The sequence below is a fragment of the Acanthochromis polyacanthus genome, chromosome 22 (genome assembly GCF_021347895.1).
Source record: "Acanthochromis polyacanthus isolate Apoly-LR-REF ecotype Palm Island chromosome 22, KAUST_Apoly_ChrSc, whole genome shotgun sequence".
Taxonomy (NCBI): domain Eukaryota; kingdom Metazoa; phylum Chordata; class Actinopteri; family Pomacentridae; genus Acanthochromis; species Acanthochromis polyacanthus.
In genome coordinates, this window is record NC_067134.1 from 12,063,017 (window position 1) to 12,202,028 (window position 139,012).

The following is a 139,012-nucleotide window of genomic DNA, read 5'->3' on the forward strand; positions in this document are numbered from 1 at the left end:
ACAAAGAAGATTTACCAGTAACGACCTGCGAGTGGCTCACGGCTCACAACTCAAACTGGATGCACAACAGACTGCGAGCGGTTTACTTCTCAGGCTACAGAGGCACAACGGTTACTCTACAGGAATGATAAATGACTACTATAACCGCAACAGTGAAGACAAGCGACCTTAAACGAAGGGCTAGCAATGCAGCAACTGCTCCCATACCTGCTGGCAAGGTAAACAGTAAGTGAGGCTAATGGGCAGCAGGGTGTGCCCCTGACATCAAAGCAAGAGGACAGTGACTGACCCAGCTTTATAGGGCGGCCTCCTGCCTGTCGTGATTGGCTCAGGCAACTCACGGCTATTATGTCATGTAAGCAAAACACCAGCCAACATACTCATGGAACCCTACTGCTGGAAGAACAAAATTACTGCTTATACAAGATGCAAATTTACAGAACTATTTTGAATCTACAACTTTTCAACACATACTCAAGTGTTGTAGCATGAACAATGTCTATTGCTGGAACAAAAAAATGAAGTTTCAAAATGCAGTATCTCCTTGCTTTACACTCAGTAACTAGTATCCAAACACCATGAAAATCTATTTGGAGTAATTATCACAAAATTTATAATTGCTATGGTTACTTGACAAATGCCACAAGCTGATTTACCTGCTCAGTCAGAGTCTTTTTGTTTTGCAGAGAAATGTCATGTCTTTCACAGAGTGCTCAAGGACAGCGGTTTGTACCAGGTACTCTGCTTTACTTTATTCCTCTGGGCCCACAGTATTGATCTTAGTTGCTGAATTAGCATTTCATATCACCCTTCCTCATTTAAAATGGTGATTGCTGATATCTCACCCAGGACAAATGGTTGGCTGGGGAATTGCAGCTGAGGGCGATACCGATCAGCCACAGAGAGTTAACGAGCTTATCATCACAATGTAAATAGCCTTGTGTGTGCGAGTGTTGATTGCTTTAGGCCCTGCACCCTCCTGTGGAAGTGTCATGGTTAGTAATCAAAGGATAAACTGGAGGAGAATAATTAATGACTATATCATCTGTGGATGTGACAGTGTCATCTCTAAAGGATGATCATCCAAGGCTGTCTGTCACACTGTAAGAAGACCAGCGTCATCAAGCAGCTCTCCGCTGGAGTTGTGATAGAACAGAATGCCCCTATTGATTCCTGTCCACCAAATCAAAGTGAATTCATTTAGCGAGCAGCTTTGATTTGGTCAATGAGCCTATCTACTCTGTAACAGAGGATGAGAAGAAACATGAAAGCTTCATAAATAACTATAACTGATAATATTCAACCAATAGGGAGGAGGCTGATACTGATATTTTTTAAAAGAAGTTGCTGATAATGCGATATTTTATGCTGAGACAGTTCCATTCTTACATGTATTTACCGTAGAGATACGTATGGAAAGCATGTACACTACCGTTCAAAAGTTGGGGGTCCCTCAGATGATTTCATGTTTTCCATGAAAACGCACACTTTTATTCATGTGCTTACATAAATGCTTGCACAAGGGTTTTCTAATCATCAATTAGCCTTTCAACACCATTCGCTAACCCTAACCCTGCCATTTAGAACACAGGAGTGACGGTTGCTGGAGTGATTTACCCTATGTAAATATTACATTAAAAATCAGCCGTTTCCAGCTAGAATAGTCATTTACCACATAAACAATGTCTAGACTGGATTTCTGATTAATGTTATCTTCACTGGAGAAAAAAAGGGCTTTTCTTTCAAAACTAATTTCTAAGTGACCCCCAAACTTTTGAATGGTAGTATATGTACATGAGTATTCCAGGTATTATATTTATGTACCCCATTGTTGTGTTTACACATGCACTTCAGGACTTCAGAAACATGGATAAGCTCTCATTCTAGTTTTGAGAAAACTGAATAGGCTAGCTGAAGTGTTGTTAAATAAAGTTGCATGCATACATTCAACCCTTCTGTGGTCTTAGCATCCTTTACACTCCTCTTGTCCTAAGGGTTAAAAATGACCTGTCTCCACTAAGCCTTGAAGTACTTGTATATCCTAAGAAAGTACCAGAAATGTGCAGAAGGTAACTTTAAATGCAGTTTTTTGAAGGGAAACAGTGTACTGTAAACTGCACAATGGAAACTAGGAACAAATACTCAACTACAGTGATACTTTATGGTTTTGGGTGTGTGGGATGTGAGTGGGTGTTTTAGCTGCCGGGTCAAAAAGGACCCGAAGACAATCTTTGTACCCTGGTGGTGTACAGCTTTGATGAAAAATGTTAGCAAAGACAATGTTTCATTTAAGCCCTGTGACGGACTGCCGACCTTTCCAGGGTATCCCCTGCCTTCGCCCGAGTCAGCTGGGATAGGCTCCAGCACCCCCCGCGACCCTAGTGAGGATAAAGCGGTGTATAGAGAATGGATGGATGGATGTTTCATTTATTGTAATTGTGGGGTCACTTGAGGAAATGTCATTGAATTTCAAGTTGCAAAAACGTCATTTAAGGGTTTTGTCTGCAATTAGACATAGTGACTGGGTCATTTTTGACCCTAAGACAACACAAAGGTTAGTTAAATTTAGAAACATCCTGTCTCAGAATGATGCTGAAAAGTAGTCCATACATTTGTCACTTCTTAGCTAGACTATTGTAATTCCTTATTATCAGGATGCCCCAATTACTCTCTAAAAAACACTCTAGTTTGTCCAAAATGCTTCAACTAAAGTTCTGACAGGAATCAGTAACAGAGATCGTATTCCATCTTGTCTTAAAGACCTCATTGGATTATATTAACCCAATAAAGCACTTCACTCTAAGAGTCCAGGCTAACTTGTGAGTTTCCAAAAGTCCTTCCAGTTGGGCTTTTACTACATACTGTTACAAATCCCCCAATCAGAGGCTCAAGAGAGAGGTGAAGAGACAGGACCCAAAGCGACGGCAAAGAAACAATATTTATTACAAACCACAACTACAGACATGGATGGCAGAACTACAACCGGAAGTTCTGGGAAGTAACAATAGTACTGGTTAAAGCTCCCACAAGCGGGAAAATGCACTAAAGCCACAAAAGTCAATACAGAAACCGACTAATTTTCAGCCAACCTATGTAAGGTATTACCTAGGCAGGAGGCAAAGAATACTAATCACAGAGTTAACTCTAAACATGAAAACTAACAATTCGGCTTCACAAGAAATGACTAGAATTGACGGTAACCGTAATACAAACTGGCTCAATGATCAAACGGAAGTTTTGCTAAGGGGACACCACTGAGACGAGGGGAAGGTCAGGAGGTCGAGGTGACTGGGGGGTGGTGTGTGGCGGTAGCATATAGTACGTGGTCCGGTGGAAGAGCAGGGGATCTGTGTTGGTATATGCAGGTTTGAGTCCAAACTGAAACACAAGAAAGTATGGTGAGAAATTTGTTGTGGAGGGTGAGCCAGACCTGAAATTCCACCGTCAATTCCATGCACACAAGTCACCTGCAAAAAGGACAGAGAGAGGAGGGAAAGAAGGAAAAAGAACTGTCACTACCTGGCTCCAGGGCCAGACGGGGGTGACACATAAAATGCCCTAAGATTATTTATGGTTAGATTTGGGACAGCAAAGGATCATACTGAAATCATACTTTTCAAAATTGTGTACTTTTCAAATGCTAACTGGACATTTTTCTATGAATCTATATAGTGACACAGTATTAGGACTGTTTTTTTCCCCTGTTGGATAAAAAGGACTGATAGCCAGTCCTACCTCCACAGTACTGAGCTGCACCCCATCATTTTACGATAGGCATTTTTATTCAAACCAGTCATCTTAGGTACTGCTTAGCCCAGGGTGCAGCTATGGTGCCCCTTCAAGATAGTGACAGGGGAAGTTGTGATAGTGGAAACGAAAAACTGTCACTTCAATGGCTGGAGTCCACTTGTTGTCGCAGCAAGTTTTTACCTGTCTCTAAAGTCACGTAGCATAAGTAAATGCTGGTGTGGTTCGAATGAGAGAGCGCCATTGTCTATGGTCAGCAGCAGCTTTGGCAGCCTCCGCAATTCCAGTTCCTGTGTACTCTTTGATGTCATCAAACCAACTCACTGCAGGTCTACCTCCTGATCTCTTTCCGTAAACCATCCGTTGAATGATTGTTTTCTCCAGGCTTTGATGTCTGGTAGCTGAGTGTTGTTGCGGTGATGTTAGCCCACAGTGTTTTCTCAACTCCTAGCTCCTTGTGCGCAGATGCATTTGTTCTTTTGTCTGTCCATGGTATCCTCAGGATCCTGCGGTAGCAATACATTTCAAAAGATTCCAAGTTTCTTTTATCTGCTGACTTCATAGTTCAGGATTTGGAGCCATATGATGCCTCTGCAAAGGCCGTTAATCTCAGTAGTCTGATCTTGAGGGATGAAGGAAGTTTTCTTTTCCATAGCTTTGCCATTTTTTGCACTATGCTTCAGGCCATTGCTAGTCTTCTTCTGATCTCTTGGGTGCAGTTCCCTTTTGTGTTGATGACCAAACCCACAAGTTCAAAGCTTGTCACCTCTTCTATGACATCACCGCCCAAAAAAGAGATTCTATCTGCATCGCTGTGGTTATCATCAACAACCATGAATTTGGTCTCCTTTGTCTCCTTTCTTTCTTGCTTTTTTTTACTGTTCCTAGCAGGTCCACCGTTCCTTACTACTATTACAGACCAGGGTGGTGTTGTTAACATATCTTAAATTTGCTATCGGTTGGCCTTCTACTTTAACACCATCTAATAGCTAAAGTCCACTTGTTGTCCCACTGAGTTTGTATAAAAAGGAACTGTTTTCATTTCCATGCAATAATTTATCTTAATCATCAACTATTACATGTTTTTAATAATGAAGTCATATGTCCTCATCCCTATTTTTACCCAAGTTGTGGTCACAACATTTTCTGAACAAGCTAAAATTACTCATTATTCAGAAACTAACAGCCTTGTAACACGAAATAAATCATCAAAGCTGACATGTTCAGCATATAGGGTGCTGCTTGGATGATGCAGCTTTTGTTTTCTGTAGTATTTCGGAAATGGTAACATGCAGACAGAAGATGGGAAGGACAAAACTGTTGAAAAACTGAAGTTGCAGTTGTTGGTCATGACCTTTTATTCTGCCCTCCAAGAATTTCGACATATGTCTGTGCCTTTGTCATGTTTAAGGAAAATCGTGACCTTATAGATGACATTTTTAATTGGATAGTTAATATTTTCCTAATTGTACAGTGTGGGATTTGGCTTTATTATAATTGCAATGTTTATAGCAGAGGTTCAGCTTGTTTCAGTGGAAGCACCTGAGCCCCTCTGAGTAGGTTTTATTACAAAGAATCTGCCTTTGCCACCTGCAAAATGAATAAACTGTGTCCTCGCCACGTTGGGAGTATTGTGCTCAATTTGTCAAGAGAAAGGAAAGATCCTGCATGACAGGGAATGTTAATAATGCACAGAATTATGGGCTATACGAGAAAAAAATGTACTGTGGATGGAGATGAAGATCATTAACCTGTGATGAAAATTAAAATGAAAAATACTTTCCAAGAATTCAAGTCCACATCTTTGTTTTCGAAAACAGCTGGTAACTGTCATGTTTTGGCTTGCAGTGTGATGTGTGGTGAAGAAAAAAAAAATCACCCACACATTCAAAACAATCACATTCTGCCAGTGGTTGGTAATTTTCTAGTGTGTGCTTCAGAACAATGTGTCATAACAGTTTTTCCAGATATCTGGGAATCAGAAGCTGGTCCTCCACACTCAATAGTCCCACTTTTTAGGGTTAAAACCCAATAAATTGAGTTTTAAGATGATTTCCAACAACATAAAATGCCTTTTAACGACCTTATGAATTTACCAGAAGTTATTCCAGTATACACATATATTATTTTTTTTTCACTTTATAAGCAAATGTCTAACTTCAAAGATGAATTTTAAATTTTTGGTGCGCATCATATTGCTGCAATGTATAAAAGCTTTCTCTGCCAACAGGGTTGAGTGCTTTGTAATGCTTTAATTGTTTCATATGTAGCACTGAAGCACATAAACTGACTGACTGTTGATTCTCTGAACCTCAAATATTTGAAAAAAAAAACAAAACTGAAATGACACTAATGTCAGTTTTCAGAACCAGAACAAAGTAGATTTTCAACTCACCTCTTTGCTCATCTGTGATGTGTCGTTCAGGTGAGGAAAATTAACCAAATCTAATCTTAAAGCTAGAGAATGGATGGATGTATGGATAACGTTAAAGCTGTAGTATTTCATCATTACTGATTTATTATGTAAAAAAAAAAAAAAGTTTTGGTGCAACAGTGAAGTGACTCAGTTGCAACCAAGACTAGAATTCAGCAACTCTTCTGCAAAGGAGAAGAAACGAAACTAATTAAAAATGTTGCTAGCAAAATATCTAGAATGTGTTATATCGCTATTTTTGCAAGTATTGATAACAGCAGTGAACAGTTGGAAAAATGCTGATACATGATAAATCCAGGATTTTTCCATTTTTGTTAAATATAAATCAACAAAACTTTTTTTTTTTTTTTTTAAATAATTAAGGACCATTCTAACTGTGTTCATACTGGAGATCCTTTTATTTCCAGCTAGGTTGTGCTGTTTCCATAGAGGTGTAGGAGTGAAAAATGAGCCCACGGTGAGTAAAAACCTCAGAACTCACAGGGTTAAGATAGATCCTTCTTCATTATCTGATCTTGAAACCCAGTTTTGAAGAATGGCTGCCTGTAGCCTAAACTGTATGTGATACTGGTGAACAACACTGTGGATAAAGGACTGCTTGTCCAAAAAAAGAAAGTTGCACACTCTACTATTTCATCAGACCGCCTTTAGCTCTAAGAACGACACACATTTGCTGTGGCGTTGTTTCGATACGCTTTTGCAATGCCATGGCCTTTATTTCTGTCCAGAGTTGCATATATTTCCTACCAAGATCTTATATATATCGAATAGACTTCTCCAGCACATCCCAAAGATTCTCAGTGGGGGTAAGGTCTGGACTCTGTGGAGGACAAAAATATGTGAAAACTAGACCAGCCCTCAGTAGATGGCAGAACCACGCCCAGATATCTGAACGGACATACACACATACATACTTACCCAGCCAGCCAGATACCGAAGCGAATGCAGTAACCCCGCTGACGTGTACGTCAGGTGTGGTTAATAAAGTGTCATGCTCCCTGAACCAGTCATTCACAATGTGAGCCCCATGAATCCTGGCATTGTCATCTTGGAACATGCCGATGCCACCACGGAAGAAATACTCCATTAATGGAAAGAGCTGGTCATTCAGTATATGCAGGTACTCAGGTGACCTCATTCTTTGGGGACATAACATTGCTGAACCTGACCAACCCCTGATCATAATTTACGTTATTTGAGGACAGGTCTCTCTTGAGAATGAGAGCCAGTGTCTCAATGAGATTCCCTGTATAAATAAAGGTTAAATAAAAAAAAAAAACAACAAAAAACTAATCCCCACAGACTTGTAGGCACTAGGAATGATGAGTGCATCACTTCATCCACCTCTCTTCTTAAGGCTGGGTTATGCTTTCTGCATGAACGAGCCGCGTGGAAATGAGATGCTCGGAAGTCCGCTCGAGAGACCGTGCGACTTTACACTGCATGCAGCATCTGCTCCCAAACTGCAGGGGCAGTGTATCGCAAACACATGTCTACCTAGTCAACTGTAGCACTAAACTAGAGTAGAAGAGGTTTGCCATTATTTATAACACTTACAACATGGCATTTTACTGAATAGTTGCATTTCAGCAATTAGTTTTAATTTCACACCATGAATTGTTCATAACCCGATTGTCACGGTGATCTCTGTGTGATGAATCATGTAAATACCTGTATTTCTGAACTTCTGCTGCTAACAGGTCCTGTTCTTCCACCAGCTTTCCACGTGTCTCCGTCCACGTAGTGAGAAAAATTCGGAGGTGCTTGACACAGAAATTTTCATCTTGAGAAGGGCCATATGAGGGGGCATGGCTGCTAAATGATGTAATTTGTCTGCACAGAGCCGCACTGACCGCATGGACCGCATGGACGCGGCAAGCATGCAACAAGCTTTACCCTGATGTGCCCATCACTCTGGACTCATCAGACCACATGACCTTCTTCTAGTGCTCCAGAGCCCAATCTTTATGCTACCTAGCAAACTGAAGTCTTGTTTTCTGATTAGCCTCTCTGATCAGAGGTTTTGTTAAAGCCACACAGCTGTTTAATCCCAGTCCCTTGAGTTCCCTTCACATTGTGCATGAGGAAATGCTCTTACTTTCACTATTAGACACAGCCATGAGCATTAGTGTTGATTTCCAGTCTTCATCTAAGAGTTTGTTCTGACCACATAGATTTTTGAAGACGATGGTTCACCACTATCCTTCAAGTTTTAAGAATGCATTGGGCAGTTCTTAATCTGACTTTAGAAGTTTCACCTCCTTAATTGTTTTCTTTGCTTTAATGCAGGCCAATAATCTGACCCTTCTGAAACAGATAAACATCTTTTCCACAACCACAGGATATGTCTTCCGACATGGTTGTTTAAACCCGTTGCGCTTCAGTGTTCCGCCCGCGGTACACTTTGAGATCTGCATAAGCAATTTGCTAAATGTCTGAAACTGCAAACATGATTATACAAACACTATACACCGATGGAAAGCTTAGATTCTCATGAATCCGCCGGTATAAACCACTTTCAGATGTGATTACCACAGCGGGTAATATAAACACATTTGTCCGACAGACAATGAATATCCATCCATCCGTTCTCTATACACGGCTTCAACGTACACAGCGCGACTCACATTTCCGGGTTCATTATTACACACAGATGAAAATATTCCACAAAAAACGGCCATAATCCAACCTTGGACATCCAGACGAAACAAGCCAGTAAAATATTTTGTCCAAAACATGTCTTGAAGTCGGTATAAAATCCACGAATAGGTCGTTTTCAAGGAAATGCACCTCGCAATGCACGTCCAATATTCCCTGTATTTCTCGTCATATTTTTATTTACAAATAGAATATTGGCGATTTTTTTGTACTGAAAATGGCTGGAATTGACTGCAGCTTAAAGGGTTAAGGAATGAGAAGCTTCTCACTGCATCAGCTAGGGTTAAATAAGTTGTTCCCACCTGAAACATATTCATCACTGCAGTAATTATCCAACTGAAAGATCTTACCTATTAGCTTAGTTAAATCCAAGTGTCAATTTTTTTTTTTTTGGATAGGCAGTGTATGAAGGAGGATTTCAGGCTTTATAGGTTAGAATGAGTCATGGTGAATTTCATGTTTATCCAAGCAAATCATCAGTCATATCAAAGCTGGATCGCACTGACTGTTATAGCCAGACTGATGGTTATATATGGATCTCTTTATAATAATTAGGTAGCAAACATGAAACAATGAAGCTTCCCAGTCTAATTGTAGCAGTGTCTCTGCAGCAGTCCCACTCTAGAGGGAGGTGTGGAAGCTAACTAATTGTGTTTCTGGCTGTGATTTTACCACTCCACTATTTATATCTACAGTCACACGGTTTCAGTCAGACAGCAAAGTGTCGCTCCAGGCTAGCTTCATAGCAATCTCCCGCTACTTCTTCCAGACTGTCATCTTTTTGTTGTTGATTTGCGGGATTGGAAGCATCATCAGGCTTATCCTCCCTTCCTGTGCTCCCCCCCCCCTTCTCTTTTTTTCTTTAAAAGCAGCACTCATGATCCTGCTGGAACAGATGCAAAAATACTTTCTCCGTCTTGTCAGAGTTGTTCTATTTGTGAGAGGGAAACATGTTTCATCAGGAAATTGCATTTTTCTCTTGCGCTCCTCCAGGAAGACACATGGTTCCTGCTCCTGCTTCGTGTTTTCTGAGCCCTCAGTCACTCTGAGCAAATCCCTAAACTGCGCAATTTGGCACCGAGTGTACTCAACGGGGCCCGAAACTTTCCATTTCGTCGTCACCCAATTAGACTTGAAATCCATAGGCTCATTAGATTGTCCAGGTTATAGCTTTCTCTCATTCTCCTGACATCTCTTTCACACTAACAAGACAAACTCTGTTAACGTGGAGCTTCCAATTATTCAGAAAGATGTGGCAGCGCTGGTAACAATGCAGCGAGCAGCCTTTTGTCAGTAATTCACAGTGGCCCTTTTCTGTGACATCCTGCCGAGAATGAAGATGTAAGACGGAGTTTTGGATTAATAAAAACATTTGTCGTTCAGGGTGTTAAAGAGCAGCATTTCTTTTGTAAGTGAGCAAGTTGTGGACCCCCAAAGAAATGTTGCACACAAAGTCAGTTTTACTGGAGATAATTGTGGAACGTCTTCTGAGGCTCTGGAGATCTGATAATGTCATGGGATGCCATTGAGATTATCTCAGCTTGGCCTTGAAGAATAGGAATTTGCAACAGGAGGTGATGAACTGTGGTCTTTTCTTTTGCTTCGGAAATGGCAGCCATGATGTAAGGTGGTGAATCTCTAAATGAAAAGGAAAGGTGCAGCATCCAATGGTCCATCCTTTACAAAAGGAAATAAGAAAAGCACTCAGAGAGGGCAGTACTCCTTCAAGGCTGCTCAGTCGTATCATTTCCGATGGATGGAATCTTTAATAGAGAATGACCTTGCTCTGAGCACAGACATGTGTTATGCATGATAAGCATGGATATCAAATTGCGTGACCTAAATATGTAGCAGGAGGCGGGAATTGATGGGACTCGGAAACGCCTCCACAATTTATTGAAATGTTCCTTGCATCACTTCTGACGGGTAAGTCCCAACAAGTTTGCAGCAGTTGATTTGCAGTAACATTGCAGCAGGCAGTTGACATCGTGTTCACTTGTTGTCATAGTTACAGTGACGCCGTGCTGCCATCTCACAATGATACAGAAATCCTCAACAAATCCATGGATCCAGACTATAACCCGCATCACTGACAAAATCTAATCATTTGGTCCTTGTGTCATTTCTGACCTTCCTTGAGAATTTCATCCAAATCCATTGGTCTGTTTTGAGAAATGTCGCTAACAGACATACAGACAGATAAACAGACAAACAAACGTACGCCGATCGTCACATGACTCTGGGGCATTCCTAGGCAGAGTAATAAAAAATGCAACAATCAAAATTCCGCTCCATCCATGACAGACCCAAGAGCACAGTCTAAATCCTCATCATGTTTTCCACTGACGTCAAGGAAAGTGTTCAGGACAGACAAAGAATGTACTTTTTTGAATATGAACCATATATGCAACCATGGAGCTCCAACTATGGAGAGGCGCTTGGAATTCATAATGCAGCTAAACTTACAAAGTTTGTACAGTTGTGTGTACAACTGTACAATTAATACATACTACTTCGTCACAGTATTGCATCTGAGGGGTCAGAATGGCCAGAAAAGCATGTTAATACCAGGACATCCTGGTATTCTTAGCATTTCACTTAACATATATTGAGAAATAGTAAGCTCTTTTAGAAACTAGATAGCATAGCACACTAATGTCAAATGAAAAAAATGCAATTAACTTGCACTGCGGGAAACATAGAATGAAGTGTTTTTGCAGCATGATCCATTTTAAACACTAAAAGTCTTGATCTGACTTCTTTAGTTTTTGACAACTCTTTCAAAAATGTTGATTATAAACAGCTAATAAGGAATATTATCTAATATAAAGGGGCTTTAGCACTGTAACAGACAGTAATTCATCACTGGGCTTCTTGTAAAGCTGCACCTTAGATCGGACTGAACTGTTCGACACAAAGATGTTTTAATTCATTACTTGCTGTTGAACATTGAGCTCACTGTTTCATTACAAAGAAAAAGAAAAGAAAAAGAAAACAGGAACATTTTCCGATCATGGAAAGCAACTTAGGGTTCAGCGTCTCCCCGAGGACACACGGAGGTGCTGGGAGTCAAACTGCCAACCCTGCAATTAGTGGACAACCTGTTCTAAACATGCTTTTTTTGCAAGCCCATTTGGATTTATCAACCCATTAAATGGCCTGTTATTAGGGTTAGTGTGACCAAGATTGCTAAACACTACTTGTCTTGTTACTTCGTCATATCTCAAATATATTTTTCATTATATTGTAGACTGGTTGTCCTCTTCGGTATCCTGCGTTGAAGGAAGGAGCTTGTGTTAACATTTAACAGGCAGACTTGACATGCCAGCAAAAGATGGCAGTACATGTTTCTGACATATTTTGGCTTCACTTCTGAGAAGCTGTCATGTCCGATGATGATCACAATTTAAAGGTCTCCTGCTGGTGTTTGACACATGACTTGAATATAGCACTTTGTATACAAAGAGAATCTAACAGTAAGTGTTATCAAGAAGAGAATTAATTTCTTAAAAATATAAAGAACGAACAAACACAAAAAGCTTCACTGAAACGCCCATAAACGTTGTTACAAATGAAGAATCTGGTATTTGTTTCACTGTCATGAGAAGCAGGATAATTCAAAATTAAGATGTGATAAAAGATTGATAATGTCAGGACTCGGTCCTGTCATGTCAGCCACGGACCGTTTTATTGTTTTTTATGTTGTCCATGCCAAGCCTCAGGTCTGATTTTATCTGGTGATAATGCCATGTGTTTTATGTGTGTTTTGCTCTGGTCCATCTTTCCTTTCCGGCTCTTTCTCTCTGGAAACTAGGTCAGAGTAGCTCCAGCAGCAGCTGGAGCTACTCTCGTCGTTAAGCCAGCACTGGTCAGAGCAGCTGATCCTTATCCCTCATCAATCCATCCTTGACAATAAAAGACCGGTTCAGACGCCCATTTGACGCCGGATTGTTGTACTACTAACCCAGTTAGTTACTCTGCCAGCCAAACTAAGTTTTGAAACTTGTCTTAGTTATTGAACTTCTCTGAGGAAATTCCAAGAGAATAATCCTGTTGTGTTCCTTTCATCAGCTTCAGCTGCTCAGAACCTGGAGACCCGGAACCAGCCATAGCGTGGACCACAGCCTGAACAACGACCACGAGCAACCCACGGGTCATCACGGCTCCGGTCCACAGCCCAGACCAGGTCCGAATCTCCGCCAAGAACTCACAACGCCACGACCCAAACCCTGACCCACATGCAACACTCCATCCTCTACAAATAAAAACCTTCAACTAGATCCATTCCGGTTCTTGTTCTTGCACCGCTTCCACCGACACAGCGTAACAGAACAATCCGGCCAAAGATGGAAGTGGAGAACATGGAACCGGGACCGGACCAACCGGCCTCCCCCCAGATCATGCATGCAGTTTCCATACATGGACAATTACTGGGCCAGCACAGCAAGACTCTGAAAGATCTGGTGGAAGCCGGCAATCACGTTACATCCCAGCTCCAGAATTTATCGGACCAGATGTCCCAGGTAGCCGCCGCACCCGCAGTACTGGATCGCCATAGCCAGGCTCTTCAAGAACTCGGGGCTTCCAGCCGCCTGTTATCAGACCAAATTGGAAACATCAACACCCAGTTACAACAGATTACCACTGTGCTGACCCAGCTTTCCAGCTCACAGCCCCCTCTTGTCCTCCCACCGAATCCACCACCGCCGATCCCGGAAATGAATCCTACACCGCCGGGAATATACCGAGAACCCAAGATACCTAAGCCAGAACGCTACGCTGGGGATCAGGGCGCATGTGGAGACTTTTTAATGCAGGTGTCTTTAGTTTTCAGCTCACAGCCACAGACTTTCCGCACAGATGAGCAAAGGATCTCCTATACTCTGAGTTTGCTGACCGGAGCGGCGCTTCGGTGGGGATCGGCGGTGTGGCAGAACAAACGGCCTGCCTGCGCCTCATACACGGCTTTCACCGATGAGATGAAGCGAGCCTTTGATCATCCCGTTCGCGGACCCGATGCCATGAAGAGACTGGGGAACCTGTACCAAGGAGGACTGAGTGTAGCAGAGTATGCCGTGGAATTCAGGACGCTAGCGGCTCAAGTGGATTGGAATGATTCAGCCCTTCGATTCCAGTTCCTTCGAGGGTTAAGCGAGGAATTAAAAGACGAAATGGCCCGTCGAGACGAAGCGGCAGACCTGAATACTCTCATAGATCAGGCGATCATTCAGGACAACAGACTGCGCGAAAGAAAGAGAGAGAAGAAACTCACCAGCTCTTAGGTTCCTCGCTTACCCCTCCCAGTCCAGCCCCGTCCCGGTCCTCGGCCAAGCGGCTCAAGTTCCGCTGGGTCCCAGACCTCGTCTTCACGTACGTATCCCTCAGTCCAGTTGTCCCCGACGCCTGGGGAGGAGCCCATGCAGCTGGGTCGGGCTAGCCTCACCCCAGAGGAACGAGCAGAGCGACTGAAACGAGGAGCCTGCTTCTATTGTGGTGTACGGGGACACCTGGTGGCATTTTGCCCGACCAAGCCGGGAAACGGCTCGGCTCACCACGGTCTGGGGAGATCCGGGTGAGCCAAGTTTCAGTTTCCTCTCCACCGACCAACCTCCGGGTGTCAGCCTCACTTCGGTGGGGAAGACACCAGTCCATAGTCGAAGCACTGGTGGATTCTGGCGCTGAGGGTAATTTTATTGACGCAGCCCTAGTTAGCCAGTTGGATTTGCCAACAGAGCCTATTAATCCACCGCTAAGCGTCCTGTCGCTTAACGGTCGTCGTCTAGCTCGGGTTAGCTCGCAAACGGGTCCAGTCTCGCTTAGAATCTCGGGTAATCATGTTGAATCCCTCAGTTTCCGCATTATGCCAAGTCTGAATTCTCCGGTGGTCCTGGGTTATCCATGGCTTAGCTTGCATAACCCACAGATTGACTGGAGATTAGGGAAAATTCTAACGTGGCACACAGACTGCCATGCTTCGTGTCTGGTGTCAGCCCAAGCTCCAGGTCGCTCACGTCTCAAAGAATCCATTTCACCTCCTGATCTGACCTCCGTACCCGCCGAATATCATAATTTAGCATCAGTTTTTGACAAGGACCGCGCCCTGTCTCTGCCTCCTCACAGACCTTACGATTGCGCCATAGACCTCTTGCCAGGGGCTCCCTTACCTAGCGGAAGACTGTACAACCTTTCGAGACCTGAAAAATCCGCTATGGAGACCTACATTAAAGACTCTTTGGCTGCTGGTCTGATTCGTCCGTCCACTTCTCCAGTCGGAGCTGGTACCTTCTTCGTGGGGAAGAAGGACGGAGGTCTCAGACCTTGTGTAGATTACAAGAAACTAAATGATATCACGGTCCGTAACAAATATTCTCTCCCTCTCTTAGACTCAGCATTCACTCCTCTGCATGGTGCCTCAGTGTTTACTAAGTTGGATCTTAGAAATGCTTACCACCTGGTGCGGATACGGGAGGGGGACGAGTGGAAGACGGCCTTCAACACTCCTTTTGGACATTATGAGTATCGAGTCATGCCATTCGGATTGATGAATGCCCCGGCCGTCTTCCAACACCTTATCAACGACGTACTGCGGGACTTCCTGAACCGGTTCGTCTTCGTGTACCTTGATGACATCCTGGTCTTCTCCCGCGACCTGGAGGAGCACCGTCGACACGTGAGAAAGGTTCTGGAGCGATTGCTCGAGAACCGCCTCTTTGTAAAAGCTGAGAAGTGTGTGTTTCATGTGTCGGCGGTGTCCTTCTTAGGTTACATCATCTCCGCGGGGGAGGTCGGGATGGATCCAGCCAAAGTTGCGGCGGTGGTGGATTGGCCGGAGCCCGGGGACCGCAAGCAGCTTCAGCGGTTCCTGGGCTTCGCCAATTTCTACCGTCGCTTCATCTGTAATTACAGTCAGATCGCGTCTCCTCTCACTGCACTCACGTCCGCTGCCCGTCCGTTCGTTTGGTCTTCTGAAGCCAATGACGCCTTCCTGAAACTAAAATCCCTGTTTGTCTCTTCTCCTGTCCTAGTTCAGCCAGACCCATCCCGGCAGTTTATCGTAGAGGTCGACGCCTCGGACACCGGAGTAGGGGCGGTGCTGTCTCAACGGGCCGGTGGGGATGGCAGGATCCATCCTTGTGCCTTCTTTTCACGCAAGCTGTCCCCAGCGGAAAAGAATTACGACGTTGGTAACCGTGAACTGCTGGCGGTGAAATTGGCGTTGGAAGAATGGCGGCATTGGCTGGAGGGGGCCGAGCTGCCGTTCTTGGTCTGGACAGACCACAAGAACCTCCAGTATCTACAAACCGCCAAGAGACTAAACCCAAGACAAGCCAGGTGGTCATTGTTCTTTGACCGTTTTCAGTTTACCTTGGCCTATCGTCCGGGAACCCGCAATGGGAAACCAGACGCCCTGTCACGCATTAATTCCAGAGGGCAATCTTCAAAAACTCCTGAACCCATCCTGTCCCCTTGCCACCTGGTTTGCATCACCTGGAACGTTGAATCCGTGGTCGAACGGGCTCGACGGAACCAAGTGTTTCCAGAAGCCGGTCCACCAGGAACTATGTTCGTTCCCGAAGCCGCCCGCTCTGAGGTCATGCAATGGGCTCACTCCAGTCGTTTGGCCTGCCACCCAGGGGAACTTAGGACACTGTCGGTCCTGAGGCGGCGGTTCTGGTGGCCTACCATGGCTGGTGACAGCCGGCAATTTGTCTCTGCCTGCTCCGTCTGTGCCCAGAACAAGACCTCTACTCAGCCGGACCCCGGTCTTCTTCATCCTTTGGCTATCCCACGACGACCATGGTCCCACATAGCCTTGGACTTTGTCACTGGTTTGCCACCTTCACGCGGTCATACGGTCATATTATCAGTCATCGATCGTTTCTCTAAGTTTGCCCATTTAGTTCCCCTGAAGAAACTCCCATCAGCCAAGGACACAGCTGAACTTTTGGTTCATCACGTTTTCCGGGCCCATGGGATTCCCCGGGACATCGTTTCTGACCGGGGTCCTCAGTTTACTTCGGCTGTCTGGAAGGCCTTTTGCTTGGCTCTCGGGGCCACGGTTAGCTTGTCGTCTGGCTTCCATCCTCAGAGTAACGGTCAGACGGAGCGGCTGAACCAGTCCATGGAGGCCGCCCTTAGATGTATGTCGTCTAGGGAACCCGACTCCTGGACGGAACAGCTCCCCTGGGTGGAGTATGCTCATAACACCCTGCCCAGCGCCGCTACCGGGATGTCACCCTTCCAGTGTGTTCACGGTTACCAACCTCCCTTGTTTCCGGACCTGGAAAAGGATATTGAAGTTCCTTCTGTCGAAGCTCATCTCCGCCGGTGCGCACGCACCTGGCGTCTTGCACGCGCCGCTCTCCTCCGGGCGTCGCGTCGGTCTCAGGACCGAGTCAACCGTCGTCGGTCCGAGGCGCCGACCTACTTCCCCGGTCAGCGCGTCTGGCTGCGAGCTCAACATCTTCCTCTTCGGGCCTCTCCCAGGAAACTCTCGCCTCGATTCGTCGGTCCCTTCACGGTATCCAGGATCATTAATCCTGTCTCTGTTCGGTTGGATCTGCCCTCGTCCATGAAGGTTCACCCCACCTTCCATGTGTCCCAGCTCAAGCCGGTTCGGGAAGCCCCGCTGGCCCCTCCCGTTCCCGTCCCCCCCCCCCCTCGCATGCTGGACGGCGGCCCGGTTTACTCGGTTTCGCGCTTGCTGGATGTCCGCCGCCGGGGTCGGGGTCTCCAGTACCTGGTGGACTGGGAGGGTTATGGTCCTGCGGACCGACAGTGGGTCCCCGCGGCCCGTATTTTGGACCCCTCCCTCATTCGGGATTTCCATCGTGCCCGTCCTGACGGGCCGTCTAGGGCGCCGGGTGGCGTCCGTTGAGTGGGGGGTACTGTCAGGACTCGGTCCTGTCATGTCAGCCACGGACCGTTTTATTGTTTTTTATGTTGTCCATGCCAAGCCTCAGGTCTGATTTTATCTGGTGATAATGCCATGTGTTTTATGTGTGTTTTGCTCTGGTCCATCTTTCCTTTCCGGCTCTTTCTCTCTGGAAACTAGGTCAGAGTAGCTCCAGCAGCAGCTGGAGCTACTCTCGTCGTTAAGCCAGCACTGGTCAGAGCAGCTGATCCTTATCCCTCATCAATCCATCCTTGACAATAAAAGACCGGTTCAGACGCCCATTTGACGCCGGATTGTTGTACTACTAACCCAGTTAGTTACTCTGCCAGCCAAACTAAGTTTTGAAATTTGTCTTAGTTATTGAACTTCTCTGAGGAAATTCCAAGAGAATAATCCTGTTGTCTTCCTTTCATCAGCTTCAGCTGCTCAGAACCTGGAGACCCGGAACCAGCCATAGCGTGGACCACAGCCTGAACAACGACCACGAGCAACCCACGGGTCATCACGGCTCCGGTCCACAGCCCAGACCAGGTCCGAATCTCCGCCAAGAACTCACAACGCCACGACCCAAACCCTGACACACATGCAACACTCCATCCTCTACAAATAAAAACCTTCAACTAGATCCATTCCGGTTCTTGTTCTTGCACCGCTTCCACCGACACAGCGTAACAGATAAATTGTACTAAAATGTTCAGATGAATACAATAAAATAACAATAATATAATAAAATTCATAAAGCTACTGCTACTACTACTACTACTACTACTAATATTTGGAATAAGAAAAAAATCTATTGAAAGCCAGACAAAAAAGGCATTTTTACCTTTTTAAAATGTCTAAACTTCATCAAAAAGACTTGAAATTGAACTCTTAAGAAATCAGAATTCATATTACAATGAAGTCAAAGATGATATAGATATCTAATGGAGGAAAAGATTATCTTGATAAAGATTTTTGTAGTTTTAAATCCAACTGTTTATGACATTAAAAAGCTTTGTTTAAAAATAACATTGTCTATCCTTTTTTATGACTGTTTATAAGATTGTTTTTCAATAATACCATAACTTTGTTAATCCCGGAAGGGAAATTCAATATTCATTGAACAGACAACCAAAACAACTTTGTTTTGCAACTTATTGAAACTGTTGATAAAACGATTCAATGGGTCGTCAGTGTAAACCTCATTTCCCAGCAGCCACTGCGCTGGACCGACTAAAAACAACCCTGAACAGATTAAACCCATTTTAAACTGTATTATTATAATTACTCTTAATTTAAGCCACCTAGTTTTTGTAAGAAAATGTATAAAAGCTGCTAGAGTGCTAACAGAAGATGCTAAACGTTACGAGCATCTGTTTTTAAGAACAACATGAACTTCCGTGTTAGTTTTTAGTTGACCTTCTGCTGTCACGTCCAACTCGGAATTAAACTCACAAGTGAAACATGTCAAGCAGCAACTACAAACCTGTGAGCCATGTCATCTTCGACATGGATGGATTATTATTAGGTATTTGGTGTTTTGTATCTCGAGGTGTTGTTTATTTGAACACAGTTACAGCTCTTTTGATTTAGAAACTCATTCACGACATCGTGCAGTGTGAAGAGCTTCCATACCGGACTCTGCTGAGAAAATACATGATTATGATGTCTTGTACAAAACTAAAAATCTAGATCATGTTGAACATCCTTCTCTAGGACCTTTATATATCATCATGTAGAGATGAATTCGGCAAACTGCTCAAATATTTATCTGCGCTATGCACTCTCAAAAATCAGCATGAAGTTTTGATTACCATACGTGTCAGCCAACTTCCGCTAAGTTACACACTAAACGGTAACCTACTTGTAAAACTTGAAATTTTAGCAAAGTTGGCCTTTTTTATGAATCAGACGTAAGCCGAATTAAAGATAAGCATTACCTAACCACCTTCAAGTAGTTTACATAACGTTGGACCGTTCTTTGTTTTACTTTCCACCAGGAACCTAAAAATGATCACATTTTCAAACTATGTTCGGCTTGCTAGAATAGCCCTATTAGAGACACTCGAGTAAGTGTGAGCTGTCATTTAATGTTTAACTAAGCTTGATATTGTCATTTTCAAGGGCATTAAGTGCAGTTTTATTGTCTAGTGAGTTCTTGCAATATCTGCAGCGTGCACATACTGTAAATGGAGCTGCAAGAGTAACTAACTCACTGATTAAGTGCCAACTATTAAACTAATCGGTCACTGTTTTGATATTCAATTTGAACAAGGTTTTTAAAAAATATGTCTAAATTCTCCATTTGTATTTTTTTTTTAAAGTTCTAGTTTCTTTGTTCTTTTTTTTTGGACTAAAATCTAATGTAAAAATTTTCATCTTAGGCATTTTTCCCCATTTTATCAACCAAAGAGCTAATTGATTAATTAGGAGAATAACCGACAGGGTGATCAACAATGAAAATAAGCATTGCTTGGAGTTTAAAGTATTAAATAGGTGTGTGGCAGTGGACCGAATGCTCCTTTCATATTGAATCCTTATTGACCTTCTCCTAATCCTTATTATAACAGTAAATTTTCTGTCTGCGTTTTCTCACTTCAGACACAGAGCGACTTTACACGGTGTCGTACCAGCAGATATGTGACCGGTTTGGAAAACAGTACACGTGGGATGTGAAGGCATCAGTGATGGGTAAAAAGGCTCTGGAAGCTGCCCAAATGATTCGGGATCGACTGGAGCTTCCCATGACGGCTGAGGAACTGTTGGCCGAAAGCAGGAAGATACAAGAAGAGATCTTTCCCTCTGCAGAACTCATGCCAGGTACGAATGATTTACCAGAGACCTTGTAGAGTGACTTTCACTAAACAATGCAGGAATGTAATGCAACTTGTTGTTATTCTTGTAACCACTTTTGGGGGCAACAGAAACACAAACCAACAAGAAACTACATTATTGCACATAGCGCCAAAGACACAAGAGCCACAATTGCGAGCTACTCGTGTTAAATCACAGCCGACCAGCATGAAAGTTTGGCTGCAGATTTTTATCCTGGTACAGTTGCAGTCTGATTGGAGGAAAGAACTGGGTGGGTTAATCATCTGAAATGACAGACAGGTGTGTTTGGAGCTGCTCTTCAGCCCACATAGAAGCCATGAAAGCAACTTCCTGTCAATATGAATAGGAATAAATGAGAAAGAAATCTACATGAGGATGTTGATTCAGCAGGTGCAGCCGTTAATTCATTAGCTGCTGCCTGGATTTCATACAGAATGTCATGGCCGTCATTACACTGTTACAGAGAGCGTGTCATTTGCTCTGGACAAAGGCGGCTTATTGTTAGCTGTCAGCCTTGCAGAACCGTTCCACTGATAGTAATTGTGCCTCTGCTCCCTCCTAAATGCACAGAAGAAATCTTTGTCATGTCGCTGTTCCACATTAGCGACGCACGTTTGTAAAACAAAACATTGTTTTCAGTGGGAAGGTGTGAGGCTGACAGCAGGTAGACACGCGCACTCTCCAGGCAAACACACTGTGAAGCTCACGTGTTGTGAACAGGCGTTATGAGAAACAGAATGTGTTCATGTTGTAAAAGAAAAGAAGTCATTTTAATGGACTGTGTACATTAGAATAGGTTTGAAGTTAATGTATTAGCTGCATCCCACACAGGAGCCTAGTGGTTGGTTTATGGGTGTCCTGTCAGATTCTGATTTATATTCAGAACTGGAATCCACCTGGTTCTGTCGGGTGTTATAAGGGCCATTCCAGAATTGGAGGACATTTGGGCTGCAAAATATTTTAAAAATTAACCTTCTCTTTTTCAGTTTCTTCTACCTATAGGTAAAAAAAAAAAAAAAAAAACACCATGAAAGGCTTGATTGGCTCAGCTTACTCAATAGCCGTACCATTTTTATTCCATGTTTTATATGTTGTTTACTAACCCTCCTCTAATCACAGTAATGGGGTTGCTAATCCATGCTAATGCTAGCTTTTTCTCAGGAGTAGAAGCTAGATATGTAGCAAGCTGTTTCTGCTGACCAAGAGGACAAACTGACTGATGTAAAAAAGTAACAAAAAAATTCAAAGAATTTGTCTTATGAGGCTGACAATGTTATAAAAATATGAAAAATAGAGGGGGGGGACATACCTTTGCTCTCCTCATTCTTTTGGAAAACTGTTTAAGCTAAAAAAAAAAATTCTGACACGGTTGCTGTGGGTCACATGTTCCATGCATAGTAATTATTTAAAATATTATGCTGATTTAAAGAAAATGTTCCCACAATTGCAAGAGACATCAATGGAAAAAAAAAAAAAAGGAGATTTAAATTCCATTTCAACTGTTTTATTTGAGATTCAGTTTGGTCATCAGAGGGGTGGGACAAGAGAAAAATGGCATTTTGGGGGAAACTCAGACTTATTTGGTATTGATAAAAATGCTTTCAAGCATTCTTTTCTCCTAGTTTTTTATTTTTTCAAGTTTGGTCTCAGGACAAGGAAATTTACACAACAACTGCATGTTTTAGTATTTTGTACATGGATTATTTTAAATTTCATGGGTGGGCCGTACCATGTCCTCCAATTCTGGAATGACTCATAAAGCTGGAATTTATATTAATTGTATTCTTCATTACTAAACAGGAGACTTTGATGATGGAACTGTTTAAAATCCTGATGTATGAAGTGTAAGTTGATGTTGAGATCTGTCTATCAACATACACTCTTGGAAACACTGATTTGAGTTCTCGTCTGAGGTGCTGTTACAACTCTGGACCCCAAAAGTGCTGTTCGGACTTAAATTAAGTGTTATGTTAAAAAAGAAAAAAATCAACACAATTCAAGCATTTATCAGAGCCAGACAATGTGAAACCACAAATATTTCAACTTTCTGACAGTCCTTAAACAACTCTTCTGTGACCTCATGCAGGTTCATGTCATCACACTCCCAGCTCTGTGCTTCACTGTCAAGACTATGCATTCACTGTGGCAGTCCTGGCCAGGTTCATGCTGAACAAATTTATCTCGAACTCATCAGACTAAAGAAAGCGCTATCAATATTCATCACACTTCTTCTCCTGGTCTTCAGCAAAGTTTAAACTCTGTCTATACATTTTTACTGCCAGCATACATTGCTTCATTTCAGGAGGACAGCCACTGAAGCCCTGATTAGCGGCACTGTGGTTCATTTTGTACCCCCTATCACTCCTGCAACTGTTTCTCTACTGATACTGGGAAGTCTCCCGGTCAGATTTTTTCACTTCCCGTGGCAGTTCTTTTCCATATGGAGCCATGATGCAGACATGCAGAGTGCCCACAGATTACAAACCAAGAATGTTCTGATGTTCTGAGGTCATTTTTAACCATTTTTCATGCAGTTAAATTGACTAGAAATCATAGATATACTCTGTTTTGTTTCTGCAATCGCAGATGTATTCGCATTTGGTGCATTTATTTCCTACTTTGGCCCCTGTCTCGTCAATATAGTTTTTCTAAAGTTACAGATTTTGAATGTTCTTAAGAAGCAATACTAAACTGTGCTCTATAGAAATAATGCAGTTCTTGATGGGTTTTATTTGGCATTCAGGAGATGCTGCACAGGAGTTTACAAAATTCTGTTTTATACTATATTTACTTGGGAAATGTTGAGTTTATAAGATCCAAAATAAGGATTCAGCTCTAAAATATGATAAAGTGCTACCATGCATCATTTACTGGGTACGTGTTCTTGTCACCTGGCAAGTTAAAGGAGTGTGTTCCTTGAGGGAGTTTTTATTTCAGCTTTTACAGACTGTCATCCTTGAAGCTGTAGATTAAAATCCTCCCACAGCTCTGCTCTTCTCTCTGGTCACCAACGATAAGAATAAAAAACATATTCAGCAGCTGTTCTCTTAGTCTTCTCTTTGTCAAACAGACATATTAGTCTACCTTTAAGTCTAATTTTCAACTTGTGCACCACCAGGTGTTAAGAAACTTGTGCATCATCTGCAGCAGCACAACATCCCCATTGCGGTGGCAACAAGCTCAGCCGGTGTGACGTTCCAGTTGAAGACGAGCCGACACAAAGACTTGTTTGCTATTTTCGACCACATTGTTCTGGGCGACGATCCTGAGGTGAAGAATGCCAAACCTCAGCCTGACTCCTTCCTGGTGTGTGCCAGCAGATTCAACCCCCCTGCTTCTCCAGAGAAGGTAAAAACCTCAGATTACAGATGAAGTCTTTCATCTTTCCGTGTTCAGTTGAGAATCTGAAATCACATCATGAAAAAAAAAACATTAATTTCCGAATCTGAAGAAGAAGATGAGTTTGTTTTTGACTCATTGAAACTCAAGCATCTTGCGGAAGTTGGTCAAACAAATGTTCATCGAAACTCTGATTGGTAATTGTCAGGATGTTTGTGTTGCTAGCTTGCCTTTTTGAGATCAAGCCACCTCTCCGTTTGTTTTGGTCAGTGCATAAAGCTGTCGCTGCTGGTTTTACATCTTTCTGACTCATCTCACCAAACAGCTTATCTTAAAAAGAGCACAAACCCTTCGATGCTGCTTTTAAGCCTTTCTACTTAAGGAAAGATGCCTACAATAACTCCTAACTTTTACACTGAAGTGGTTTTTGCTGCAAGCTCTTTAAATGCAACAATCAATACCATCATCACAGAAATCCGACAGATTAAGTTGTATTATTTAAGAAATCACTTACACTCATTTGAAAGGTAGCTTCAGGTTGATTGATAATGATGCATTTACTTGGAAAAAAATGTTTTCATTGTTACAGTGATGCCTTGCTGCTATCTTGCAATGATACACAAATCTTTAACACATTTGTGGATCCAGACTGGGGCTGCAGCTATCGATTATTTTAGTAATCGAGTATTCTATCAATTATTCTGACGAGTAATCGAGCAATCGGATAAAAAAATGATTTAATTTCTTGAAATTACTTTACCTTAATTTAGTAGTCATAAAGGACAGAGAAAATAATAAAAGCCGGTTAAATTAACAACCAATTCAATTCCTCTTAAAATAAACATTTTTACTGGCAAACTTTGGTGGCATAACTGCACTGCACTTAAGTGTCAGTGGCATGTTCTGGGTTTTAAAGATGACAAAAAACTTAAACATCTTGCCATATTATGTTTTTTTTCTAAAGTGCAAAAATAAATATAAAATAGTAACAGTAATTTCACATTACTTTTTAAGACGGTATAAACAAAAAAAAATACAACTGAGGCATAATGATGAATATTAAATGTCCTTCTCCTCAATGGTGTGACTCTGTGTGCTTGATCAACTCTTCAAAGGAGCCTGCAGTTGCAACTAGACCAGCCCTTAGTAGATGGCAGAACCATGCCCAGATATCTGCACGGACATACACACATACATACTTACCCAGCCAGCCAGATACCGAAGCGAATGCAGTAGCCCCGCTGATGTGTACGTCAGGCGTGGTTAATAAAGGAAAGTAGGCATATCAACATGCTCAGAACTGAGGCTCGCCCTGCGCTTAGATGCATTGTTCCCTGCTGAAGAAAACAGCCACTCTGATGGTGTAGATGTTGCTGGGATACACAAGAAGGACTTCGCTAGCTTTGACAGTGTGCTGTATTCTCTTTCCACCATGACAGTGGATTTTCCTTCTTGGATAGAGGATGTTCTCCAAAGTACATCAAGACCTCCTTCTGGACAATTTGACTCGACTGCTGCTCCTCATCCTCTTCATCACTGGTGCTTGAGTCTGATGATCCCATCTTTTCAAGCAATGATTTAGCATCCCTCTGATGTGTTATTGACTTGTCTTGTGCTCTGCTGGGAGACCCAGTTTCACTTGCATTATTCTGCCTTGCTTCCTTTTTGGCAGCAAATGCCATGGTTTGTACTGTGCTTTGGACCTTGAAAACTTCGTCAAGAGGCACAAACTTAAGTTTTCTAAACCTGGGATCTGAAGCAGCAGCAAGTAAGACATGGTTTGATTCAGGTTGAAACACAGACAGTCCTTGCCATCTTGCTGTAATCTGTTCTGTCACCTCAGTGTGGTAAGACTCGACAGGTGCAGTCTCAAAGACTGGAGCCTGTATGGACTTCTTAAGGCTTTGCACAAGCTGTGGAAGTGCAGAGAGGGTAACATATTCTTGCCCACTCAGAAACAGAGTTGCTCCTTCAAATGGCTGAAGGGCCTGGTTCAGCTCCTCAATCACATTCCACTGTTCAGGCTTGAGATCAAGGTAATGTTTTCCTCTTGGTGTCACTGCTGGGTCAGATAATACTGCAGTTACTGGCCTTCTCTGTTCCAGCAGCCTGGACAGCATGTGGAGAATTGTGTTCCAGCATGTACTTACATTTGCACCAGCATTTGTAACGGTGTGCCCATTTGCTGCTGCTTATCCTTTAGTCTGGTGTATGCCAGCTCGCTCTTCTTAAAGTGTTCGACAAGGCATCTTGCAGCAGCTATGCACTTATAGATAGTCTGGTTGTTCTTCAGAGCGCCCTGCACCACCAAGTTCAGGGTGTGCCCTGCACATCGCACTGATGCCCATCCATGCTTTTCTGCCAAAATCTTCACTGCTGCTACAACATTTGCACCGTTGTCATGGACGACAGCTTTGATTTTCTCTGGTGAAATGTCAAATTTTGCCATAACATCCTCAATCCACTCTGCAATATTTGCAGCTGTGTTGTCGGGCTGTGGGACTCCATTCCCCAATCCTCCCAGAGGAAGTGGCAAGTCACACCCAGATATGCTTCTGTAGCGATGCTTGTCCAGATGTCGGTTGTGAGAGTGATGCTGTCGGTCACTTTTAACCTGTTTTTATCCCCCACCTCCACAAAGTGGAAAAGGGGGATGTAGGTTTGGCCTCCATCCGTCCGTCCGTCCGACATGAAGGGGACAGCTTTTCTCGGAAACTGTTACAGCTAGGATTATGAAATTTAGTGTGTAGCTTCACACCATGGACACCTTGATCAAGTTCGAAAATGAGACCTGTGCGATAATATTTAACAGAGTAATGGCCCTTGATCACTATTTTGGATATAGACTCATAGACATCACATGTGGCAGGGGATATTGATGACCATGTCGTCTTGTTTAACTTGCCTTTAATGTCCTCGTACTTTTTCTCTATCTTGGTCTTGAAACAGGGTCTTGAGAGAAGAGCATACTTTGGATTGAAAATTGAATGTGGAGATAATCTTCTGGAATCCTTCATCCTCCACCACGGAGAGTGGGCACATATCTGTGACAATCACGTTCAGAATACTGTCTGTAAACTCAGCAGCTTGCGCAGTAGAACATGGTGGAGCTCTCTGTACAAAACTGTCCAAAGTACCACTCTGCCATTTACTGAACAAAAGAGTATAAGTAATTGTTATTTATTCATTGATTACTAGGCCGAAAATAATGACTAATATCGATGTTTTAGTGAAAGTTGATATACAAATGATGATCCTACTCACTGCAATATAATTAATAAACCTAATATATACTTGCTTAATATAATATACCTAAACAAATAAGTAACTGCAGCATTTTATTTTCTGTGCAGTGATCCAACAACACTTAGCTACTACGTCAGCTGGTCACTACAATTATTTCTCCTGTTAATCATCCATTGTTCAGCTACTTGTACATTCTTTACATGTCATAATCTAGACTAGCATCACTTTTGTGAACATGACATTAACGTTACCTGTTAGATCTGTTCCATACAGTGGATGCTTTCGGTTCTGGCACTGCAGCATGGAAGAAGTGCTGTTATGGAAAGCTAATTCCGCTTTGCAGTACACGCATTGTACTGTGTTTTTCTTTCGATTTAACTGATAACTGTGGTCCCACACTTGCGACACTTTCTGTCAATTTCCCCTTGGTTCTTTTTGCTCTCCCTTCTGCTCACCGCGTTCGTCTCTGTCCGTCTCAGTCTCCATTTTGCATTCCGCACTCAGCATGCGTGTTACAGCACCAAAGGCCGAAGTGAGTGCACGGTGCAACAGAAATAACTGTCCAGGCAAAACACGGGCCGACATCTGCGCAGTATTGTGCATATACAGTATAGTATATAGTGAATTAAACGAATGATCGAGGCGGAGAATTTTTGCCTCGAGGAATTTTGTTAATCGAATAAATAGAGGAATCATTTCAGCCCTAATCCAGACTACAAGTTGCATCACTGCCAAAATCTAATCCCTTGGTCCTTGTGTCATTTCTGACCTTCGCTGAAATTTTCATCCAAATCCTTTAATCCATTTTTAAGTAATGTTGCTAATAGACAGACAAACAGACGTACAAACGCATGCTGATAGTTGAAATGTAAACGTTGCAAAATAAGAATTTGCCAAAACAAAACTTAAAATGTACAAAACTTGTAGTTTCTCAGGGGCCGTTTACACGAGGACGCTTGCAGGTAAAAACGTCAAAATATTTCAACAAAACACCCTATCGTTTATACGAGGACGGCGTTTTGGGGGCTTGAAAACGCAAAAATTTGAAACCGGCCTCCAGAGTGGAAAAGTAGAAAACGCTCCGCCGTTACGTTTCCGTCTAAACAGCAAAACGCAAAACTTTGCCGAGATCTGACCACGTCGCGTACGCGATTACGTCACATACGTGCGCCGGTGCTTTGGTTTGCCGGCCGGTACAGGGAAGTAAACAAAGATGTGTGATTATTTCCATCCTTCGTACCTTCAAGCAACTCTGGCAGCTCCATGTACACTACAGGAGTCGTACCAACAAACGTGCAGAATCTGTACAGATTCCATTCATGAACATTTACCGTGGTGGAGATCCGAAAAGGGAGATAGTACGCATGCGCGCAGACATGGCGGAGTTTTATCACAGCGCCACCTAGCTGCCTGGCATGCATATCCAATCGAATTCCACACACTGTAGAGTCACCGTATATACGCAGATTTCCTTCAAAACTGCTCGTCTAAACGTGAAATGACAGGACGCCACTTTTGCGTTTTCTGTTAAGATGGTCCTCGTATAAACGTAGCCTCAGTCATCACAGGATAATCATTGTGTGATGATTCGTCAGCCAAGATTGTGTCAAACCATATGAACCTGTCAGAAATGAGCGATATCTTCTGCTGTGGTTACACAGCTCATAACTGATGGCTCAGGAGTGCCACACCAGACACTACTTGTGTGCTCATTATCAACCAATTCTGACTTGTTTTTTTCTTCGAGCCACTCTAAAATATTGGCAAATGTGCTTTTTATTCAACTGTTCTTTCAAATGTCATCACTTTTTTAAAAAAAAACTACCACCAGTTGGTTTAATGCACTCAAAACACACAGAGTGAGAATATGAGATGAACTACAAGCTGTCAGTCACTTCCACCTCCTGGCCAGCTACACCAGCGAAATTATACCTCAGATGTAGCTGCAGTTATCGCTGCTCACGTCTGTCTGGCTCTTTAATTCTTCCACCTATCCCACACGCAACAATATAGTCACTGCTACCAGTGATTTTTTTCTTTGCAGTTAAGCACATATAGTGACTAATAATAATAATAATAATAATAATAATAACTTTATTTATAAAGCACTGTTTATACAAGAATGCACCTCACAGTGCTTCACAGTCAGAAAATACAAACGTTAAAATCAACTAAAACATTGCTATCATAGTGAATAAATATATAAGGAGGAAATGCAATAAAAAACAACAATACAATAAACAGTTTAAAAAAAAAGGTAAAATGAGAATAGTCTTTTGAAAGATAATCAACTTATCTTATTTTTTCTTATTTATTGTTAATTCTCAAATAAAATACAGGACGACTGGTTGCAATTGAAGGAAAGATGAATGCGGCCAAGTACAGAGATATCCTGGAGGAAAACCTCTTCCAGAGTGCTCAGGACCTCAGACTGGGCTGAAGGTTCACCTTTCAACAGGACAATGACCCTAAGCACACAGCTAAAATAACAAAGGAGTGGCTTCAGAACAACTCTGTGACCGTTCTTGACTGGCCCAGCCAGAGCCCTGACCTAAACCCAATTGAGCATCTGTTTTTTTTCTGTCAAGATGGGGTGCTGAGTGTACATTAATGAGAAATAAAATGAACTTTTTTGATTTTGGCAAATGGCTGCAATGACACAGAGAGTAAAAATTTCAAGGGGTCTGAATACTTTCCGTACCCACTGTATGGCCGACGTGATGTTTTTCTGGATTACATTTGATTTTGTAGGTGTACCTAATCAAGTAATCTCTCATTATCGGCATTGCTTTTGTGATTTATTCATTTCTCCTGACTGTACACCACTCTGGCACCCCAGCTTTTGCCTAGCAGGAGCAGTTCTGACCCGATATCTGATTTACAAGTCGAAAATTAATTTGAAGATAACAGATTGTTTCTGGGCGTTCTTTTGATACGTCTCTGAAAACTGGACTAGATTCTTTACATTTTTGAACTAGTGAATTTATTTAATCAAATGACCTTTTATCATAGCACATCAAATTGTTTCTTGTTAGCTCTCTGAAATGTGGGACTTAATGCATACTGCACAAACTGTCTGAATGTCATGGATTAAAAATGAGATGCAACACATAAAAGCTGCACCTTCAGTGAAATCAACAAGGGCTGCAGGAGCCAGAGAAGGCATATGTCAACTGTATGTCAAACAATATCTGGTTATATTTAACTGCTTGTATGTCAGTCAGTGGCTCTTTATTTGCAGCTAATGTGTTCCATTTGCAGTAATGCAGGCAGGACCGGATGTCAGCCGCTCTCTGCACTGACAGACGTACACTTCTTCTGCAGCACTTTGATCAAAAGTGGTGAGCTTTCAGGGTTCATGGGCTGTTTAAGATATATTTTCAGACACTCTGGAAGCCTTTTGCAGCGTTGAGTCAGTCTAAAATAGCTGCCAAATATCTCACTAAAAGAACCAAATAACAGTGTGAGGGCTGACCTACTTTCTTAAAAACACTCACTCTTTAGACCTCATGTAAAAAATGTTTTATGGTAATTTGAACAGAACTACTGTTGATTATTATTCAGTACACAGATTGTTCATTGAATATGTTTTCAAATGACTTGCTTGTCAATGCCTTTTTATTCACTCTTAATTTAGTGTAGTTTTTGTGGAAGGACCTGGAAAAAGTAAAAGATGATATCATTTTGGCAAATGCTATTAGACTGAAGACCAGTGTAAAAACATATGTATGAAATCCGTAATGATACATTTTCTAGTAATGACAATGTTTTGATGGCATGGTGCATGTCTATGGAGGACACACACACACACACACACACACACACACACACACACACACACACACACACACACACACACACACACACACACACACACACACGTTTGTACTTCTATCTTAGTGAGGACATCCATAAGTGTAATGCATTTCCGAGAGCCTTACCCTAACCTTAACTATCACAACTGATTGCCTAAACTTAATCCTTACCCTAACCCTAACCAAACCTCAATTCATACCTGTTCTCTTAAAACAAGTCTTCACCCTCAAACATGGCTGTTTCAAAGTGAGGACCGGCCAAAATGTCCTCACTTTGTAAAAATGTCCTCACTTTGATAGTTAAATGCAGAAATTGGTCCTCACAATGTAGCAAGTACAAGAACACACACACACACATATGTTTGTACTTCTATCTTAGTGAGGACATCCATAAGCGTAATGCATTTCCTATAGCCTTACCCTAACCTTAACTATCACAACTGATTGCCTAAACTTAATCCTTACCCTAACCCTAACCAAACCTCAATTCATACCTGTTCTCTAAAAACAAGTCTTCACCCTCAAACATGGCTGTTTCAAAGTGAGGACCAGCCAAAATGTCCTCACTTTGTTAAAATGTCCTCACTTTGATAGTTAAAAGCAGAAAATGGTCCTCACAATGGAGCAAGTACAAGAACACACACACACACACACACAAGATCACAAAATATAACCTGTAGCTTTTATGTGAAGATACATGCTTTGTAGAAAACGATATGTAGAGTACTCAAAACACAATGGTATAAACTTGAAGCAAGATAACTTTTAAAAAAGGTGTAGCAGAAACATAACAATACATCATGGTATACAACCCGGTCTCACGAGGATTCGTGAAACTGTCACGTAAATTTTTGTTTCGGTTTCGTGCGCACCAACACGATTTCGTCATGTTTTTCGTGCCGCTCACAACGAAATGTTTTTCGTGTTGCTCACAACGAAACCCGCTGTGGTAATCACATCTGAAAGTGGTTTATACCGGCGGATTCATGAAAATCTAAGCTGTCCATCGGCGTATACTGTTTGTGTAATCGCGTTTGCAGCCGTCGGACATTCTTAGAATCGCGTTTGCAGCCTTTGGACATTCTTTAAATTCCTATGCAAATTGGTAAGTGTACCACTGGGTTATGGTTAGGGTTATGGTTACGGTTATGGTTGGGGATGATGTAATGCAAAATATAGCGTTGGATTCGCAACGCTTTCACATTAAAAATATAATATACCCATTCGTTTGAAATACGTTCTGAGTGGCACGAAAAGTCCGCCGTTTAAAATACATTGGTGTGCATTTTGTTGTGAGCAGCACGAAAAACATGACGAAATCGTGTTGGTGCGCACGAAACCGAAACAAAAATTCACGTGACAGTTTCAAAATCCTCGTGAGATCGGGCTGTGGTATAATATGCATGAAATCTGTCACAAAATAATAATGCAAAGTTTGAACATGTCAGGGCATGATTTCTTTAAAATATGACCTAATGATAACCTATTGGGCATGTCCTCTGTAAAGTGACATCCAGGGATGAAATATGATAACCTGAGGTCATGATCTGACCAATGGATTTAGAAAAGTTTAATGGTGTCAGAACTGTCACTCCTATCATACGCCCTATAGGCATGGAAAAATAACCAAAATCTCACAGCATAAAAGACTTTTTTCTCGGGGGTGTTAATCACTGCTCAGAACTACTCTTGAATTTTTGTCAACAATAGTTCTTGCTGCCTTCGAATGCGTTACGGTACAACGTAACGCAATTTTCGCCGTAAGTTGGAGCTCATAAATGTACAGAAGTACCTATGTCACTCACTTATACTAACACAGTGGTAAAATCATAATCTAGGACATAACACTCAGAAGAGTCTGACTTACACTTGGGAGCCATATTGAAGGGCAAAACATTTCTCAAAAAACAACACAAAAGAAAGCAAATGTAGCACAATCCAATGTGGCGTACAACCGGCGAATGTAATCAAAGCCGTCTTTCTCGTATAGCGCAATGTGGCGACGTATTCATCAACAAATTCCCATGGAAAACTTGTTTTAATGCCGTATGTCAGAGTGATGGAACAAGACCTTATTAAGAAATTTATGGGAGATGGCGAGTCATTGGCGACAAAACTCTGTAGGTCAAAGGCAGTACTGTAAAAACATCAAGTTACTGTATCATTCATAATCCAAATTTTCAACAACTAATACAGTATTTGACAAGTATGAATACTTTCTGAAAAGACTGTATAAAAAAGCACCCACAGGCCGTGTTTTTGCCTCAATATAGTATTAGAATTAAATTTGCAAGCCGTAACAAGCGAGAGATAACATACATAAATTCAATTTACTCCTCTTCTGTGGCAGTAAAAGCCACACATGGGCCTGCAGATAACTCTACCTTATTTAGAACAAGGTGTTTGGAGCTGATGAAGAGTCACATTGACTTAACCACAATGAACAACATGGCTATGATTCTGTACTGACACTGTCCAAAGACAATTACACACACACATAGCCAAGTTACAACACAGGTATCTGCACACTGACCTTATAAAAGGGTCATAATTGTTCTCTTGTGACTGCCAAAGATACACCAGACTTTCCAGCAGAGAGACAGAGAGGCTACACCATTGATTATACTCCCTTTGTGGATGTGCACAGACAGCTACAGACACCATGGATGCTTTATTGTTGGAAGACTCTGTTGCATCCAAGAGCAGTAGTTCATGTCCACAGTATCGGATCCTACTCATGTACTTGTGGGTACAGAAAGCATAACTCCAGCTCAACATTAGGTTTTTGTCATGAGTTACCTTAGACTACCAGACACTAAAGAATGCACATTCCTACCAATGCTACACTCGAGACCAGGGGTGTCAAACATGCAGCCCATGGGTCAAATCCGGCCCACCAGAGGGTCCAATCCAGCTCACAGGACAACTTTGTGAAGTGTAAAAATTACAGAGCAGACATTACATGCAAATTGTAAATTAGTAAAATATGCAATTACAAAATATTTTTTCCCATATTTAAAAAAAAAAATCCAGTCAAAAATGGTTAAATAAATAAAATTATTAGACCACCCTTGTATTCTTTCATTTCTTGTTAATTTTAATGCCTGGTACCACTAAAGGTACATTTGTTTGGGCAAATATAATGATAACAAAACTAGCTCATAAGAGTTTAAGAGCTGATATCTAGCCATTTTCCATGGTTTTCTTGATAACTATGGTAATGTCACTTAAGGTCTTAGATCAATAGCTATGGCGTTGTACTGCCAAAGACAGTGCTTTTAGGCATTCCATTTTTTCTTTTCTGTTTGTTTTAGTCACATGATACACACAGAAGTTAGTATTCGATTGCATAACCATTGTGTTTGATTGGCATGCTCTCCACAGGCTCCTGACATTGTTCTGCTGTCACAGCAGCCCATTCCTGTTGCACAAATTCAAACAAATTTGCTTTGTTTTTGGGTTTGTGATTTTCCATTTTGTGTTTCACAATTTTCCACAGGTTTTCAATTGGATTTAGATCTGGTGATTGAGCAGGCCAAGGCATAGTTCCAATGATCTTGTTCTCCAGGCTTTAACTGACCTTGCTGTGTGGCAAGGGGCGTTGTCTTGTTGGAAAATCCAGTCATTCATTATTTGGCTGGAGTGAGCATCACCTGAAAAAAACCTTAGCTCAGTCATCAACAATCTAATACTTTTGATCCCAGCAAAAAGTAACCGGGCTTTGCTCTGCCTTTTGTTGATGAAGGGCTTCTTTCATGCCCTGTGTGACTTCAGACCAGCTTCAAGAAGTTATTTTGGAACTGTTTTGCCAAACAAGTCACATTTCTCCACAGCGCCACCTCATGTTTAAGGTACCTGGATGTTTGACGACGATTCCTGACACAGGACAGACTGAGTGCATGGTCATCTCGTGGAGCTGAAAGAGATGTCTTGCCATGACCAGCTAGCAATTTGGTAATACCGTGTTCGGCTTGTTTTTTCTTGGTATAATGAATGGCTCTCCTGGAGATCTTCATTTTTTTTTGCTACTTATCTCTCACTTATGCCAATTTCCAGGAGTGCCAAGATGGCTGCCTTTGTGGCTTCACAAAAATCTTTTGTTTTAGGCATTATGTGAGAGCTGATGACTTCTGAGTCATTCAAGCCGTTGTGCTGCGGCTTGAATGTAAGCAGGAATCCATTCTAGGCCTTTGCATGTGCAGTGCTGCTTTTGACATGAAATAGCCTCTTATATACCCTGGGAATGCAATTAAGCTTCAGCATGTCAAAAAAAAGGCATAAAGTATCTGATTTTACTGATCTAGCCCACTTCAGATCAAAGTGGGCTTAATGTGGCCCTGAAATAAAATGAGTTTGTCACTCCTGCTCTCGACGAAGGTCCTTAGTCTTGATAGAGCAGCTAAATAGCTGAATATATATTTTTTCCCTGACCTTCAGTAGTTCGCTTCTTACGTTGAGGAGGTAATGCAAATGCTCTTTGGTGTGGATGCAGAGCCGCACCTGTTGTGTAGGAAGAGGTGAAGCAGATTGTCTCAAATACAACTGTCGATAGGAATGAACTTGTGTTAAAAAAGCCATCAAAACCTCACTGACCTGCCCATCACAAATGCAGAACGCCATCTTTTACTGTTTTGTACAACAGTGCCTATGCAGTACCTGAAAACACCCAGTGATATTCATCCTGCATGAACACACTTTTATGTGATGATGGACATATTTCCCAGTTCTGCTTGTGCTGTGAGGATTCAGTGGGCTTTTGCATGTGAATGGATTATTTTTTTTAATCATGTCTGTCAGACCACAGATTTGTTTTGTTTTTGAAAGCGCTGCCTTTCTAGCACATCCTTTATATTCACTTTTTTTCAGGACAGCGATGCGCAAAACTTGAATTGGCAACATGCCCTCGGAACATGAATACTCTAAAAAACGAGAAATAATTGGATTTTAACATGAAAAGATACTTTTATGTCAAGTATTTCTCATTAACATCTGCTCAACTGCATTACCGATTGCGTTCAATATTAAAGTGACAACTTTAATATCCCTCACGCTTCGAGGTGGTGTTTTTATTGGTGCTGCAAAGAACGAATTGCTCTCCGCTTTCCTCAGAACCTTGCAAATACCAACAACACAGGACATGAAACACTCAACACCACTTAAGAAATCAGAAGGAGGAGAAGAAGCTCTTGGTTTGTTCTTTGGCTTCTAGCAGTAGCATCAGCAACATGGCTCCCACTTGCAAGTTGGCCACTGTCCAAAGCAAGAAATAGCTACAAAAATCCCATTTTGAAACAGAGACGCAGATCTCAGTGCAATGGTAAAGGCAGACCAAAACACCTGACTTATTCAGGTTTGTTACTGATCTTGTTGAAATCCTTGGTTACTCTGGCTGTAAATCGAGCCTTCATTGTCCAGGATATTCCCACCTGGTGGCAGACAGAATTGCATACTGAAAGCTAGCATTATATGGCACCAATAGACCCTTTAATGACCCACGTCACAAATGATGTCACAGCTTTAGCTGGAGGCAAAAGAGGAAGCCCGCGCGGCCGTGACCGAAAGGCGAAAGACTGAGGGACTAGGCTCTATCAACTTATCTAAAATGTCATCCTGCTGTGTCTTTGGATGCTAGGAGGAATGACATTGGCGAACGCAAATTAAAGTTTTATAGGATTCCAGCGAACACTCGTGCTCAGAGGGAACGAAGAAAAAAAAAACAACCAACAGTATTCAGAGAATCATATCAACACATAATAGATTGTTGTATTAAACTTACCCTGCCATGCAAGTGCAGTTGGCTGTTAAAATTGTACTGTTTTCTCGATTAACAATCACCCAGGTGTCGTACATTTGAGTCTTTTTGCCTTGGCGCTGGCTTGGCAAAACTTCGGACCACAGCACACAAAGATCCAGACGTAGGTTGATGTACTGTACTGTTTGGACATGTCCATTTATGACATAATTATAGGCATCCCGTGATTTGTATGCTTTAAGTTTTTCTTTGCTATAAACACAAGGGGTCTCAATTAAGTACATGTAAATGTCCGGCCACTCCACGGCAGCCCAGTCAAGTCCTCTTGTCACTCCTGCAAGCCTACTACCATCCGCTAAAGTTAATTTCCCAAAATAGCTGTCACGGTCTTGTACAGACAGTGTCTGGGCATAGTCCGACATATCCGAGACGGAACAAGATTTCTGGAAACTGTCCATTTTCCAAAAAGGCAACGCACAAAACTTGTTAGCTACGTTAGCTCCCAGTCCCGCTTGACTTCTCACTCCGCTTTTGCCTCCAGCATAAGCCCCGCCCACAAAAACGTCACAATGTTTGTAAACAAATAAAGGGTCTATACACTAGCGTCATTGTTGTCCAGCCGTTACAATGTGCAATCAACGTTTATGTTGAAATGATAGGTTAAAGCCAAAATCTTTTCTATTGCAGAGAAGTCTGCATCTGAATGTAAAACGCTGGTACAATGAATCTGCAGCTGCTTGGTAACAACAAATGTTACCTGTAGTCATTTTAGCTAACGTGGAGATCTGTCAACACATAGCATTTTAATCAGCGCAACATGGAGCAAACACAACCACTCACACTCTGAAGGTGGTCCTCCAGAGCCATTTATCTTGATGGGCTCTGAAATGTTCAAGCTCATAAATGGTAGAAGACATCTAGTTTTGTTGCTTTAGTCATCAACACCCTGATGCACCCCTACAGTAGTCAATGTAACAAAAACAACCAGTTGTTGTTGGTTTAGGTAAAGCAATTTATTGCTCAGTGACAAATTTAACAAAAGTGACCAAATAAAGAAAAAAGAGGGCTGATGGATGTGCAGAATCAAGGAACAAAATAAAACCAAACATAGGCTACCAGAGTTTTTAATCTAACGAAACAAAAACAAAACAACTAAATTCCTTAGCCAAACCTAAGCACTGTAGCAACACCCACCACAAACAACAGAAACTAATACAAGACAAACATGTCAAGTGAGCATAATTAGCTAAATAAAACTGGTGCCTCAAAAAACACATTTTCAATGAAACACGAGATAAGACTCACCACCCTTCAGTGGCTACAGGACCAGAGGTGGGTAGAGTAGCCAAAAATTGTACTCAAGTAAGAGTAATGTTACTTCAAAATAATATCACTCAAGTAGAAGTAAAAAGTAGTCATCCAAAAAATTGCTCAAATGAGAGTAAAAAAGTATTTGGTGAAAAGACTACTCAAGTTCGTGTGAGGTCATGTGACCGCAGAGCGACATCTGGTGAAATAGAGTCACGTGATTATTGTTGCTTCGTCTGATTGGTGAAACACAGTCATATGGTAGATCCACTGAGGGCATCTCTCTGGCAAAATAAAGCATATCTAATGCGGTAAATAAAAAAGTAACGAGTCGAATGTAGCTCAGTGTAATGGAGTAAGAGTAGTGTTTATTCTTCACAGATCTACTCAAATAAAAGTAAAAAGTATGGCAGAGTAAAACTACTCTCAGAAGTACGTTTTTTCAAACAAGTTACTTAAGTAAATCTAATGGAGTAAATGCAACTCGTTACTACCCACTTCTGTACAGAACACACACAAGACACAAGTAGCGTCTCACCAAAATTATCGGGCTGCTAACAGAAGCTACAGTCTTCATTAAGAACAAAATAGCAGCCACTAACAAAAGCTTAAATTTCTGTTTAGCCACCCTTCAGTGGCGACGAAACCTACGGACCACACAGAACACCCACAAAACACAACGACACAAGAGGCACCAGGGCAATCTGGTCACGTTAAATCCCAATCGCCCTGATCGAAAGTTTGGTTGCAGATTTATATCACAAGTGTGGTAATGGTTGGGATCTTTTGGGAGGAGGAGTCGTAGTTGTGGACCAGTCTGATGGACTGGGAGGTGTTGAGAACCAGGGCTGAGAGCAGGACTGGAACACCAAGCCAATCACTCTTGATGTGGGATCTGGAGCTCGGTCTTCGGCCAGCTGTAAACAATGTAGTATCCAGAAGCCATCCCAACACACAGAGAATTTACAAAGTCCTTTACCAACCACAGGACTGGCAGAGTATGTGACAACATGGAAAAAAAAATTGCCAAATGACCTGAAAAACCTGAGATTTCACAAAGATGACAAAAGATACAAGAAGATCAATTCTCAACTAAAAATCAGTGGAAACACAGTTGTAGCAGTATTTAGGAGGTATCAAAATCAAGTCATAGTACCACTAATTGTGACTGACGCCACAGACAGTGCACTGCTTGCACAATCTAGCTCTGAACAGTAGCCAGGCAGGGCTTCAGAAGGGTTGCAAATGGAAATCTAAGTGTCTGTGACAGCTCAGAAAGTGAGATTGCATCATGTCAACTTCTATAGAAGGTGTAGCCCAGGCGATAAAGAAGTGGCCGGTTCGAGCTGTCGAACTATATTAGTGGGGTGTTTTTACCAGGGTTACCACAAATTGACACTAGGTGGAGCCAGTTGGCTGGACTGCACTAATCAGCCAGGCGATACTCCCAGCATTCCTTGCTGTCTCGTTCAAGATCATCTTGCTCATAGATATATATAGAAGACTAGATACGCTAGCGTGCTGTAGCAGCTGCCTACATGTGACCATCTTGGAGGGGGCAACGTTCCCATTAAAAGCAATCCATGTACATTGAAAATAAATCATAATTTGCTCATTTCTCAACTGATTTACATGTGGTTTACTTTATTGTCAACGTCAAAACGTGCTATTAATACAGAACATTTGATTTTTTTTTAAAAAAACTGAAAAAGGCTTTCTATTAATGTAGCCTACAATTTTAGTTATCCTATTCTTTAGGTCCAGAGGCCAGGGAATCTTTTACGTTGAGCCATTACATATAAAATGTGAAATTTACATTGTAAATACTTAGATATATAGCCACATGAACAGAAAAGAAAAAGACAGAAAGATAAAATTATGCATATGTAGAAAATATGTTTTAGATCAAAAGATTTAATTGTAAAGGTGATCAAGTAATAAGTGATATTTATTTATATCTCTCTCTCTACAGCTATAGGCTGTTGTTGCCATTGCCATTTACAAGAAACAGATACATTGAACTGAATCATTAAGCATGACAAAAATAATTTTAAATACTTAGACATACACATAACTGACATAAAATGAGCATATAAATGCTAATAGCATGAAAGCAGGGATACAAACGGATATTTAGTATTTATTTAGATACAAACACAAGTAGGGTGAATAGTAAGTGTGCACTGGGTCACAGTGGGTCATCTATAAAGAAACAGTAAAAGTGTAAGTTTTCATGAAAGTAATACAACTCAATAAAACTGAATTCCTGCATCCTTGTAAATGATGCACCTACTCTTCCAAGATGAGCCGGGAAATTAAACACTGATGGAATGACACCAGATCTAAGCCGGCAGACCTGCCCAGCCCTTTCAAACTCATCAGGTTTTAAATGATCACTGCAGAGCACCCACTCATCATTTGCAGCAAACCCCTCTCTCCTTAGAGCTTCTTCCCACTTCCTCCTCAGCCTGTAGTCTTCTTGGGGAACTGACATGGAGTAACAAAAGTAGACAGAGAAGTAAATAGGTCTGTACACAGCAACATACTTAAAAAGAAATGCTCATAACTTAAGGACAAAGAACAGAATTAGTCAATATACTGAAGATCAAAGTTATTTAATTTCATAAGTATAACCTTATTTAGTAAAATTTCAATTATGTGAGAGCAGTCCTAAAGAAATCCCAATCATAAAATTGGTTTGGAGGAAGAACATTGATGGTAATCTGGATATATATAAATTACGCTTTATAACTACTATTGGTAGTACTGGTGGTAGTAATAGTAATGAGACTACTACTAGTAGTAGTGGTAGTACACTAACTACTGCTGCTGATACTGGCACTGCTACTACAACTTGTAATACTATTACAACTGCTGATACCTAGGCTTGCGCTAGCTGATCGTCACAGCACCATTGGCGCATCGTTTTGCTGGATGGCGCAGTCATTCTGAACCGTGTGAGCCACAGTGGCGCTCTATTTTTCATGTAAAAAGCAACAAAAAAGGGTTCGACTTACTTTTTCTTCGAAACACCAGAGCGATAATATAAGAAAAACAAACTTTTTCTCTCGGCAGGCATCAGAAATGGTCGGAGCCACCTGAATCTTGATCACGCGCCCGGGTCATGACCCGCTCTCGGCCAATCACAGAAAAGCATGCTATTTTTACTGCATGAAATCTCTGAACGGTGTGCCACAAGGTGAGTCATTTGCGATCAGGAAAAGCGAGAAAGAGGAGGTTTTTGTTGAGTTTATGCTACAGTTGTGAGATATGGTACATAGTGAGGGTTGAAGAATTGGACATAGGAGGAAAAGAAGGTAAATTGGACATAAAATTAATATTTTTATCGGTCAAAAAGTTTTGATCATGAACATGTTTCAGGTACAGGTTTTTAAATGCATATATACATGGGAATGTGTCTTCACCCCTGACTGCCTGTTTTTACGAAAAGAACATTAAATTTGGATCTGAAAGTTTAGCAAAAACGATATAGACTCACACGTTGTGATGATATTTATATTCAGGACTTAGACTTAAACATTTCACGTTGTGTGTGTGTGTGTGTGTGTGTGTGTGTGTGTGTGTGTGTGTGTGTGTGTGGGGGGGGGGGGGGGGGGGGGGTTCGTCAAAGACCCCCCCCCAACCCCCCACCCCATCCTGAACATTCACATATATGTTTTTAAATACTTTAATTGCAGCATGAAGCAAACCAGCCTACAAGACTTCTTCAAGCCATCTCCATGCAAGCGGGCTAGAAGTCCAGACAAGGAGGAGAATGCAGGAAAATGACTCTATTTTTTTCTGGCAGACTGAAACAAAGTTAAAAAAAAAACTAGCGGGCCACAACATTGTCACATGATCGAACTTTCAGCTTGATAGTCCAGCAGATGAGTCGGATAAACAGCGGATTCAGCAGCAGCGGGCTGCTGCTCCTTCAAATTTCTTTCTTTTTTAAATTGTCGCAAACACATCACCGCCGCATGTCTCCACCTTCACAGCAGAGTTCTGCACTGTGTCGGGTACTCGCGAATACTAAGGTAAACTATAGATAACTATCTTGCTCAGTGTCTACTCTTTGATACGTCGGGTTAATACGATGTTGATGTCGTGAGAGCACGGCCTTGAAAATGATGCCACGTCTAACACCCAGGCAACAGGTCAGGGGAGTGTGGTCTGGGAAAATAGGGCAACGACTTACCGGAGAAAAGTTATTAGCTTAAGACAACTCATAATATATTTTACAAGTGAAATAGACATTCACAAAATATTGATAGCCAGTAAACGTTACATAACATATTGGTAGCTTCAGTTACCAACTTTGTGTTGCTAACGTGAGTAAACTATTGATAGCCTTAAACTAATATCTATACGCTATGATGTAACTGCTGACTGTGCTTTCATATGAACTTGTTCAAATCTGTTTTTTTTAACATTCAGTCTTTAAAAAGCCATTTTCAAATGGATATTTATAGGTTATACAAGTAAAATCTGCGATCAAGTGTCATTTGTTCATGCATCACGGCTCCCTGGAGAGCCTGCCGCCATTGCTGAATAAAATTCTAGAGGAAACACTGTTTCACTACAATGATCTTATTTGGTCTGTCAGTCCAAATCTTCTATTTCTGAATAAAGAGCAGGCGTAAACTAACCGTGACGTCACCCGTTGGTTTCAACGCCGAGAAAATGAAGCCCGGATTTTGCTACTTCCTGGTCGCCGTTTTGGATTTTTTTGGAGCCAGTGACGTAAAAAGCGTCACCAAACAGACTGGACCGGAGAGCAACTAGGGGCAGGGTTGGCTGAGGACTCTCTTATCCCGCCCACATTTTACCGCAGACGCTTCTGCTGCTGTCTATCAAGTATAGCCACGCCCCCTGGCTCCACCAACTTTAACGATTTATTTAAAATTCAGTATTGATTTATTTTAAGATCGGCCACCTGATCTCTCATTTTGACAATGAAAACTAACGGGAAAAAAATCCTGAGCTGTAGAAAATCAGTCTATCAAATTTTATTTTTTCCAAAAATGAATTGGGGTCTATGGAGAAAAAGCTTTTTGGAGCCAACCCTAGCGGACGGCGTGATATTGCAAGTTTTTGACACTTCCGGGTGGGCTTCAATTCTGGAGCCAGATGCTACGTCCACTATATATACAGTCTATGATCAAGAGGCGAGAAAATGAGTTGTTTTTTTTTTAAATTTGATTAATCAATTAATTGAAAAAAAAATCAACCAATTAATCAATTATTAAAATAGTCGTTAGTTGCAGCCCTAAAAACAACCCCTCCAGTAAAAAGCTGCTGAAAAAAGTCTTCAGAATGAATGACAGAACATCTCTGTCCAACACCGACACCCTCAACGCTGAGGAGGACTGCCATCAAAAATGTCAAGAGTGGACATAAAAAGTTAAAGATTTAGGTCGTTTTAAATTTTACAGTAGAGTGAATGCCCAACTGAGAAATAATGCAACTTTTGAGATGTGATACCATTTTGAATCATTTGACATTTCACCATAAATATAATTTTTGAAGGTGCACGACTGTTTCTGGTTAAATACTCTGAACAAATGCGCAGCAACATCGAAATAATCTTTTAAACTTAAATAAACAATTTCAGTGACTCCAACCTCAGCCAGCAGTTGTGTTATAATAAACCTGAAATAAAACAACAGTTTTTTTCATTCATTTACATTCCGTTTTCATAACAGCTGGAATGCCCATAAATTAATTCTGCAACTGAAATATTTTCATTGAACATTAATATCAACTATTTCCTTGATTAATTTATTAGTTGTTTGTTTTACAAAATGTTGATTTCAATTTTCAGTTTTCTGTCACAGAGGAGGAAAGAAACAAGGAAATATTCAATTTGAGAAGCTGAATTTGACAATTTAGAGAACTTAAAATATTACAAAAAAGCAGTAAAGCTGATGATTAATTCAGTAGTTGAGAGCTATTTTAATATTAATCATTGCAGCTTTGACCTAAAGCAGTGTTTATTCATCTATAAATGAATGTTGGAATGTTTTTTACAGTGTCTGTTGACGTCAGCTCCGTTTTACTGTATACACAGCTTCCCTTTAAGTTCAATAAATTCCTGCAGCACCTGAAGGCAGTAGGACACAAACTGGATGTTGACACCTGATTTGACACACATACAATGACATCTGTTTTTGTCTTTATTAAATCACCTTATAAAGGGCAGCAGGCCACCTCAAAATAACCACACTCAACTCTGAATACATCATGATTTGGTCTTGAAATGTGATGCAGTAGAAATATAAAAGGGAGTTTGCTCAGATTGATGCAGCGACATAAATGGCTCAATTTTTAAAAAATAAATCTACTTGAGTTGTCAAGTGAATAAAAAATCCACACCATCTGCCTCTGGCTGCCAATTGCTGGTGTTTTGTGTTCACTTTAGCTGCATTCAGGCAATAATATAATTTCCCGCAAAAGCCTCTTTCCATTAGTTTTGCTGTTGTCGTCGTGCCTCACTGTGACTCATCTGTTTCAGAGTGACGAGTTGTGGCTATGAGAGAATTTACCAATCATCAAAAATGCTGATTTGTATTTAATTTCAGATCATTTGCACAGTCTGTGTGGCCAAGATGTGTACAGCTTTATACGTTTGAATTAAGGCCCCACATGTCCTTAACCTCAGCGATGTCCTCCAGGTTTCCCTAGTCTGGATGGGATTTTTAGTCCTTCAGGTGTGCTCACTGTTTCCCTCATAGTCTCGTTCTACTTCTACGTGCCGAGAAGCAAAGCTCTTTTTATCACGAATTTGTTGTTTTTGTTTCACATCAGAGTTTATTAGGGTTGGAACACAGTCAAGATTAACTGGTATGGTCAAGAGCTCAGCTTCATTGTTTTTTTTAAGTTTTTTTTCTTACCAGTTACTCAAATAATTTTCGACAGGGAGCCATACTGGCACTGCAAAGCTATCTAAAGATCTCTCTAATCCACTGCACAGCACTGTAAGCTCTGCAAAGAGCCGCACTGCATTCATAAAAATAGACCAATCTTCTATTTCGATTTTTACGCAGGGCGTGTACGACCTTTACACACAGAAATGGATCTATATTCTTTTGAAATTCAACCATTGGCATGCAGAAAATGACTGAATTAAATAGGGATCATCTGCTCCGCAAACGTCAGCATACAGTGGGTTGTATTCAGTAAAGTATAGTATTCAGACCGCCTTAAATTTTTCACTCTGTTATATTGCGGCTTTTTGCATTTGGTATTAAGTATTCAGACCTTGTGCTCAGTATTGAGTAGCAGCACCCTTCGAGCTAATACAGCCATGAGTCTTCTTGGGAGTGATGCAACAAGTTTTTTTTCACACCTGAATTGGGGGATCCTCTGCCATTCTTCCTTGCAGATCCTCTCCAGTTCTGTCAGGTTGGATGGTGAACGCTGGTGGCCATTTTGAGGTCTCTCCAGTCTGAGGTCGTGAGCACTTTGGAAAAGGTTTTTGTCCAGGATATCTCTGTAATTGACCTCATTCATCTTTCCTTCAATTGCAACCAGTCGTCCTGTCCCTGCAGCTGAAAAGCACCCCCACAGCATGATGCTGCCACCACCATGCTTCACTGTTCGGATTGTATTGGTCAGGGGCTAAGCAGTGCCTGGTCTTCTCCACACATACCGCTTAGAAGTTAGTTCTATTTTCGTCTCATCAGACCAGAGAATCGTATTTCGTTTCGAATCGTATGTCTCATGTTTTTCACTGAGGAGAGACTTCCGTCAGGCCATTCTGCATAAAGCTCCGACTGGTGGAGTTCTGCACTTATGGTTGACTTTCTAGAACTTTCTCCATTCTCCCCACTGCATCTCTGGAGCTCAGCCACAGTGACGTTTGTGTTCTTCTCATCCAGGCTCTTCTCCCACCATTGCTCAGTTTGGCTGGATGGACAGCACTAGGAAAGGTTCTGGTCATCCCAAATTTCTTCCATTTAAGGATTATGGAGGCCACTGTGCTCTTAGGAACCTTGAGTGCAGCAGAATTGTTTTTGTAACCTTGGCCAAATCTGTGCCTTGCCACAATTTTGTCTCTGAGCTCTTTGAGCAGTTATTTCGACCTTATAATTCTTGTTTGCTCTGACATGCACTGTAAGCTGCAGGGTCTTATGTAGACAGATGTGTGCCTTTCCTAATCAAGTCCAATAAATATAATTAAACACAGCTCGACTCCAGTGAATGTGTAGAACCATCTCAAGGATGATCAAAAGAAATCGACAGCACCTGTGTTAAATATACGAGTGCCACAGCAAAGGGTCTGAATACTTATGACCATGTAATATTTCAATTTTTCTTTTTAAATAAATCTGCCAATATGGGGTGCTGTGTGTACATAAATGAGGAAAAAAAAATAACTTACATGATTTTAGCAAATGGCTGCATTATAACAAAGAGTGAAAAATTTAAGGGAGTCTGAATACTTTCCGTACCCACTGCACATTCAGTGTGGCCATGGTGAAAATCCACAGCTGGGCAACACTCCTTTATTTATAATTTTTTAAAATACACCTAAAAACAGCTATCCAAAATCACCAAAATGATTCGCTCATGATTTCCTACTTTGCGGTGTAGAAGGTTTTTCTCTTTTTAATCAGCAAAAAATCAGCCATGCCTCGAGGCTTTGCCACAAACAGCTGTAAAAGAACACGACTAGAAGAAATTCAGTGTTAAATTAATGCAATGTAATTGTTTCTTAAATTAGACAGTATCTAATCCAAAACATAAAAAGCGATCTAATCAGCCGCATGTCGCCAGCATTGTGAAAGACACAATTCAGCTGCTATTTAAGAGCCCAGAGTGTAGAGTTATGTGATTTATCCTACAATAGCATCAAGTGTTCATCATTCTACAGATCTGCCATTACTTATGGTTTAACCCTTAACCTTAATAAAAAGCAATAGGGACCATATTTCACATTCTAACAGTAAAACTTTACATTTATGATCAGCATGTGGATGATGCGGGCAAAAAGAAATCATTCAAAAAGTGAGCCAAAATGGCATTTTCGTCGTACAGCATTTGGACATTTATGGCCTAATTTAACAGGGAAATTTGAGGCATCCGATAGATGTATTCTTGCTAACTCCTCTCCTCTCACTTTAAAGGCTTTTTGCTGCAAATAGGTCTGCCTGTGGCACGACGCACCTGATTTTTTAATCTGGAGCCAGCCACGGTTAGGGCTGGCATTTTTCTTGATGAGATATGAAACTGCAGCTCAGAGGGGAAATCGACAGAGTGTTCAGTGGAATAACGAATGATGATGCGTCACTCCCTGGCTCCCACTCCGTGACAGAGGAGAGGGGGAGGGTGGGGTGAGAGGGGGAGACGGGATGGGGGCGCAGACAGAGGCAAAGCTGAAGGGAGGGAGAGGGTGAGGACGAGGAGGAGGAGGTAAGCACAAGAAGCAGCCATATTATAATACCACATCCGGTTGTCAGCTCTTCCTGCCCTAATGTAAACTCGGATGAAAAAAAACAGCAGTTTGTTGTTAGTCACTACCGGATGTAAGAAACAGGCAGGAAGGGATGTGCGCGTCGCACATTTAAGTCCACAAAGACAGATGTAGACTTAGTAATGTAAGTATTTTCTGTCCAAATTCACCGACTTGTTATTTTTCTGTCTCTTCTCCAGTGAGAGGTATGTTAGACAACAACGCTTAGGAAAAGGCTTAATGTAGAAACATATGAAATGATGTGTAGCAGTAATAGACACGATAGTTTTATTTCAGTGCATTAGATGGAAACCAACATGAAACAACACAATGAAAACACAGAGGTTAGTTAGCATGAACAAACCTCAAGCCTATGGGAATGGTTAGTGTGACGTCACGGACCACTTCCGTGTCCTACGCCGCGGCGCACCGAATGAAAACACAATGGCAGTAGCGAAAGAACCGGTCACCTTTTTCACTGTGACATCTTATTTTGCGGATTTTCCGAAGTCGGTAAAGCGAGGTCTTAACTCTTACAACTCAAACAGAGTTGTAAATGTTAGCGTGCTGGCAGGTGGTTTTAAAGGGAAAGTCCAAGTCACATAGACCCATATCCTAGTCCAGTCGAGTATTTTGGGCAGATTGGTCAAGCAAGTCCAAGTCCCCAAAACTGGGACAAAAGTCTCCCTCGACAGACTTTATTCTTATAAATTAAAAGTATAAACTTATCAGAGACTTTAATCTCGACCACTTTTAGTTTCTTTTGTAATGTGGCCCAAACACTCCTCGTAACACAAAAAGATAACATAATTCAAGCGGCTAATACTAGCTAGCACACGTTAGCTCCCTGGGCTAAATGCATTTTCTAAGATTAGAAATCCGACTTACCTTATCAGTGTCAGCCATCTTCTCTTCTCCTTTTCGCCCAGAGGAAAGCGGTAGAAAGATATCGTTTTATTTACATCATTTCTATTGTTGCAACACGGGACACAACACAGCACCATTATATCGAAGTGACGTTTTTGGACACGGTGACGTAGTTACTAGCCATCCCCATAATACCTTGGTAATGACATGCTAGTCTGAAAAGATGCAGCAAGAAACCCAGACAGACTTGCATGCTTCGGGAGACCTGCACCAATGCCATTGTCAAGGCATAATAGGCTTAAGGTTTGTTCAACAAGAGGCCCAGGCAGATTGGCATGCCTTGGGAGACTTGCACCAGTGCCAATATCAAGGTACAATAGGCTGTGGTTTGTTAACCAAGACGTCCAGGCAGGCTAGCATGCCTTGGCAGACCTGCACTAGGTCTAGGTCACTAGAGAAGTTTGAAAAGAGTAAGGTGAAAAAAACATGTAAAAGATCAACGTTGATAGTACCTATTTATTGGGATGATAACATCTGAAATGGGTAAATTAGTTCTTTGGAAGAGTCTGGTTTAGTTGAACTGAGTTATATGTTGGTGCAGCTGCCGAACAGGTATTACATTTACAAAACTGATATTATTCATAGTAAACACACATGAAACTCATTGTGCCTTAGGGCTTTAACTGTACTGAATTAAAATAAAGAGCCGGGTCCACTGTCAAATGTTTTTTTTGCAATTGTATCTGATAATAGTAAAGTCGTTTATGGTAGGAAACTGCTACAGAAAGAGCTTTTTTTTTTCTATGCCTGTCTTTGTTGAAGTGATCCAACATGGAAAGAGTTAAAAAACAAACCAAAAACAAAAACAATAGTGAGTTCTATTCAGCATGATTTTATTAAAAATGTCCACTGCGGCAAAGTAAATACGCTACAAGACATGATTCAATGCGATATTCAGAATGCCTGAGGCAGAGCGGAGGAAGCCAAATGTTCCCCAACTGTGAACACTGCAGTTCACTGGCCTCACAGGTGAGTAATGTGGTGTCAGCGCCGCTGTCTAAGTTGACCAAAAATGAAAGAAAAAGCACTGCTCTCTTTTCCATGGAGAGTAGAGACATTTTTCACAACTCTAAAGTAACACCGGTGATGAGACAGGAGATTTTACCAAAAGGTGTGCTCGGCAGCCAGAGTAAGATTAATGAAATATGAAAGTGAGCTAGTTCATGCTCGTGCTGATAGGGGAGGGAGGAGGGAGAGGCAGAGAGAACTAGTTCGTCCCCCTGTCATTAATCATACAAGGCATTACACCTGGGGAAGGCTTTATAATTCACATATTCAAATCAGCTGCAATTAAGATGTGAACTTTTCTGTCTGGACATTAAATTGGTCCATTGCTACTTTGACAAAGCTGACCATTTTCACCCTTTACACCAGACTGCAGAGAATGTCTCTGATAACGTGAAACACACTGTAGTGGTGGTTGAGGTCACTTTTCAAATGCTAAATGATCCCAGAGATCACATACAAACCTTAACTTTTCTTTGGACTGTTGTCGACTGTGTGCATTGTGTTTCAGTTGATAATGTCTTCCAAATTTGTGTATCCATAAGTATGGATTTTGGAGTGACTCTGCACATGGGTCATTCCAGAATTGGAGGACATTTTATGTACCACCCTTCAAATTTCAAAGAATCCTTGTGCAAAATACTAAAACATGCAGTTGTTGTGTAAATGTCCTTGTACTGAGACCAAATCTAAAAAAAAATATCAAAGAAAAAAAACAAGTCTGGAGTTCCTCCTAAATGTCATTTTCCTTTTGTCCCACCCCCCTGATGACCAAACTCTAACTCAAATAAAACAATTTAAATGAAATTTAAACCATTTCTTGGTATTATTTTTTTCATTGATGTTTCTTGGAATTGTTGGAACATTTTTAAAAGTCAATTTAATGAACAAAAATATTTTAAATAATAATTGTTAAGCATGGAATGTGTGTCCCACAACAACCCTGTTAGCATGACATTTTTAGCTGGTAGAAGAAGAAAACAGTGAATCACATGATACGCGAGAATTAACATCATCAAACAGCTTCTCAAAAGAATGGGTATAGCAAAGCTATGTCCTCTCTTCTATTTTTCATATTTTCATAACATTATCAGCCTTGATTAAATGTCTCACTCTGCCTCATGCAACTGTGTTATGCATATTATCAGAATAAGACTAATTCTTTTTACATTTTTTTCACTGTTTTACATTAGTATTTTTGTCCTCTTGGTCAGCAGTAACAGCTAGTTAAATATCTAGTTTCTACTCCTGAGAAAAAGCTAACATTAGCATGGATTAGCAATGCTGTTACTGTGACTAGAGTAGGAGTAGGGTTAGCAACATGGAGTAAAACTTTTACCATTGATGTGTAAGCTGAGCCGATCAAGCCTTTGATAGTTCATTACCTATTGTTGATGAATATGTAGCAGAAAAATGTAAAAGAGAAAGTTTGTTTTTCAAAAATGTTGAAATCCAAATGTCCTCCAATTCTGGAATGACCTGCATATCATTCCCATACACATGGATGAGTAGGGATCTTTTACATCTGCCGGTAGATTCAGTAGGTCGTTGACATCCTATTTAAGGGAGCTCTGTTTTCGCCGTATTTAATGGTGGTTTAGCTATGATTTGGCAACAGAAATCTGCCTTTGGATGTTGTGGATGGAGAAGGTCAGCAGACCTTGACTCAGAAGAATTGCGATCAATTCCGTCTTGAAGCATTTTGATCAGTCTCGTTTTGACTCTTGCTTTCACTTGCTGTTCACCAATTGATGTTTGCTTAATATTAGGCACCAAAACTTTTCTGGTATGTTTAGAAAATGATCGTACTAGAAGGTGGAGGAGGTCTCTACAGGCCTGTATATATGGGAGTCATATACACTTTTAATGGATTAATCACGTCCAATTTGGTTGTACTGGTAAGGTGCATTTTTGTGGCTCTGGTCAGGTGTCACTTCTTTATCTGGGTCTGTTAACTTCAACATTGGCAGTCCTCCTACCTGCCCTTTTGCCATACAGCCTAAAATATGACAGTGTCTTTGCTGGAGCTGTCACAGAAGCAACATGTTGGGAGAGCAGCTGCTGTTGCTTCCATTCTCAATCCATGTCTACACAGGATGTGTTCATGCAAATCTGTGAGTTTAGGTTAACTGTGTTTTGGCATTGCTTGGAGCCTGACACAAAATCACTGTGGTTGTATGCATAAAAATCAAAGAAAAGAGACTCTTAACGTAAAAACAAAATGCTTTGGGTGAAACACAAGCCATTACAGGTCATTGTATGGAGCTGGATTGTGTTAAATAGGAGCATATCAATCCTGTCAGAGGCACAGAATCTGGGTGACCGGAAAACACAGCTTAAGAAAGACAGCCAAACTGTCTTCAACATTCCTCCCATAGACTGTATATATAGTGGACGTAGCATCTGGCTCCAGAATTGAAGCCAACCCGCAAGTGTCAAAAACTTGCAATATCCCGCCGTCCGCTAGGGTTGGCTCCAAAAAGCTTTTTCTCCATAGACCCCAATTCATTTTTGGATAAAAAAAAATTTGATAGACTGATTTTCTACAGCTCAGGATTTTTTTCCCGTTAGTTTTCATGGTCAAAATGAGAGATCAGGTGGCCGATCTTAAAATAAATCAATACTGAATTTTAAATAAATCGTTAAAGTTGGCGGAGCCAGGGGGCGTGGCTATACTTGATGGACAGCAACAGAAGCCTCTGCGGTAAAACGTGAGTGGGATAAGAGAGTTCTCAGCCAATCCTGCCCCTAGTTGCTCTCCGGTCCAGCCTGTTTGATGACGCTTTTTACGTCACTGGCTCCAAAAAATCCAAAACGGCGACCAGCAAGTAGCAAAATCCGGGCTTCATTTTCTCGGCGTTGAAACCAGCGGGTGACGTCACGGTTAGTTTACGCATGATTACTCCTCAAGGGTGGAAGGTTTTGGTTATGAGTGTCAGAGTCTGTGGTCCTTGCCAAATGTGCTGGGACCTTGGTGAATTTTCTACTCACTTCTTTTTCCAGATTCCTAGAAGAATACAAGTAAGTACTACAACAGAGCTGGTCTCTCTGCTGATCAGTGCCATCAATACCTCATTCTGGCTGACGCAGTAAAATCAGCTTTATCCCGAATACAGGGTTCACTGAATTAAGAATGGGAGACTCCAATCAGCAAAGGTCCATTCAATAGAAAGCTTTTCAGTAATGTTCTCAGAGGATGAGGAACATCTCTAAACTAGTGATGGGACGTACTGTGCCGAGACTTCGGAGCATGTGTTAAGAAAGCCCGGAAGTCTTTTATGAAGTGCGCATTGAGATTTGTTGTTCTTTAAGGGTTATGACATCTGAAGCCTCAATGGTTTAGGAAACGGTTCGAATATTGGCGTGATTTATGATCAAATACACTACCGTTCAAAAATTTGGGGTCACCCACACAATTTCATGTTTCCCATGAAAACTCTCATGTGCTAGCATAATTGCTCAAGGGTTTTCTAATCATCAATTAGGCTTTCAACAACAATCGCTAGCACAATGTAGCATTAGAACACAGGAGTGATGATTACTGGAAATGGGCCTCTGTACCCCTATGTAGATATTCCATTAAAATCAGCCGATTCCAGCTAGAATATAGTCATTTATCACATTAACAATGTCTAGACTGTATTTCTAATTAGTTTAATGTTCTTTCTTTCAAAAAATAAGGACATTCCTCAGTGACTCCAAACTTTTGAACAGTAGTGTATAAAGCGCAATGGATCCCTGCAAAATTTGCACATTAGTGTCTGTATTGAACTTTCGCCAGTTGACCTGTGACACAGAGGAACTTGTTTACACGGAACCTGCTAAAAGGAGAAGGGTGTGGGATACTTGTGCGGTGCACCCCTGCCTCCTCAGTACCATGTGAAAGGGTTTTCTCCAAAGCCAGAGAGAATACAGGTTCTAATGTACCATTAGAACCTGTATTCTAATGGTACATTGGTTATTTCCAAAAAGAGATACCGAGTCAAAGCACAGTGGAAATATATTGTTTCTAAATAAAAATTAACAAAGTCACCATCACCCCAGTATTCACAGTTCCTACCCCATCTTTGGAAAACATTGCAACAGTTTCAACAAAAATCTCATGCCCTATTGAATTTATTTAAATATTGACTGAAATGATACTGACACGGGTTTTTTTGACATTAACAGAACTCTATTACCATGACCCACACATAAGTCAAAAACAGGTTACATGAATGAATGAACCACACAAAATCAAATTAAGGTGTTTTTATTTCTATTCTTGGCAATGATTATTCCAACGATAACACTGTTGCAAGACAGCAAAGAGTCCATCACAAATAGTTGAATAACAATAAAGGTTTTGACCAGCAGGTGGTTGGTGTGTACACGAAGCCTCAAGAAATTAACCTTTTTGTGAACCAATTGGATGGAAAGCTTCAAGGCTTTATGAGGCTTCATCTGACCATCACTACTCTAAACCATCTGTCAGGAGGTGAAACAAAACCAGACATGTATTATCTAAGTTTATTATTTGTGTGCCGACATCTTTTTCCACGTTACTCGACTACATTCCAAATGATGTTTTCACACGTCAATGTACCCTGAGTTTACACAAAGATCAAATGAATGAATGGACAAATACTGACCTCCACCTCACTGTTCATTTATGGCACTTGGAGACTGAGGAAGTCAAACACTCCATTCATTACAATGTCCATCATGACAATACCTCTTGATCTTCATCCTGATCATAGGTGGATGCACTTTTGACAGATTAATTTTTGCATCTATTGGGTCTTGAAGTGTTAAGAAGTGGGACATGTGTGTCTCCAACTGTTAAATGTGACGGAAGTCTGCTGTTCATTTGCTCTAGCGATCCATGTAGGTGCTAGCTCAGATTATGGGCAGTTCTATGTTAGGTTTGGCTAGCGGTAGGCCACCATGACAAAGACGTCTGTGGTGGTTATTGACTTCTGTCCAGTGCTCATATATTTACCATTCCTACAGCTAACAAAACCAAGGTGTTTTTGTGGTGAAAGTCACAGCTGACTATCAGTTAAGAAAATTATTTAAAACTCATGTCCCTAATGGAGTCCTCAACTTGGGCTCCGTTCAGATTTGTCATGTTGTGAGGCATGAAAGCACCACAAATAAAGTCAACTCCACACATTTTGCAGTTGCGTTTCATAAGGTTGATGGTCTCAAGAAGAACATCAATCCTTTTGCCTGGAATGCCTAGAGTAGCACACATTGTCAAGTGCACCATGTTCATTTGTCAGAGTACTGTGTCTTTACCCTTTATTGATGTTACATACAGCATCTGAGTGGACACTGATGTATGTGGTAATGCTGCAGGAAAACTGTTGTACAAGTAGTTTTAAATCCAGTTAGACAGGTTGACTTTCTTTCAGAACTGTCTGAAACCTAATGCATGATGTCAGGTTTGTCCATATTCAGTCAAAATCATATTCACAGAGTCTAGATCTGCATATGAAGCTTTACCAGCAATGCTACGTCACTATGTTGCTCCTGTTCTACCTGGAGATACATTTTCTGTTAAAGTCATTGCTTTACTCTGTTGTCTTGTTCCGGCTGGACAAATTTTAGAAACGTAAATAACTGAATGACTGCTGTGTAAAACCGTGGAGCACAGTTCTCCCATCTTGGCGTCACTTGATGAGCTTCTTTCTTCTTTGCTCACTGCTCATTTTTACTTAAAATAATGACAGTTCCAATGTAATGCCTACTAGTTTCAGTGGCGGCCCGTGACCAAAATTACCGAGGAAGCCAGTGTGAACAACAAATTAGATTCGGTGTTTTAACTGTTATTTTCATGTAAACAAATCAGCCTACTGTTACAGTACCTTTATTCTACCGACTTCTCCTTCATTTCAGTGAAAAGAAAGAGGTTAAGTGCTCCAGGGGTTGTTCAGGGAGCCGGTAGACCGGTCAAATAGGAGACATGGCCAGCAGAAAAGCCGGTTAAGCTTGGCACTTCCCGTTAGCCACTCGTTTCTGGCATAGTTAGCTTCACAAAAAGAGCGAGCTTTTCCATTAGCTCTACACTTAGTTAGATTGAGCTTTGGAGTTGGCCTACCGTCCCTTTTGACTTGTAGTTGAACTTCAAAAGGAAGTTTTGTGAAGTCATTTTTTTACAAGAAATTCAAGGTCTCTGTCACCATCCATTCTCTGGCTAGCTTGATGGCTATACTTGCTGTGTGGGCTTGCTGGCGCCTGGCGGGACAGCTGCATTAGTGTGGGTATTGTTCATCACAGTTTGTGATTGGTTGGAAGCCAGATTTGATCTGGCCTCCCTTATGTTTTTTTTAATGATGCATCGACCATTAAGCGATGAGCCTTGCTTCAATCTGATTGGCTAATACAGGCTGTTTTTTTTCTCTAAGGGAGGCAAGGCGAAGCTGGCCTCTGAACAGACAGACAGCGCAGAGGGCATGAGAGACGTAGTGTAACGCAGAAAAAGAGCTTGACAAGAGGGGCGCTGTTTTGCTCCTCACAAAGCAGAAATGGATGATGTAGTATCTTGACAACAAGGAATGACAAAAATATAAAACATAAAATACATAGTGGTGAAGATTATTTATATTTTTTCTTTCTTGCATATTTTTTGGGGAAGCCAGGCTTCCCTTGGCCTCCGTGAAAAACCGCCACTGACTAGATTACATGACTTGTAGGTTTTGTCACTTAAGCTGATCCCAAGCTTCCTTCTCAGTAGCCAATTTAGGCCTCCCAGTTTTGCTTCATTTCCATCTCTTTCACATTCTTTAGCTCTTAAATCATGAGACAGACAATCATGAGTAAGGAAGTATGACCGAAGAACTAAGGCGGCTTGTAGTGAATTTGCCAAACGTCGCATTTAAAGTGACACCTCGTGTGTAATAGGAGTGCATGCAAATAAAGCTCATGATATCATCTACCGTTGTACTCAAGGCTGGGTGGTTTCTCAGTGAAGCTGACACTCCTCTCTTGCTTTAATTAATCTCCTGCATGAAAAAATACCAGGATTATTAGTTTTTACAAAGTGCCACACAATACCTAAGCTCTGAAGTGGAATGAAGTCATACATACTCCATGATTTAACCCTCTAAACCAGGGGTGTCAAACATGCGACTTTGTCAAGTGTAAAATTTGTAGAGAAGACATTAACTGCAAATTGTCAATTTGTAACAGAATCCAGTTTGTGCGAAGGGCTTATTTAAATATTTTTTTCCCATTCAGTTTATTATGACTTTTTTATGACACAATCACAGGGAAAGAAAAAATGAATGCTGAATTTCTTTAGTTATTAAATTTACAAATATTGAATTAACATGTAGATGATTTTTTCCAAATGCCAACAGGTGTTTTCGATACTGGAAAATTGTGGCTCTGTTTATTAAAGATGTGCTTTGATTTTTAATTTCTCCACCGAGGAACACGGTGGAGTTATGTGACAATCGGCATGTGTTTGTCCATCTGTTTGTCCGTCTGTCTGTTAGCAACATTATTCAAAAATCGACAAATGGATTAGGATGAAATTTTAAATGACACAAGGACCAAGAGATTAGATTTTTCCAGTGATGCGGCTTACAGTCTGGATTCACAGATTTGTGAAAGACTTCTGTATCATTGTGAGGAGCTGATTCTGGCGTAATATAATATAATATACAGAGGTGGGTAGTAACGAGTTACATTTACTTGAGTAACTTTTTGAAAAAAATGTACTTCTGAGAGTAGTTTTACTCTGCCATACTTTTACTTGAGTAGATTTGTGAAGAAGAAACGCTACTCCTACTCCGTTACACTGGGTGACACTCGACTCATACCTTTTTCATTTACCACATCAGATATAATGTATTTTGCCAGAGAGATGCCCCCTGTAGATCTACCACATGACTGTGTTTAACCAGTCAGGCGACGCAACAATCATCACGTGACTCTGTTTCACCAGACGTCGCCCTGCAGTCACATGACCTCATATGAACTGTGGCGATATAGCAGCACAAACTTTATACATGTAGCAGACAGAAGGAAAAAACGGGGACATTTTCGAGAAATATGATCTTGCTTCCGAGTCTGACAACATTAGCATAGCATTAGCATGGATATCTCTGTCTTAGGCTTTTGTCGTCTGTCTACTAACACGGCCGAAGTGAAGCGTGACGTCAGGCTTGGTAGGTCCGCGTGATACAGCAGGGGTAGGGTGGAGGGTGTTAAATACAGTATATCTTGTCACATAAAAACGTTACCTTACTACAGGTATTTGTTTCAAAAGCTTTATCTCGTGAAAAGCTGAGATTCGGAAATTTGTGTTACTTCTGCCTTAACTTGTCATTTTGAAAAGATGTTATTTATTTTTGCTATTTTTTTATTATTTGGAAATACCAGAATTTGCACATTTGACATTATTGTCTGTCTGATCACGTCATTTCTAAAATATTCCAAATACTTTTTTTACTCTTGCTTGAGTATTTTTTTGGATGACTACTTCTTACTTCTACTTGTGTGATATTATTTTGAAGTAACGTTGCTCTTACTTGAGTACAGTTTTTGGCTACTCTACCGACCTCCTATAATATAATATAATATAATATAATATAATATAATATAATATAATATATAGTGTTGACTTAAGTCGATTTTAGTTAGCAAAATTTTGTCATCAAATCCGCTTGCAAAATGATGTTTGATGCACTGTGGTGTTTCCGTAGAAGTGCTGCAAAGAACAAAAAAATGCCCAGAAACTGTTTGAGATTAAACAAGTTAAAGGGAATAGGGAGAAGAAAAAACTATGTATGACCAATTCCAGTGTCAGAATAAATAAACACAGAAATCCCATTAGTGGAAACCAACTAAACATAGACATTATTTACCCACCTGTTTATACAGATTTTTTTTGTGGTTACTTAACACACAACACAATGATGATGTAATAATCTACATTCTCTGACCAGTTTTCTGGGAATCTTGTCAAACTCTTCTCTGCCGCTCCTGAGATAATGATGGTTTTGTGTCTGTGTAGTCGAACTGAAACTTCAGCACAAAGCAGAAGCAGGTAATGACATCGCTCTGTTGGTTCATTTCAAAAACTCTACAACACAACTAGTAACCTTATTGTGCTGCTTCCGAGACAAATACTGCTGATTTAGACGTTTCCTGACGCTTTTTCTGCGTTCACTTGTAAAGAGAGCCAATCAGATGGTCCACCGGATATCAGAAATATGAGTTTGAGCTATTTTTGTCCTCTGAAATGGAGATTTCTTCAGGAAATCATAGCGGCTAACAAGCTGGCTTGTTAGCTGACAAAAGAGCAGCATAGGAAATACAAAATGTTGAATTAATCCCTTATGTGTTACGTATATGGCATTGTTAGGTAACGCTTTTTAAATCCTTTTTGTTATATTTAGTTTTTAGTGTTTTAGTGAAGTGCAGTGGCGTAGTGGTTAGCACTTTCGCCTTGCAGCAAGAAGATCCCCGGTTCAAATCCCGGGGTGGGCCTGGGATCTTTCTGCATGGAGTTTGCATGTTCTCCCTGTGCATGCGTGGGTTTTCTCCGGGCACTCCGGCTTCCTCCCACAGTCCAAAAACATGCTGAGGTTAATTGATTCTAAAATTGCCCGTAGGTGTGATTGTTTGTCTGTATATGTAGCCCTGTGACAGACTGGCAACCTGACCAGGGTGTCCCCTGCCTTTGCCCGAGTCAGCTGGGATAGGCTCCAGCACCCCCCGCGACCCTAGTGAGGATAAAGCGATCTATGGAATTCCTAATTATCATTAGGAATTTGAAATGAAGAGCCACTGTGGCTCACTTATAAGAATAACAATGAGCCACAAAAAGCCACAAATTTCTGTGTCAGTGGCTGGTTTGCTTCATGCTGCAATTAAAGTATTTAAAAACATATATGTGAATGTTTGGGGTGGGGAGTTGGGGGGTGGGGTGGGGTGGGGGTCTTTGACGAACCCCCCCCCCCCCCCCCCCCCCCCAACGTGAAATGTTTAAGTCCAAGTCCTGAATATAAATGTCATCACAAAGTGTGAGTCTATATCATTTTGCTAAACTTTCAGATCCAAATTTAATGTTCTTTTCGTAAAAACAGGCAGTCAGGGGTGAAGACACATTCCCATGTATATATGCATTTGGCCATTTAAAAACCTGTACCTGAAACATGTTCATGATCAAAACTTTTTGACCCATAAAAATATTAATTTCATGTCCAATTTACCTTCTTGTCCTCCTATGTCCAATTCTTCAACCCTCACTATGTACCATATCTCACAACTGTAGCATAAACTCAACAAAAACCTCCTCTTTCTCGCTTTTCCTGATTGCAAATGACTCGCCTTGTGGCACACCGTTCAGAGATTTCATGCAGTAAAAATAGCATGCTTTTCTGTGATTGGCCGAGAGCGGGTCATGACCCAGGCGCGTGATCAAGATTCAGGTGGCTCCGACCATTTCCGACGCCTGCCGAGAGAAAAAGTTTGTTTTTCTTATATTATCGCTCTGGTTTTTCGAAGAAAAAGTAAGTCAAATCCTTTTTTGTTGCTTTTTACAAGAAAAATAGAGCGCCACTGTGGCTCACACGATTCAGAATGACTGCGCCATCCAGCAAAACGATGCGCCAATGGCGCTGTGGCGATCAGCTAGCGCAAGCCTAGACGGTGTATAGAGGATGGATGGATGGATGTTTCAGTGAAGTTTTGACTGAAATTTCAGTGCAAAAGCGCAACAAATTGTGTGTACACTACCGTTCAAAAGTTTGGAGTCACTGAGAAATGTCCTTATTTTTGAAAGAAAAGCATTTTTTTTCAATAAGGATAACATTGAATTAATCAGAAATACAGTCTCGACATTGTTAATGACTATTCTAACTGGAAATGGCTGATTTTTAATGAAATATTTACATAGGGGTACAGAGGCCCATTTCCAGCAACCGTCACTCCTGTTTTCTAATGCTACATTGTGTTCGCAAATTATGTTGAAAAGCTAAAGGTACGTGTCCAAAGAATCCGGCAATTTCCTACATCCTATTCATTGTCCATGTGAAACACACCACATTACATGCTGGTTCTGTTGCGGTGTGTTTCGAGCTGCGATCCGCTGCGTCTCGTTTGCTCATTTGCATAAAGTAGACTCAACTTCTTCTTAATGCAAATTTGATGTGGAGTGCAGAGGTCCGACAGATAGAAACTTTCGACGAACATCTGAAGTCGCCGTTGTTGAAAAAAAGGACAGATTTAGCAATTGCATAGATTATTTCTCATCTCAGATGTTTTCAGAAATACTTTTCGCTGATGTGCTTTTGAAATAAAAGAGAGTTTGCCGTCAAGCCACCACGTTGGTCTGACGCATCTGCCAGACTCACGGATCAAGTGTACGTGTAGCCTAATTGATGATTAGAAAACCCTTGCGCCGTTATGTTAGAACATAAAAAAAGTGTGAGTTTTCATGGAAAAAACATGAAATTGTCTGGGTGACCCCAAACTTTTGAGCAGTAGTGTATATTTTTAATTTGTTTCTGTGCTTGTCTCCTGTCATTTCTATGTGGACACAGCCTGCAGTTCAATCAAATAGTACCTGATTGCCTATCATGTGACTCAGTCAAACATAACTTCTTGGTTGCACTGAGAGCTGCAGAATTTGTAGGGTTTGTGAATCTGGTTACTGCTTGTGACATTGATTTTGGGAATGAAGTTGGAAATCAGACAGCACATTCATTTTTTGAATGGTTTCTGGCTCTCGAAAATGTTTTCTGGTGGTTTTTGTTGAAAAAGATCCCACACTCTTATGGTGGTCGAGACGGTTGACACTTGCATTCCGCCACAGTGCGATTATTTTCAAATTAGCTGCTGTTTTTCCGGGACATGTCACACGCTCCTTTTCAAAGCTCGCAGTTCAGCAGAGGAACAGCGATTTAACGAAAGCGTGCGCTGAGAAATGCGAGCACGAGGAGGTTCTCACATGGGGTGGATAGAGGCCGCGAATTCCCTTTTGGCAACGGGGAGCTTTGGATGTGCAGATAATGATGCTGCAACAACACGGCAACTATGATTCAGGACCTGCCCCACCCCCATGCTTTTATTGGCTTTCATCCCTCAGAAGCCATCGGGGGGTTGACAAAGATTCACATAAAGAATCAACACTGTGATCCACACTGATTTTTAGAAGACTCGCCTGTTTCCAAGCCATTCATTTATCACTTTATCTTTTCATTTTCCTCCAGTTTGAAGCCTGATTTCGACAACATGGCGATGCTGTGATAGAGAAACTATGGAAAGGTTTCAGAAACAGTCCTGAGAGGCTCACTGACAATTTTTTTCCCTTTCTCCTGCTCTCTAAAATATTCAGGACAATAAGCTTTTCGAATAAACTCTGACACAATACTATGGGTCGGGGAATGGTTTAAAGTGCAGGGATGGCCGAGTTGATTTAAAACCACTTAGCTCCGTACTCTGCAACCCCCTGCCTTCCTCTTATCTACTGTAGCGTACAACTCGCTCAGCTTACATCCAGATACACAGCACCGTCCCTCCTCCCTGTTTGTCTTTTCCTAGTGGGATACTTTATCACTGCAGACTTCAAATGTGCAGCTGAAGCCTGCTGCAGGGTCCTCAGATCGCGAGTGAATGGAGGCAGGGCGGCTCAGAGGTTTGCAGACGCCCATTTTGGTTCAGTGGTGATTTTTTTTTTTTTTTTGATGAAGTCCTTGGGCTGTCCACAGGCTTCTTTTTTTTTTTTGAGCCAATTGCAATCCCTTTAAAGTCGGCACAGTGGTAAGTTATCTCCTAATGGAAATGCGCTCAGTAATAGCTGCCTCTGTTGTGAATGTGTCATTTTCATCTTTTTATTTCCCTCTCGCCACTTTCACAAAAAAAAAAAGCTGCTGAACTGGAAGTTGCATCAATCAGCTTCAAACGACAGATTTGACCAAATAAGCACTGAATAGGTACACTACAAAAACAAAAATATAAGTCTGATGCAAGAAAAAAAAATATGTGAACCAACCATTATTGTCACGTATTGTAATATAGCAGATTACAGATTTTTGATGTGGACATTATTTCAAATTTTGGCCTTTTTACATGTAAATTAATCCATCATTTTTTCAGTGACAATTTAAAAAATATATTTAAATCTTTGTTAAATCTTTATTATACGTGTTTTTCTGACAAATAGTGCAAGTATTAATTATAATAAATAATTGTAATAAGTATATCATGTTGTGTAAGTGACATTTATTTTGTACTGATTTAAAAGCAATGAAAATTGTGCAATTTTATATTTTACCACTAAAAAATTAGAATTATAATAATACAGGTTTTTGATGTGGATATTGCATGATATACCTATATATATGTACACACACCTTTTTTTTGCTGTTTTCAGAAGAGGTACGAAAATTGTGTAATTTTACAGTCAAGCACTATAAAAGACCAAATTAACAAATTTTAAAAAAAAAACAGATTTTTGATGTGGACATTCACAGTCTTGACCTATTTTTTTAGGGTTTTAAATACTTTGTTCCTGTGGCATCACGAGCCATTATGTGTGATTCAACAAAGCAGAGAAAATCTAGAATAAAGAACACAGAATAGTTAAAAAAAAATACTGTAGAAAACTATTGAAAAACTTTAAAGTATCAACACATTGCGAGGAAGTTTCATTGGTTTGGCCTGTTTGGAAAATTGAAACAGTTTCAAGGACTTCACTTTGTTCAGCTTTAAAGGAATGATTTTTTAAAACCTTTCTTCTGAATATAAAATAGTTGCCCCCTGCAGGCTCGAGAGGTGGCCTTTGAAATATCTGCACAGCATCTGTAGTCATCCTGAATTCACTACTGCTACAGTAGTCACGGTGAAAGGTATGAGAAAAAGTTGAGCATCTTTGGAAGTACACTTAGCTTTGAGTGTTTTTCTACCACTTTAGAAACGATAAATGGTCCACACTTGTATAACTCCTCCTAACCTAAGCTTGGTTCTACAAAGCGCTTTAAAAAGCGTTCCTCATTCACACAAGCACTCAGATGGCGGCAGAACTATGCAAGCTGCTGACCTGACATTGACAACAACTTCAGTTCAATGTAGGAAAACACATTTTAAACAGTTTTTCTTCGCAATAGTTGGCTACGCTAGCCACTAATCAGTTTTCCATATGAGATGAAGCCACTTTTTACCATGGACACTTAGTGTTTGCTGGGAAATCATGCTCCGCACTGTTAGACTTTTTTTTAAAAATACTTGTGCGGCTTATGGTCTGAATCCACGGATTTGTTAAAGATTTCTGTATCATTGATAATGGCACAGTATCACTGTAACAAGCAAAGCACAGTGCTCCGCCAAGGCTGCTCAGTCGTTACATCATTTCTGATAGCTGAAATCTTGAAAAAATTGGTGACCAAAGTCATGGCACCATACAATGTGACCATTTAATATAGACGTACCCACACACAAAATGAAGCTGCACTGAGCACAGGCGTCTGTTATGCACGTGTACGTCATGTACAGATACCGAATCGTATCACCTAAATATGTAGTGGGCAGTGAGAATTGATACGACTCGGAAACACCCCCACAATTTTATCAGTTGTTCCTTGTATCATTTCCTGTGGAGAAGTCCTGATAAGTCTGCAGCGGTTGATTTGTAGTAAGATTGCAATAATGTGATCATCAGCAGGCAGCTGACGTAATATTCAATTGTTGTCATAATTACAGTGACGCCATGCCACTATCTCACAATGATACAGAAATCTGTAACAAGTCCAAGGCCGCATCACTGCCAAAATCTAATCACTTGGTCCTTGTGTCATTTCTGACCTTCAATGAAAATTTCACCCAGTCTACATATGTCTAAAACCAATAATTACGTTTTTTGCAGTGACATTTTTGTATGGACTCAACTTGCAATTGGACGAGCAGCACTCCCCCTCCCCCATCTTGCTGTCTTTATGCTAAGCTAGGCTAATTAGGTCTTGACTCCAGCTTTGAATTTAGATGTACTTGAACACACCGATAGTAGACTAATAATAAAATACCTCCTGCAGCATAATCCACTTCTCCACTGTCCAAATGCACAGGCCATTCCAAAGAATATGATAAAAGTTTTGTTTGTGGCAACTTTTTTGCGTGTTTGATTTGCAGCCAAGAGAAGGTTATACTGTTGGTGTGTATTGGTAATAATTGCATGCATTATTTGTACCATTGCAAGTTGTCAAAGGAAATCTGTTCTGTCTTGCCTTTTGAGTGTTGTGCTCATTATAGGGACACTGCTACTGGTGGGATTACTGGTTGGCGAGGTTCTATGCACATGACAGTCCTTTGTCATGAGGATTTGTGTGTCGGGGGGAAAGCTAGAAGCAGCAAACATTTCTGCCCTTTCAGTTTGTCTACTTTGTCGCATCTTTCTACTTGCCCTTTGGGTAGTATCTTAATCCTTATAGAGGGCAGCGGCTGTTTGATTTGCCAAGCTAGTTATCGATTTTATAATATGGTCAAAGCTCATAACAAACATTTGTAACATTTTCTTTTCAGCATCTGTCTGGAATCCACTGTGTTTTTTAGCAATCCAGTCATGAGAACTCGAAGTCTCTGAATTACAGGAACCTCGAACCATTTCAGCTGTGACATTTTGGAGACGATGCCGACGCTTGTTCTCATCGTAAGGGTCTGTCCGTCATTAATGCCGGCTTTATTTCTTCTCTCCACAACAGAAATGATGAAATGTTACACATCCCTCATTCGTGTTGCCCAGGGCTCTGGGGTCATTTAGAAGATATGATGACCAATCTGTCATTGTCGCCTGCATGCACGATGCACATACATGTACAGTTCTCTTTGTGTTGTATACTAAAGCAGCGCTTATTTGACATGAAGTGCCGGCTTGTTAAAGTTTCCCTTCATGTATCAGCCATGCATTATGGTCTCGTTTTATTGCTGCTGTTGTCGTACACTGTATATCTTCTTTTCATCGCTTTGTTGGGAACAAAACGTCTTAGAGTAAAACACATGATTCTTCTATACACACTGAGCTAGTCAATCACAACAGACTTCCAATGTGATTTATTATATGCTGTGAATGTGTGGTTTCCATGAGGCATGTAATATCTTTTGTTTATTGTGTAGATTACACAAACAACAAAACCTGTTTGTGAGTGGAATAAGCTTATGAGAGAGCTGCCAGCAGGAAATGATGGGGTTATGTCAAAGTAATGGAAGAGCTTTTTAGTTCCTAGAAATAGATGTGGCAGTATCACCTGAAAATGCCCCTAAATTATTCATGCCCAAATAGAATATTGGTTTATTAACAATCTTTCCACGGGGATTAGGTCCTCCTCCAGCTCTTTGAGGTTGAATGCTTCCTCGGCATAACTCTAGTCTTCCGTTTCTCCACAGATTCTCAATGGTATTTCAGGTCTGGGTGCTCCAACATCTTCATATTATTTTCTGTTTGCCACTTTGGCTATAGATGTGAGATCACAGTCTCGTTGGCGGTCCAGTGCTGCTCAAGAACATGGTTTTTCTGCAGCCCGACTGATGTTTTCTCCCGCAGATTTTCTCATGGTGACATCTGCTTTGACAAGGTTGCCAGGTTGGACCATCGGCTGAAAAACATCCTCAAAACATTACTTCCCCACCAGCATGCTTCACCCGATGGTTTTCTTGAGGATGAAGGCCTTTCTTTCAATTCTGTATCAAAACAACTTCATTTCATGTCATCCAACCACAGACAAAAAGCTTTTCTCTTTGACCAACTGAGCTTTTGATTTAAATTTTGCCACTAAAACTACTCAGATTCATCAGGACAGTCTTGGTGGTAAATCTTGGGTTCCTGGCCTCTACCATTTTTACCAGTGTGGGGTCACTTTTGGTGTCCTATCACACTTTGAGATTGTTCATAGTGTGGAACTCCTTATACTTTTTGATGATGATTTACCCTGTGGTCCCTGGTACTGGAAGGCACTTGAGATGTCTTTCTATCACCTCTAACTTTCTCTGAGTGCTAATTTTTAGATGGGAATATCATGCAATTTACAGCGAAGCCACCGTTTTTTTGTTTTTTTTTAACTCATAGGTGTAGTGAATGTCACGGTTTTGAAATCTGAATTTGCATGGAGCAGCCGCTTGGAAATGGCTCTGAAGTGAAGGCTGGGTAACATGAAGTCTGAAAAGGCTGCATTTCAGTCAGTATTGCATACTCACTGACAACAGAAAATTGGTATGAGAATAGCTTTGTTGGGTATTTGGCTGTATTAAAATGCAGTAGAAGTGAGCACAGAGACCAGGAGAGAAGAAAACAGGAAAACCAGCTGAGTTAAGGTTGCACTGAAACACAACAGGCAACAGGAAAATGGTTTCAAATGGCTTTCACCATCTCTGTCTCTTGTCTTTTGAGCTCAACAGCTTCTTGTTGCTCAGGTACAAACCAAATAAAATTGTAGCCTGTAAAGCCGGGAAGATATCTAGTTTTTCAAACGTACAAAAACACAAGAAAAATAGATTTTCACCGTATGGAACCTTTAATGTTGGACAGCTGAACATAGATATTGCCTGTATGTTGGGATTTTTGTAAAAGTTAAAATGATAGAAATTGTGCCAAAAGCAAAAACAAACAAACAAAAAAAACATCATCATTGATAATTAATATTTCCCCTTAGTTCTCCTAAAAATGCTGTGTTTGGCCTTTGGCACATCTTTTGTGGATATTTTGGAAAAAGTGATTTATTGTATTATATTCATGGTTATGCGGTTGATGGTAAATGGTGAAAACCATTAGCCTAGCCACGCGAGACCCATGTTTCTGAAGGCACAAGAGTCTAGGCACGCTCGACAGGGAGGGAGGCGGGCTTAAAGGTTGTCTATCAAATCACTCTGCAGCAATTGGGTAGGTATGCAACCAATCAGTGCAACGAATAGGCTGACGTAGTTCCGAGAGCGCCGGAAATCAGAGGATACGGTAGTTCGGTGAAGCCTTATTTATACAGTCAATGGGTGAAGCTCAAGTATATTACAGACATGTTAACAGAAAGATTATTCAGAGTCGGTGCTAATGGAGCTCAACGACTGTTATCGTTTTTGTTGTCGACCCTGGCAGAGAATTAAATTCGTTGCCGTGTGTTGTCTAGCGCGGCTTGGCCAGTTGTTTCCGGTTGTTTCTGTCAGAATCGTCGCGTCTCTGTCGTCACTTTGTTACGCCCGCCTTCTTACTCTACACTTCATGGTGATTGGTCCGGCCAGTTTTAGGAGAATCCAGCCTCGAGCCTTATGGAGGGTAACTAGACCCACCCTGGAAGAGAATTAAATTAGTTGCCGTGGGTTGTCTAGTGCGGCTAGGCTAGAAAACCATCTGTGCAGTGAAAGAAAAGTAGCCAAAAACATTTGGAGAATAAAGTGTGGTGGTCTGAGAACACTTCTGAAATGTGCTGTTTTTTATAGACTCACATTAAGGCTCACACTTATCTGCAGCTCTGTGTGTGAGCAATCTGAAAACAGAAGGAGCAGCAGAACGCACCTGAGTGAGCTAAGGTGAAATTCAAAAATGTCCACAATATTGCTGTACAAAAGAGAGTGTATCTTCAATGAAAGCACAATAATAAAACCCAATTTTGGGTTGTCTACAGCAACAATGCCGTCTCTTTTGAACACAGAAAGCACAACACTGTCTGGATAGAGTGGTCATTTGTTGATTCTATGGATGTCCCCCGAGCCAATTCAAGGGATCAGATTTGGGGCTAATCCAGTGCTGCTGGTCTGAACGTGGTCTTTCACATCAGAATCAACTGTCTGCCAAGTAATTTTTTTTATCTTCTTTACTTCACTGAAAGAAAAACTTGGACATTTATGCAGTGATAGAGATACACAGAGCCAAGGTCAGGGAATGGAAATGTGGCTGATCCAGGCCTTTTCTAATGCAGTAGGTCCTTGGTTTATGACGTCCTCAACTTGCCACGTTTCGTGGTTGCGTCACCTTCTGCCATAAATTTATTAAGAAATTCTTGTTCCATCATTCCAACGTCTGGTGTTTGGGATGTTGAAGCTAATTTTGTTCAGGAACTAATTGGCGAGCGGAGCGGACACCTACATCGTCACACTACCCTATACAAGGAAGACCGCTTTGGGAACAGTCACCAGTTGTACGCCACACTGGATTGTGCTACATTTGCTTTTTTTCGTTTGTGGTGTGTCATAGATTATGATTTTACCACTGTGTTAGCGTAGGTGAGTGACAGAGGTACTTATGTACGTATGAGAGCTCCGACTTATGACGAAAATTGCATTACGTCGCACCGTGTGAAGACCTTCTATAGCTACAGCTACGAAGATCTTAAATCACACAGTAAAAAAAAAAAAAAAAAAAAAAAACAACAACTTTGAACTACAGATGAGATTTCACCTCTGCCATCTTAACCTGAATGAAGTTGCTTGTGTGAGAACTTTTATGCGACTTGGGTTGAATAGTATTAGCATAGCATAGTATAGTTTGAAACATTTATGTGTGACTAAGATAAAAGAAACAACATCTACAAAATAAAAGATTCTGTCACTTCTAATTCAGAACCACAAAACCAATAAACTCATGATCTTTCATGCACATAATTTCAGAAGAACCTGAGATATTTTGTTTCATCTGTCTGGGAATTCATTTTGTTAGCATCAGATACAAAGTCAGACACCTTTATATTGATTGTGTTTCCCATTTTTTTGGGAAACAGGATCCAATGTCGCAACGCAGAGAGTCTCCTTCCTGAAGGGGTTGTGGACAGTAGCAGCAGCAGCAGCTTATGAACGTTTAAAGCTACAGATGCTAAAAAAGACCTTTTAGAACAGGGCTAAAACCAGAAGCTATACAGAAAGGGTGAAATTAATTTGTAATTGCAGCATTCCATGCTGAAAAAGACATTCTGGGGACCTGTGAGACTTTCATTTTCATAATTTGCTAAAAAAAAAAAGAAAGAAAAGGAGAGCTGGGAGCTTGAACAATAGGCTGAATTAAAATTTAGGTGGCTCACTCTCACAAAAACTTCTTTATCTTTTAGAAATTGAATTCATCCATTTTCAATGCTTTCTCTCTGAGCTGTAATTCTTCTCCAAAGTCATCTCCACTGCATGGGCGTCAAAATGATGAAAACACAGTGGTTGCACCAGTCAACAGTGTCAGAATACCACTGAGCAAGCATTCTCTTTATTACCCCATATTCATTTTCAAACAATAAGATATCATTGTCATTTACTGCGTGCAAAGACCTATTAAATGGGTTCCCCTGGCGAACATTCCCCCTTGACAGATTCTTTCCAGAGCCATGTTGAATTGTCAGGCAGACAGACTGTCAAGCATGCAGCTGACACATCGCTTCCACCTCTGTGTCGCATGCTGACAAAGTTGCAAAGTTGAACGAGCCACAGATCAACCAGGGCAGATCTGTCAGTTGATGGTGTAATATAGAGGAAAAGCTCCTGGTGTTGGTTTTCTCAGTGCTGCATCACTGATTGACCACCTGTGACTGCTGGTGTTGAACCATAAACATAAAACATAACTCCAGCCAAAGACTATTGTTATACCATCATTAGATAAAGAATGAATGTTAGGCCTTATTATTTGTGGCTATATATATATATATAGCCACAAATACACACGTGGACAAAATTGTTGGTACCCCTCAGTTAAAGAAGGAAAAACCCACAATTCTCACTGAAATCACTTGAAACTCACAAAAGTAACAATAAATAAAAATTTATTGAAAATTAAATAATCAAAAACAGCCATTACTTTTGAATTGTTGATTAACATAATTATTTAAAAAAACAAACTAATGAAACAGGCCTGGACAAAAATGATGGTACCTCTATAAAAGATTGAAAACTATTTGACCAGAGTGACATGATTAACTCAGGTGTGTCATTTAATTGACATCACAGGTGTTTCCAAACTCATGATCAGTCAGTCTGCCTATTTAAAGGGAGACAAGTAGTCACCCTGCTGTTTGGTGAAAAGGTGTGTACCACACTGAACATGGACAACAGAAAGCGAAGGAGAGAATTGTCCCAGGACATCCGAAAAAAAATTATAGACAAACATCTTAAAGGTAAAGGCTATAAGACCATCTCTAAACAGCTTGAAGTTCCTGTGACAACAGTGGCTCATATTATTCAGAAGTTCAAGACCCACGGGACAGTAGCCAACCTCCCTGGACGTGGCCGCAAGAGGAAAATTGATGACAAATTGAAGAGACGGATCGTTGGAATTGTATCCAAAGAGCCCAGAGCAACCTCCAAAGAAATTAAAGGTGAACTCCAAGGCCAAGGTACATCAGTGTCAGATCGCACCATTCGTCGTTGTTTGAGCCAAAGTGGACTTCATGGGAGACGACCAAGGAGGACACCACTGCTGAAAAAAACTCATAAAAAAGCCAGACTGGAATTTGCAAAAATGCATGTTGACAAGCCACAAAGCTTCTGGGAGAATGTCCTTTGGACAGATGAGACCAAACTGGAGCTTTTTGGTAAGGCACATCAACTCTATGTTCATAGACTCAAAAACCAAGCATATGAAGAAAAGAACACTGTCCCTACGGTGAAACATGGAGGAGGCTCAGTAATGTTTTGGGGCTGCTTTGCTGCATCTGGCACAGGGTGTCTTGAAAGTGTGCAAGGTACGATGAAATCTGAAGACTATCAAGGCATTCTGGAGAGAAATGTGCTGCCTGGTGTCAGAAAGCTTGGTCTCAGTCGCAGGTCATGGGTCTTCCAACAGGACAACGATCCAAAACACACAGCCAAAAACACCCAAGAATGGCTGAGAGAAAAGCGTTGGACTATTCTAAAGTGGCCTTTTATGAGCCCAGATCTGAATCCCATTGAACATATGTGGAAGGAGCTGAAACATGCCATTTGGAGAAGACACCCATCAAACCTGAGACAACTGGAGCTGTTTGCTCATGAGGAGTGGGCCAAAATACCTGTTGACAGCTGCAGAACGCTCATTGACAAATACAGAAATCGTTTAATTGCAGTGATTGCCTCAAAAGGTTGTGCAACAAAATATTAAGTTATGGGTACCATCATTTTTGTCCAGCCCTATTTCATTAGTTTGTTTTTTTAAATAATTATGTTAATCAACAATTCAAAAGTGATGGCTGATTTTGATTATTTAATTTTCAATAAATTTTTATTTATTGTTACTTTTGTGAGTTTCAAGTGATTTCAGTGAGAATTGTGGGTTTTTCCTTCTTTAACTGAGGGGTACCAACAATTTTGTCCACGTGTGTATATTTAGATATTGATCATCAACGTTGTTAGCAGTTACGAAACATTTAATTACTGACACAAATAAAGCACAGTGCACTTTAGATGAGTACTGATACTACCATAATATTCAGCATAATTTGGGCTTCAAATGTGGCGCTGTTACATATTGGGATATAGAATTACAATTCTAGTTGATTCCAATTTGTTTTGAACAAATGAGCTGTGGCTAAGGGTTATTAGCACAGAAGTCTTTGTCATGGGGACCTGTTGCTAGCTAAACTCCCACAATACTATGAAATGAAAAGCTTGGATGCAGAAATGTAAACTTTTCTGAATGCGGCGCAGAGCTACTCGGTCATCAAACATGGATCATTCCAGAATTGGAGGACGTTTTACGTCCCACTCATCAAATTTTAAATAATCCATGTACCGTAAAACGGGGCTATAAGGGACAGCGGGGTAAAAAGGGACATTTTTCCGGAAAATGTTTCAAATGTAATTCTACGGTTTTTATGTTGAGCAGGTTGCGGTTTTGTGTTGTTTTTATCAATTATCCATGAATTCTTAAAGAAATCCAGGTAAAAACCGCAGAATTACGTTTAAAACATTTTCCGGAAAAGTGTCCCTTATTACCCCGCTGTCCCTTATAGCCCCGTTTTACGGTACGAAATACTACAATATGTAGTTGTTCTGTAAATTTACTTTTCCTGAGATCAAATCTAGAAAAACTAGGAGAAACAAATGTTTGAAAGTATTTTTTAAAATATCAAATAAGTCTGGAGTTCCCCGTAAAATGCTGTTTTTCTCTTGTCTCACCCTCTTATGTCCAAATTGAATCTCAAATAAAAAAGTTAAATTGAAACCTAAACCTCCTTTTTTGTTATTATTTTTTCATTGATGTCTCTTGTAATTGTGGGAACACTTTTTTAATGAATATTTTAAATAATAATTATGCATGGAATGTGTGTCCTACAACCACCCTTGTTAGCGTAACCTTTTTAGCTGGTAGAAGAAGAAGAAAACAGTGAATCACATGATACGCTGGAATAAACATCATCAAACAGTTTTTCAAAAGAATGGATAGAGCAAAGCTATGCCCTCTCTTCTATTTTTCATGTTTTAATAACATCATCAGCCTTGAATAAATGACTCACTCTGCCTCATGCAACCCTGGTGTGCATATTATGAGGATAAGACAATTTCTTTCTATCAGTGAATTTGTTCTCTTGGTCAGCAGTAACAGCTAACTAAATATCTAACTTCTACTCCTGAGAAAAAGTTAACATTAGCATGGATTTGCAACCTTGTTACTGTGATTAGAGTAGGGTTAGCAAACAAACAACAACATGGAATAAAAAGGGTACCATTGATGTGTAAGCTGAGCTAGTCAAGCCTTTGATGATTTATTACATATTATTGATGAATATGTAGCAGAAAATTGTAAAAGTGAAGCTTTATTTTTCACAAATTTTGAAACCTAAATGTCCTCAAATTCTGGAATGACCCATATCTAGTGGACTGAGCTTTAAACGTCATTGTACTTTAAGTGTAGCCTAGCCGCGCTAGACCCAGCTCTTAAGACACAAGGATCTAGGCACGCTCGACAGGGAGGGAGGCGGGCTAAAAGGTTGTCTTTCAAATCACTCTGCAGCAATTGGGTAGGTATACAACCAATCGGCGCAACGAATAGGCTGACGTAGTTCCTAGAGCGCCGGATTGTGGCTAAGTCCCATTAGCTTCCAAACCAGCGGAGCCAACTGGTATATTAAGGATTTGCCATATCCCGTCGGCATAAGTCCAAATACGTCTTTCTTCTCAATGAAACACTTCAGTGCCGTCCTTTGTTTATCTTTCAAGTTGAATTTTAGCTTCATATCTTTAAGGGCTGTGGCCAAAGCCGAGTCGAAAGATAACTGTTTATTGTGCGCCGGTTGTTTCTGTCAGAATCGTCGCGCCTCTGTCGTCACTTCGTTACGCCCGCCTTCTGACTCTACACTTCATGGTGATTGGTCCGGCCAGTTTTAGGAGAATCCAGCCTCGAGCCTTATGGAGGGTAACTAGACCCACCCTGGCAGAGAATTAAATTCGTTGCCGTGGGTTGTCTAGCGCGGCTAGGCTACTTTAAGTGTGCATTTTCATGGAAATGGTCTCGAATTGAGATTCTTAAATTACCTTGATCGGGACATCTCAAATACTTGTTTATTTTGAACAATATGGAAATAATTTAGTCTAAAAAAGCTGGAAGTAAATGAACGTACTCAGAGTCATTGTTCTGTAATTGATTTGTATCCACATTTATTTCATGTTGTATTATTGGAATACATGAAGCACATGACATGTCTTTCATTATGTCATGATTTAAACTAGTTTTGTCTGCTCAGTGTTATTGTCCATCTCATTTTTCATTTGCAAGCATTTATGAACCCCTTTGTTAGGTCCATTTTCATGTGAATTTTGTTTACTGAACCGTACATTATCACACAGGTAATCACACAGGTGCTACATATAGCCACAGTTGGTCATGTGTAATGTTCTGGCTTTGTTAGAGACCTTTGCCAACACAACACTGCCTGTGAAATTGGCTTTCCTTTTTTGCTTTCCACTCAAGGGTTTGCAGAATGCTGGAACAGCCTGGTTTCTTGATGCAAACGAGGGTGCGTCTGCATGCACTTGCTGCATGTTTAACTATGGGGGTGTGAATCAGGCTTGTGCACACAGAGTGAGATTTGTACAACACAGCCAAATGTTCTTCACCACATCCACTGGTTCACAAGCTGCATTTTTAAATTAGTCTCATTTAACTTTAAGATGACACTTTCCATTTATAGATTCTATGCAAAAACTGTGGAAATGTGGGCTTTCAAAACAGGTCAGTACCTTTGTTTCCAAACCTTCTCTTGGAGAGAATTAGATTTCTGCACTTCAAGTCTTCTCTTCCACAGAAAGATCTTTTATTTTAAAACACTATATCATGAGCAATACACAGTCTGCTGATCATATCCATTTTAATTTTCAAATATGTCACTGAAACTGGAGTGAAAACTATTTTAACAATAGAGTGAAATACATATTTTGATGAAATGGTTTTTCCACCTCTAGGATCTTCCTCAAATTCAATTTTATCCTATCAGTAAACTTTGTAAATATGCAGCTTTGCTACCGATTCCCATTTCTTTGCTCAGCATATTCACATATCAGATAACTGACAACTAAAGTACATTAAATTAAATGTTACACCCAAGTGACAGCATCACCGTCTGACAGTCCTTAGAATTTAAATTACGCGAGATCTGTCAGTGATTGCTAAACAGAGGTTGAAGTGAAACCATAAAGCTGTGATCATCTACTTTGATTAGAACATTGACTCCTCTCTATACATCAGACATCAGTGGAGTAAATGTACATAGAGCGACATGCAGTACCTCAGGCTAAAGTCTCATGTCTGATGCCTGCATAGAAAACCGTAAAAAATGATCTGACTGTGAGCACTGTGAAGTCATCTGAAATGTAGCAGGAGATCTACTCCGTCGTGTTCCTCTTATGGTGTTTTATTTTTGAGGCGTCCTTATTGAACTGCTGTCCGCATCCAGCGCTTCTGTCAGCAGCCAAACGAGGTCTGGACCGTCTCCAAATCACTCCATGCAGGCATCGGCTGCTGTCACCGCGCCACACCACGCTCCTCTAAAGGCGGCAGCTGTGTGTATGTTAGTGGGCCAATTGTGTTTGAGACAATAAAGGTGTGTGTATGCGTCCTCACACAACACAAACACAGTTTACGGTTCTGGCTGCACCCCACATCCCCTTTGTCTTGTCTTATTCAGCAGGGCTGACTCGGGTACACAGTGAATCCAGATTCTGTTGGCTCTGATGAATCTTGCATGTGTTTGGGTGTAGGCCTGGGGACAGGTTGTAAATCTTCCATGGCATCTTTTGAAGAAGGGGACCAGCGGCTGCCGCGTCTCCTTACACTTCCACTCACAGGGAAGTAAAGTCAGAGGGATGCAAGCACTGCTGGGAAACAACTTTGAAGGCTTCATACAAACTTTGCTGAGTTAACCTGCACATGCTGCAAACCTTTGAACAGTATCACCAATGAATAAATCAAAAACAACTGGTATTTCCGGGATTTCTTTATTTGAAGTCAGGCAGTTTATTCCTTTTATCCTCGCATTGAGCGATTTTACGTCACAGTTGAAGTCAGACAACATGGTATTTCTTTATTTGTGCATATGTGCTTTAATTTGAGTAAAATCAGGATGCAAAAGGTAGAAAAGTATATTTGATGTTTCATGAAAATTCTTTGCATGGAGCAAATCAAATATTCTACTTAATAGTCATGTTTATGGTGTTTAAATTTAGCAATTATTGCATGTGGACATTTTACCTGCACATATGTAGCACCTTTTGACCTTACATAGTTACTACAAACCATTTGCACAACGTCTATTACTGTCATCCACTGGGGGCAAAGCTTCTATGCAGGGTGTCCACCAGCAATCAGGGGCAAATTGGGGTTGAATGCTAGCCTAGCCGCGCTAGACAACCCACGGCAACAAATTTAATTCTCTGCCAGGGTGGGTCTAGTTACCCTCCATAAGGCTCGAGGCTGGATTCTCCTAAAACTGGCCGGACCAATCACCATGAAGTGTAGAGTCAGAAGGCGGGCGTAACGAAGTGACGACAGAGGCGCGACGATTCTGACAGAAACAACCGGAAACAACTAGCCTAGCCGCGCTAGACAACCCACGGCAACGAATTTAATTCTCTGCCAGGGTCGACAACAAAAACGACAACAGTCGTTGAGCTCCATTAGCACCGACTCTGAATAATCTTTCTGTTAACATGGCTGTAATATACTTGAGCTTCACCCATTGACTGTATAAATAAGGCTTCACCGAACTACCGCATCCTCTGATTTCCGGCACTCTAGGAGCCTATTCGTTGCGCTGATTGGTTGTATACCTACCCAATTGCTGCAGAGTGATTTGATAGACAACCTTTTAGTCCACCTCCCTCCCTGTCGAGTGTGCCTAGACCCTTGCGTCTTCAGAAACATGGGTCTAGCAGGGCTAGGCTAGTTGAATGCCTTTCCCAAGACACAAATGGGATCAAACCGCCAACCTAAAGATTGGTGGACAACTGCTCTACTACCAGTGTCAGTCTGAAACCTCATCTCCCAAACTCTTTGGAGGACTTATTATATCAAACGTGTTTGATATTTCCAAGTTATAATCATGAGGGTACTCGAAGCACCAGTAGCAGCAGACAGTGTTGCCAAGCAATGCCAAACATTGTAACCCTATAGACTGATGACAGTTAAATAATGCTGAATATTAGATAAACTGTGTTGAAACCACATCTTTCAAACCATTTGTTGCTCTACAGTCTCCATTTTGTTTCCATTTGTTTCCCTGAGAAATCTCATGAGGTGCTTCCTGACTGTTCCCTGCGGCTCCGTAATCCTAATATTATCCTTCACTGTGCGACGCTCCATTATTTTTAAGTCTTGTAATCTGTGCACGTCTGAGAGTAAAAAGAAGAATAGCTGTGAAGTTTCTCCTCGTGTGTGATGCAACTTCATTTCAAAAACTGAAAAGGGTTTTGTTCAGAGGATAGAGATGTTAATTAGCAGTTTAGTAGACTTGTAGGGGCCAGTTTTACATGTCATGTTTGGGGAGATTAACCAATGTAGCGTCCAGGTCTGAAAAATGAAACCAAAGCAGAAGTAACACTGATATTAGTTGTAGTGGCCAACAGGGGGCAACTCTATGGCCTTAAAAAGAAGTCTGATTATATGTAAATCCATGACAAAATTACTCTGCTTCTCACTTGAAATGTTACCTCGGTAAACATTTTCACAATGGTTTTTCAATGATATCATGATCATAATTTTATGAATTATGTAAACTGTGCATCATTCTGTCCTTCGGTTTCTCCAAAATGATCCACCTCTTGGTCACTGCATTCATTTTCAACAGCCAAGATGGCATTTACTTAATTCCAAACTAGAGGAAATAACCTACTAAGGTTTCACTTTCAGTCACGATCAGTGGTTTCCTTTTCCTGTTTTTCCTCATCGTCAGTGAGTGTAATTTCTCTGATGTACTATGACTTTGGGTTATGAAGGTTTATGTTTGCATGAAAAGGTGGTTAAGCTCTTTTCTGCTTCTAAAATGTGGCTAAAGTGAATTTCAGTAGATTCGCCTTGTTACATTTTTATGAGGCTTTGTTGCTCTGTGGCTGGGTGTTTAACAAGCAGAACACCTTCCTTGCTGTGTGACAGCCACTGCTGGGGAATTGTCTGGGGCAATAGTCAGCAGTATTCCGCTATTGATGCTGCTGTGGATTCCTGCTGCGGTCATCTGAGGTAGAAATGTGCACACTTAACTGCTTTATGAAAATAGCACTTGATACATTAACTGACTAAATGGACTAGGTATGTTTTTACAAATTGACCCCATTTAGATTAACTGTTTTAGGGCACTCACATCCACATATAATGCTGCTGTAATGCACATTTAGCCTCACAAAAAGCAGATTTGTAAGCCAGATCAGAAATATCGTACATTTTTCATGCAAGATGCAAATCAGGGCATGTTTAGAGGAAAGTGACAGTACACTGTTAGGCAACTAATTAGAAAATGCCTAAAAAAAAATAAAAATTACCTCCTGAGAAAACTGAGATTATCTGAAACCCTATTTACAGTCGAATCCAAGGAAGCTGCATCTAGAGATTTAATTTATTTGAACACTTTTCTTTCTACAATCAGTACTCCAACCACCAGGCTTAGATTAAAGAGAGAATACAATTTAGAAAAAGGGGCTGTAAACCTGTGATTTGTTTGAACATGATTGTAAAAATGAGCTGCGAACATCAGAACTGTTTATCGGCAGGTCTGCATCATGGCTCCACGGGGAAAAGAATTGCCAGAGGAACTAAAAAAATGTGATTGAGAAACTTCACAGAGCTGTAAGAGGATACTGGAAGATCGGTGACCGACTAAAAACCTGTGGAGACACAGTTGCGGCAGTAATCAAGACGTCTAAAAGGAGTCATAGTAACAGAAATAAGTGCTGCAGTGGATGTCTTCTGAAAACGACATTACAGATAATGAACTACTTTCACCATTAAGCTCTGGAAAACAGACAGGCTTGGGCTTCAGACGTGTCTCAGGGGTTATCAGTGAAAGTAAGAGTTGTTCAGTGTAAACATCCAAAGCACACTGACTAAATCACAAGAACTTCTAGAGAAAAAAAATGGAAACTATGACCTGGGCAAATATGCCGCTTGAGCTTCGTCCAAGAGACACCTTCTGTGCATTTTAACGAGAAAGGTAGAGTAACTGAAGCAAAAAATAGTTGCTGAAGAATTGCAAAACATTCCACCAGAAATGTACTGACACTGACATCAAAAATAAATGTGGACATACAATATATAGACCCTCCAGAAAAACGCGGACTAAAATCCTTGATTATGGGGGCTAAAATCCTTGATTATGTGAATAAATATGCGGGGTTTTTATGCCATTTTATGCGGGGAAATTGCGGAAAGTTGCAAAGTATGCGAATAGTTGTGAAATATGTAAAAATATGCGCGATTCACCTGCCGTCCCCCTGCGGAGGGATGTGTCCTTTAATCAGACAATGGGACTGCTGCAGGGTTACTGGACTGACAGCCTGCGCTTTGGGAGGGGGAGAAGCTCACAGCAGCACCTGCTGCTTGTTGAAAACAGTAACTGCAGAATGAGCCGAGTTTTCCTGTCAGTCTCCAAAATGGCAGAAAAAGTCGTTAGATTTGTGGCTAGTCGCTTTAGACAAAAAAAGTCGCGAGATTTAGCGAGAAAGTCGCTAAGTTGGCAACACTGGCACCGCGCTCCACATCAGCTTGTGCTTCTAGTGTGTGTGTGAATGCGCGAATTGATGACGTCAGGCCGGGCGTCACATAAAAACTCACTCACAACTCCATTTATATTGGTTATAGTTTTCTCATTTTATGCGGAAATTGTGAAATCAAGCGGGACCCGCATATTTCTCTTTTTTTCGTGGAAATGTGAGATTCTTGCGGGAATTATGCGCTGTTTTGCAGGGCTTTTGGGAAATAATTGACTCCCGCATAATCAGCGGCATTTTGGTGATTAATGCGGGAATTCATGGGATCGCATAATCGCGTTTTTCTGGAGGGTCTAAATATAGAGAAAAATAAAGACTTGAATCTTGGTAAAGAAAGATGTGGTGATTTTAGCTGCATTGACTTTCTGCTGTGGAACCTGTATTTTTGGTGCAGTAACTTTGTAGTAAACTGCTCATTCTTATGTTTCAAAAAGAGCAAATACTCCACTGATTAACTTGGAAGTGATACAATTTTGAATCGTTTGGCATTTTATCTCACGAACATGTCCACAACAACAGCATATTTATTATCTGTTTGAGTTCAGCACAACCAGGAAAGTTATGCATGTGTCTTGGATGGATGCATGAACACCATTCAACTGGCTTCTTGGAGTCTTAGCTGTTCCGCTGATCTCATTGCAGTCTATCTTGACTTTCCAGCTCTGTTCATGGCCCATGTGCTGATGAAGGGTGTTGTATATTAGATTGTCTTTTTGGTGTTTCGGTTTATTCGTGTCGTCGGTCTGTTCAGCAGTAAGGACTCCATCTTCTGTTTGTAATCCACCCAAGCAATCAATCCACTGTGCATCTGTGTCTGTTTTGATCCATTTCAATACAGCACATTGGAGGCAGATTAAATGGTCATTTCACTAGTTCATAGGGTAATTACAAGTTTTAATTGCTTCCAATCAAGGGAATTAGCAAGGCCCCTCTGTTATGTACTCTCAGTGTTTCCGCCATTATTGTTCCACTTCCTCCAGTTTCAGGCTTAGTGACATCCCAGAAGTCAATTAGGTTTTAAAGAAACTCGAGGAGGCGTCTTTGTTCTACCTGAATATTAGAATTGAGATGAACAAAGGTCCTTAAGGCTTTCTGTGAGACTTAGCTTTTGGTGGCTTTGTGTAGGGCTTTAGACTCATTGTTCAGCTATTTCCTTTATTCACACTGAAGTGCTTCTCCAACCACAAAGTTAAGCTGTGTTTTAACCCAATAATGAATTCATTATCCGCTATTGTTAACCAAAACGGAAACAATGAGGCTTCTCCAGTTCAAGTTAAAAGGGAAATTTGTGGCATATAGTATTTTTAATTTGTGAGGAAGGTCTAGTATTTATTAAAACAATTTTAGCATTGGCATCTCAAGATGACTAATAATAAGTTCTGTCCACAGGCTTTGATTCCCCATCTATTGCATTGTAGAACAGGAAGTTGGGAATAGTTGTATTTTGTTGTTTTTGTCAATTGCTCAGGCTTCCAAATGCATTATGATGGTTTCTTACCTTACAGTTTTCATGTAAACTAATTTTTATAAGATACATAGTAAAGCTGAGACTCCAATATGCTTGAAAAAAAAAAAGTTTGCATGGTTTGCCAGAAAATCAGTTAAGGGCTTCCACTTGTTTTGAATGGCTACACTGGAAAACTGGGTTGAAAAGCCTCTTCTTTGCTTCTGTGCCTCTGCCTCTCCAAACTCCCTCAAAGAGCTCTTAGTATTGTGGATGAATTATATGAATGGGGAAGATTCAAGCCCCGTTTGGATGGAATTAACATCATGAGGGGAGGTGGATGATAAATATTCCCTGTGATTTTACCTCATCTCTCCGGACAGTTTTTGATATTTTCCAGTATTACAGGATCATCAAATGAAAATAGAAAGCAAATAATCATCTATAAAGCCATTTGGAAATCACGTATCATGTCCCTAAACTTTCTATAATGATAGTTATTTGTACATTCGTCTGTTCCTTAAAAGTTGGAGCCACTATGCAGTCAATAGCAGAATTAGAATGGCAGCAATTTGTAAAACAAATAAAAAAATAGAGTAGATGCGATAGAATCTCGATTTCTTATTCTTTTCATTTCTTTCTGCCGTTGAATAAGTTCCCAAATAGGCCTTTAAATTGGTGTTAGCACTATGAAGGCTAAATTTAAACTATTCTAAGTGAAATTTAGCATCGTCAATCACTTGATTCATCGTTACACAAATTAAGTACAGTGGACATTATTCCATATTCTAGTAGAGCTATTTTCACCCAAAAGCAGCTTGGTTAGTATCCTGAAAATAGGAGAGCTATCCCGGCAGACTCTGGCTTGAGTTCTTGTCGGAACCCATGAGCCACCACATAAGTCTTTGTCATGGTGGCCCATTGTTAGCTCAACCCCGACAACATTCTGTTTGCCACCACAGAAGTACCCCAAAGTCCAAGAAACCACCAGTTTTAAACACAAACAATTGCAATCTTCAATATAAAACAGAGAGTAACCTGTAACCAGATACTACAACTAATGTGCAATACACACCGAAAATTCTTGGACTTGGCTATGGACAGGATTTAAATTACAGAAGGTGCATCTTATGGCAACAGTTTCATGGAAACTAGAGTTCTTGTATTTATTTTTATTTTTTAACCAATGCAGCACCATCATGTAAATAAGTGGTTCCACAGAAAGCTGTTTTTCAATTTGGTGTGGGAGAACTTTAGCTTTGTAAAATGCTCACAGTGTGGGGTTAAATTCTCACAAAAGTTATCTTTGCATAAAAAAAACACAGAATAGGAATATGGCCATTGGAGTGCCCATAGACACACATAGTATATACCAGAAGTTCGGACATTTTCGTGGAATATCACTTAAATATCAAATAATTCAAAGCTGCATCACCTCCCAGTAATTGTGTTGTTTCCATGGTTGTTAGTGCAGAAGAACTACTGAAGCGGAAATGAACTTAAGTGCCCTCTATGGTGATGATGCCATATTTCTAGGGCAAAACGCCAGCGAAAAGAAGACAACACCCTTTTGATTTTGTTGCACTTTAAACGCAGCGTGACGTTCATTTTGGTTGTTGCTAAAGATGCGGACCCGTATCCGTAGTCCACAGACTACGGATACAGCACTTGCCATTTGCCAATCAGATACGTGAGATCTGGTCAGGTGACTCCCGGTAGACGCTAGCTGTACGGACCCGTAGCATCGGTACTACAGGTACGGACCCTAAACCTGACCCTAACACTAACCCTAACCTTAACCTTTGCTTACCTTTCAACAGTTTGCAGTGGTTAGCAGCTTCTTGACTCGCGAGACTCACGTACGGGTCCGTATCTGTCTGGCAAATGGAAAGTGCTGTATCCGTAGCCCACAGGCTACGGGTACGGGTCCGTATCTGTAGACACTACCGTTCATTTTACTGTTGCTAATCTGTACGATACATGCGGATTCAGGTTTTTTGAGGGATTTTTACACCTACACCTGACTATAAGTAATCACTACCCTTGTTTCTGTCTCCAGCTTAAAATCTTGATTAGTTAGTGCTAACTGTACCGTTGTAACCCTGTCAGTACTTCACTTTCACTCCCTTTCACTTTCTGTACACACTCTCATGCATATGATTATTGGATAGTGGAACGTGATGAACCTCCTGATGAAGGTTTAGCTGTATTAATTTACTGCAGCTGCTGGGATGTCCTTGTTGAACGTGCACAGATGAGTATTTCAAATGCCAATTAGCCTCCATGTTTTTCCTATATTTTCACTCTGCTTGGCATGTCAGCGCTGTCGGAAATCACATCCTTTTGAACAGACGCAAAGGAAAACTATTGCTTCCATGTAGTGAAATCTGATAGCTCTGGTCATAATCTCATGTCTTGGATTATTGTACAGAGATGATTGTGTCTTTATATGGCTTAAAAAGAAGTTGTAGAGACAGTTGGATCAAATCTTTTTAAATGGCCTTTCATCTCCTGGCGTATATTCCTATTCTGCCAACTGACTTATTAAGAAATTTTACCCAGACTCCAATATTTTCAGTAGTTTTAGACTGATTTCTATGCTTATTTTTCATAATTTAAAAATAAAAAATGAAAACTTTGGGACAACTGACTGCTTTTAGGATAAAAGTGTTATTTTTGAAGGATTCCAATCTGGTTTTTGGACACTTCAGTCCTTCTCAGTACAAATTGGTGGAATATTGTGTTAAAGTTTCCAACTAATCTGCAGAGTTCCACAGAGATCTACTCCGGTGACTTTCATTTTTCCAGTTTATTTGCACAGATTGGGACAATCGCTCATTAAATATAACATCATTTAACACCTCTGAGGATGATACAACTGTACATATATGTCGTCCTTACAGCTGTGCCTGGTGACATTAAATTACCTTTGTTGTCAGCAACTCTAAAATAGAAATAATCACTCTTCTGTGTCTGCTTTGGTCCATCCTTCACCTGTGTTTAGAAAAAAAAAGAAAGGCCAGAAATCAATGAATGGTTTTCGATTTATGTCTTTCTTTCAATGCTTGGGTGACAAAGGCTATAAAGTGTTGTTACACTCAACTCAAGCTGATCTCTAAAGTCAGAATCTTTCTTTCTTTTTCTTCTTTTTCAGACTCAGAAAAGGTCATTTACACATTCATCACCTTCAGACGCAATTAGTGTAATGCACTTTACCGCCACATCAGTCAGGGCAGCATTCGTAGGTTTCAGTTAAATCCAAAACACTGCTGGTTGGCTTTTAACTCGAACGGACCACAGCACTCCAATTCTTGACGACCTTCAGTGGCTACCAATTCATTTTAGAATAGATTTTAAGATTTATTGCTTATTTTTAAGGCCTTACAATGACAAACACCATCTTACACACCTCTTTTTTTATCACCAGGCCTTCTCTTAATTGGTTTTACTGCAGTTATTAGGGTCCAAGTACTGAAAGGTGCAAAGACTCTACTGAAACCTGTGGGTTTCTTTTTCTTTCTTCTTGTCGATTTGGTTCTTTTTTTTTTTTTTTTTTTTTTACAGTTTTTTGAAATGCAAATTTGAAGGCCAAAAACTATTCAAAACACGTGAAAATTTGCACGCGGCTCACGGGCCGCCAGTTGCTCATCCCTGCTTTAGATAATCAGAAATTTGTATATTTTTCAGATGCATGCCTGCAGTTATGTTGTTTGCTTTAAGCTTACTTTAAAAACACAATGTGATAATTTTGTCAATAAAAAAATAAACTAAAATTTTAAAACAATACTGTAAGCAGTACATATTTTAATTATTTTTACTATACTGTAGACAGCAAAATCTAACTGCTCCAACTGTAACTTAGGCATTTTTTGTGCAAGTTGTTACCGTCTGAATGTTCGGATCAGCTGGGTGGAGCAAAAACAACCAGTTGTCGTTGGTTTATAGCAATTTATATTCCATTGAAAAATTCCACATAAACGTGATCAAACAAAGAAAAACAGGGCTGGTGGATGTTGCTAAATCAAAGAACAAACAAGTAGCTTCTCACCGAATTAGCGGTCTGCTAAAAGGGGCTTCAGTCTTCACCAAGACTGGTAGCTCTTCACAGAAGCAGCAGCTGCTAACAGAAGCTCTAATTTCCTTTCAGTCACCCCTCAATGGCCTGGAACCTACGGAGCACACCGAACGCACAGACCAACTGCTCACACTAAATCCTAGTTGCTCTAACAGAGTTTGGTAGCAGATTTATACACAGGTGGGGTGATAGGTGGGATCTTGTGGGAGGAGGAGTTGTGATGGTGGGAGAACCAGTGCTGAGAGTCCGTCTGGAGCTCCAGGCCAATCACTTCTGATGTTTGCCAGGTGGGATCTGGAGCTTCACATTTTCTTTTGTAAGCGTAATAGATGCTGAAACATAGATGCAATTTACCCGCTTGTCAGTGTGCCGCATCTGAAAATCGCACGGATGGCAGGTGGTCGCGAGAGGGCCACAACATTGTCACATGATGGCACTGTCACGACGTGGTCATGTGACAATGCTTTCAGCCCGACAGTCCGGCAGACGTGTCGGATAAACACAGTGGCTCGGCCGCAAACTTTTCGTTTAATTTCGAAAACACTTCAGCGAAAAGTGTTTCTGAAAGCATTTGAGGCGAGAAATAAGCTGTGCAGCCGCTGAATCTGTCCTCGTTTTAGGTCACCGACAGCTAGTTTAGATGTTTGAGGACAGTTTCACGATGTGTGGAATCTCTGCATAGCGCCTTGAATTTGCATAAAGTAGAAGTCCAGTTTACTTTATGCACATGACCTGCGGCTTCCTCCAGGTAAACACACCAGATCGCACCTGTATACACAGGTGTGTTTACTGGGAGCGGGACGCAGCTCAAAGCAGAATATTCACAGAAATTTACATATAGCAGACTGTAGTTACATCCCAGTTCTGCTTGGGTAAAGGAAGAACAGGAATCCAGGTGTTTTTGGTTTGGTGATTAAGCACTTTATTGCTTTGTGACATAATTAACGGAGGAAAAAGGTGATAATACTGCAAAGAAAGCAAAGCTGGTGCGTGCTGCTATAAAAAGAGCCACATCAAACCAAACTGAGAAACAGAAAACACAAGAGAAGTATTTCCTAACTGAGCTACAAGGGAGCTGCATGTTTACGTAAAGCCCAAAAACACACACAAGGCACAGAGAAAAGTTGTTCATGTTAAATCACAGCTGTCCAGACTGAGAGTTTGGTTGCACATTTAAAGCCTGGTTACTGCAGTTTGATTGGTGGAGGGATCTGGGTGGTCCAGTCAGGCAGGGAGGTAGGCAAGGGGAAGAATGAGGTAATCTCCAGGTAATCTAAAGTCTACATCTTGTAACACTGATTTTCCTGAGACAACTTTGCTGATGAAAATGTGCTTGATATTAAGTGGAAATCATAAATTATTCTGGCAGTGACATAACATACTGATGACATAACATAAACAAATAGTTGCATTTATACCTGACTCATATTTTAGATCCAGCTTTCGAGAGTTTTTTTTTTTATCTTTAAACCAGCCATGGAGTCTTAAATTGTTTGATAATTCCACGTGTTTATGTATTTATTTCCTGAATGACTTTCCTGACAGTTTATTAACAGGTTCCTTTGTTGTTTTTACATCACTTTGCTAGATACAGTTGACTTCATAATGCAGTCTTATCTTAACCCTATGACAAACTACTGGCTCAGACAGACACCCTAAAAGGCAATCAGAACTGACAGCAATGAGATAAAGTTACTTTATAATGATGTTTTTATTATCTACAGTACACCCATTTTATATATATATATGTCAGGGTAGAGACTGCAATTTGGTAGAATTGGAGTTTCTACCAGTAGAGATTGCGATTGGAGTCTCTACCGGTAGAGATTGCAATCGCAATCTCTACCAGTAGAAACTCCAATTCTACCAAATCGCAGTCTCTACCATGATATATATATGTCACAGTAGAGATGGCAATTCAGTAGAATTGGCAGTTCTCCTAGTGGAGATGCCAATCGCAGTCTCCCCTAGGAGAGATGCCAATCGCAGTCTCCCCTAGGACAGATGCCAATCGCAATCTCTACTAGGAGAATTGGCAATTCTCCTCATAGACATTGCAATTGCTTACCCTAACCCTAACCTTAACCAATTCAGTAGAATTGGCAATTCTACTGGTCCAATCGCAATCTCTACTGGTAGAAACTCCAATTCTACCAAATCGCAGTGTCTACCATGACATATATATATATATATATATATATATATATATATATATATATAAACAACATTACACAGCACATATTTTTCTTTACACAGTCAAGTCTGAGTTCACAACAAACTGTTTTGTCATTTAATGAATAAATTAATGAATGGGGTTTTTTTCGGACGTGTGGGGAAAAAAAGCCACACAAACAAATCAAAATATACAAATCAACAAAAAAAACTAAATAACACATAACAAAACAAAGCAAAAAATAATAATGCAACATATCCGAAAAGGAGTAGGATAAAGCATAAGCTTATTTACTCCTACCCTTTTTTCATTTCGACCATCAGTCACTTATACCCCACTCCTATAGTTATTTATGTACATATTTACATAAAAGAAAAATAATTTGTATCAATAAACAAATATTAAATAATTTATGATATACCCGTGTCAAATCCCCTCTTCCTCCATGTACCTCATGAAAACCAAATTTTCTACTGCTTTTTAAACTTCTCGGACATTGCTTGAGCCCCACCTCCAATCCGTTCCATAACCTCACTCCACATACTGAAAGTCAAAATGGCCTTAGTTTTTTGCGAAATCCACCGTATTTTAATTTGAAATACCCTCTCCAATTATAGCACCCCAATCTCTGTTAAAAAAAAAAACTAATTCTGAATATTTATGGGAAATAGGTTATTTATTGCTTTGTACATTATTTGTGCTGTTTGAAAATGAACCAAGTCGGTGAATTTTTCTATTTTTGATTTTCATCTGCAAAGAGAACTAATTTTACGGCTTTCAATATTTTACATATGGCATTTATATCAAAACAGGTTTTGGACCCAATGCTGACCCCTGGGGGACGTCAAGTGACCAAGATATCAACAGATGCACATGTTGACAATTATTAAGTTTTTTTGCTAGCCTAGCCACGCTAGACCCATGTTCTGAAGGCACAAGGGTCTAGGGCCGCTTGACAGGGAGGGAGGCGGGCTAAAAGGTTGTCTTTCAAATCACTCTGCAGCAATTGGGTAGGTATACAACCAATCAGCGCAACGAATAGGCTGACGGAGTTCCTAGAGCACCGGCGGATTGTGGCTAAGTCCCATTAGCTTCCAAACCAGCGGAGCCAACTGGTATATTAAGGATTTGCCATATCCCGTCGGCATAAGTCCAAATACGTCTTTCTTCTCAATGAAACACTTCAGTGCCGTCCTTTGTTTATCTTTCAAGTTGAATTTTAGCTTCAAATCTTTAAGGGCTGTGGCCAAAGCCGAGTCGAAAGATAACTGTTTATTGTGCGCCGGTTGTTTCTGTCAGAATCGTCGCGCCTCTGTCGTCACTTCGTTACGCCCGTCTTCTGACTCTACACTTCATGGTGATTCGTCCGGCCAGTTTTAGGAGCATCCAGCCTTGAGCCTTATGGAGGGTAACTAGACCCACCCTGGCAGAGAATTAAATTCGTTGCCATGGGTTGTCTAGCGCGGCTAGGCTATTTTTTTGCATCTATATCATCATTCTGGTCTGCCAGTAAAAACAAAGCTTAGTTTTGACCAGCCAAAGTAATAGATGTAGATTTGTCAAATATCTCATCCAAATTGTGAGGCTTCTAATTGGATACTGGACCAGCAAAGCATTCAAATGGTGGCTGCTGTGGTGGAGAAGATCATTTAGTGAGTCAGAATATACAGCATATTGTGTATTTTCTTGTCTTCACAACACTAATCTTCGCTTCTGGAGTGACGCGAGCTGAATTTTCAGGTCGGTTGTGGTGCTATAGTATGTCTGAAAAGCAAGACGCCTCCACCTTATCTGGAAAGAGCTGAATTATGAATGTCTGCATTACATACCCACTCTAGTAATTAAATGTTAAAACATCTTACCATAGTGGGTCCACATTACAATGAGCTCTAACCGCATCATCACATCAAAGTGATATATACTATAAATAAATCTACACTGCATACTAGCAGTCAGAAGTACTAAAACAAAAGTAATGTTAGTTTATGTGGACCGTTGTGTTCTACTTTTTACTGATCCAGTTCAAGCTATAGACCAAATAGTACACTGGTTTTTGAGGCTGACTTGTATCCAGCAGTTTCCAAGTCTCCATACACGGAGTTGCCATCATTGCTGTTTTATTTTTGGACTCTGTATTTCTGGATTGACGTTTATTGGTCCTTTATTGTTACTGTCTTGTAAGAGGAAGTCCTGGATGGTTCCCATGGCAAAGCTCAGGGAACCAGCTGAGCCAGATGACCACTTGCCAAACCAGGGTTGCTTTTCATTATGCTAACTCTTGTGTCCTCCTGCCCTCTTTCCTCTTGTGTGGAAGCCAATTCTTTCCAACATTGTCGAGTAAGTTCCAATTCCATAAATGCACCTGAAGGGGTCGAGGAAACAGGAGGTTTCAAGGCATAATGAAAGCACCCCGATTCTTCTTTCTTTGGGGGGAATGCTGAAGCTTGTCCTGTTTGTTTTGGCCTTTTGCCAACAAAAACTGTTTGGTCTGACCTTTAGAAAGATCCCTCAAGGGGGTCAAAACTCTATTTTTTTCAGTTTTACGTGTAGACAAGGAGAAATTGAGACTTTTCAAATGCTGACACCCTGATTTGGTCGCTACAGGTCCATTGCTGATTGGTCATATCCCTATAATGTGAAATGTATAACAAAGCAACCAACAGTGCTGCAAGAGTTTTCTAGGGTGTGCAATTTCTTTTCATCTCATATGGATGGAAGTTGTATTTATTTTTAAACACTGTTATAAAATAAAGACTTCTGATTGTGGGTGTAGACAGAATGTTAATTTTAGGTGTGAATTTGCCCTCTTCGGGTCTCATGGAGCAGTAACAACTAATTGCATTTGCTGCTGTAGCAGAGAGACTTCACTTAGAAAGATAATAAGATGAGATATTTTCTTAGCCTAGCCGCGCTAGACAACCCACGGCAACGAATTTAATTCTCTGCTAGGGTGAGTCTAGTTACCCTCCATAAGGCTCGAGGCTGGATGCTCCTAAAACTGGCCGGACCAATCACCATGAAGTGTAGCGTCAGAAGGCGGGCGTAACTAAGTGACGACAGAGGCGCGACGATTCTGAGAGAAACAACCGGAAACAACTAGCCTAGCCACGCTAAACAACCCACGGCAACGAATTCAATTCTCTGCCAGGGTCGACAACAAAAACGACAACAGTCGTTGAGCTCCATTAGCACCGACTCTGAATAATCTTTCTGTTAACATGTCTGTAATATACTTGAGCTTCACCCATTGACTGTATAAATAAGGCTTCACTGAACTACCGCATCCTCTGATTTCCGGCGCTCTAGGAGCCTATTTGTTGCGCTGATTGGTTGTATACCCACCCAATTGCTGCAGAGTGATTTGATAGACAACCTTTTAGCCCGCCTCCCTCCCTGTCGAGCGTGCCTAGACCCTTGCGTCTTCAGAGCATGGGTCTAGCGCGGCTTGGCTAATATTTTCTACCTCCAATATAGAAAAGTGAACCACCAGGTGTATCAACTTGTTTTGCACCGTAGCAACTATCTAAACCATTACCATTGCATCAAAAACCATCTTGAAGTGAAAAATAAAATAATACTACATGCTTTTATGCTAATTTATTGGATGAAACTAAAATATCTACATGTTGGCGCAGTCTGGTTAATGTATCTACACGAATTCCTCAGAAAAAAAAAAAAACGGAAGACGAATTGTTTTGCTCATTGTTGTAATTCCTGACAGAATAAGTTGTTGCAGCACCAAGAGTTTCTCCACATTCAACATCAGTGGTTTCAGAAAGAAAGAGAAATCTGAATTCAAAACTGTGCTTTGTTGTCATATTAACCCGGATCATCTTCTGGTTCCACCTTTTACCATGTAAATATTTTCTGGTTTCTTTCCTCCTTGATGACAGAAAACCTAAGATCTATGAGTTGTGGACAAAACGAGACATTTGAGGACGTCATCTTTTTGATGGGTTTTGTGAAACACTGTGGGGCCAAACACCAAATTAACTTCTAATCCAATCCACAATTTGAAACGTTGCAATTACCAAATCACAAAGGCTGCAATTTTGGATTGTGAAGTGTTGCTATTATGTGCTGAAACTAGGGATGTCCGATAATACTGACCCATCGATATTATCGACCTGATATTGGCATAAAAATGTGTTATCGGTCAATATTGTTATCAGGGTTTTTTTTTTGCCTGTCATGAAAATCAATAAAATAAGTCCTGGATTTTGCCGGCATTTACGGCGCGCAAATGATCACATAATCAAACTGCCATGAAATGTGTAAACAAATGCATGGCTTAAAATATTCTGGCACCATGCCGGATTTTCAGAGTGCCATGCTGGCATTTGGCTCGGAAAAAAAACGATAGGACAACATTGCCAAAAGAATTTGTCTACCAATAGAATGAGGGGAACGCAGCTTTTGTTCTCAACCAAACTAATATCACTAGCCAGTGGGAAGTGAAATGGAGGCGGGTCTGAGAAACACTTTGAGATCCAGCTACAGTTGAGTCTTTACCGACACTTAGAGAGTATTCCACTAAGGTTGCTCAGTCGTTGTATAATTTCCGACTGGCAAGTGCACAGCAATGGATTTGTAGTAGGATCACAATCATGTGATCGTCAGCAGTCAGCTGACAGAGCATTCACTTGTCATAGTCACTGTGACGCCGTGGTGCTATGTCTCAATAATACAGAAATCTTTGACAATCCAGAAGATAAGCCACATCACTGCCAAAATCTAATGAGATGGTTCTTGTGCCATTTCTGACTTTCTCTGAAAATTTCATCCAAATCCATTAGTCAAACAAACTTTTGACAATTGTCACAAAACTCTGCCACATTCCTTAAAAAATAAAAATGGCATTTTGCATGGTTAGAAGAGTTAAACAGAGACAGCGAGCCCTTTGGTTGCTGGTGCATAAAAAAAAGAAGGAGCCGGGTGCTTGCTTGTGTACCACGTCATGAGTCAGACCCATAAAGCTGCTGTCCACTGTGACACTCACAACTCGCTTCCCGGGAGCAATAGCCACCACTGAGATACGGCATCAATTACTGACCGGGTTTGTGATTGAAAAATACGCTTGTGCACATTCATTGCAGAACACGGCTCGTCTTTCACCAGACCTCAGCCACTCGTTAGTCAGTGTAGAAACTGGCTGAAAATAAAAATGCTTTGTCTGAACTGTCCATGTCAGATCAGCATGTTGGTTCCATAAGTACACATGACATAGAGCCAGCATATTAGAAAAGTTTTTTTTTTTTTTCTGAAAAGCTCAAATAATGTGTGTTGTCACTAAATAGTCACACACTAGCCTGAGCATGGGCAAAATTCTTAATGTGTTTGTTCGTTTTTTTGATGATGATGATGGAGCCAGCATCTGGCAAACACAAAAGTGAACATTGCCAATGCCTCAACACTTATGGAAGAAGTAAAATATGTCAGAAAGAAAGAAGAAATAGATAGGGGAAAAAATAAAGATTCAGCATACCTGCTTTTGTAGCACCGTAAATGTTTTTTTTTAATTGAACTGTAGTTTTGTAGCCAAGCCGCGCTAGACAACCCACGGCAACGAATTTAATTCTCTGCCAGGGTGGGTCTAGTTACCCTCCGTAAGGCTCGAGGCTGGATGCTCCTAAAACTGGCCGGACCAATCACCATGAAGCGTAGAGTCAGAAGGCGGGTGTAACTAAGTGACGACAGAGGCGTGACGATTCTGACAGAAACAACCGGCGCACAATAAACAGTTAGCTTTTGACTCAGTTTTGGCCACAGCCCTTAAAGATTTGAAGCTAAAATTCAACTTGAAAGATAAACAAAGGACGGCACTGAAGTGTTTCATTGAGAAGAAAGATGTATTTGGACTTATACCGACGGGATATGGCAAATCCTTAATATACCAGTTGGCTCCGCTGGTTGGGAAGCTAATGGGACTTAGCCACAATCCGCCGGCGCTCTAGGAACTCCGTCAGCCTATTCGTTGCACTGATTGGTTGTATACCTACCCAATTGCTGCAGAGTGATTTGAAAGACAACCTTTTAGCCCGCCTCCCTCCCTGTCAAGCGTGCCTAGACCCTTGCGTCTTCAGAACATGGGTCTAGCGCGGCTAGGCTAGTAGTTTTCTGTAGTAAACTGTATTTGCTTATTTTCTATTTTGTTACTCATTTCTGATTATTTAAGTTACCAGTTCTTAGAGCACTTGAATGTTTTTTGTTATTATTTGAACTGAACTATAGTTTGCCGTTTTAAACTATATCATTTATTGATTTATTTTTTGCACTGTAACTGTTTACATAATTGTATTTCAGAATAAATAGTGCAAATGGTGCACATATTGTTAAAAGGTGAATCAATGTCCTTTTTCCATATATTTTACTGATTGGTTGCTAAACAATATATTTGCATCATTTTGTTGTCAGATGGAGTACCTACCACAACCTACGGACCTTTTTTGGTATTACTATAGTCTGTAGTCTGAGTTTGCAAAGGAAAATATCTTAATTTCTTATTAGTTAGTTAGATTGTACTCCGACCCCCACCTAATAGCAAAAAAGTTCAGGTTCAGATTTTTCACTTTAAAGGGGAACTTCTGTTTTTTTTCAACCTGGGGTCTGTTTTCATATGTCATTTCATACAAGTGAGTAATACAGAAATGAATTTTTTACATAGCTCCAGTATTTAACCAGGCAGGCAGCTTAGCAGCTCAGCTAGCAGCTCAGCGAGCGAAAAGTATCGGCCAGCTGGCCCCCCCGCGTCAAAGTCCACCCTAACGTGCTTTTTTTCCCCACACTGACCGGCTCAGATAGTCTCAATGAGTGTCCCACAACATACTAGAGATGAGAAGTGAACGAAAACCTCCACATTACCTGGCAAACGCTCTTTGTTGTGGTCTGTATCCAAAGCTCTAGACGCTAGAAAGCAAATCTCGTTCCAAAATCTCGCGATAGCTCGCACGAGCTAGCTGAGCTGCTAAGCTGCCTGCCTGGCTAAATACTGGAGCTATGTCGAAAATTCATTTCTCCATCACTCACTTGTATTAAATGACATATGAGAACAGACCCCAGGTTGAAAAAAACCGAAGTTCTCCTTTAAGCCCTGCAAATGTGACTGCAGTAACCAGCTTACTGTGCCTGACTAATATATGTCTGTGGTTTGGAATTATTTCCAAGCCCACATATATCGGTATTGATTAATGTCGGAATCGGAAATTCAGAGTTGGACAATATCGGCATATCGGTTATTGGCAAAGAAGCCAATATCAGACATCCCTAACTGTAACTGTATTTGATTTGAAGAGATTCAAACTTTCAGGGGTTGATCATGCTTGACCACTTATCAGTGCTGTGATTCAACTGACATAAGCTCAGTCAGACCTCGTACATTTTGCCCACAGATGCACTTTTTTTTTTACCATTTTGTGGCATTTTATCAGCTAAACAGCCAACTGATTAATTGACAATGACTATAATATTAGACATAGTGCCCCAGATCAGTTTGAAAGTAAAAGAATATCTTCTATATAAGCAAAGCCAAATGAAGTGGGGCTCTTTGCTACACCGTTCTTCAAATGGTAGATTAAATGGATATTCTACCTGACAGAGGTAAACGGTGCTTCTCTGAGGAATGTCAAGTCAAACACGCTGAAAATGGAAATGGCACTCCTGTTTCCCATTATGTTTGTTTTTTGGTCTCAGCTCCAAAGCATCTGCAGGGTGAAATCCTGCAGACCTAATAGGCTTATAGGATAATATCACTTTGTTTTTCTCTGCTCTCTCCTGTCTTTGCTCAGTGCCTGGTGTTTGAAGACGCTCCCAACGGCGTGAAAGCGGCGCTGGCTGCCGGCATGCAGGCGGTGATGATTCCTGACGACAACCTGGACCCTGGCCTTACCCAGGAGGCCACGCTGCGACTCAGGAGCATGGAAGAATTTGAGCCACAGCTTTTTGGGCTGCCGGCATACGACTGAGCCAGACCGCGAATCTGAAACCACACTACAAAATTCCGCCTTTGTTCTTTGAGGGTGATGATGGAGAGAGGAAGTCCAGTTTTGTTTCCTGCCTGACTCATAATGTTATGGGTGACTTTATGTTGAGGCCAGTAAATGAGATTTAACTGTCATCTCTCAGATAATAAATGATATTATTTCACAAAGTTTAGTTTACGCTGCTTAATTCAATCTTGTGATGTTTTTTTTGAAAGCTTACTTGTGTCACACACATTTTGTCATTTAATCTTAGGGGGTGAACATTTTACGTACACTACCGTTAAATAATTTTGGGTCACCCTGAAAATTTCATTTTTTTCCATGAAAACTCACATTTTTATTCATGTGCTAACATAATTGCATAAGGGTTTTCTAATCATCAGTTAGCCTTTCAACACAATTAGCTATCACAAACATACCATTAGAACACAGGAGTGATGGTTGCTGGAAATGGACCTCTGTGCCCCTATGGATATTTCATTAAAAATCAGACGTTTCCTGCTAGAACAGTCATTTATCACATTAACTGTGTGGTAAATGACTATTCTCGCTGAATCAGACTGTATTTATGATTCACTTAAAGTTATCTTAACTGAAAAAAAACTACTCTTCTTTTAAAAATAAGGACATTTTTAAGCTACCCCAAACTTTTGAACACTAGTGTATATACCTTCCTACTTTCTACTTACTGGTTAACAGAAAGTCATTTACACCTCCCAAAACATTCTAAATATTTAGGCCCAAAATTGTTTCTGTTAGGGCTTGAATTTGGCTTGTTTAGGTCAAGCGAAGTGCAACTTTATCATAAGGACATTGTACAATATCCAGAGTAAAAGGGACACTGTGCTTGAAAAGTTAAATTGCTGTTGAGTTTGACAGATGTCATTTCTGATGCAGTGCAAATGACATTCTGTTCAGCTTTACTGCAGAAAAATCACAAATCCCTGAAACCGGGAACACACAACTGAAGCTGCTTGCTACAACACTAGGGTTAGGTAGGTAAAGTATGTCCTTTTCTAATTTATAGAAACTGACTGCTTGTTATTGAATGCCCATGTTTAGCATAAAAACTATTGTTTTTTATATTATCTCACAATATCAAACCTGAAATCATGTACTGAGAGCCTCCAGCTATAAAAGCCACTTTCAGCTATTTCCAAATGAAGCGATTTTACAGCACAGCGCTTGAAAAATATGTGACAGTATATGTTTTTCAACACTTTGACAAATGCTAGGATTATGTTTTTATTGAATTCATGACATGAAGGTGAGAAAACTCGTGCTACAAAACGATGCAAGCCACATCTCAAAGCTTTGTCTATAGTGAGTGATGGATACAATAAAGCAAAATACAGTTTAGATTTATGTCTTCGGTGTCCCCTTTTAAAGCTGGTGATGCCTCAGGGAGTTTAAATCAATGAATGAATGGAAAGTGGAATGTGAGATGAGCACATGAATTCATGCAGCGTCAACAGTAATGTGGGCATTGTACTGGGCCATCTTCAAGACAGAGCAAGGCTAGACCCGGAATTCACTGAATGGATTATATATCTCTTCTGGCCTGGGAATATCTTTGAATCCCCCAGGGGAAGCTGGAAAATTGCTGGAGAGTCACACTACCCTGCATAACCTGCTGCCACCATGACCTAACTCCAACCCCAGAAAAGTGGAAGAAATTGGATGGATGAATGAGTGCAAACTAGTGCTGTCATATCTCTGATCTTCTGACTAAGGGGCCGTTTACAAGGGGACGCTTGCAGGTAAAAACGTCAAAATATTTCAACAAAACGCCCTATCGTTTATACGAGGACGGCGTTTTGGGGGCTTAAAAACGCAAAAATTCGAAACCGGCCTCCAGAGTGAAAAAGTTGAATTCTCCGCCGTTACGTTTCCGTCTAAACAGCAAAACGCAAAACTTTGCTGAGATCTGCCCACGTCGCGTACGCGATTACGTCACACACGTGTGCCAGTGCTTTGGTTTGCCGGCCGGTACAGGGAAGTAAACAAAGATGTGTGATTATTTCCATCCTTCGTACCTTCAAGCAACTCTGGCAGCTCTATGTACACTACAGGAGTCGTACTAACAAACGTACAGAATCTGTACAGATTCCATTCATGAACATTTACCGCGGCGGAGATCCAAAAAGGGAGATAGTACGCATGTGCGTAGACATGGCGGAGTTTTATCACAGCGCCACCCAGCTGCCTGGCATGCATATCCAATCGAATACCACACACTATAGAGTCACCGTATATACGCAGATTTCCTTCAAACGTGAAATGACAAGACGCCACTTTTGCGTTTTCTGTTAAGATGGTCCTCGTATAAACGTAGCCTCACTCACAGGCAAAATTCAGCCCTTTATGATACTACATGTCTTTTGGAAAACATGAATTCAGAACCCAAACGTGAATTAGCTCGATCAACTGAACTGCTGTCCTGGAAATAATGAGATTATTGTTCTCATGTATGTCATCGTGGCTGTCATTAGGGCGTCAATCAAAAGACGTGATCATGTTGAAGTAGGCAGCCCTGGAACGCACACGGCGGATCACTCAACACTGTCCTTGTCATACATTGTGTTTAAGCTGTCTTATTGAAATGCCAAAGACAGTACTCCTCTGCTCAGTGTAATCCAGTAAAAGAGGCAGTCTTTCATCTCGCTCTGCTCATGCCTCTGCATCTGGTACGATTCACATGTAGCCCCATCCCTTTTGCCGAGCTGGCTTTAACGGGGAGGGGGTTTGCCGAAGGATTCTGGTGCCACGGTTCCCTCAGGCTACTCAAATAGGATTTCAATGCACTCCCATCCACTTCCCCTCCATGCTTTCCTGGCCTTTCATCCTCAAGGAGGGACTAATCTCCTCTGCTGTTTTTTTATTTTTTTATTTTTATAATTCTTTTCCTGCTTACACACTCATCACCCTGTAGTTTTACATGCAATTTACTCTCTCAGGACCTGAGGTGTGATTTTCTTTTTCTTCTGTGTGTTTTTACAGTCTTACCATGCAGCAATTGATTGAAGTGCATCCTTTAAATTAAATAGAAAGATGCCTGAAAATAACACCAGATGAGACGAAATGTCTTCATCCACACTGTGCAAATGTCTTAACTTTTCATTATTAAATAAATAAACCCTTAACACAAACCTCAGGCATAATAATTATGCAATTTCCATTCATTTTAAATTCATTTTCTTCTTGACTTTGATTCCAGATTTAATTAGGCTATGGGTTATTTTCAGACATATTGCATTTTTTTCCCAGGACCTTCAGATGTTTAGAGAATATAACTCATGCATGTACAGCAGATGTACAGCTTCATTTTTAATATATTTAAGCATTAAAGATATAAGTCATATTGCTTTATTTAACCTGTTGGATACAGTTCACTGACTGCATACTCACAAAGTCCAACTACTACAGGGTTACAGCGGTGATACTGAAAGGAATATATCACCAATAAGATAAGGCTGCTTACTATTTATGGCTTCATATCAGAGACCCACATTTTACAGAAAAGGCCAAGAAAAAAAGCTTGCTGTATTATTAGTGCCACAAAGCTGAGATGAGAGCTGAAGCCACCTACTGATGGTAAACTTTAACATTTTTATGATGAGATTAAAAAAAAAAAAGAAGCACATTCTTTTATGCTGTAATCCTGCTGTTGTCGCTGCAATTCCATCAGAAGAAACTCACCATTCATGTCGACGTCTCGTCAAAGCGAATGCAGTCTTAAGCTTTAAGACGTGTTCCAATAGCCAGGCAATTGTATGTCTACTGTATGCAACACTTTGTAAGTATGACTGTGGCGAAAGGAAAAAGAAAAAGTATGTTGGTATCCCAGGATATCTCATACTAAAACAACATGAAAGACACTTGATTTTTTTGTGTAACTCAGGCTACTTCTAGAGGAAATCGGATATTAGAGATATTGCAATGGCACATAAAGTCTATAGAAAGAAAACTTAAATTAATGTGGATTTGCTCTGAAAGGGCAAACAGAGCAGGAACAGGAGATTCAACTTGTGCAGACATCTGTGTGTCTTATAGATAAAATTAATACTGAGGTCAGTTTTCCAAGAACATTTAAATCACAGTAAATTGTGTCCTGTTAGACAGACTTCTCTTGTGAAAAACCTCGAAAATCACTGTATACCCGGCCAGATTACTGCGAGATCATCCTCTTTTCTCTGAATGGCAACAGAGTACCACAATCCAACAACTGAGCTGACCGAAGTGCTCAAAGTGGTGTCAGACAGGCAACAAGTAAACTATGTGCAAAACATTGTAAAAGGATAAAAGCAGTTAAAGAAATTTTCAAAACGTGGTGGTGGTGGGGGTGGGGGTGGGGGTCTGTGGGCTGCTGGGGCACCGTGTGGGTCTTCCATGGTCCGTTCTGCTGCGCAGGCCTTGGGGCTTTGGCTGTGTCGGCGGGAGTCGCTCCGGGTTCCCAGGCTGGCTTTCCACCCGGTGGCCCCTGCAGGGGGGCTGTGTGGACCTCCTTGGGCTGGAGGAAACAGCTTCCCTCTTTGGTGGAGGTTTTCATGCATGCCAGACCCACCACACCGGCACCTACCAAAACTAAATAGAGTTTGTTCCTCCGGTCACTATGTCAGTTGAAGTTGCTGGGTTCGGCTGCATCCATATCTCCACCCTCTGGACTTGCAGACTGAGCCCTCGCGGACTTCAGTCATACGTAATGTGACGTCTTTACCGTCATCACGTAAAGTTTGCAAGAGCGGGAGTCTACAGCATTATGAATGGAGCTAATAGACAGACTTGGAGTCCGTTTCAGTCGTTTCCGTGACACTGTTTGAAGAACTATCATGTATACGCTATAATATTAATTATTTTGGGTATTACTTACATTGGAGGACTTACTTTCATCCTTTTTCCGCCATTAGTTTTCTCAGCTCATGATTTCGGCTTCAGACTGCACAGTTTTTATAGGCCAGACGCAATAAAAAAATAGAAAAATTTAAACGTCACGCCCATATTGCAATGAATTGTGGGTAATCAAACTGGTGAAGTCTGCAGAAGTCTGCACCCCAAGCAGACTCTCTGGAAGTCTGCAGAAAGTCCGCTTGAGGCCCCTTGTGGACTGGATGAATTGTGGATTTGGACAGCCCTCAGCACTCCCGGACTTCCCGTGGACGCGCCCGCAAAGAGATCGCAAGTACGGTGAAGTCCAGAGATTTGGATTCGACCTTAGAGTCTGTGGATCTCACTCTGCTTCATTTATACCTCCTGTGGTCTCCTGACAACTTCCTGATTGATCCTGTTGGGATTCTGTTGTATCTGGTGTTTGTGAAGGGTCTTGGATTTGTAACTGGTTTTGTGGACAGCCCTCAATGGCATAATGTAGGAAACAGCTTGAAATAAACATGATAGGTTAATTTGCCATGAGGGCAGGTGATGGTTACAGTCACAAATAAGAAAAAAAAATTGCATGCAGTTTAAGTAATGGCACCATGGCTGGTTGGTGTCATTTCTGAGCAGATATGCAGACAAAAAAAAAAAAAACAGGAAAAAAAGAACATTAGGAGCAATCAAAAGCCAGTAAAAACATGTACATCTTCAGATTTAAAAAAAAAAGACAAATAATGCCTAGAGATTTGGAGGTGCAACTGTAAAGGCTCAATCTTTTCTTCACCACCAGTCTCGATCGGGGAACAGTTAAAAGCAGCTTGTTTGAGGATCTAAGAGGCAGAGTGGCAAAGAAGTTCTGAAATGTAACCGAAAGCCAACCAGTGAATGGTTTCAAAACAAATATCGGAACAAGAGGAATGCTTTTCATTTGATGGTACCAGTTAAAAGCCTGCAGACAAGAAGGAGAAGAGTTGTCACTATACAGGTACAGTGAGTTACAATAATCTGGCCTTGAGGAGCTTAAAGCAGTGGTGGCAGGCTTCATGTTATAGAGATGGAAACTTAATTTCCATCACCTATGATTATGAGTTCTGAGTAGTGACTAAGAGAATGAGGTTGTGGATACAAGCAAACAAAATGGGTTCCCTCCAAAGTATGGCTGGACATCACAGCGAGTGTCAGGAGTTCAGACATCCAGAGGGAACTCAGAGTAGATTTGTCTCCTTTGCATCAAAAGAAGAGGAGGTTTGGGCATTCGAGTAGCTCCTGGGTGCCTTTCTTTGGAGGTCCCCCCAAAGTATGTCTAACTAGGACGAGACTTTAGGGTAGACCCACAATAATCTGTCATGGAAACACTTTTGAATACCCTCAGTCAGATGAAATATGTAATCCCTCCAGTAAGTTGTGGGTCTACCCTAAGGTGTAGATTTTATAGAATGTATGTGTTTATCAGAGGTCAGACCAGAAGATGATATCAAGATTCCTGGCATGGACTTGGAGGTTTGGATGTCGATTAACCTAGATGACAGGTGACAGCTGTTGGTTTGTTGGGAGTCATTCACTTGTGGACAGTTGTTGGCCGTCCACCGCTTTACTTCCTGGAGACAGGCTGTTACAATCCAACCTCTAGGGTTGGCTGGATGCAACAAAATAACCAGAATGCTGTTGGTCCAGGTAAAATAATTTGTTGCTCAGTAGCAAATGGAGCTTAAAAATGATCAAACAGGAAAACAAGACTGGTAGGTGTTGCCAAATCAAAGAACAGAATATAGCAAAACAAAGGCTAATAGAGTTTGTAACTGGGCTAAACATAAACAAAGTAACTACGCTCCCAAGCCAAACTTAAATCACAGAAGCAACACCCACCACAAGGAACAAAAACTAATACAAGCAGTGCACAAAACTGTGGGAGGAGACATTGTGGTGGCGGACCAATCTGATGGGCTGAGATGTGGGGAGGACCAGGCTAAATCAGTCCTGATGAATGCCAGGTGGTAACTGGAGCTCAATCGTCAGTCAGCTGTAATCAGTACAGTCCCCACAAGCCATACAGACATGAAGAGGCTGTACAAAGTCCATTACCAACCACCAGTAGCAGAGGATGTAACACAGGCCTAGATGACTAAGATGGAGATGTTATGACACCCTGAATCTTGTGCTACGGCACATCCAGATACTGTAAAAGACACCATGATAATAATGGTGGCTGCAGCATCAGTATTACTGAACCCCATTGAGCGTTTGCCAGCTTCCGTGTCCAAACTGTGTCTGCCAAATGAAAGCATTTGACAGTGTCATGATCTCTACAACCCCAGAGCCTTTCTGCATGCAGCTTTCATGAAACCCAGCTTGCGAGGAAAGTCGTGCATGACGATAACGGTTTCCAGCTGAAAGCTAAAATGATTGTTTCGGACTCGCTTTTTGTCAAACCGCTATCTTCTTTAAGCCTTTTGGCAACAGCAGGTCACTGTACAGAGGGTCAGACACGCACATACCCCCACATCACGGTGAGTCCCTCAACATACCTGTTAGCAAAATCTGTCAGAGCACTTTAGGCTTTGCACAACATTTGCATTCATTCCCATGTCTGCCGATCACCCTTCTCTTTTATCCTTGCCACAAACCTTTTCAACTTTAATTCTTGCCTGTGAGTGAGGAGGGCTGAGAGAGAGATAGCTCCCCAGCATGTTTCCCAGGCCCATGTTCTCGTCTGTGCTCTCGACTGATAGGCGCGACTGGCTGTAGGACACATTCATCTTCGACGTCAAGTTTTATATCCGGATTTTTATCAGCATTCAGACAAGCGGCTTCTCTGCAGGACAAACACTGGACACCAGGGAGAGACAATATATGGATGACCTCATTTTATACATAAAACCTTTTACTTCTTTCTTCTTAAAGGGCCGCAAAACTAAATGTTGAAAAAGCAGGATGGGAAGCTCATCAGATAATGCAGGCAGGCTTCTCTGTACTTTCCCTTCGGTTTTGTCTCAGTATTAAAATACGCTGATTGCATGTCACAGCTTTGAGAAGGCAGGAATGCATTTGTTTGTGTGTTTTTCTTAAGGGGATTTGGAAAGTCTTTGCAGGATTTACTATCCAGGAGCATCTGTGTTTTCGTCAGGCAATCCACTGAATTAACAAAGATGTCAGTGCTTTAATTGATTTATCTGACAGAAATGGTCATAATTCAAAAGTTTGCATCGAAATTATCTGCAGCACTTCAGCACATGCCAACGTTGTTGTGTTAATAGTCTTAAGGAAATCCTCATTTTCTTTTAAAGTCTTGGCCAAAACAAATAACTCTATGATGTGCAAGGTGGCACAACTTTAGATAGATTTCTCTATTCTCAACACCAAGCGAAAGCATATCTCGAGTCTGCATATCTGCAAAGCACAGGCTATGGCTGAACTGCCAAGAAGGGTAGAGCACAGAAGAATGCCAAGATACGATGGAAGTAGTTCTGCTGGATGCCATTTTGTATTCCGCTGCCAAAGTGTACAACCTCGACTTGAACCAAAAGGGATTTTATGGAGATGAAGATATCGAAGGCCTCTGACCGCGAGAAGCACTTTCTCTGTTATGAGATAGGATGCAGACGCTGTATGCTTTCTGCTCTTGCTCAGAGACTCAATGCTTCCTCAGTGATGCAAATAGGCCTCATGTTTTATTCAACTTTCCAGTGATGAGAGAATAAATTTGATTATGGAAGCAGGTGATAAAGAGGACGATGTTGGGAAGCAGATTTACGAGCACACAATGGTATTTAATGCACAATTAAGGCCAGGCAATATCAGATTAACATGTTTTGCAGTAATGCGTTGTGGAATTAAAGAGTAACTTCTTTGTTGTCTTTCGGTATCTTGGGAGTTTAATATCACTGAAAAATGATTTATCTAGATTTTGTTTTATATTTAAATCTTAATTTACTGGCACAATGGGGAGAAAATCAGAGACAATTTGCAAAGTAAGAACAGCGTTACAATCTGGGATAATGTAATTCTGTCCACCAGACAATGCATCACTTTATATATTCTTTGACAATGCAGTATTAATTATTATTGCATGTCACAGCTGGAATGCATGGAGTAGAAAGGCATTTTGTGAAAGTGTTATGGTTATTGGAAAGGTAGTTGCTAGAGGTACGGACCCGTACTTTCCATTTGCCAATCAGATACGCGAGATCTGGTCATGTGACTCCCGGTAGACGCAAGAGGTACGGACCCGTAGCATCGGTACTACAGGTAAAAACCTGACCCTAACACTAACCCTAACCTTAACCTTTGCTTACCTTTCAACAGTTTGCAGTGGTTAGCAGCTTCTTGACTTGCGAGACTCGCGTACGGGTCCGTATCTGTCTGGCAAATGAAAAGTGCCGTATCCGTAGCCCACAGGCTACGGGTACGGGTCCGTATCTGTAGACGCTACCTATTGGAAAACGCTAATTTCAGGATGAGGTTCTAAAGAAGGACCAGAGACGTTCAGCAGCCGTAAGAGAATCTGTTTTCTATCATTGTACAAATACCAGTCACTTATTTACATTTTTGGGTCTATTCTGATCAGGTGGGACCGTCTTCTACAATCTAGTCTTGTGTGTATGTTGGCTTTATTTGAATATAGTTATTTTTGTTGTAAACACCTAATTCTGGATCAGCTAACAAAGTTACATCTCAGAGCTGAACCAGCATCATGCATGAGCTTCCGTAATAATCTCAGTGCTGCCTTAAAGAGATAGTTTGGGATTTTTGATTTTCCGAAATTCACCAGATGGAGTTAGAACGGGCAGAGAGAGAGAGAGAGAGGGTGGGCAGAGAAGTGGATCACTTGTACAGTATAAAGTTATAAAATTCAACCAAAAAACTGAGGCGGCAACACTTACTCTGAAGACAACTGACCGTCGGGTCCAGTTGGCCTGGGACGCTTCTTCCAGTTTATTTTAGGAATGTGGAAAAAGGTCTGCAACACACCCTCATTCAGGAGTGCAGGGAAGTCATTATGATGTGTGATGCAGACAGAAGCTGGCAAGCTGGCCTCCTCATCAATTGAAAGGTCTTGCATCTGTGGCATGATGAGATCCCATTCGTGGCAGCAATAGGACTCCACCTCTGTCGGCATTATTTCGCACTTGAAACAAGTACACCACCATTTATCAGTCACCCGGTGTCTCACGGCTCCAGCTGTGGCTCCAACTTCAACTTGTTCCACTTCTCTGTCCACCCTCTCTCTCTCTCTCTGCCCGTTCTAACTCCATCTGGTGAATTTCGGCTTCAGTATATTCGGGTTCATAAAGATATCCCCTTGGCTGAATGCTGAAGTAAATATATTCATTGTCGCTGTCATAGTCGCGGCTGCCAGCTGGAGGCAGCGCGGAGTGATATGAAGGGAGAGAAAATAGTGCCAAGCGTTTACGAGGTCTGACTCTTTCGAACACATACTGGTTTGAGAAGAAAACGCTTTATTTTCGTGACCCCAGCAGACTTGCCGGACTACCTTCGTCTGGACCAAAACCGGACAGGATCTCTGCTCACTGGACGCTGTCGGCAGTAAGTCTGTGTGAATGAACAACACTGCTGACGGGGATGCCATACAGATTCATGTCAAAAATCCCGAACTATCCCTTTAACCCCTAGATTAGATTGAAAGATAGATGTAACTTCTGAAAAAGAAGCCATTGCAGACCTGATTCTTTCAAGCAGCCAGAAGAATCAGCACAAACACCTACCTTGGAGCAGATACTTATTTCTCACTCGAAATTGCCCCTGAAAGAGGGTCTACAGTTGTTGTGGTCAGAAAACACACAAAGTTTCAGGGAACCCAGTGGAAAATGGCCCAGTAACAACCAATTAGAGGACTATCGAAGAGGCCTTACTGGCAGTGGGTTGGTGGATGAGTTAAGCGTTAGTGACAACAAAGAGAGTGGAAGAAGACACGGTGGTTTAAGTGTGTTTCAGTCAAGATGAAAAGAACGCTGGCATGCAGAACCAAGTGACAGAACTAGATAACAGTTGAGAAAAAGCTCATAATTGTCTTTCTGTTTGAACTGTGCTTCCTTATGTCCAATACTTTAGTGTAAGGTTTACCAAAGCACTCTAAGGTGTGTATACTACAGGGTGTCCCTAAAGTCTGGACACATAGGAAATCTCATTAACTATACATTTTTTGTCACCACAGATTAAATATGGCTTTGCCGAAAGAAGACAGAGTTACACTGGTACTTCTCAGTGGACATGAAAGATGGACATATTGAAAGATAGCAAATTAATTTAATGCAAGTCATCCAAGGAGGATTCTACTTGGCTTTTAGATGGTGCAAAGGTAGTTAAAAATTTTTAAAGAAACGGACAAACCCCATCCTGGATGACCAAATGTATCAGCTAAAACTAAAGAATTGGTCATGGCTAAATTCATGCTGTCCCCAAAAAATCATTTCCCTAACCCTGACCCTAAGCCTATCTTTTGATATGTCCATCCATGATATCCGCTGAGAAGTACCAGTTCAACTCTTGTACACCCTGTATTGCCAAATGTCATCATGATCTCCTCTTGTTTCCAACATGAGAGCCCAATTCCAAGATCCCACTATTATTATTTATTTGTTTTAGTAAAATTAACCCATCAAACATTAATCATATTGTATGCATTTAATTTGACTCTGTAGCGCTGCTCCATTGAATTATTTATTGTCGGAATTGATTTGCGACTTAATTTTTAATCACATTTCTATCTGTTCAACCTTCCTTTCCACTTGTATGACACAGCCAGTGTTCAACCGGTGAGAGAACGGTCCATTTGGTATGCCTCAGTAGACGTTCTGCATAGGCTGCTTCGATATCACGCTTTGGCATAGCTCTCACAAATTCTTTGCTATGGGGGCTCAAATAGTGATCTAATGCAAAAAGAGAAATGGAAAGTAAAAAGGGAGCATGAATACTTTACTTTCCTGCGAAGGAGAAGAGTGACAAATGAGGTAACAGAGCATCGACATCTCATTTCTACAATCATCACACTCTCTCACAGCTTTCCCTCTGTTTCTTTTTTATCTCTCCCTGTTAATATTTTCCTCTTTTCAGGCATGCATTATGTGGCTTAAAGCCTCCGTTGAAGCTGGTAGAATAACTAGCGTTCCTCAAAACGCCTCCCCACAGAGCGCTGTGAGGCTGACTGCTGCGACCTTCCACTTTACAGATATGCCTCCTGTTGCAACGGCAATAAAAGGACATGAAATATACATGTGCGCAGTTGAGAGAATACCGCGGCTTAAAGGAAAGCAAATGATGCTATAAAGGGGTCATCTGGGTGTAATAAAAAGTGTCAAAGGCTTCAGGGTGCTGTCAAGAGACCTGGTCCCGTTGATTTCCTGGGAAATGTATGTGGGCAGCAGTCTAAGATGCTGGAAGCAACATGTTTATAGTACAGTCGGATGTACTCATTAAGTAATATTGCATATTGTATAAAAAGAGAGGCCATAGAACGATGTTCTAATAGATGGTAGATGGTTTAATAAAGCTCTACTGTCAGCTCTACTGTTCATTTTGCATGCACGTATGAGATGGCCAGTATGCACATGAGATTTTCCAAGTGCCAGACTTCATCAGATCATGGTGTAAAAGTAATACACAATGCTTTCTATTTACAGTACAAACAGAGGCTTAGCTTGGTGACACAACCAGGTCCTACAGTCAATCTACAGTACTTGAAGTATGTGTTATTGAGGAAAATGTTATTGACTGTCATCCATCCATCATCTAAACAACACTTAATCGTCATTAGGGTCACTGGGGATCTGGAGCAGTACATGCAGGAGATACCATGGACAGGTCTGCAGTCTATCGCAGGGATACACATACAGACAAACAATCAATGGGTGGCTGTGGATCGGGTGGTAGAAAGGGTCGTCCAATGATCGAAGGGTCGGCGGTTCGATTCCCGCTCTTGCCTAGTCATGTGCTGTTGTGTCCTTGGGCAAGACACTTAACCCACCTTGCCTCCGGTGCTCTTCACTGGTGTAAGAATGCGTGTGAATGTTGGTGGCGGTCGGAGGGGCCGTAGGCACGGATTGGCAGCCACGCTTCCGTCCCCACCAGAGTGAGAATGTGTGAGCGTATGGGTGAATGGAAGCAATTGTTGTATAAGCGCTTTGAGTACTCTGATGAGTAGTAAAGCGCTATATAAGAGCAAGTCCATTCAATCACGCTCACACCTACTTTAGAGATACCAATTAACCTCAGCATGTTTTTGGACTGTGGGAGGAAGCCGGAGAACCCGGAGATAACCTACAGAGAACATACAAACTCCACGCAGAAAGATCCAAGGAAGGGATTTGCATAGACCAGAGGTCTTCTAGATGCAAGTCAGCGGTGCTAACCACCAAGCCACTTTGCAGCCCCCTACTGAGTATCAGCAGATACTAAACATTAAATGACTCGGATTTGGCCAAGGGCAAAGAAACTTGAAAGTGACTTCTTTTAACACATGGCTGGATGTCATTAAGCCTCACAGAAGACATTGTCATGGTGCCTTTTTACCAGCTAAACCCCTACAATGCTTTCTGTTTACAGTACAAAACACGAAGAGGCTTGAACTGGTGGCACAACCAGGTCTCAACAGTACTTGAAGTATTTGGAGTCAGTATTATCAGTGAAAATGTTAAAACATTAAATGACATTGATCAAATGATGGGCAAAAAAAATGGAATCGTTTATAGGATAGCACACGTTTGTTGATATATTTACTGTCGAGGACACATCGATATAATTCAGCCCCTTAAGCTAAACTGAACCATCACCACTGAAAACCTCGATATAACCCTTATAAATCTTAACTTTCAGAAAGTGGTTTCTAGCTGGGAGGACCTCAGTTTTTGTCCACACAGTGACACAAGTAACTGTGAGTTGCTGTGCACTCAAGTTAAAGTCCTCACTGGGATGTATAAATAGAATGTACACAAACACACACACACAGGAGTGTTTGGTTTCTTCAGATTTGTTGCCCAAGGCCTCAGGTAGCAATCCATACATAAATAAATAGCGTCTCTATTGCACAGACAACCAGAATTATTTACATTTTTATCTGAAGTCAACATTCTTGCAGCCCAAAGGAGAGAGCGGACAGTAACATTATCATATTATTGAAATGTATTTTCTCAAAGGTGGTTTGGCATGAAAACTGCTGCTGTTGCCTTGGTTTGAATGATTCCTAATAAATAAGTGTTGTACTCTTTAGGGATCAAACCTACTGTTATAGGATCAGTTCACCCACGTGACTGAAAATGAACGTATTTACACACTTATGGGGTTTCTTTATGTATATTGCTTTGGTTTACAATGCAGTGGTGAGAAAAACAATTACATTTGTGGTGCTTTAGTAATTCAAATAATAATAATTAAATTTTGAACTGTAAATCCTACACAAGTGATCTATTCAGTAGTGCAACTCCCTTCAGAGAATAATAACTGATAAATTGCTTGTATTATCTCCATTCTTGGCAGGCATTGCGACGCATATGGTCATCAACTTGAGCAAAGTACAACCACCTCTCCTCTGCAATCTGCTGCTTGTGTGTTTTTGTGTGTGAAACTGATGCATTGAACAACTAAGGAAGAACCCGAGCAGAGAGAGGAGCGAGAATCACCTCTTGAAACCAGGTTTTATGAGACATTATTAATCGGCAGCTCTACTCTGCATAAATTCATACTGAATTGTTTTAAAATCCTTCCACTCCGCGGAGATTTAAGGACGATGGCCTTTTACTTCTTGTAAGTGAATTTTGCCACAGGCTGTCTTTGGCCATCAAAGCTTAAATCGGCCACAGTGAAATCCAGGGCCACCATTTTTGATTGACATTTTCTCACCTTTGTTCTGGTGTCTGACCTCATTTTTTTGCAGTCAGGGCAGACTATGTCACTGCCTCAGGCTGTGTTTTGGGCGTGACTAAGTAAAATATTATCACCATATCATATAGTATGCCATTGCACTACAGTTCAAAAGCTGAAAAAAAAACACAATGAAGAAGTTTTGTGAGCACCTCCATTAACTAAGCACATCTTTTACACACTGTGATGTTTATGGAACAGTGTTTGAGCTGAAATGTTTAAAATGCCTGATGTTTAGACTTTGTCTTATGTGCATAGAAAGTGTGTTTAAGAGATATTTTTCGCATGAAGGAGGAGTTTTGAAGCTTCTTGTTTGGGCTGGCATCAGACAGAAACACAAATCTGGTATCTCAATCCAAACCTATGATAGCTTGCAACATTGGCTTTTTGGATTGGATTATATCAGTATTTATTTTAAAAACATAATCTGCATTTTTGTTAAATATTTAAAGAACTTCATCGCTTCTTTTTCACGTCACAGTTACCTCTTCTTGTGCCCTACTTACACTACCATTTTAACCCTGTTTACATTCATTGTTAATGTAGTAAATGATGATTCTAGCTGGGAACGACTGATTTTTAATGGAATATCTACATAGGGGTACAAAGGCTCATTTCCAGCAGCCATCACTAATGTGTTCTAATGGTATGTTGTATTGAAAAGGTTAATTGATGATTAGAAAATTCTTGCGCAATTATGTTAGCACATGAGTAAAAGTGTGATTTTTCATGGGAAACATTAAATTGTCTGGGTGACCCCAAACTTTTGAACAATAGCGTACATCATAAAACTAGATGCTACAGAGTGGTTCATATCGAAATTCTGTATTGATTTTCCATTTCATCCCTACGCAGTTAATAATTTTCTACAGCTTCATGTAGACCAGGGGTGTCAAAGTCATTTTAGTTCAGGGGCCATTTACAGCCCAATTTGATCTGAAGTGGGCTGGACCAGTAGCCTAGCCATGCTAGACCCATGTTTCTGAAGGCACAAGGGTCTAGGCACGCTCAACAGGGAGGGAGGGAGGCGGGCTAAAAGGTTGTCTATCAAATCACTCTGCAGCAATTGGGTAGGTATACAACCAATCAGCGCAAAGAATAGGCTCCTAGAGCGCCGGAAATCAGAGGATGCGGTAGTTCGGTGAAGCCTTATTTATATAGTCAATGGGTGAAGCTCAAGTATATTACAGACATGTTAACAGAAAGATTATTCAGAGTCGGTGCTAATGGAGCTCAACGACTGTTGTCGTTTTTGTTGTCGACCCTGGCAGAGAATTAAATTCGTTGCCGTGGGTTGTCTAGCACGGCTAGGCTAGTTGTTTCCGGTTGTTTCTGTCAGAATCGTCACGCCTCTGTCGTCACTTTGTTACGCCCGCCTTCTGACTCTACACTTCATGGTGATTCATCTGGCCAGTTTTAGGAGAATCCAGCCTCGAGCCTTATGGAGGGTAACTAGACCCACCCTGGCAGAGAATTAAATTCGTTGCCGTGGGTTGTCTAGCGCGGCTAGGCTACTGGACCAGTAAAATCAAAGCATGATTACAGACAAATAATGACAACTCCAAATATTTGAAGTAGATTTAGGTACATTCTCAAAATATTCACATTTATAGTACTATCTTCTTACAAAACATTATTCACAAGCTGACATTTATTAAGAAAAATGAGTGAAATTGTAACAATATTATGGCTCAGCTTATCATTTGTGTATTAAAACTTTCATATCACAGTGTGTCTGCAGAGGCACGAAGCATTTAGTCGCAGGTATCTGGAACTGAACAATATCGTGTTTTACAACTTGTCAGGATCTACAAATGATTTTAAATTTACATTGATCTCCACAACTGTGTAGTAGTCCTGACACACCACACAAAATAAAGTCGGAATTATTAAGGAAGAAGTTTCAGTTGTTCCCCTGCCTTGTAGATACATAAAATGTAGAAATGCATGAATAAAGGATTCCACCAAACAGAACTCTGTTGTACAGAAGCTGCTGACTCACATTGTATTGCACAATGTTCAGTGTCTTCAAATACATTCACAAGAAATATACATTTTCAGCTCTGTAATTTTTACACTTTGCAAAGTCGTCCCGCTGGCCGGATTGGACCCTCTGGCAGGCCGGTTTTGGCCCACTGCCATATGTTAGGCACCCTGGATGTAGACAGGGCAAAGAAAAAAACACAGGGCAATCTTCATTTCATCGCATGAACTGACATTAGTAAAACCATTTTACCACCATCATGGTAATGGCTCAAGAAGGCTCTCATTTTAACAGCAGCATTAATACAAAATCATTTGACAACACGACTAGTTCTCCTCCTACCTAATCAGCAGGAGACCCTCTGTTTACAAGGTCTTGTTGTAAAGCAGCCTTTAATGACCCACGCTCCAGGCCCCCTCGGGATGTTAATGGACAGTGAGGGATGCCCCTTGTCCTTGCATTTAAATGGTCTGCTGAGTGGCCAGGAAAGGCCCCTTGGAGCTCCGCCAGCCCGTCTTAGAACTCAACTTTGACTGGGCATCAAGCAGCAGGTTGCAGCTCTGAGGGCTGTCTGGGTCGATGGAAGCCGACGCCCACTGAGATGTCAATGGCACCCAAACCATGGCAGCAAGCGCATTCGAAAACTCCAGCTGCTTGTCTTATAGATTCCCCCTGAAATGCATTTAAAGCAGCACTGGTGGTTTAATTTTAGCCATATTTCTGACACTTCTATTGGAGAGAGGTGAGCGAAAGTTCACACCTGGCAACAGTCAAAATAAATATAGCTGCAAACAGTAGTGAGGGGGTCAAGCTGCTCAACAGGGCATGGTGGCTATAGCAGCTCGATCTGATCATGTTAAAAGCGTGGCTGTAAGCAGCGATAGCACATTTTATGTCAATTGGCCAAAGATTGGGTGTTAGTGATATATGAGGCCATGTCTATTTTTGGTTGGTGGACTGCTTCACAGCTGTGAACTGAGTGGACGGAGCAGCACTTAACTGTTGACATTTGACGATGTTAAGGTTAAGGTTTATGACTGAATGCAACATAACAGCCCCAGCCAAACATGTGCTTGACTTATTACAGTTACCCCCATGGTCAACGCCTTTGAAAATTGGTCTGAGACTTGGTCTGAGGATCATCTTTTCCCCAGTTTGATGAAGATTGGGGGAAAAAAATCAAAATTTTAAATCCTTGGATAAACTCCAATATGGCAGTCACATCAATTAGATTGACATAAAACCCAGAAACCCAAACACCTCGGCAGTTATTGGGCAAATGACGTTTTGTTTATGATCGATGAAAGTACTGCTAAGGTCTTAGTCACTGCCACCAATTTTAGTTGGCTGTGGCATACAAACACTTTTGAAAATCAAGCATTTTCAATATATCTTCAGTGAAGCTTGGTCTAAAGATCATCTGTGCCAATTTAGATGGAACTTGGTAAAAAATCTGTAGCCAGTAAAACTTTATTTTAAAATAAAAGTTAGTCTTTTATTTAAAATCAGATCTTATGTTTAAATTAAATTTGACTGAATACATGTGCATTAAGTCAGATGTCATTAAGCCACACAGAAGACATTTTCATGGTGCCCGTAAAGTTTTCTGTCAAATCTAATGTGGTTGTGAACTAAAGTGCCTTGAACCCAAGTTAATCAAGGGGAAAGCATCTCATTTTGGAAAATTGGGCTAATGTTTTGTGGAATAGAGGAGGAAAATGTATAAGAAAATGTAGAACCGCTTCACTGCTTGGCCCTAAAATATCTGTGTTTCCAGAGGAAGTCAGTTATTCAGTTTAGAATTACATCCAAATGTCAACAAAAAGCGCATGATGGAAGGCTTAAGCCTCATTTCCGCACATCTTTTTGTACATGTGTGCGGACAACCTGCACAACCTCCAAATCTGAAAAGTGAAGCCAATAAACGTGCATTCTTTCTATCAGCCAGCAGGGGGCGAAAGCTCTGCTTGCAAAAAGAAGTCAAACTGTACAGTAGTCCATGATAAGATGAACTTCTCACTTGATCTGCTGCCTCAGTAAAGATTTTCCGAATAAATTTATGGACTTAAGTGATGATTTCAAGACTTTTTACATACACTGTGGTGTTTATTTTATAAAACAACAATTAAACAGTGATAAAATGACAAAAACTCTCCTTGACAACAGAGCAACTCCCTCCCTTTGGGAAGGCAAGGAGTTATTAATGAAAATAGTTGGACTTTGTGTGTTGAGGATTTATTGTTAAACTAATAATAGCACCACTATTTTAAACACACAAGTACATACAGTATCAACTCGTTATCTTGTGGCTAAATAGATTTCAGTTACAAACTGATGAAGACAAAAGGTGTGTACAGACATGACCTCATTTCATGGCGCCAATTATTCACTGTCACAAAATGACGTCAACTCAAAGTCCAAGTACCTGCTTTTTATGAGAAACGAAACCTTTTGTGGTAGAGCTGAATAGAATGGTTAAATTTTTCTGACGCAAACAATAAAAATTCTGCTTAAAGATGTAAAACAAAAAGACCTTGGGCCCTGCTGAGTGCTGCATTCTTTTATCTCTCCTATGGATCTCTGAGCCAACATCAACATCTGCTTCATTTGAACTCCCAACAAATCTTTTTGACCCCTATCTTAAACTAGTTTGTTCAAGGATGTTTTGCCCTGCAATAACATTTCCATTTTAGATTTGAGTTATTTTCCTCTTACTCCACATGTTTCAGCCAATTTTAGACCTGTATACGACTTCCCTGTCATTAAGAAAAGTGTTGGTTCTGTCCTAGAACCAACACTTTTTTCCCCTTCAACATGCTACCCAATATTATTAGGAAACTCTGCATTCTTACGCGCAGCTATGCAGATGTTGTGAAATGGAAGCTTCTCCAATTGAAACACGCAGACTCCTTTCAGCACTCTGCTCAATTTACTTAACATTTAGAGCTTCAGTTACAGATGAACACACTAACATGACCTTTGGAACATGTACCTTTCGTGGGACTAACTACTTCCTGTTCACATCAAAAATAAAAGCACATGAAATATACACACTTCCTGCCATTGCATCCACATGAACCCACCACAATAAAATAATCTTTTAATTTTTTTTTTACTGTATTTAACATATGAATGAACAAATCCTTCAACAGCGCAAATACATGAGTCTGAGTATTCAAACCAAACAATTCACAACAGCAGATGACACCCAATTGTCTTTAACTGTGAAGCCACATGAGATCTAATTCAATTATGTCTTAAATACATGAAGACTTGAATGACTTGTAGCTTTGTTCTGGTTAATTTTTGGTTAAGTTCAAGCATAAATCTTGTTAATTAGCCTTCGGGGATGGTTGTGATTATGGTGGTGATGAAAAACCATTGAGTAAAAGAATCTTGGTGTTTGAGATCGCTAACTGTAATTTTTCTGACAGAACCTTTTTGCAGACTCTCAGACTGCTATAGCCATGTAGATTAATTTTAACGGTACAGTCCCACCCCACTCAACCACAAACAACCAAACAGTTCTGACAGATTTAATATTTTTTGTCACTAAAAGGTGCATTGTCAGCATAAAAACTGCATCTGTTTTTATATGTAAGTAATCAGTTTGCTATCTTTGTATGTGTGCAAAATTTGGGTTTAACTGTGGATTCATGTGAAGCGCTTGTGCAGACTTTAGGAATAAAACAGACATTGATGAACTCAGGATACAAGTGATACAAACTGCTACACAATGTAATATTGACCCAGAACCTGCAGCCAAAAGGAAAAAACTAAAAGCTGAATGGACACAGTGAGACATCTCTAATAGGTTGATGGGATTCCTGAGCAGAACACTTTTGATATAAATGTCTTACATGGATGGTCTTATCTAATTTAATATCATATCTAATTTTCTTATGAGCTTCACCAACTGAATCCTATTACAATGGATGCGCGTTCTCATGTACTTCTACATGCCTGCATAAGGATGTGATTTGCTGAAAAATACACTACACAAGACACTGTCCCACTCCAATTTGATTAATAGCCTCAGGCTGGCCACCCTCATAATTACAAATGTGTCCAATCACAGCTTAGAACAGAGCCAGAGGTCAAGATATTTGGTAGGTGGATGGATTTGTCCTGCAGGAGGCTGTACGACGGGACACTTGGATGAATTAATGGGAATTGTTATCTATTGTGTTTCGTCAGTGCATGTTCAGTTACTGAAGAAGTGGCGGACAGAGATCAGTGGAGACATTGAGGTTCCCGCTAATTAACCTGCATAGAAATAAACTGTATGTATGTCAGCAGATGTAGAACAAACGGAGACACCAGACTGCTGGTAGCAGCAGGTTCTGGCCTAAAAACGCTGTTTGTTCATTTATAGATGATTGGATGATCCCCAGAGGAGGAAGACGAGGAGGAGTAGAATGAGAGAGTTTCAGCACTGGCTTTTTATGTATAAATATAAATTATACAATATTGGCTTTGCTTTGTGACAAATAAAGCAAAGACAGAAATGGAAATCTTAGGGGTCCCCCTGCTACAATAACAGTCTGAACAAGACTTTATGTTGGACGGCCAAACTTTTAGTCATTTCCCAGCTGTCTGGAAGATCCTTCATTCACACAGCCATCGCCCTACTTTGGTCTATGTGGGATTTTATAGCATGCAAATAAGTGATTCCATGAAGTCATTTTTCCTTTAAACCACTGTATGTGAGGGCTACACACAGAGTAGTGCAAATTTTAAAAATTTCCCCTGCATTTACTTTACTTTCTTCGATACGTTATCACTTTATTAGATAGATAGATAGATAGATAGATAAATATGTTGCCCAACGCCTTCATCTGGGGATGTGTTTCTCTAAAGTATTTACTCCCTTTTTAGATCTAATTTGGCACTGAGAGGGCAAATACAAATCTTTAGTGGCTAAATGCGCCAATATGTCCTTCAGCTCTTTAACTTTATCTCTCTGCAGAGCATGCAGAGCACACTGAGAGTTTAAAGCTTGTTCAATGAAAACAGTCGCTTGGTTGATGAGTCGGTGAGATTGAACCGACGCAGGGAAGAAACTCTGTTCACACTGAATAGAATCATTTCATTTAACTTGCAAATTACATTTCGTGCTTAAGTTAACACGAACAATTTGTATCTTTCTTTGTTGTAGGTAACATGCAGGGATAATAATAGAGCGTGATAACAACCCTCTGTTGCACTAACATCTGTACAAGGGACTCCTATCACAACAACGTTCATACATTTTATGCAATTTCATTGGTGCCACAGTAGTGCAGAAAAATCACAGTTTGTGCTTCACAGATGTCGACAACACTTGGTGCAGCTGCTTGACAAACAGGTGATGTGTTCAAGGGACACTACACTGGTAAACAAACTCACATGAGATCGAGGAGAATCCGCCCCCCTTCTGTGGTCTTGTTTAAAATTAACATTTGAACAATACTAAGCAATTTGTCCTCAGTGTTGACCCCCCCCCCCCCGATTGCATTCTGTTGTCCACTTACCTGGAGTGCTTCGGACAGTGTGTGTTTACAGACAGACAAAGAAGGCATGACTCAGCACAAGGTGTTCGCGTCAATTCACTCGACGCCGAGGACAGAGGAGACGGTACGGGGGTGTAGTGAGAGCATCGGTGCTGCGGCACTACTTTAATTATGAATCTCGAAAATGATGAATTACTCATGTCTCCCCGTTGCTTTGGAGCTAATGCATTGATTATAGACTGGGGAATGGAGAGGAAAACAAGAGATGTCACATTAAAGCACGTATTTAATAAAAATCTAATGGCTATTGCTACTATAACTCTGCATATCCCACTATGTTTTTTTTTCCATTGTTAATATATATAAACAAACAGAACGCTTTCATAAAGACTTGACATGAGACCATTCAACTTTCCCTGCCGTATCATCCAGCGACTTAAGAACAGAGGAACAGAATTTAGCAGAGTACAATTATTCTACTCCACATTTGTTCAACAGATTAGACATCATTGTATTTAGTATAATGGATAAAACGACCCTACACTTTTTGAAATGTCTCCTGTTTGTTCTTAAGGATGTAAGAATTTTTTTCCAGAGGTAGGCAGGAAAATAATTCCCTAAGACACATTGCAATACCAGGCTTACTTGTACTTTTCCATGTTGAAGCTATTGTCCTTTTTGCTTGCAAAAAGCATATGTTTAAGATTTTTTCATGATGTTTTACATCATGTACAACTGTTAGGGACTAGGCGGTTAGAACCCAAGCAGCAGGCGAAACAGGCAGGCGAGTGAATTAATAAAGAGTTTAAAAATAAAACACAAAATCACTCCAGACGGGAGGCTCAGGGAATTAAACAGAACGGGGAGACTAAAACTGAAACTAAAGGTGACGGCTCTCGGTCACGGCGGGGGCTAAACTAAACTAAGCTACAGGGGAGAGGTGACTCACGGCTGTCTGGGGGGAATCGGGAGATGTCGCTGAGGCAGAGCTGACGAAGCCGGTGGCGGGGATGTGACTGGGGCGGCAGAGCAGGCAGAATCCTGAAGCAGACAAAGGGGTGTGCGGAGCGGAGGAGGGAAGACGAGCAGACGTGGGTTCCGGGGTGAGGGGAGGAAGACGGAGCAGGCGAGGGAATCCAAGGGCTGACAGAGTCCATACAGAGGATGCGTGCTTGACAGGGAATCACATGCAATGACCCAGCATCGGAGCCGTGGGGAGAGCCAGGCTTTGTGCTGCCGCTGATTGGTAATGCGTGCCGGCTGTGCTCCTGCACAGCTGCTCTAATCGGCCGGAGTGCGGCGCAGGAGAGGGAGGGGCCATGACAACAACTGGGTAGAGGGCAAATAGAAAGAGTTTGGAATCTAGCTCTAATCTGATTGACAGGATGTCCTGCACATGTAATCTAACCTCTTCCACAAAAGTCCCCCACTCTTGGGCACTGCTATTTGCAGTGAAAAATTGTTCCCTTATCTATACCACACCTATTGGAAATGTCCAGAATATTCACATTAACTTTGTTCAATTTTGGAGTGGTATACACCTTCATCGGCCAGTTATATTATAGGAGTTTTAAGCAAGTATTACTCGTCCCTGTCTGGGCTGCCTTAGATGCGCTGAGCCACTGCTCCAGTGTTAAATCCTCCTGTAAATCAGATTTCCATGCATTAAACCTAGAGTCAGACGACTCAGTTGAGGAGGCTTTCAATAAGTCATAAAATTCAGAGATGATACCCTTTCCAAAAGAATTCTTGATCAGAGTTTTCTTCAGTAGGGCCAGGGGCGGACAGGACGTATTGATTTTGATTTGCTCTAATGAAACTCCTTAACAGAAGGTATTTGAAAAAAAATGTTTGCAAGGGATACTGTATTTCCTGATCAACTCTTCAAATGTTAAAATATTGCCATTAATACCATAAATGTCTTTCATTTGTTTCACCCCTCTGCCCACAGTTTAAAACCTGCATTCATTTTTCCTGGGGTGAAAAAGTTATTACCCCAGATTGGGTGAAACAGGAAAGAGAAGGGGAATCTTTTTGATATTTCATGACTTCCTGCCAGACTCCTATAATGTTTTGAACCATAGGATTAATGGAGAACTTGGACTGGTTTCTATACTTCTTTTGTTGGGCCTTAGTGTGGCATTTGACACAATCCACCACAAACTTTTATTACAGCGAATAGAACATTCTACTGGCATTGAAGGGACAGCACTGGACTGGTTTAAATCTTACTTATCAGACAGGTTCCAGTTCATGCATGTTAACAATGACTTTTCTGAGCATACTAAGGTTAATCATGGAGTTCCTCAGGGTTCTGTCTTAGGACCAATACTGTTCACATTATACATGCTTCCTTTAGGCAATATTATAGGAGAGCACTGTATTCATTTCCACTGTTATGCTGATGACACTCACTTGTATTTATCTATGAAGCCAGATGAAGCTAATCAGCTGGCCCGACTGCTAGATTGTCTTTAGGACATAAAGACCTGGATGACCTTTAATTTCCTACTAGTAAATTCAGACAAGACTGAAGTCATTGTATTTGGCCCCAAACATCTAGAAACTCGCTTTCAAAGCATATAGTTACTCTGGATGGCATTGCATTGGCCTCCAGTACTACTGTGAGGAACCTCAGAGTTGTCTTTGACCAGGACATGTCCTTTAACTCACATATAAAACAAATCTGCAGGACTTCCTCTTTTCACCTGAGAAATACTGTAAAAATCAGGAACATCCTGTCTCAGAGTGATGCACAAAAACTAGCCCATGCATTTGTTACTTCCAGGCTTGACTATTGCAATTCCTTATTATCAGGTTGCCCAATAGCTCTCTCAAGCATCTACAGCTGATACAAAACGCTGCAGCCAGAGTACTGACGGGAGTTAGCAAGAGAAATCATATTTCTCCTGTACTGGTTTCTCTTCGGGCTGCACAGTGGCATAGTGGTTAGCACTTTCGCCTTGCAGCAAGAAGATCCCCGGTTCAAATCCTGGGGTGGGCCTGGGATCTTTCTGCATGGAGTTTGCATGTTCTCCCTGTGCATGCGTGGGTTTTCTCCAGGTACTCCGGCTTCCTCCCACAGTCCAAAAATATGCTGAGGTTAATTGGTTACTCTAAATTGTCCGGAGGTGTGAATGTGAGAGTGATTGTTTGTCTGTATATGTAGCCCTGCGACAGACTGGTGACCTGTCCAGGGTGTCCCCTGCCTTCGCCCGGGTCAGCTGGGATAGGCTCCAGCACCCCCACGACCCTATTGAGGATAAAGCGGTGTATAGAGAATGGATGGATGGATGGTTTCTCTTCACTGGCTTCCTGTTAAATCTAAAATACAATTCAAAATCCTTCTTCTGACATATAAAGCTCTTAATCAATGTTCATCATATCGTAAAGACCTGATGGTACCATATTATCCTAGCAGAACTCTTCGCTCTAAGACTGGAGGCTTACTTGTTGTTCCTAGAATGTCTAAAAGTAGGCAGAAGCAGAGCCTTCATTTTTCAGTCACCTCTCCTGTGGAACCAGCTCACAGTTTGGGTTCCGGAGGCAGACACCCTCTTTATTTTGAAGATCAGACTTAAAACCTTCCTTTTGACAAATCTTATAGTTAGGGCTGACTTAGGTGACCCTGAGGGGGTCAGCTGGTGTCTTCATTTGCACAACTGACTTCCTCTTTGACATCCCTTAGTTCTGCCACTAGTTCTGCTGCTATAGGCCAAGGCTGCTGGGGGACCTCTCTGGAAGCATTGAGCCCTTCTCTCTCTACCTTTATATTGAATATATATATATATATATATATATATATACTGTTATTGCATTACACTGACTCTGTGTCTCCCTGTGTCCTTTCTCTGAGTGTCACTGGTCCCAGAGCTGGATGCTTCAGATCTGTGGTTGCTGTCCCACCAACTGGTCTAGTCTCCATCATGTTCACTGCAGATGCTGCTGCTGACCTTGCTCCATTGAAAATTCGCACACACATCAGGGCCGGTGAAAAATTTGCTATTTTATGTATCTTGCATAGGTGTGAGACAAAATCGCTCAATAGTGCCACTTGGAAATTTCCAAATAGGCTCTACGACCAGGATACGGACAGCTATGAAATTTTTTGACAAACTGTATTTTGGACCAAGTTTTGCACATTTTAAAAGCTAAAAACTCAAACAGGGTAACCCCATCAGAGCTCAAATGGCACCTGGCAGAATTTTGACGATTCACCACAACACGGCAAGTGCTGTCTAACTATCCTGTGCAAGCTCCAATCTGCCTCAAACTTTACATGTGTCATCAGAGTCCAGCCCTGATGAATTCAATCGACCAAAATACAGTGAGAGAGGATGGGCCACCATGAAACAGGAAGTGCTGTCTAACTAGCCTGTACATGCTCCAATCTGCCTCAAACTTTGCATAATGTGATCACAGTCCGTCCTTGACAACACAACCAGGCCGAAATACACTCTCAGTCGCAATGCCACCTGGTGGGCATGCTTGGATTTGCTGACCAGTGAGCGTAAGAGGACCTGACTGCTTGCTGCTTTAATTTTTTGCATTGTTGCATTTTCAGTAATAGACACACATGTCTGTTGGTTGTTTGTTTAATCAACTTTCTATTCAGAAGAGGCACTTCATCAGTTCTATTATACAATCGCAAAATGCTCATGATCTTTGCAGAAATATTTCACTTTCTTAATAAGTTCAGGTGCAGGTGTTGATCTGTGTGCTAGTTATTGAATTAAATTCGCATTCAATAATTTCATGTAAACCAGGAAGAGAAATCAACCTAAGGCTGTTATGTTATCACGGAAGGATTTATTCAGAATTGTCTGGCATGTGTGGTTAAATATAGTGGAGCAGCAGTGAAATAGTAGTGGAACGACAGCCAATTACAAATCCCCTGTGCGTGCCCTGAGGAGGTATACGTGGCAGTCTTACTAAGAGGAATTATTACAGCATCAAATTAAAGTCAAGGCCCCAACAGGCTGACATTTCCTTGAGTTTTTTTCCGTCACCGTTTGGTGGCTTCTGCAGGGAATCCACCGTCCTTCCCAGAGATCCTCCTACCATGACAGGAACCAAATCCTCTGGGAGTCGGAGCACAATGGGAAACTTGAACCACCCCGATATAACCGAGCAGGGCCGGCTACAGGACGGGGAACTTCCACACTGGATTTTAATGAGACATGAGAAGGATTAGGGCTGGGAAAAATCCCTGTATCTCCAAATATCCTTCTCATTAATTAGACAGAATCTGTGCTCATCAAAGGGATCCTGCACTGAAGCCTCTTGGTAGGGAAGTTGGCCGTAGAAGAGAGGAGATGGTTCCAGGGCGTTGTAGCCTCTGGACATTATTGACTTGTGAGGGAAATGGGTTGATCCCAGAGACGCTGGAATCAGATTTTAAAAATGAATTCAGTGGGAGAGGGTTCCTTTTATTATTCACAGTTTTCAGACTAAAATGGTTCGTTCATGTTTTTAATATTTAGTTTCCTCATTAGTATAAATCAATTATTTTACATGCTGTAAGAGCATGGAGTCTTTAAAGCATAATTAAAACTGCATTTTAACTAAACCAAATGACTACATCAAATGGGAAAGTGCTGCTTGCAGTAACTATTCAGCCTCATTCTGTTGCTCTGCGGAGCTTTTAGCCAGGCCTGTCTCCGGACATTGTGGTGCCTCTCGACATCAGTGACATTACAGTAATTTCAGGGTGCACATCATTGTTCCTTATTACAGGCTTTCTCTCCTTAAACCTCATTTCTCACTGTCTTCTTGACCCAAGTTGGGGTCACATCTGCACACATACAGCATTACCCGTGTCCCGGGTCTGATTTATCCTGGTCAGATTATAATGTTCTAATGTGGTTCTTGGGGTAGCAAAAGTTTAAAAAGCAGCAGGTTATATAACAATGAACCCCCATCAGAGGGCCTTTCCACAGTCTCTCTGCAAGCTGAACTGTTTCCTGAATGTCAGTGGTGTTTTCAGGCCTCCACAGAAAGTAGACTCTGATCAACTGTTGACACGAACACTCTGACTTCTTTCATAGAAGGCTTCTCTTTCTTTATTCATGTTGTGGAAATCCACCCTCCTTCTCTGGATATCTGTCTTGTCTTGGATATAGACCTTTCTAGCAATGAGTGTTGTTTCGTCAATGTATGAGTGCTGGGTTAATAGGAATTTGGGCGAACTGAACCTTTAAGAATACCAATGGATGTCATAGTATATTTGCAAAAAAAGATTACTGTTTTTATTACATGAGCACTCACTACATTTTGAGACGCATATGGACTCCACAAAAAAACTCAGAGGGAACACTCCTAAACTACTGTTGATTTCCTATGATATGATTTCACCAAATGTTTAAGTGATCTCCAATCACGATCATTTAAAAATTTGTTCAAACCACATTTGCTCCTCAGAGATGATGGTTCACCACTATCCTTCATGTTTTATTAATGCGCTGGACAGTTCTTAACCCGATGTTAGTAGTTTCAGCTCCCTGGTTGTTTTCTTTACTTAATGCAGCCCAATAATTTGATCCGTCTGAGACAGATTAACATTCTTTCCATGACCACAGGACATGTCTTCTGACATGGCTGTTTTAGAAATGAGAAGCTCCTCACTGCATCAGCTATGGTTAGATAAGTTGTTGCCTGCTGAAACATAGCCATCACGGCAGTAATTATCCAATGGAAGGCTCTTGCCTATTTGCTTAGTTAAATCCAAGTGATGACTTTTTTTTTTTCGGACAGGCGGTGTATTTAGGCACTTATTCATCAGAGTTGCATGGTATTTTATTGGCCCAGATTCACTCCGTAACATTACAATGGCCTTAAACAGTCAACCAGAGTTCTAAAGAACCATCATTGGTGACAAGAGGAAAAATAAAAAGATGCAACAGATGGTATTCCCCCCTGACATCATCTGTAGCAGTTTCAGGTCTGTTTTTGCCTGAACAGCTTGCGACCCTGAAGCATTTAGTTTACTCATAAGTGTTTATACATACATTAACTGTACCCATTCTATCGTGGAGAGGGCCACAGGGTTTCAAAACCTATTAATAAAGGTGACACAAATGACACATAAAACTAGCATTTTATTGCCATTTTCAGAACTCATAGTAATGAAAAAAACAGATGAGTAGAATAGATAAAGTAGGAAGACAAATCTATATTTATCACACTCAGATCCAACAAATTGCAATCAAGGATTTTCAGATTAAGTGCCAATGATTAGGGAGTCACAGGCTAAACTGTCCAATTTAAACATCCAGGGATCTTTGCTTTAATTTTGTGGCACCATCCTGCCAAGATCCAAAAACCTCAGTAAGGCTTTCAGAAAAAAAAGGAGAAAAATCTGTGGATGCTAATGACGCTTGAAAAGATCTCCAATTTATTAGAAATGCAATTTAAACTTATTTGATCTGCAGTCTGCTGTTAATTTTTCTAATGTTTCCTTCATGCTTCATCTAAATAAGGCGATTTGGACCAACTTTTCTTAAATTTTTTTATTGTTTTACTATCACAAAGACACAGAATTTAGATGTTTTTTATTGAAAGCATTCTCAAACTGATTAAGCAATTAACTTTAAGAGTTAGCTCCGAGATGTATCATCATTTCTACTGCAAATTCATTGACTTCAGGTGTATAATTTTGATTATTTATTAATGCGAAAAATGATTTAATTGTTCATTTTATTATCGTTCAGCTTTTAAAGTGTTAGTTTTTTTTAAATGCATTCAGCTTTAATTTCAAATTTTGTTTTTTCGTAACCCTTTGATATGCGGTGTGGTTCAGGAGATGCCCATTTCCATTGGATTAGGGTTGCTTTTGACTCATGTTATGCATCAAAGGGTTAAAATGTCTTGTTTTGTCCCAGCATCTTCAGTTGCTCTCACAGAGGAAGAAGGAAACCAGAAAATATTCACATTTAGGAAGCTGCAACCACAGAATTTAGACGGTTTATATCTTTATTGAACAATCTTTTATATATTCAAAATATTCTGAAACTACAAGAAACATAATTTACTCAGGATGATCAAAAATATTAAGAGCTTCCAGCAAAACAGAGATTTTTTTTAGTAGAAAACACATCTGTAGACCTTTTAGAGCAGAAATGATGCACTGGAGCTGATCGGTTTGATCGTTTCTGCATCAGCATCAGATTTTTTTTTACATGTAAAGTGTCTTTGAGTGACCAGAAAACACTGAAACGCATTTTTATTGTTGTTGTTGTTATTATTAACATTATTAATTCATAATAAGGAAGCTGTTCTATACATGGTGCAAATTTCAAATGACCATCTGACTGTCTGCTGCAAAAGAAGTGTCCCTCAACTCCAAAATTTCATCACAGGTTCTGCAGGTAACCCTGAAACTGCTGGTGTCAAAGTGTTGCATCCACAATCAGAAAGAGATGACATTAGTTTGAGCTGCATGGGAGGCGAGCCAGGAAAAAGCTTTTGCTGTCCAAGAAGGAAATTAAAGCAAAACTACAATTTGCCAATGAACCTCGACCAGCTAAGAGCAGGCCTGTTGGGATAATATGTGCTAGACGGATGATTCAAAACTAGTGCTGTCTGCTCACAGTAGCAGTGGATGCATTTTCAGTTACAGTTCGGCAGAAGATCACATCCAGGCTGTGAAACATGGTGGGTGTTAATTTTTAAACATGCATTTCTTTAGTTCCTGATTTGTCTTCACAGGTACTCAGACAAACTGTATTTTTGTGTTTGTAGTTTTTTTTCCTCAGTAAACTCTCTGACTTTCACACCTGTTGTGTGAAGAAACCTCATTACTTTGAATGACAGGGTTAATCACTGCTTATTGAATTGCCGACAAATCACACAAACACTCTATGGGACAAAAACATCATCACAGCACAACAACCTACGTATACCAACGAGCTGGAGACTGGTTGAACTATACGGTAACAGCAAAAGGACTGGACACACTTATTCAAGTGTTTAAAAATTATCTTTTGCTATTTTTGTCAGTGAAGAACAAAACTTGAAGGGGCACCGAGGAAGATTTTTATGCTCTTAACAAAGTCTCATATTAATGTGGATGAATCTTCGTTATTTACACTGATTAATGCCCCCATTTTCGATTCATGAATCATTTTGGTTTTGTAAATATTTGTATTTTATTAATTTTTTGTCGACTCGTCCAGAATTTCCTGTGAGAGACGGAGCGATATACTGCAAATACGGTGCGTGTGCGCTGACGGAGCGTAGCAGAGCGGAGCTAGTTGTTTTTAGCAGTAGCAGAGCGGAGAGTTGGTTGAGAAGACGGCACACATGGAGCGCAAAAGGAAGCGAACGGAGCAAAATCTGCAAGCAAAAAGGTTGTCAGATCGACAACGAAGCAAAAGAAAAGTTCATCTTGGACAGGCATTTCAGAGGTGAAGAGAATTCCGGGAGCAAAAAGGAATCAAAACAGACGCTGAGCTGGCTGTGCTTCTCCTAGACAGGTACGTAACTTTAGCTCTTTGTAAGTTTGATACAATTCTTTTGTCTTTTGTGTGTGTTGCTTGCGATGTGTGGTTAGTAGACTATGGGATTAGTTTGACTGTGACTGGTTTAGCTGACTAACTTTGTGGCAAAAACACTGCGTGGGTATTGGCTAATGTAACGTTAGCTCAGAGCTACCGTTCGGTTAACTCCGTAGCTCGGAGCAGCTTTGACAACTCGGTTTTACAACATTAGACCACGGAGTCATTTACACACGTTATTGTTCAACAATGATTTCAACTCCGCTGGCTTTCCTGAGGCTCGCTCGCTCGTTTATGACGGTTTGCGACAGTGCGCGCCGAGGCTCACGGGAAATGTAGGCAACGCTACATTTCCGCTAAAATCTTCCTCGGTGCCCCTTTAAGAAATCACAACCATTTAAAAACACAAATGGAGTTATGTTGTAAGAAAAAAGTGTTAAACCAAAATATTTTTAGATTCCCTACAAGAGGTACTGTGGTTTAATTGTTTGTTCCTTAAAGGAGAAACTAATTAATGGCCCATATGATGGAAGTAAACTGTAACATAATATTAATCTGGGATAGTATGTGGTGCAATGTCAGACTAGTGTAGTTAAATTGAAGCAAAATACACTTGAGGTATTATTTAAAGTGTAGAATGAAAATGTCAAGGCACAGTGCAATAGTTTTGGATAAATTTGTGCTGTGGAAATGTTACAGCTTGGCCCAAAAACTGCAACAAAACAGGGAGCAAACAACTGTATGGAGACTAAAAATGACTTTATTTTAACACAAAACAACCTAAACAGTGCATTAACAGCCCCAAACAGAAGCACAAACCATGCTGCTGGAGTTCCAGGAGGAGGCAGCTCCTGTCAGAGAGAGCCTTGGAATGGAAGTGAGGGAGATTATGTAGCTGAGCCACTTGATCACAGTTGTAGCCCAATCAGCTGATGACCTTTTGCTCCGGAAAGACAAGACAGGAACACCTGTCCAGGTGGAGGGTTGTCACACACCTCCCCTTAAAGATGAGGCTCCCCCAAGGAATCTTAGACAGCACAAAGCACGATCTCTAGATGTAATTAGTCAGCAATTTCCCGAATACTCGTAAACTTGTACAACATCTATTTAACTATACTTTCAGCTTTTTGTTGAGTTTACTTCACGTAAACAATGTCCAGGCCATCATATTCCCCAATTCTTCATAGACACGGTTTTACAAATCAGGGCTCTGGACAAATCCTCAGCCACCACATTTTCAGAGCCTTTCTTGTAGCAAACATCCAAACAGTAGGACTGTAAAAAAAAACAGACACAATTATAGCCAGGATTCTTGTACCAGTTTGTGCAGTCTGCCCTCCTTCCTCCTCTTCATGGGACTGATGCTGCTGGGAATATGCTGAAGCAGACTGACAAACTGATGAACCTCAGCTTTACGGTCATATGAGCACTTCTTTTTACTCCGAGGAGGGGAGGCCTGGCTCCTCTTAGCCTTAACTTACAGAGACATATCTCTCTTCAAACCAGGCCAAAAGAAGTACTTCTGAAGGCAGCAGTACATCTTACGAACCCCCAGATGTCCACATTGACCATAAGATGTCTTCAGTACCTCCCCTGAGAACGTTGAAGGCACAACAATGTGAAAAACCGGATCACCAATGAAACCTTTTCCATTTGGCACCCATTTCCTTATCAATAGATTGTTGTTTACAGTTCAGAACTCTCCCCATCTGAAAGCACAGAATCAAACAAGGCCCTGGGTGAAGGATCCTTGTTCTGCTGCAAGGTCACTGCAGAAAACTGACAGAAGAGAGTCAGGTATCGCCAGTGAAGGACCCAATATCCTCAGAGGCTCGGGGTCTGATTCTGGCACAGAGCAGAGGCTCAGGCTCTGATTCTGCCTCTCAACCACACATGGTTGTACACCCACCAGGTAAACGCTCTGCAACAGAAGGAGATGCTACCACAGGTTGCAGTAGACCATCAGGCCACACACAACGATCAGCCAGGCTGTTCCCCAGAATAATCTGCACCCCCTGGATTGGTAGAGTCAGACACACCCCCGTGTAACCTCGCCCTGTGTTAGACCACAGTCAAGCCTCACTTTATGTGTTGGAACAGGCAACACATCCAAACCCATTCCCTGCATCAGAACAATGTCACCAGGAGCACAGAACTCACAATCAGTAAGTGGCATGCCATCCTGCAGAATCTTTACTGGTATCTTATCATCACTACCTACCAGTGACACATAACCATCACACAGAAAGAGTGAGAAATCAGATTGAAAGCTAGTGTAGTTTACTGCAGATTCCCCCTTAACTCTGGTAGAGCTGACACCAGTTAACTTCCTGCCAGAAGCAACAAGAGGATTGTGATACAAGACAACCCATTTTGTTGCAGTTCTCCGCACACAATACCGTATTCTGTAAAATGGTAAAACATTTTCCAATAAGGAAGGGAAGGGCCTTGGTAGTGCCTATATATAACTAGTTGTCCATGAGCGTCTAAATATGTTTTCAGGCAGACCCACTCATTTTCTAACTGAGAATGAAGTACAGGAAATCATAATTGTAACCCCTGACTGACGTTAATAAGGTAAAAGTATATAGACCGGTTGCTAGGTTCGGCAGGAGTACAGGGAAAACTAAAGTTTGAGTGAAATGAAATGACTGGAGGCAGGAAATGAGCAAGAATGAGTATTATGTTTTAGGAAAATAAGAACATAAAAATATATATAATTAACAACATTTACAATAAGCCGGCTTCTCAAAAATAAAATAAAATCCCACAAGTCTTTACTGAGCTCAGTGTATTGTTTTGTCCCGTTTAGTCGTGATTTATGTCAGTTCAGTTCCTTTTCCTGTGTTGTGGTAGTCTGTGTTGTTACCACTGGGCTGGAGGTTGTGACAGAAGACTGATGTTCTTCGGTCAAAAGGTTGGTTCAGTTCGGGCTTGGCTCGCCATCTCTGTCCAGAGAAGAATCCAGGTATCCAGCGTTCCAACGTCCAATCCGGAGTTTTCTTAATCAAGCTATAATACCTAGCCTGCACACAATAATGGTTGTATTACTGTATACAACTTAATAGTGTCCATTATCCTATCTCTTTACATAGCTATGCTTTTTGTTTATCTTCAATCAAATTATATTACTAATGGACTAACATTCAGCAATATAATATACATACATGTTTTAACTCAAAATATCTCTGTTGTACATGAATTGACTTTTTAACTCATGTAAAAAAAATAAACAAATTTATCCTTTTCACTGTTAAGTATTTAACCATGAATTTATGATTACTAGTGTATATTTTTAACCAATGAAATTATTGATTTTTAAACTATTTTTAATCTATTCGTAAATCAACAAATGAAATACAATTATTTTTGTTTGATCTTTCTTTAGGGATACATTGTTAGAGCTTATCCCTTATGGCTGAAAAAGCCTTTCTGAGCTACCACTTTAACATCACAATCAGCATTTCACAATTTGGAACAGAAAAAAGTACATTCAACCTCAAAATAACCAACACATTTACCAGAAAATAGTGCAAAATGAAAATAAAATACATTGTAGTACTACTATAAACTTAAATCTCCATTGGCAGAACCAAAAGTTAAACTAAAGTTGCATTTTTGTTGCCTTAAAACATAAAAAGTCTACCCGCGATTAGCTTTAGCGTGTTGCTAATGAAGCTAACATGGCGTCTGCAGCAGCGTGTTTCAGAACTCACCAAGATGAGGTTTTACTGCAAGCACACGATCAGGGAAACAGCCTCGCAGCCTCACAGTATGTGCTCCCATCCACTAACAAAATACATGTTGTATGTTATCATTTGAACAGCACAAATAGTTGTTTACAACGCTTGCGACGATGGAAACTCACCAAGACGACCCGTGATTTGCGCTCGGACCGTCTGACAGCTCCTCTCTCTCATTGACTGAGTGGGAAACACCGCTAAACGAATGCACGCAGAGGTCCACAGCAAGGGGAGGCGGGACTAACATCATTCTTGACAAATGAGAAGGTCAAGATCACCCAATGTGACCAAAACACAGGAAGGGTGAAGCTACGGGAAGCAGACAACGCTTCCTCTTTCCAAAATAACGTGTTTTCAAAATAAAATGACAAATACATTTCAACAAATAAAATAGGAAAATAGGTCATTTTCTGTACCGGGTTACAATAATTCTTCACTGTTCAATCAATCCGTTGTTTGTCACCAAGGTTCAGTCAATGAGTTCATATGCAGCATGACTACAAAGGCAGGTTTAATAGGGTTAGGAATCATCAAGCTGTCACAGAGTAGGATTACAGTAGCTTCACAAATGAACCTTTGCACTGTACAATAAAATCAAAGCACATAACATCCAGAAGTCTAATTAAAACAGAAGGAATTCAAGTATAAAAATAAACTGTGTTTATGTTTTAAAAAGTCAATAAATGCTGTCAGATGCAATGAGTTATTCCAATAAGTGGTCCAAACTAAATAATATGATACTTTTAGGGGGGAAAAAGACCTTTTAAAATGAACCATTTGTTTTCTGATCTGATGCCATCATTTGATAGTGCGTTCCAAAATTGATATCAAGGTTTGGCTAATTTTATGCACAATGAGCAACTGCCTTTTGAATTAATGAAGGTAAACAAACCAAAAAAATACTTCACCAAGGTTCAACAACAAATTGTCAACACTTACATTGTATGTTTTTAGACAACAGAATGGGATCAGCGTCAAAGTTACATGCTTTGTTGACCAACACCAAACTGTTCCTCAAAGGTAAGACAAAGACAAAGACAAAATAAGATAGAGAGGTAAAGAAAAAGTGAGTTTAAAAATACAAAAAACACACACACACTGATCTCTGGACTCTATTAATCTAGTTCAATTCAAATAAAAGAGTAAAGAGGAGCCGATTTTTTTTCTTGAGTTCTACCTTCATGGCGACTGTGCAACTACACAACACCTCAGGGGACTGGAAGATCCTGTTTTCACCGTGTGACTATCACTTTGGAGTAATTCGATCAAGTGTCTATTTGTGTGGAATTGACATTGTGTAAACATAAAGCCCCATGTCTGATGTGCACTGAATCTTCTAAATTGTATCAGAACCCAGATCATTCAACTTTAAATAAATTTTGTGTAAGAAGAAGTAGTCACAAGAAACCTTTAGGGAGTGACATCATTGCATCACGGTTCCAGTCAAGTAAGCTTTATTTATATAGCAGATTTATAAAAAACAAAAGGTTGACCAAAGTGCTTAACAAGCTCAACATTGAAACAAAACAGAATACTGTGAGGAAATATACAGAGCATGATAAACAATGGCATATGTCAAGGTGTCAAAGCTCAACTTCAATTAAAAGCTAGAGAGTACACATATGCTTTCAGTAGGCACTTGAAGGTATCAAGAACAGGTAATTGATTCCACGGACTGAGCGCAGAGACAGAAAAGGCTCTACCACCCCTGTTTCTGAGTTGGGAACTGGAAACTTTGAGGATTATCTGATTGGCCGACTCAACACTAAAACTGGAGCATAGACGTGTAAAAGCTCAGATAAATAAGAAGGTGCCAAATAAGCAACAAAGTCTTCAAAACAATTCTGAAGCAGACAGGAAGCCAGTGGAGCAAAGCTAAAACTGGAGTGATGTGACCCCATTTCTTTGTCTTTGTTAGAAGCCGGGCAGCAGCATTTTGTACCAGCTGGAGTCGACGAAGGGACGTCTCATCAAGACCCACATACAAAGAGTTGCAATAGTCCAGCCTAGATGTGATGAAGTCATTGTGGGACAGATAAGGCTTCACTTTGGCCAAAAGTCTTGACTGAAAGAAGCAAGTTTTGACAACAGCCCTGAGCTGCTTGTCAAATTTAAAAGCACTGTCAAAAATCACACCTACATTTAGTGAAGACAGTCGATTATAAACTTTGAGAGGACCAAGAGCACTGATCAAGTCAATTGATTGGTCTGGATTGCTAAAAACAACAATCTCTGTCTTGGTTTTGTTGACACAAAGAAAATTCCTGTCCAACCATGATTTGAGGTCTTCTAGGCGGTTTGGCAGTGACTGCAATGAACCTCCAGTTTTGGGTCTAATTGCACATCATCTGCTAAGCAATGTAAGGAAATATCATTTTTGTTAAACTCATGCCGCGAGTCGTGAAATCTTCAACAGAAACCTCAGTGTGTTACAATAGAACTCTGTCTTGACAGTCTGATCCTGGGAAGAGAATTCTTGTTACACAAGCACTTGAATGCTGAAGAAAACAGTGAACATGCTACTGGTGCACTTTGCCTGATCTGCAGACTTCAAGCTGCAGTTGATGGCAGCTGCAGACCCACCATGATGATCGTCAACATGAAAGATGAATCATGGTCCATGGAGGCAACTGCACATCTCCCAGTGATCACAAAACAGGTCCTGCTGTTGATAGCATGGTGTAAATCAAGCCCACAAACAGTCCTGGAACTTTTTGATCAACCCTTGTACTTAAATAGTGCATTTTCATGAATAATTGAGTGTAAGGATGCAAGAGAACCACTGGTTCAATGCTACACCAGATGCCTGTATTGGGTATATCTGCCCTACTGGTATGCTCAGGTTGAACAAAAAAACATTTGAACAAACCAGCTGATGTATTTCTGGGGAGCATATCCTCAGCACTGGAAACTGACAGACCAGCAGCACAGTTTAGGTATAACAGGCAACTTTTCGTAATGCAAAATTTAGTGGACAAGAGCCTCCTGTCTTTTCAGCTCCTCACTTCTTGTCCACAACTCCAGCACAGCTCATGGGTCTTATTTCCAATCCTGCTTTTGCGGTAGAAAAAAAAAGCAAAAAAACAAAAAACAAAAAACACCACAGCAAGCATTTGTTGGGGAAGCTGTCGTGATAATTGGCCTTTTAGAATCAGTTGGCCTTTCAGTGCAGAGCTATCGATTTCATAATCACTGCTGTACTTCTCTCCCTGACCTCTACTGTACACAGGGAAGGCCAAGCCGCCATGTTTCCAAGAGCATAATTAGAATGGATCTAATATCTTTTTTATATGCGGCCACGGCTCAGCTGCAGCATGCCATAACCCCCATCCCCCCGCCAGACCTTTATTTACCCGAGTAGGCCTGCTGCATTTTGATAAGAGCCTCTGTCTGGAAGAATTAATGTAATGCCTACCCAAGGAGAGGGGTTTCAATTAGGGAGCAGGACAAGTTCGAATGGGATGAATTCAAGCAAAAATGCACTGGCACCTCATCCCATACATGAGAAGAATATACAATCCTGCACAACTCTGAAGCCTCGTGTTTGTTTCTGCCTCAGTGATTAGCTTTGTACACATCCACGCTAGCAGCATCATTTCCATGCAGAGCATCCTTTCTCTTTTAGCTTGATGGACTGTCAGCGTGTACAGACTGCTGCTCATTTGTGCACATTACCCACTTATTCTTTCTGTGAGATGTTTCAAAGTGATGTTGAATGGAAGAAAAAAAAACAGCCAGACAAACTTGTGATGCATCTGTGGAGTTAGATCTTTAATTTTTTTTTTTCAAAAAGTTGAACTTTGGGCTGGCAGAGCGAAGGCTTGTGTTGCTCCTGACGGATGTTTGCAGCCTTTACTCATGAATTCTAAATCACCTTCAGCTAATTAATGTAGAAAGGCCATGCTGCAGTTAGACATCCTCTGTAAGACTAGCCAGAGAAGAGAGGAAGAAGCTGTTAGCAGCTATCTGATGACAAAACAAAGACAGCGCTGAAACAAAGAGCAGAATTACTTATTAGATAAAGTGAAATGTTCCTTTATACCCATGCATTCCGTCATTGTCATGTTCTTTTCAGATCCTGTTCTGGTTTTTCCTATTACTATCATCATTTCTCCTCTCACGTCATCTCCTTGCCTTGTTTTTCACTTTGAAAAGTCAAAGGTGATAACTGGAACTAAAAATGGATCTTTGCCGTTATGCCATAGAAGAACAATTTGGTTTTATTCATATGGAACCAATTGACAACATACACCCCCTGTCAAAAGTTTTAGGACACTTTCTCATTCAAATAAAGTAGAACCTGTCCTACAACTTTTGACAGGGGGTGTAGCTACCAAATTTGGTACACATATGCAGCACATCAGGCTGAACAAAAACATCAGTGACAGCCATATTCCAAACCCAACAGGAAGTGAGCTATTTTGCGTTGAATGTCAGATTTTGACCATTTTTCATTTTTTTCTAGAGCCAACTCTTCCTAGGGGGAAACTAAAATTCACCTCAAATTCGACCAGTACATACAGGAGGCCTTAATGATCCAAAGTTATTAAAATCTCTTTCCAAAGTCAAAGGGCGTGTCCGTGGCGGCCTCTGGAATTTTGATCCTTTGCCATGAAATTTCAAATGCTGTGTAAATGCCCTGAACATGCTCCAATCTGCCTGAAACTTCACATGTATGATCAGAGTCCTGCCCTGATCACATCCATATGATGAAATACACCCCCTGTCAAAAGTTTTAGGACCGGTTCTACTTTATTTGAATGAGAAAGTGTCCTAAACCTTTGGCAGGGCGTGTATGTCATCTCAAGGCACCTAATTTACAAAATGTACACAGAAAAACCCAATAAATCCTAGGTTTCCTTTATATTAACTTTAATTAAATAAATATTCAGTTGTAAAATACTATATAGATCTTTAGTATTGATAATAAAATTCATGTATTGTGCAAGAAAAGGCATGCAGCTGCAAACCAAGTGAAAATTAGCAGCATTTTTTTTCTTTTTTTGTAGCTTTTCAAGGCTTTTTCAGCATGTTTGGCTATGCTTTTTGGGTTTGTGGCGCACTGATATTTTGTTATTTCACTTTTCTCGCACGGTCCAAGGTCTTCAAGGAACGTTCTTAAAGTTCAGTGGATTGATTTGAACAACGTTGGATAACCATGACCTGGATGTATGAGAACCTACACAGATACCATTCAAAAGTTTGTGGTCACTTAGAAATGTCCTTTTTTTTTTTTTTTTTTTTTTTTTTTTAAAAGAAAGAAAAGCAGTTTTTTTCAATGAAGACAACATTAAATCAATCACAAATACATTCTATACATTGTTAATGTGGTAAATAATGATTCTAGCTGGAAACGGATGATTTTTAATGGAATATCTCCATAGGGGTACAGAGGCCCATTTCCAGCAAGCATCACTCCTGTGTTCTAATGCTACATTGTGTTGAAAGGTTAATTGATGATTAGAAAACCTTTGTGCAATTATGTTAGCACGTGAATAAAAATGTGACTTTTCATGGAAAACATGAAATTTCCTGGGTGACCCCAAACTTGTGAACGGTAGTGTATCCTCTTCAGAAAGCCATTTACCAGATAGTTCTTTTTGGATCCACTTGATCCTATTTTGATGACAAATGTCAGATTATACAGCATTTTTGTATGTCTTCCAATATAACACATTTTAAATTTTGGGTACTTAGACATAACAATATATTAACAGATGCCGGCTTATGATTTGGGAAATTGCATTTCTCCCTGTTCTCTTAAGTTTTATTGACCAAATAATTGATAGATTAATTTGGGAAAAGTTCTGCAGATGAATTACCTGCCACCAAGTCAAGTAACTCCACTAGAAATGGGGAATCTTTAGTATTTTAAAGAGCCACAGAAAATGCATGATGAACCCTTTCCTAAATACAGACGTTCTTTAATCAGTGATGGTGTTTTGAAGAAATGTGGAGCCCTTTGAAGAAACATTGAAGAACCACAGTTTTTCTGAGTCTTATTTCCTTACCTTCTCTGGTTTTGCCTTTTCTCTCATTTCCCCCTATTCTCTCCTCTCTCCTCTCCGTCATCTCCCCTAGCCTCTTTCCTTTCAACTCCATTTCTGATGCACTTTCTTCACTTTTCTTAACCTTTATCCTCGCCTTTCCTTATGTTTTTCTTCTTCTTCTGCTCCTCCCTCCTGCTTTCTTCTATCTCCTCCCCATCTCCTCCCCTCACTTCTGATCCTATTATCCCTCCTCTTCTCGCCTCCCTTATTTCCACCTCCCCCTTTCCCATCGGTTTTCTTCTTTCACCCTTATCATTCATCTCCCATCTACCTTCTTGACCTCTCCTCCCTTTCCCTCACCACATGCCTCCCCTCTTTTCATCTGTTGTCACTGCCTCCATCTCCTCTCTCCCTTCTTCATTCCTTCTACCCTTATCTATACTTTCCACACTTATTTGAGCTCTGGATTCTTCTATCATCTTCTCATTCCTTGTCTTTGCACTCTCCTTTCTTAAATGCTAACTTAAATTCTTCTTTGCATCAACTAATTCTGCCTTCCTGTTTCCTCTAAACTTCACTTCCTCTTCCCATACTGTCTCTCCATTTCCCTGTCCCATCTCCTCTACTTTTATTCTAAGTGCTTGTTCGTGGTCAGCTGTTTGCAACCAGCTCTCCAAAGCTTTAACCACAAAGGCAAAGACTCCAAGATGCAGCATGAGATCGACACCTCTTCAGATTACAATGCAAAATATCTGCACTGAATATGGCAATCACCTCCGTAAACGACTTTTTAAGCTCTTACATAGTACCATCTTGTATAAATTGATCCATGTAAAACTCCTGATTCTGTCAAGAGTGTTTCTTTCTCTTCACTCCACATGTATCGACTTAAAGGATTAAAGAAAACCAATGATCTCAGAGCCAGAGGGAGACTCATTTCTTCGCACACTAAACACAACACTGGAGCCAAATGGATGGAAGCTCAGCGGGACTCTGTTGTGTTTAATGTTTCCCATGTGGAGCCAAGACTGTACTTGAGTGGTGTCATATCATTAGAGACACGTACACCCCATGTGTTTTAGGACACTGTCTCATTCAAATAAAGTAGAACCTGTCCTAAAACTTTTGAAAGGGGGTGTATTTCATCATATGGGTGTGATCACGGCAGGACTCAGGCAGATTGGAGCATCTTCAGGGCATTTACACAGCATTTGAAATTTCATGGTGAGGATCAAAATTCCAGAGGCCGCCACGGACACGCCCTTTGACTTTGGAAAAAGATTTTAATAACTTCTGATCATTAAGGCGTCCTGTATATACTGGCCGAATTTGAGGTGAATTGGAGTTTCCCCCGAGGAGGACTTCGCTCTAGAAAAAAATGAAAAATGGGCAAAATCTGACATTCAACACAAAATAGCTCACTTCCTGTTGGGTTTGAAATATGGCTGTCACTGACGTTTTTGTTCAGCCTGATGTGCTGCATATTTGGTAGATGCACCCCCTGTCAAAAGTTGTAGGACAGGTTCTACTTTATTTGAATGAGAAAGTGTCCTAAAACTTTTGACAGGGGGTGTATAAAATCAAAGTGCAGTATTCTCTTTTGCGAGTTGTAAACATTAAACGCTAACAGATGTGGAAGATAAAAGACATGTATGGAGTAAATTGGAAAATTTAAATGAATGTTTTTAAATGAACTTTGACAGCTACAGCTTCTGAAATAGCTCATGTATTGGAAACCGTTCAGTTATCCTGTGATTTATCACTGTCAGCTGTGTTATATGTATGTTTAGAGACATGGTTAGCTTTCATTACATCAAGATGATGTACCACACAAATAATGCAACATGTTCACAGGATCTGTCATTTTAGCAGTTCCTACTGGTTGTCCATGTAGGCACTCGTCTAATACATTTTATGTAGCATTGTGATGCATTTTGTGAGATAGGGTGTCCATTTCATGCTCCTCATTTGCAAAATTTGAGATGTAGTCTATACTTCATGCAAAGCGGTAGCATCTGGCTGCTACTTGATGATTGGAATGGATGGAAACTCTGGAAGTAAACTATTAATTTTGATCAAATGTTTTTATAATAACATAACTCGTGTTTAAGTGTCCACTATGGTGATCCACTTTAAAATTCAGGAGCATACTACACACAAGTTTTTCCAGTCAGGTGCAACTGACATTTTTATAGATATGGGGGAAACCAGGAAACCATTCCACGCTACAACCAGGAATGATTTCCTGTTTTGGTGAGGGTCAGCTAGGGTCCATGTGATGGTAAATTGTGTTATTTCCCCTAGTCTGGTACAAGTTTCCTTGTGTAGATCTCCCGATGTAGTACAAAGTTTGTGCACAAAACAACTATACTACAAGGTTAATA

General features: G+C 40.8%; 1 protein-coding gene and 1 long non-coding RNA gene across 2 annotated transcripts; one reads left to right on the top strand and one right to left on the bottom strand.

Moving 5' to 3' along the window:
• The first annotated feature begins 19,123 nt into the window (after nucleotides 1-19,123).
• On the top strand, nucleotides 19,124-95,347 carry pudp (pseudouridine 5'-phosphatase). The gene is made up of 4 exons (XM_022214979.2): nucleotides 19,124-19,245; nucleotides 20,319-20,537; nucleotides 23,671-23,900; nucleotides 94,986-95,347. Exons 1-4 carry the CDS (start codon nucleotides 19,182-19,184, stop codon nucleotides 95,160-95,162), a joined length of 690 nt encoding a protein of 229 aa, XP_022070671.1. The 5' UTR covers nucleotides 19,124-19,181; the 3' UTR covers nucleotides 95,163-95,347.
• A 34,099-nt stretch (nucleotides 95,348-129,446) lies between these two features.
• On the bottom strand, nucleotides 129,447-130,834 carry LOC127532126 (uncharacterized). The gene is made up of 3 exons (XR_007939387.1): nucleotides 130,764-130,834; nucleotides 130,612-130,684; nucleotides 129,447-129,921 (listed from the first exon to the last, which is right to left on the bottom strand). It is a non-coding gene; the product is annotated as an uncharacterized LOC127532126 (long non-coding RNA).
• Between the last annotated feature and the right edge of the window lie 8,178 nt (nucleotides 130,835-139,012).

What these genes read in the sequence shown, in the direction of transcription:
- pudp (XM_022214979.2), top strand. Translation starts at nt 19,182, where the DNA reads ATGTCAAGCAGCAACTACAAACCTGTGAGCCATGTCATCTTCGACATG. An exon ending in CATGGATGGATTATTATTAG is followed by an intron (nt 19,246 to 20,318) that starts GTATTTGGTGTT and finishes TTCTCACTTCAG; the next exon opens with ACACAGAGCGACTTTACACG. An exon ending in CTCTGCAGAACTCATGCCAG is followed by an intron (nt 20,538 to 23,670) that starts GTACGAATGATT and finishes GTGCACCACCAG; the next exon opens with GTGTTAAGAAACTTGTGCAT.